The sequence below is a fragment of the Plectrocnemia conspersa genome, unplaced genomic scaffold (assembly GCF_051122295.1).
Source record: "Plectrocnemia conspersa isolate PC_06_02 unplaced genomic scaffold, ASM5112229v1 ptg000001l, whole genome shotgun sequence".
NCBI lineage: Eukaryota > Metazoa > Arthropoda > Insecta > Trichoptera > Polycentropodidae > Plectrocnemia > Plectrocnemia conspersa.
In genome coordinates, this window is record NW_028277165.1 from 28,370,890 (window position 1) to 28,515,068 (window position 144,179).

Here is a 144,179-nt window from a genome sequence, read left to right on the forward strand (position 1 = left end):
ATAAATATTATCAAGCCTTGCGGTCCTAAACTACCGATGTGACTTAAGAGAATATTAAAATTCTCTAATCAGTGATCCTGGAAGGTTTAGGAGAATTGTTGATTGCACACAATCTAAGCCAAAAGTGATGACTTTTGATGGCTATAAAGATATTGCTGATTTTATTTTATATTTTTATTCCGTCAACCACGACTAGAGATTGCAGTAATAAAATTGTAATTTAAGAACCCAAAATCATCAGAGTCATGAAGAGTTTTATTTATTTGTATTTTTATGCTTATTAAATAAATTTAATAACATTTCTGTAATAACATTTTTTATTTTTATTTATAATATTATGATTTACCCAACCTAAAAAATAAGCTAAATGTTCCGCCAAAATTTTCGGATTTGCCAAGTGTTCCGTCGCTGAAAAAGTTTGGGAAACCCTGATTGTAAGGTAATAAAAATAAATAATATTTAGTTGTTACGACAATAAAAAAATAAGTGTTAAGGTTCCTAAGGATCCAATGCTTTTAAATCTCATGTAAATGTTCAAGTGCAGATGACTATAGTGTCAAATAAAATCTCTGAGAGATGGTCCTCAGACGAATTGTCTGAGTGGAAATTATTCCTGGTTGCCCACGTTTCAAAATTCATATTGATGATAAATTTTGTTGTCTGCCTTTTCCTGGGTAAGAAGAGCAATTATGTAAGGGTGGCGATTTTTTTTAGCCCGCTAAAGCAGGTGAGAAATTTTAAATTATGTAGAATATTTAGGTTTAATTAAATATGTGTATTATATAGCTAAGCTAAATGACAAATACAAAACTTTATGACATATTAATGTTCTTAAACAATACTTAATTTCGTTTATGATTTTATTTGTATCATTATTATTTGTACTAATTCACTGATTAGTGTGTTTATTTAAACTATTTGCACTTGAGTTATTAAGATATGTTTTTATTATATTCTGATACCTAGAAATTCTGGTGACAAGTCTCAATAGATAAGCAACAAATAATATTTATCAAAAGTTAGACTGTCTAACATGAATCAGCAAAAATATATCAACATACAAAACCGACTTGACAAATACAAATATTATATTTAGTATTTTAAATTATTGTATGAATATCCATAATAACATCCGTAGCGAACCGGGATGTAAGTCTAATATATTATCCAATCTCTGTGTATCATTTTTCAACCCTAAGTGGATTCACAATAAATGCTCCTCTAACTCATTTCTTAAACTTTATCCCACTCAGCTACTGTAGCAAGTCTTCCATGTTCCGTTAATTATAGTTATTTATTGTCAGTCAGCCTCCGTAATCCACTTGAGGTTTTCTTAGCATCGTACAGTGAAGCTCCACAGTCGGTTTATGAATTAAATAATTAAATTCTAGCACAAGCAATTTGATTTATAGTGTTTAATAAATAGATTGCATTCGAAATTGGCAGCTGCAGCTTAGGAGAGTTATGTTATTATACATCGGAATTGCAATCATATATTTAATTTAATAAGGCAAAAAATCTGTTAAATCGTCATTTAAAATAGATTCATACCCAATTAGAATGATTAGCTTTGCTCCTGGCAAACTTCTCAGAGAATATGATTGTGTTACATATCGATTATCGATGGGACCAAAGTTAAGCTGTTCGAGTTTAAGGTCTTTATTCTTCGTCCGCTTCTCAAAGATTCATTGCTTTCAACGTAACCTCCATTGTTAAGGAGCTTTGAGGAGCTTAATTTTACATTAGGCTGACGCAGCAAATTACACACGCACAAATTCATACATATAGGCATACTTATCTATACACGTGTACTACGAAATGATACACACAGATGTAGTAGATATTAGAGAATAAAATTATCGAAGAGAATAAAGAGAGTAGTAGCGGTAGTTTGTCATGTTGAATACGAATGTCAAACGTAATGAACCAGAGTCTTCTTCTTATATTGCCAGCTATAAATAAAATCGCCCTGTGTGATAGGAAAAAGCGACCAAATTGGTTTCGCATGTTGCCACATAACTCCTTATGGTACTATTTTATACACAGCAATACTTTATGTTTAACCATATATTTCTTTTTTATTATCTATCGGGTGAAAATATTGCCGACCGTACGTATATTCGCTACACTATTTAGAGTTTTGCTGATGTATTTCGAAATTATCGGGATTGATGTAACACAGTGATAAAACTGGTGTAAATTTAATAACTGTGATATTTAGATTTATATTTTAATATTAAGTGCCAGGAATAATTTATAAATGTATAGTGATTTAAAAATGCAAAGCTTAACTTCAAATAAAAATAAAACTTTTAAAATCAGGGTGTACTAATACAATTTAATTCCTTAAAAATAGAATAGTAAAAACATTTTGCATTGTGGTTAAACCAGATGCTAATTCTAGTTAGGTTATAATATTCTAATACACTTAAATATGTAGTCAAATATATCTTAATACGCGTTAGTTAGGTATGATCTTAATGTATATGTTTTTACAAACAAATATGAAAAAAACAGAGTTTAATTAAAAAAATGGAAAATAGTAGCAAATTTTATAAATTCTACAAAATTTACAAAAGTGTGGCACTGCTTTAAAATTTAATTTTTAAATAACGAAGCAATGTGAGAGTTATTTTTAAACCTATAAAGCGTTTGGTTCACTTAATCAAAAGCCTTTCCGAAATCTGAATATTTATAACATATGTTAAAGTTCCCATATGTATACCAAAATATTTTAAACCTTTTTTGTGAATGTAAAAAGATTTATGATATAAATTAAGTTTTATTAAAATTCACTGCAAAAAATAAAACCAGCAGTATCAGCAAACTTATAAGGTTAAGCGAGTTCTTTCGGAGGTTTGTTTTAAATTTATGTCTATTTTACGGCTATTACTAGTAAAAATATATTTACTAATATAGATTTTTAGCAAATAAATAAATGAACTTATTTGTATAAGTCTTTCAATATTTTTTTAGCTACGTTATAATTGGTAATGCAGTTTTAAAGCACATGCATAAAAGTTAGAATTAAAGTTTTCCTAATATTTTTTTTCATATAGTAATTTTAATTTTTAATTTCTTTAAAACTAAATTTTGGGACTGTTAGAAGCGACGTTATATTTGCCATTTCGGTTTTTAACTAATCATATTTTTAGATTTAACACTAGCGTTTTATTTTAAATTTACTCCAAATATTTTTTTTAGGCTGTTTTTTTTTAATATAAACGCTTATTTTGAGATTAAAAATATAAGAAAATTATTACAATAAAATAAAGTGCACGTTCCTTGTTTATAGCTACAAGAATAAAAATACAGAAAAATACACAAATTGAAATAAAATACAAGTTACTAAATGTTTACCGGTTCATAAAAAAAAATTATTAAGTCAAAATGTAATCAAAAACATAAGTTAAAATATAGAAAAATTATGGCTCTTTTACAAAAGAAATTAAAAAAACATGAAACAATCATTTAAATTATTAAGCTTAGGACTACATATAACTGTCTTCCTAACTTGGGAAGCGGTTAAATAGTAGAAATTTTTATAAAATTTTTATATTCTTTATTTGTCTTAACAAAGCTGTAGAATTAACACTGACATTTTATTTGAAACTTGAGTTCTTTCTTAAGGATTGTTTTTCACTAAGTTTTAAAATTTTTTTGTAAAATTTTTACTAAGTAAATTTTTATGGATGTTTTCTAATAAGATTAAAATACAGAAAAATACATAAATCAAAATCAAGTACTAATTGCTGATTTATAACTAATTTATAGTTAAAAAATTAAATTTAAAATTTAAAAATAAGATAAAAAGTAATGAAAAAACATAGGATAAGTTAAGTAAAATTTATAAAAAACCCATTACAAAGTAAAATAAAATATGCTTTAATTAATAAAATAATTTATTTCGCCTAAGACTATTGAGAACTGTTTTATTACATGGGGATCTAAAGCTACTAATATTTGGCATATTCAGTTAAATTAAAGTTGTATGAACCTTTTAATATTTTTTAACAGAGCAAACCGTATATTTTAAATTTGATTACAGTTTAATTTTATGTAGCAGTTAAATTTAACATAGCTGTTTTAAGTGGAAAAATAAAAGTGCTAATTTGTATGAAACTTATTATTTTAATGGAAAGTTAAAATTGTACCTTCTAGTTTTAATAAGTAAATACGTGTTATTTTATATTGCAATTTTTAATTTAAAATTTTGTGTATTTATAATTATCTATAAATAATTTAGTATTTTTTTTATCAATTAAATTAGACAATTTTAAAAAGTTACTTAAATTAGAAATATTATCAATATGTACATATTTTACTAAGCAATTTAATAATAAATTTTATATTTGATATTTGATTTTAATTTCCCATCTATTTAATTTATGTCAATAATTATCCGATTTTTAATTTACATGATTTCATTGTTTTAAATTTAAATACCTGTTTAGATTATACTATATTTTTAGCAAGATTTGTGTTACTAATTATATTGTTGTTTCTAATTTATGCTTTTAAATAATATTTTTTTTAACTTAACACATAATGTAAGTAAATTATTGTTAAAATAACAATAAATTTAGGCGGCAATAATAAAAAGCCTCAAATATTTTTGTTTAATGGCTAGCGGTAGTGCAGTGGAGCGCAAACCATGAGTCCCTACCGCCTAGGGGATCGGAAAAACTTTTATGCTGTCGCAAAATTCACAGAAATTTATTTGACAACAAGTATTAGGGTTTTATTCAACAATAATCAAGTACCAGTAGAATAGATAAATTTAATAAAATTTAATTCTGTGATATATGTGGTGAATTAGCCGCTAGTAGAGGTGCCAAGCGACGCGATGCAAATTGCGTACTCACTCAGTCTCTTAGCTGCCGGATAATCAACACGTGATTGGGATGATTTTCAATAATCGAATATAGAAATAAATTACTGTTTTTTTTTTTGCAAACGCGTACATCACATTGATATTTATCATTAAAAAAAATTATACCCGCACGTATGAAAAAAACATTTGTTTTATTTAAACCTCTAATTAGCCAGAAGTCTCACAAAATATCACTTTAACTATTCATGGATCGCGACAAAATTTTAAATAAAATAAAAATAGTTTGCAAAGGATAATTACTTGTGGTGATTTTATGAAAATTTTGTCATTTTACAGTGAAAACAAATGTATAGATTATCGATTTTACTCTCTAAAATAATTAGACCCACATAAATTCAAATTAATAATGTATAGGTTTCAAAGTAACATGAACCGTTTTGGAACTATCATCTAAAGTACATAAAAATAATATACTCGTATATGTAGTGAGAAATGAATCAGAAAAAAATTAATAGCTGAAACTTGTACTCATCTGAGAGTTAAGATTCCGAGTATCGTGCGCCTAACGACCATTAAGGGGCACCAAACCCCCGGCCCGTGAATCAATCAAGCAAATTGATGAATAAAAGGGATTTTTGTCAATTTTGCACGTGGCCCAATTGCAAAGGCTCAAGCGGCTCAAATTAGCCGTTCGACGAAATGCCAAAAACGAACGCCATCAATAAAGGACGACGAGAACTCTTAGCGAGAATTTTCAATTATTCACTCGAGCGAAATTGTCACGGGAATCTCGACACCTGTGAAAATTAACAATTCAAGTGATTCCGTTGTAGTTGCCGCTGCGCCAAAATTTTCGCCCCATGACGCACAGGGCGAAGCAAAAAGTTATAATTATTCTTGCACCACCTAATAAAAATGGTACATTAGTCCCGAAATAGTGTCAATTTTATTTTTTTAAGACAATTTTTTGCTAATTATTTTCTTGTGCAATAACTGACATTATTGCGTACAGTTTGTATAAGTTAGTTATTCGTAAATATGTCCGTATGTACATACGTTCGTAGGCTTCAAAACGGGCTTAACTCTGGAATCCAGGCGTCAGGAATGACATTTGGCAGGGGGGCAGGTGAAGGCATTTTAATTTAGCCAGAAAAGTACAATTCATTTAATGAAATACTATGAAATAAAATCGAAATAATAAAAAACCTACCAATGACTGGCAAACTTCCCCCCCCCTCCCCTCTCTTGAATCTCATCCCTGATTCTAAACTAGAAATTATCGGGTTATTCCTCAGAGAAAATCTAAAAAATCAATCTCTATATTTATATATATATATATATTTTAAAATTGTAATTTTAGTGAAATCATATAGGACGACAGTTTTTCCGGTGAAAATATAATTTATCTATCAAGTGCTAGTAAAATTATATGATTTCAACTTTTTCATACATAGTTACAATAAATGTGCATTTTTAGGGGAAGTTATATAAGTCCAAATACATTTTCACCAATAGATACATATTTCTATATGCTGCTTTAAAATGATTAAAAAACTCAATGTGTTCAAAAGTACGAAACGTACATTTTCCGTTCAAACCCAAACCTAACCTACACAAATTGACCAACCCCAACATTACCTTATGGGACTTTTAAAATTAATTACAGTTTTAGGACTTTCATTAGGTTAAGTACATACAAACTAAACAAACTCAACTCGAAGTAAAATTGATCGATGAAAAATGTATAGTCAGAGATCGCATCTCCCATATTGCTCCATAGTTGTCTGCACTTCGATGTTACAATGTTAGCTATCCTTATCGATATTGCTACGGACTTCTGATATAAAAATAAGTGTGTTCAAACTGAATTTTGGTCAATATGAGGGTGCAAGAATAATTATCACTTTTTAGAAGAGAAAAATTCACGTCAAAAGCAATAAAATCGTGTCGGCGAGGGCACGATTTTATTGCTTTTGACGTGGATTTTTGATTTCTGAAAAGAGATAATTGTTTTTTGGATGAAATGAATTCTCAAGCCGGCGCTACCAGCCGTAGAGTTAGACAAGGGCCGGCTTAATAATTTTTAGCGCCTTAAGCTCTAAAAAAAATTAAGTCATTTGGGATTTTAGGTCATAAGAGAATTTTTTGTTTAAAATCCATCTTGTAAGTTTTTTTTAGGAGAGTTTCCTACGAAAGCTAAAAAAAGGTGGGTATGAAAATATTTGTTTAAAAACTATATCGGATTTTTTTAAAGAAGTGAACAAATTTCTGAGAGAGCTAAAAAAATTAATTTAGAAAATTTTGTTAAAATACCATTTCCAAAACTTGAGGAATAGAGAAGATATCGATGCTGTGTTAAATAGAATCGACTAGCGCCTTCATTAGGATTAATTGGCAATTCTTTTGGAGCTGACGCTCCGGCCGACTGCCCGTATAACTCACCCCTCTGGCTAGCCCTGAGCTGGACCAAATGATGCGAAGAGGGAAGCGGCAACTTTTGCGATCTTCGATGGATTGTTTTGTTTGCCTTTTCTCTTTTCCTTCTGTACGACCTTGATGAAAGCAAGTTTGAAAACTAAAGGTAAGGAACTACATATGCTTGACCATAAGGAGCAGGTGGGAACATACAGTATTTCTTTAGCTCCTTGAACTTTAAAATAAATGTTGTGTAAGTGTGAATGTCAGTAGAAGTGTCAAATAAAAGTCTATAATAAAGTGTCTGGAGAAATATCAAAATAAGATACTGTTGGTTGGTGGCGTTTTTGTAAATAACTATGCCCTCCTTCATAGGAGATTTTGTTTTTCGTCCCCTTTCGGTGGAACGGCCAAAACAAATTGCCGTTTTATTGGCATTACGAAATGCACGCGTTATTTCCATGACATTTGCGACGAATATATCAGATACATTTTTCTAAAAAAGGTTTCTCGCTAAAGAGTGTCTCACAAAAAAGGCTTTCTATTTGTCTTAGACGTTTAAACACTGTTCTTGTATATCACATTCCAAAACTGACTTCGCCACTTGTATTTTTGATTTAATAACACAACAATTTTATCCTTACAATATAATTTTAACTAAAATCCTTTTGCATTATTTTAAGGTTCTAATGTTACTTTATTTTAGCCTAAGTAGTCTGTGCACACATCAACAGATTTCTCACATTCAGTTTTTCTCAGAAATACTTGCAATATTCCCCCTCTAAGCCTTCAAACACACACACAGGCAATCGTTAATTGTTGAGTAATTAAGACCGTCTTTGGTTTCGGGCGCGGTTCGGTCGAGAATAATCAATCATTCTACGAGAAGTGGGAAAAGTCAAGAAAGCCTCCGACAAAGAGGCATAAACATGTGGGGCGATTCTCTCCGCCGTTTGTTTGAGCAAAGTTGAAGATGGATGTATTAGAGAGAGAGAAAGAGAGAGAGACAGGGAGGCTTTTCTAAGAATCCTTCGCGCCCCCATGTGATTGCTTTTCGCAGTGGAAACACACGGAAAACCTCCAAACATTAATCAACGCACTTGTGCGACTTCAGATTTAAATCGTAGTATTAAAGGAAAGTCGTCCTCGTGACGAAGGAATATTTATGCAATAGTAGTTTGAAGTCTATAAATATACAATTACTATATATAAGATATAAAACGCCTTACAAGGCTAACTAACATATTTGTTGCTGTATAAAAAACTTTTAAATCGTCAACATACGATATTTTTGTATGTTAAATACGATTCTCGAAAAATATTAATAGAATTCAAGCAAATTATTTATTTTGCATTTAACCCGTTCAGAACCGCATCTCGGTAATAAAGCACGATAAGCGGTGCGATATCCCGGTTGGACCGCGACCCACACGGGTTATCTTTATTGTTTACGATTTGCTGTAATGGCTAGTAGGATTTTGTAAAACGGGATAATTATATATAGGAGACTGGGATTAAAAAAACCGCTCCCGTGCGGCAAAATGAATGCTAATTTAATATTAAATGCTTAATCGATTCCGAGATACGTATTTACAACCATAAGTGAAATTTTGCATGTATGCGAAATTTTATATCAGAAGCTGTATACATTTCAACAAGAAACGGTAACGAGATCAAAAGGAGAAAATTCGAGTTGGTAATGAAAAAATCAGCATTTTTTATGAACTTAAAGGAAAACATACTTGGATGTGTTATTTTATTATATACATATTTATTTATACACATCAAAGGGTTTATATTAAATAATAAACGCTTACTTTTTATTTCCTTTAAGCATCTTTACATATTAAATTTAATAACATTTTTAATAAATAAAAACATTAAATATTTTTGCTTGCAAGTTGTAAGCTTTTTTCTAAATCCTTTTTTTTTCATTACTAATAATACTAAAATAGTACATATATTAATATGTTATTTAACTAAAGCATTTGATGCAAATAAGTCTGTAGTTTTTTTTTTCTAAATGTACTTAAATCAAAAAGACTTTTTAATAAGAGTACAGAAATATAAAAATATTTAATGTCAAAGTCTTAACGATAAATAGAAAACACATAAAAAAAATACCTATTTTTAAATTTATTAAAATAAAAGGTCTAAGTCTCACATATGATAGATTAAATGACAATATTTTTAATTTTTCTCAGGGTGCTAGTGCACACTATGACCAATAATAAGTGCAGAAAAATGGGGTGCTACTTCAGTCTTCGGAGTATCTGGTAGAACTTAAAAAAAAAATATAATGAAAGTGTAGATAAAATGCTATTATTACGTTTGAAACAGATTGTAATTGTATGTTAACTTTCTTACTAAACTTTTTTGTGTAGCGGTCATAAATTAAATATTTAAATATTTAGCACCGCTGTTTTTAATTCAGATCGCACATTTAACACTCAACAACAAAATTTATAGTATTTTTTATCTTGATTGGTCTTTGTTTTTGATATCTAATGCGGCATATTCTAACAACATCAAGTACATCAAAGTGACATAGGTCGCAAATACTTATCCCAATTTAATTTATTACGCTTTTAACACGTATTTGTGAAAGTCAAGTTCTCGATTGACGGTTAATCCCGACACGATATTTTTAATTAAAATGATATTATTAGTTAATAATAAAATCACTGGCAATTTTGCACTATTATGAATCATCACTTTATACATTTAAATAGACAAGAAAGATTTAAACGTTATTTAACAAAGATAAACCAGGCTTTGAGTAAATAATATGGTAAAGAATAAAAGCTATCCTGTGCCTTGTATCAAGAATATTTTTTTTAAATTAATTTACAGTTTTATTAGACTATGTGACTACAAAGTGGGTTCAACAAGGATGTGAAGAGAGAAGCAGTGGATTTTGCAATCTATGATTATTTAAAATTAGGTGACCTTCTCTTGGTTTAAGCTTATACGAACTTAGTAAGTCAAAGTTAGAGAGATTTTAAAGTATTGATGCCTTGAACTCCAAAGTGGATGTTCAAGTATAAATATCAGTAGAAGTGTCTCAAATTTTTTCCATCCAGTCATAAACTCATAGCTAGCTCCTTTTATAAGAGATTTTGTTATATACATCTTTCGGTTTGATGGTCAATTACAAAACGGTAGATGTTAGATGTTGTTTGGCCGCTATATTAAATTACAAACAGACATTTGGACGGCAATCCTGAATTCATATTTTTTAAAGCATTTGCGACGGATATTTTTAATCACTCTAATTCACAGCAGATACTGTGACTTAATTTACAAAAAAGATTTTCTCACGGTGATGTCATATTTCCACAAAAAAATCAATTTGTTGTAATAGACGTTTAAAGCTCGTTTTTTTATATTACCTAGCAGATTTTAGCCTGTTTTTAATCCTGCCAATTAACAATTACACCCCCTAGAAAGGGGTGTAATTGTTGAATGAATAGATTATTTAAAAAAATAAACCCCATAGAACAAATTTAGTTTTCATAAATTATATTTCCTTGACGAATGTTTTTAAAACCAAATTTAATCAGAGCAAGTATTGTAAAAAATATATTAAAATTTTAATTTATTTAAATTTGCGTGTGTGCTGGTTTTACGGGGTAGTTGATTATATGTGAAACACACACACACACGTCCATTTGGCAATAACACATTCACGATCCGACGTCGTTGAAGCACCGACATAAGCTGTTATGAAGCCGTTATAAAGCCGTTATCGTTTGCCTTATGAGCGGAAATGCCCGATAGCGGATCTCTGACGCAACTGACGTCAAGAAATCTGTCCCACTATGCCTTTTAGGCTTCGTATCGTAGCTTTTAAGTGAAAATGTTTAAGATGTGAACAGTAACAATGACAAGATTTGGTTTTTGTTATTACCACTAAACAGTTCTTTAGGTATTGATGTTTCTAGTTATTTTTTATTCCTTATGCTATAAAAATTTATTATTGTTAACAGATTTATTTTTTAAAATAAAAATATTATTAGTATGTATAACAAAATGAAAAGGAACGGCCCCAGCAAACTACCTTGCGTGATTCCATCTGGAATTTAATGCGGTATTGAAAGTCTATTATTTAGTGAACAAACAGAGCTTCGACCTTTGATATATGAGCGTATTAAATGTATATTATAATCTGGGACTTCGTATTTAGACAATTTATAGATTAAACCATTGCATTGAATGCTTTTTCTATATCTAGCATTTTTAATCCTGTTCTTTTTTAATGTTAAAATTAACGGAAATGTATTCATTTAGCCTGTTAAGTTGCAAAAAACAAGCTATTTTTTTATTAATTTAATAACGAGATTCTTTTCGGCACGATAAATATTTCACTAAGTGAACGCAAATTCTTAATATTTTCCATTAGCTGTAAGCTAATCTAATAATTGTAAACAGCATACATGTTAATACAAAAGGTTTACTTATATTTTTATAAAATATTTAACATACTTTTTTTTCACAGAGATTAATATTTATAATCATATTTAATGCAACTGGATGCGATTCCGCTTCCTAAACAATTTTCGCGTTTTATTTCGCATTATGCGAAAATAATTTCGCGTATTGTGTCGGATTAGCATTACAATAAACATTCACGAGGAGGTCGGAAAATTTCTTTGATGCCTTTTAAGGCTCTCCGGCTCATTCATCTCCCCCTTTGTGTTTTGCCCTTTATTAGCCATTCTGCGAAACTTGGCGAATCCTCACTTTTACAGCGCTAAAATGAGAACGGCGCTACGGGGGAGGGTTGCTCAAATTTTCATAAAATATGTAAACATGAACGGAAACGGCGATACGTCGGAAATCTGTCAGATTCAACTTTGCTAAATGGCCGAGACGGCAAACAACTTTGATCTTAGGCAATTGAGATTAACAATGGCTCATACAATAAGCTTAGCTGTAAAGAAACTTATTGATCTTATTAATGGAAGTATTTTTAAACGTAATATATTATTTAATATTTATATTTTTTATTTCAATTTCTTACTAACTCTTTACGTATGATATGTAATACACTCATTTAGAGCATTTAAAATATATATTCTTAAAGAATTTAGTACAGCAAACTTATTAAAAACGACAAGGAGTTCTTGATAGAAAAAACTAGAAAAAAAGATTTATATTATACTACTCAAAATTTATTTATCTTACTAAAAACTGCTTTGTATATATAACAAAAAGGCCTACATTAATCATATTTGTACTGAATTTTATATATTTGAACTAAACAAAACATCTATGAGAGGTTTAAAAAATTGCATTCTCTATATCTGGTTTTGTTTTTTTTTTATTAATTTATTTAGCTAGTTGTTTATATACCAAACAAATGTAATCGAAATATGCATAAAAAAACACTTATGCTTGAACTAAACTCTCTAAAAGTTGTGTGAACCGTAGTTCAACTGAAGTCGGCCGAGGTCGCCGACTTCCGAGTAGCGGCCACACTGCCACAAATTTCATATACCGTCCGGACAGCGGCCGTGAATGATATCCGCACGGCTGCTGTCACGTACAGCTGGCATATTTACGCGCGATCGAAAAATGTGTCAAATAATCGCAATTTTTAAATTGTCATATTATTAAAATTACGCTACTGATAATTATAAAAATTATGTGCGCACTCACCAATACAATATCAATGAAAACTTTTCGGTCGTAAATATTCAATTTACGCAAAATCTTTGTCGGCTTTTGCAAAATGCCATAAGGCATAAAAATGATACTTCAGAATACGAACACCACATCTGTGACTATCCTAGAGTTTGTCGCTTTTTGATTCTAAATGAGAATTCGTTATGATGTGACATTTATATGAAACGATCTAGGAAAATATATAAGGATATTCGAAACGATTTTTTTTAACAAAATCTAGTACTACTAATTATTTTTTTAATATTAAATTTTATATGAAAAAAAATATAATAACGATATCTGTTAGAAGAATATACTATCAAAAATATAATTAATCCCCTTTGGTGCCCTAAAATATTCAAAGATGTCAGTAAGAGTCTGTTGAGACCACGTGACTACGATGCAGCACTCGACGTGCGTGTTGACCATAGGACGCCTACGCGCATACTGAAATTGAACCGAGTTACTTGTTCTATCTCAGTTTGCGAAAAACCATATCATTATCTCTCTTACTGTCGTCACTTAACACGCGAGAGAGCGAAAGTATCACACCACTCGCGCTTGAAGGCTTGCCGACAATGTTCGGAAGCTGGCCAAGTCGACTGAATTACTTCCACTTTACCTCTCGTTATCGATAACCTCGGACTACTTCCGAGAGATTTTAAAACTCGACCGAAGTAACCCACTATATTCTCCGTCCTTGGCCAACCTTGTCCAACTTCCAGAGAGTGCAGTGCAGACATTAAACTTATTATTATAATTTATTTCTTAATGCACAAATGTGTTTCTTTATTATATTTAGGAAATCCGCTAAATTTTTTTTTGCGGGTTTTCCTAAGAATATTATTGTACAAATTCACACCTCTATTTCTTTAATTATATTTACATTCAAATCACTAGTACTAGTTTCTTTTTTAATTCACAAATTATTTTGTGATTTTTTTCTAACGATACTAATTATAATTCTCCAAATGTTATATTAAATATTTTATTATTGTTTTGTACTAATTAATTAAACAAAGGTATTTAATTTACAATCTCTTCTATACTCTCAATGTATATGTATTCATTTTTTCTGCCATCATATAAGGATCTTGATATGTATTTCCATCAATCTCTATATTTATTATGTCGTTTCTCTGAGTAGGATTAATTAAATTTTTTATTGCTTTCCACATCTTATTCGGGTCATTTTTTATTTCATTTATCGATTTTTCATACCATTTATTTTAGCAAGTCTGAATGTTTTGACTGCCATATTTCTACATTGCTGGTATGTTATTCATTTTCCATTTAAGATATTTTATTTAATACTTGTTTTATGTTGATTGTTTGCAATATTTTATATGATTAATCCCTTTTCTTTAAAACTTTTTCAACATCCATTTCACCACGGTTTTGGTTAATTCAATATTCTGTTTTATAATTATATTGCCTTTTTATTTGACAATCTACTTTCTCTATATCATATTAACATCTACGTTCTCTTCATTCCAGACACATTTTTGTAATTTTATTTGGTGAAATCTATTTTTTTAATAAGCTCATTAATTTTTTTAGCTTAATTACAATTAATTTTTTGAGTTGTTTTCACTTTACAATATTTTTTTACTATTGGTAAAAACAAAATTAATCAATGTCCTTGAGTTATTAGTTGTTTTTATATTTTCGTTAACACATTGTCGTGAACCAAATACTAGATAAAAATCCTCATGTTTGTTCCAAATAAAATTCCAGTCTCCAATTAAAATCTAGCTATACTTTTATCAGAACTTCTTTCTGAAATATTATTTATAAATTCTAAGAATGAATTTGGATCACTATTCAACATATAATACTATGAGAATTTTTTCCAGGAAAATCTTTACTGTGCCGGACCAGTATGTATTAAAAATCAATGTATTATTTAATATACAGTATAACGCCTCCTGTATGTCTGGATTTTAGAATTTCATCTGATTATATTATAATTGTATATATATATAATTCATATTCTTCAATATCACTTGTGATATATGTTTCTGTTAATCCTAAAAAAATCGGATATTTATTTTTTTATGTTAAATATCTCTGCGCATTAATCATTGTCCCAGATACAGATTCATGTTTTCCATGTGAAATTAATTTATTTAGTTGCTATATATGTGTTGTATTTTTAGTATGATAATTTAGTATATAATGAAACAGTCCTAATTTAGCTTAAAATTTACCCTTATAAAATATATAAGCTAAATGTTAAAAAAAAATATATATTGCTTAAATAATATAGCAAACTTTATTTCGTTCCCCGGAAAGGTAATACGAGTGTCATCTCAAGTTGCTTTTGATACTTTTTTCTTCGCTCTTATTTATCATTTTTTGTTGCTGTTGTTGTTTAATTCAAAATGTGAAATTTCATCTGCGTTCTGATGTTGAAAAATTGTAATGCATTATGTGTAATAAGAAGTTTTACGCAAGATAAAAGCTTTCCGTGACATAAAGCTGTCTCGTCTTAAATAATTCACATGCTCCGTTTTTCACATAAAACCTTCTAGCGTTTCAAAAATAGGAACAAAAGCAAAGACCGTGCTTTAATGTATATGCAAAAGTTGTGGAAACGAGCTTCAAGTATACCCGGTTCTATCGTTTGTAAAGTAAAATTACGCAAATTTGTTACCCCGTGCTGATTTTTTTTTTTTTTTTATTACACACAATCTACTATATTTGACATAAGCAAAAAAAATAATAGTATATAAATTTACTTAAATAATAGTTATGTTCCAATATTTTTATTTTCCTACTAATCTAACTCAGCAGAGCGAATTTGCAAACGCTGATTTTCTGGAAATTATAACGTAGGTAATTATTTGCGGTAGGCAAGCACGTCCATGCAATTTTCCCTGACTCGTGATTTATTAAAACGCGTTGCCCTGCATGGGAAAAAATCGTGTAATTGCAATTTTTCTGTGCATGCGATTACGACCGGTCGTAATTCACGACGCGAGGTGCGCTTTTTAAAATTTTAATTTTGGACCCGGAAAAGAATACATAATGACCGAAGCAAAAGTCGCATTGCAATTTTTCATAATTAAACGAGACCGTGTAATATTTATTTTAAATAAAAAACACTGCCCTACAAAAGAAAAAGTTGACGAATAAAAAGAACGTAAAGTTATTTATATTATATAAATTCGTGCTTTTACAAAGTATTTAATATGTGAATATCATTGATATGTTCCTTAATTGCATAATATCAAAGCGTTATGTACATAATATAATATAATATAATATAATATATATAAACAATACTGACGAATAAAAAAGTGTGTAATATAATAAAAAAAGACATAGAATAAAATCAAGCATCAAAAATAGCTAGAGAAAACGAAGTTATTCGTTTCTAATTGCACGGCGAAAAGATTTTTTTTGTGCGAGTAAGGTATATTTTTTAATATTTTACTAAACGAATAGGTTAATCACTAATCGAAACACTATCTTTTTTAATATTTTTGATTAAATAAATTTAGACTGTTTTTTACATTGTGGGAAAATAACTACTATACATATATGTGTTTTTTAATGACTAAAATATCTGGCCTATATTTTTTTTTTCTTATACATTTTACATGACTATTTTTCAACTAATTATTTGCTGAATGGTTTTTTATTGATTGTATATCAAAGTTTATATTTTTAAGTGACTTTGTTATGTTCTTTAATGTATTTTCAGCCGAATTTAGTTTTTTAGGTTTACGCAACAAAGTGTCGTTTTATTAATATATTTTTTATTGTAACAGAAAAACCTAATTGATCAATTTTTTTACTATGAAAATCGTGTATTTTATTTAAAAATCACATTTAATTGACAGCTTTCACTAACAGCTTTTCATTTATTTTTTCAGACTATTATACCTTTTTAAACCATTTTATTGATTTATTAATACCTATTTTTTGATATTAAGTGATTTTTATATTTTTCATAGGCTTAAAAGTATGTAGAAAAATATTTCTATAGTCTCAGTGTAACATATTTATTTATTTATTTATTTATTAAAATTATAACCATCGTGACCTGACAGACAAACCCAATGTAAAAAAGTACTAATACATCATAATACATACAAATATAAACAAGACAAAACAACAGACACAAATCACCTCAACAGGTGTGCATTGTCCCATACGAACTGAACCAAAACTCCATATGTGCAAGAGAAAATGTCAATATTACTATGGACAGAATTGAGCAGATAAATAGCCTTGGCCAGAGAAGAGTTGGCAAGTGCTCCAGTTCTAGACTTAACAGGCAAGCATAGTGGACGCGACCGAGAACTATAACCACCTTCAGGAGCCCACATTTGAAGCTGCTCGAGCACTGAAGGATTGTCTACGATGCCCTTGAGCAATTTCCAGAAGTGTTTAATTACATAAACACTTCTGCGAGTCGACAAAGAAACGTATCCCAGGGCTCCCAAAATAAAAGCACTGGGAAACAAGAACGGATAATACCCGTATTCCTTCAAGTATAAATATCGAAGAAATTTACGTTGTACTTTTTCCAGCTTCAATTCATTACATTGATTCATTACGCCTGGGATCCAAATGATGGAGCTAGTTTCTAGTATGCTGCGGACTAGAGTATCATAAAGAGGGCGCAATACTAAAGTATTCCTGAAGTAACGCGCATTTCTCAAGATAAAACCGAGCATTTTTAAGGATTTGCTATGAGTCTCTGCAATGTGCTGGCTAAATTTCCAACGTTCTTCGAAAGTCACTCCTAAATCCTTAGTTGAAGAAAACCTTTCCAGAAAATATCCGCCTAGATGGTATGAATATTTTGCCGGCGTTAATGACCTTGAAAATGAAATTGTGTGACATTTCTTTACACTGAAAGGCAATTGGTTATAGCAAGCCCATTTCCATATAGAGTTGAGATCCTCCTGTAGGTCGAGGGAATCAGAAATCTAATGCATTTTCTTGTAAATTTTCAAGTCATCTGCATATAATAAAAAATCTGAATGCTCTATTGCTGTTTCTATGTCATTAATGAACAATAAAAACAACAATGGACCCAAATTGGATCCTTGAGGTACTCCTGTAGGGGTCTTATATCGTTCTGAAAAGGAGTTATTATACTTGACGAATTGATATCTATTGGTCAAGTAATTTGAGAATAGATTTATGAGATCTTCAGAAAACCCGAAATTAGATAACTTTTTTACAAGTAAAGCAAGGTTAACTTTATCAAATGCTTTTTCAAAATCTGTGTATACGACGTCCACTTGTACACCAGAGTCATATACAACTGGCTATACGAGTTTTACACAAATTTATCCCTTTTCAAATAAAATTCAACCATCAGAAATGTATTTTTTTTAAATAATAAATAAGTATTGGTTATGAAAACATAAACATCCGTAAGACAAAGAAAATGTATGTTCTTGTTGTTTAGATACCGTTTAAGTTACCTTTTCAACATTAAATTTAAGTGAAAATCATATCAATTTTTTTAAGAAGTCAATATTTTTATTTATATGTAAGAATAATGTTTTACCTTGAATAGTTATTTAATAACTAAGCTTGTCCCTTAATCATACCAATTACAAATAACCAAAAACCAATTAAATAAATTTGTAACGTGTTCATTATGCCTATATTACTTGCCATCCTATAAATATAACTTTTTATAGTCTAAGCTCCATTATAAATTAAAAATAACGAATACGCTAATATTGCTACCACCGTCTTTAAATTAAAAATTTCTGCTAGAAATATCCAGTCGATTTGATCAAATCAGAGAAATTTGGTAGACATAATAAATAAGTCGGTTGGGTTCCGCACTTTATTTTTGACAATGTTTTTACTACAAAAAGAGCACTGAGATAATCTAATATAATAATCAAACCTTGCTTATAATTAAAATAAAAAATATAATATTAAAACCTATACCTCTAACAAAATAGACATTTAAAAGAAATAATTACGCCTTCTGAGACGATTCAAAAGCAATTGCTAAAAGATAACGTCATATTCGACCAAAAAAGACCACTTAGAATTACCGCATTTTAAATGTATCAAAGTTATTGTAATAATAGCATATATTCAGTCTGCAACTTAATTAAAATTTAAAAAGCGACTATATATAAACATTTATGAACGCAAGTAAATACAACAAATAACAAAACTTTCACAATTCAAAGCTTATTGAAAAGAACACGATATAGTCAATATGCCATTTATAAGCGTTTTTTTAATATTCAAATGTTACACAAGTTCCATTTACGCCTCTTCAGATTTTTATCAACAAAAAAGTATTGATAAGCGGAAAAGTTTCCCTTTCTCTGTGTATAAAAGTTCCTCGGAAAAAAATATTAATTTAATAGCAATAAGTAAATCTCACTTTCACTACTTGTTTATTATTAAATTGCAATTATGGTATCAAAGTAAAAGTGTTGAACGGTGAATTTTACTGAAACTTTTTTAAATTAAAATCGTCAGAATCTGAAAGACGAGACTTTACGGATAATATTTTTTCAAATATATTGCTTTCGCTCTATTTGTTTCAATGTATTTACACAAGCGAAAATTCGACATAAAAAGTTCCAATGCCACAAAACCCGCGTCTGTTTCGAATTTACAAAGAGACCCACGATTGCGGTGCATCTGTATAAATTGCAGTTTGCCAAAACTTTCAAGTGGTGCGCAACTATTGGTTACAGTGCAATAAATAAACTAAAATATATTGCTTTATTTTAAATCAAGACTTATTGCAGATGAGGATGTTTGCGAGCTAATTGCATCGCCTCTTTGACACACGCTATAAATGTATTCATGCCAAAAATAAGCGTTTCAGATGGGCACTCAGGCGATTGGTAAGCAAATAGTGGAATATAAACATGAATGCGCAGGGTAGAATATATTGTCTAGCGCGCGTCCTTTCCAAGCAAAGTGTAGCTTTGTTCAGCGGTACTTAAACGTCTCAAGATGTACGTGCTATTAGTTCATGCAATATTTTAAATTATTAATGCAATTATTTAATTACGAAATCGCTCTTCTATGATATTTTGAATGTTCTGTGTGTACTTCACTTTCGAGACGGATTGATCTATTTTTTGTTTGCTCAAAATGGTCCTTTAAATTATGACAAATTGTGCAGGTGGTTAAAACTCCCATAACTTTTAAATAAAACTGTGCTTCCAATGATCATAATTTCATCGATATTCTAGAAGCAAAAGTAGATCAAATATCTAACATAACATGTTCCTCTCACCCGTATGGTAATTTATTATAGATTAAAAAACCTTATACACATTATTGTGGGGGCCAATACAGTTGGCACACATGGAGTAATGATTGGCAGCACTAATGTTGGTTATTAGCTTCCACACTAATTTTTAAGCAGAAAAATAATTCGTCTCTCATCTCTTCACTCAATCAATAAATATCTCCAGCGGCTAAGCTGTTCCACATTTTCATTACAACCAAACATTTACAAAAGTAATAATATTGGTTAATATTAATATAAATAGTACAGGAATGTGACAGTTGGTGACCCCGACGCTATCGGAACGCACACAGCTTTCGGTAATGTGACACAATTGCGACCGGACAGCTTCCGTTACTTATCGACAGATGGCAGCACTCGACAATTATTACTTAGCCAGTGGTAACAATCTCCATGGGAACGTGACGCGACTACAAGTCGTCCCATAGCGAATTTTCGTAGCCGCAAACGGCTGTGCAATCGGCCGATAACACAAATTATTATCTTGCGGTATTGTGGTATGATTATGCCATTAAATAATAACATAAGATAATTCAAAATAATTTACAAATAGAAACATTGGAATATAAGTCAACAAACTGTTTACATATACATATACTGTATACTTTCTGGTTTTAAGACCGAAGGGATGTGACTGCAAAAAAGTTTTTGAATTAAGCAAATTTAACTGTTGTTATCAGTTTGTAAAAACCTGTTTTTGAAATTTTCAAATCGTTGCTGGAGTGTCAAGTTGAATTATCGACGGCTGTGATTTGTTGTGATTAGTTTTTGTGATGATTAAAATATTCTTTTTAAATTGCAAATAATATATCTAATTTTAAAATTGATGGTGTAATTGGCCACACAGCAAAAAATGTAATTTCTGGATATTTTAAGCAATCGTTACCAAAAAGGCAGTGGTGTAGTAAGGGCAAGGTAGGCGAGGGCGTCGCCCTGGTATTCTTTTAGAGCCAGGACGCCGCCCTAGCACTATCATTTCAATAAAATTAATTTTTCGAGCACATTTAAAAGTATTTTAATATTAAATACTTTATATGAAATTTTATATACCAAAAATCGTGAGCGGGCGGATATTACGAGAATGCAAAAAATATACATATAGCATTTAAAAAGCTTACAATCTCTCATTCTGACATTTGGCGACTACAACCGATTAGGAACGGAGTATGACAGTTACTCGCTTGACGATGTATTTTTGCTGGTATGGAAATATATTTTTTCTTTGTATAATTTATACATAGAAATCGTAAATATTACCGAAAATTTTATTCAAGCGCGAAGCATAGCAATAAAACATATATTATTCTCGCCTCTTCTGATTTTAAACCACACACGACTAAAATTTATTATTTAAATTAATTTTTCATAGAAGTAGCAAGCTACTGATAAAATAATTTTATTTATGTAGCTTTGTGTTGCGCGAAAATCACGCGGCAAAAAATGATCCATCGATTAGGTGCTAAATGAATTGTGTCAGATTTCAATCTTACATTGTTAAGTGACATTTATTTTATAGTTCAAAAAAAAAAAATTTTCGTTCATAAAGCGAATCCCTCCCTAAAAGTGAGCCAGTAATCCGCGCCACTCTCTGACGATAGCGCGTCGCCAAGGGTCTGTGTCCCTGAATAATAAATCCTTAGTGGTACTCATAAGAGACTGTATAAGACTGTTTTTTTAATAAAATGACAATTTTTGTGAATTTTTTTAATATCTTGAATTGCGTCAGATTTATTGAAACGTACACATACAAACAAATACTAATTTGTATACATACAATTAAAATATGTATATGCTACAAAAAAAATATGCATGCATTTGATTGTATCTATAAAGGCATTGGAAACGTCGTTATCAAAGATATCATTTCACATTGATTTGTTTCAATTTTTACCTGTTTTAAATTTGATATAAATATCAAAAAGCGACCGTTTGCTAAACAAGACGTTTTTCAGACTAAGTTTAATTTTTTGCGAGAGATAAGAAAGCGTGGCTAAACCATTATACTCATATTGTATTTAAAAGTAATATTGAATTATGTATTTTATACTTAGCAATTGTATTATTGTACATAAAAGCTAATTAATATAATATATTATAAATTTGTGAATTATTCGGTGCTTCCTCCGCTTTTATGGACGCATGTTTTTATTAATAGAAACAAATAATATAAAATTTCTCTTTATCTTTAAGCATACTATAAAAAATATAAAAATTTCTAATTTTAATTTAATTTAAAAAATAAATATTACTAGTACTAGAATATGTTTGTATTTACGAGTTTGATTGGATATATATGTTTTTTTATTTAAATTAATATTAATAGGATTATCGTAATTATTATTTTTTTAATAAATAAAATACTGACCTCTATTTCAATAATATTATGTTAAAAATATTTTATTCGTTTGAAAAAAAAAAATATAATAGCTTAAATAAAACAGTAAATATTTGTAAGAATTTTTTTAATAATTTTGCATTAATAAAATTTACAGTGACACCTAGCGGTTTTCAATAAAACTAAAATAGTTTCACTGATTATCAACAGATGGAACTAGGTATTAATTTTATGAATTAATTTATTAAAAGAAAAGTATTTTATATAAATAATGAATAAGTTAAGAAATACATTTATAGCATATTTTATCAAAAAAACATCAATAAGATTTTCAATTTAAAAATTAGTTTATACTTCTTGTACAAACATTTTTTTATACTATAAATAAATATTAAAAAATAAATCTGTTACAATTTTAAAATGGATAGTTCATAAATTAACTAAATTAGCGTTTGATATGAAATGACACATGCGGAAACACTGCGGTTTTTCTTTTAAAAGAACCGCATAGAATTAAAGTGAATATTATGAAAATTTCTATTTAAATGGTTGTTCATGGTCATGATATAACTATTTCATATATTAAACAAGTATAAATAAAACTAAATCGATTTTTTCTGTTTTTTTAAATGTTGCATTTTCCCTAAAGGAAAACTCCGTGGATTCGAAAGCGCAGATGGGAAATATTGATTCTGTATTGAATTAAACCCAAGTCTGAAACTAATTCGAAATTCAAATTCGCATATGTTGAATTTTCTCAGGGAAATTTCTGGGAAACTCGCGGTGGCGATAAGCTAAGTGAACTTCTCGAGTAGCGTTGACTTCTTATGCTAAATGCGAGTTTATATATGAATGAGTTTGAGCGATAAATATTAAATAATAATAATAATTAGACATACATTTATCCATATTTACAGTTTTAATTAAATATTGCCTAATAATAATTTTTGTGAGCAAATATTAAAATTGATATATTAATTAACAGTAAACTTAATTATTCCCAATGAAACATCTATAAGCATGTTAATTAATAATTTACTGTGTTTTAGAAGGATTAATATCACTTTAATTAATTAGTAATACATCTGTTTAATTATTTATAGATACAGGTATAAACTACACCGATTCGTTTTCAAACTGACCGCCTGAGTCCCAAAGGTGTGATTACTTTTCATTATACGTTTTTAGTATTGACACAAATAGTCTTAATTAAAGTTCACTTTATATTAAACATCTATATGACATTTACAATAAGTAAATAAATTAAAATCGTCTAAATAAATCATAGAGATATATTTATTAGAATTAGAATACAGCTTCGCCCGCTTTGACATTTGACTTATATAATATATAATAATATATTGCGGAATATGATAAGAGCATTTATCTCTTAAGAAAAAATCTGTAACACTAAGAGACTTTTAACATGGAGGATTAAAAAATAATTCTAACATAAAAAAATGGGACTTTTTAACTGCAGTATTTATGTTATTACTGAGTAACGATTAGAAAAAAGGGCCCAGGTTGGATCTTTGGAGAACTCCCGAAGAAGTTAAATACTATTTCGACAATCGGTCACTATATATAACCCATGAAGTGATTGAAGACGTTACATGGATAATTATTTCAACACTGTCAACGCTGCGTCTTATCTATAGTTCTTTAAGCACAATTTGTCATTATTTTATGAATAGAGCTCACTTTTTTGCATTTACAAAGACTTGAAATGCGTTTCAGAGTAATATTTTTTTGGTACTATACATTGAGTGATTATACATGTTACAGACTTTATTTAAGCCCTTATATGTAAGAATAATAGAGAACAAGTATTTTTTAAATATATGCTTAATTGCTTACATACATTTTTAAAATGATGATGGAAATTTTAGTCTGCTTAAGATATAATTCCTGAATGATTTATTAAATCTGTGCAATTAAGCACAAGTTACAAATGTAAATTGCTTATTTTATATAATATACTTTATATTATTATTCTGTTATTTTGATATTTAAAGAATCAGAGTGATAACCAAATTTTGCCATTTGACCGGTTATTCGTTGCCAATGCCCACTTAGTGCGTCTTGTGAAGTCGACGCGTAAACACGTTTTATTTTGATGAACATGTAGTTTTATTACATGAATTAAAAATAAAATACTTTAATAAATTTATAAAATAGAGTGCTAAAACTTTGACTCATAATGTTAATGCAAAGATTTGTATTGTTGTTATTGTGTTTTGCAGTTGGTTCACATGCCATTGTGGATAAGATGTTCACAATTAACTCACGGGTATTTTTATTTTATATTTTATATACATATGTATACATATAAAAATATATATGTATGTTTTTATTTACAAAAAAATTAATGTCGATATTTAATACGAGACGATATCAACAGCAATTTATTAAAAAAAAACATCAAGTGATGTATTGATATAATAACATTATTAATTTATTTTTAAATAAATATTTCATATCTGATGATTAAAATACCTGTAAGATGATAAATGACATTAAGGTATTCAGTTCAATTATATTTAACATCTTTACTGGTTGAGAATTTTGTCATTTTAATCTCTAAGAATATATTAATTTAATAATTACTCAGAGGCTTCTGATTATTCTTGGTAAGGTCAAACATCTATTCCTCATATTAATTTCCTGAAGCTAACATATACTACTTTTAAGATGGATTTTATCTAAAGCGTTTATATTACAATTCAAATCTTTCATTATTCTCAGAAATGGTTCATATATATTTGACAGGTATAATTATTTTTTTTAACGTAATATTTGTTTACACGCTTTTATATTATCATAAAAATCATACTTATTCTTAATAAAATATTTAGATTGCTAGAAAAATATTTGCAGAAAATATTGACACATTTTTATTCTGAAGTTGATACAATCTAGAAATGTAACTTTAGCAGCAGTTTGTTTATTAAAGGTCTTACATTGTGACAAGTTATATACATGCCTTTTTTGCTTTATTTACCATACTTCGTATGGTAAATAAGGCAAAATTTTATATCCCAAATCAGTAACCAAGGATCATTAATTTTCATTTCATGTATGATCATGCATTGTCGTGTAAAAGAATTGAACCTTTTTGATTGACCATTGCCTGAATGTCGCAATTCAACTGTAATGATTATATCGGAATACAAAAAATTGTAATGAGTACTAGGCGCAGACCTCTAAACAGATCAACATGATTATCTTTTTGTTTAATCTCGGTTTTTTAAGATGTTTTAATTTTGTCCATCCAAAATTTTTTTCAAACCACTATTGTACCATACGTTTCTTAATAGTTCCCAAACAAAAAAAACATTGTTTAGTTTGCGAGCAGTTACTGCTGCTCTACTACTTTTTCAGCTCACCATCTTCAATTTAATATGCCAAGACTTTAATATCATTAAAAACCTTTTTCAATCTTGAGGCCTTCACTTAGCATTTATAAATTTTCCTCAACAACTATGTATTTATAATGTATAAAATACAAAGATTATGCTAATATTTTTTCAATGAACATTATCTATTTATAAATATCCTCTACGCCTTTTCAAAAGAATGCTGTGCAATTAATTATCATATTTTATATTTACAGCTTCCCAAAACCTGCGGTCTTCACGCGACATACAAACCGCACTCAAAAGTGACACCTTGGGGAGATTGGCCATGGCTGGGTTTATTATCTTATAAAACCATCAACAGCAACAAATGCAACGTTATTCTGATTCATCAATATGTTGCAGTAACTGGTATGTTAACTATACAGATAAAATTTTGTAATATTAAGATAAATCTGTACACTGAACTTGATTATTAAGAACAAAACAATTCAGTACATAATGTGAGACTAGTAAAAACAGATAATATTGACTTCTACAGACCGACAAATATCTTACCTGTTATGTAAAAATAATAGAGGAACGAAATCATAAATTTGGCTTAAAAAATAAACATTATACATACATAAGTTAGCAATATATGCGAAATAAAAATTATTAATCAGCTGTATTTTTAGATATAACACAGGTTTTTGGCAGTGTCGTAACCTGGACTACTGTTAAAAATAAAGAGTTTGCTTTCACAGAATATATTTTTAATAATTCAATCCCACCTAACAAAGTGTATAAAATATCATTGGGTGTGCTTCAGCGCATCGTTCTTAAACCAATGCTGGATTTGTTTTAAACGATAGCTCTTTCTAATATAAATTTAAAAAAAATTGTTACGTAATAATAGCGTCTGATACTGACCCAAAAATAGTATTGAATCATCTCTCAAAAGTCCATACTTTGCTCTCTTAATCTCAAATCAGAGTTAGTGAAAATAAATGAATCCATGTTACATTCACACTGAACAAATATACTTGTCCTTTTGAATCCCTTAACGGGAAATGGATACCACATAAGAACTCCATCAAATATTTTTAAATTAAACTTGACAGAAAACTGAGCTGGAAAACTCATATTTGGAACAAATGGAAACATCTAGGATTTAAATTTTGCAGGACAGGACCAAATTCAGACTTAGAGAATAAAATGATAATATATGATTCTATCATAAAACCGGGGTGTGACCTCCATATCTAATATCGATATTCTTAAGAGATTTTAGAATAAATTCGTCAAGATAGTTTGTGCCTAAAAAATATTTATGAAGTGACTATCTGTGTTAGTAAAAATTAAATAATTAAAAAGATAAGACTTTCTACGTGTTAATTTTTCCTTTCCCAACTACCAAGTTGCTAAGAAAAGTATAAAGAAAATATATACATATATATTTAATGTGAAAATTGTTTTTTGTCAAAATATACAGATTTCATTTTCTTAAGATAATAATTAAATTGTATTTCATAGTTTCAACGTAAAAAAACTGACTACTTTCATACTGAAGAATATCTATCTAACCAATTATGTATTTCTTTAATTTTCATAACATCAGCAATGCCTTGTATACGTGATGGCGATGCATTCGTTGAATTTTCAAACCATGCTTTACCGTCTTTTCAAAAGATACAAGTCAGTATTTTATTTTTCAAAACATACTGCAACATATTCTCTAAGTAATTTGATTTCAGGTGGCATCGATACATTCCAACAATAACAAATTCGCATTATTGAGGCTCAAGAAATCCGTTCTCTTCTCAGAAAAGGTTCAACCGTTATGCATTTGGGAAGAAAATAACGACTACTCAAGTCAATTGGAAAGCTCGTATGGATTAGTATGAATTTAATTTGTTTTTTCTTTACATATTTTTGCGATCACGTTATACGTGAATAATACTTGTTAAACCTGTTTTAAATAATTGCGCATTATGAAAATTTAAAGATATTCCACTGAATATTGCAGGTGATTGGAACAGAATTCACAGATACACAATCTGATGCATTAAGTACTTATCAAGTACCTACAATAGTGATCGGAAAGGAAGATTGCAAGAAGCACGATCGGTCTTTTTATGACAACAATCTTCAGGATTCGGTGTGCTTGAGCTACTTTCAAGGTATTCATCGATAACCTGTTTTGTTAATGAGTCAAAGGGACCTCAGGCTCAGAATCACTTTTTCCAGAACCGCTCAAATGTCATCACTTTGGCTCTGCGTTGATCTTCCCGAAGCTAAGCCGAGATGGTGATATTGTGTGGTATTTGAGAGGAATACAAACACAAAGAGTGTTTTATTGTGCTCAAGGAAAGTATGTGCCTTCTTATGATATAGCAGCACATAGAGCTTGGATAGAGTCACATTTTAAGGTAAGTGTGTATCACTTTATTAGTGAACTGTTTCAAATAATACTTAATTATTTATTAGTTTTATTACTTAAATATAACAAAAAAATAATAAACATTTTAGTGACATCTACTACATATTTTTGTTCTAATTTATTTAAAGCTCAGTATTTTTCGCACCATAGATTTTTCCGAAAAGTTTCAAAAACAAAGTCAATAATATATTAAATACCTGTAATGCATCAGTGATTATATGATTTTTGTGACAAAAATGTTTTTAAATTACTCTGATCATTTCAAACAAAATATTTTTAAGCAAAAACTTGATAGTTATTTTTAAAAAAATTTAAAGCAAATTTGTTATGTATTACTAAAAAGTTAAAACATTTTGCGATCTTATTAGCTGTTTTAAAATTGAGCAAAAAACACTAAATAAATCATTTTTTAACAAAAATAAAAATATCACTGTGGACGTAAATTACGGATCACGTTATCTGGGGGTACAGGCCCTCGATGCGTGAATTAGTTGCCCCGTGTTGGCGGCTCAATAAGCTGTGGTCTCGATGAAGGACACCATTATTTGCTCTCTTTGGAGGACGCCATAAAGATCAGCATAGGGTACAGCGTGGAAACTGCAGTTTCTACAGGACTCGATAAAACCATTTTCTTAAATGAGGCGAATTTTTTAATGAGCGAGGGTTTTTTAAACCCTGGCGCTAGAGAAAAAATAAATATGTTAGCTTCTCTTTATGCTATTAACGACTAAAACGACTTAAAAATTTTGATATCCGTAGCGCCTTACGAAAAAATGGGATTACTCTAAAGCATATGTATTTATTCGCGGTCTCATTGAATAAGCCCATGGTTTCTGTATTTATTAAAAATGCTTAAATTACAATTAAAATAGTTTTAAAGTGGTTCTGAGAAACAGAAGCGTTATCTTGTTTGACGAACGGTCGCCACATACAAAAATATTTAAAATTACTTAAATTCGACGTATATTTAATATATCTTAATTGTATGGAATCCTTGAAATGTTATAGAAAAACGTCCATACAAATTTCAAAGATATTTCTTTAAGAGGGGGTCGTATAGTACATTTTTAGCAACTTTTAATGAAGCAGTTTTATGCTGCTGAAGATTAGCTACGTGTTATCCATTGCGTGCACTACTGCCGTTACCGGTGATAAGGCCCTACGAGTCCAACCCTTACGGGTGGGCACCCAGAATGTTTGTATCATGGCGATTGTGAGAAAAGCTATCAAGTCATGATGGCCATTTTTATATTAGAAAAAAAATATGCAGAAAAAATCTACAAATTATTTATTTGCAATTAATTTTATGATCAAAAACAAATATTCGCATAAGTAAAACTATTGAATTTGGGACGTCTGGTCGTCTCACTTTAAGCCCAACTATTATAATATTTAATTTTCAAATATGTGTAATTTACAGGCAAGTATTGAATCATCGTGTGGCAGGAGAATAATACCATTTACTGAATTAGCTACATTAGGGTACGAAGCAACTAGAGGAGACTGGCCCTGGCATATTTCAATACATTCGTATAAACCCGAAGATAATAATTTTGAATACAAATGTGGAGGTTCTTTGATAAGCAAAAAATATGTTCTAACAGGTGATGGTTAAATATACGGTACACCATTGGTGTGCCGTTTGAATGCTTCTCATATGAGTCATCCTACAACCGATCTCTAATTATTTATTTTTTTCAGCTGGGCATTGCGTACTGAAAAAAGGTGATACAGTAGGCCAAGTAGAGGAATACATATATCTTAGAATTGCATTGGGAAAACACAATTTGTATAAAAAAGAAAACGGAGCTGCTGTGAGAAATGTATCGATACATCTTTTTGGTTTATTTTTATAATATTTGAAACTGTATTGATCTCTACATTTTATACCAAATAGGTCTCTCGTATAATAATTCATGAACAATTCAACCGCACTAATCTAGCCAATGATATTGCTCTGATAGAATTGTCTTCAGAAGTAATTTTCAACCAATACATAAGATCGGTCTGCTTGTGGGAGGACACAAATTTAAGCAAGACAAATATATTCAACAAAGTTGGAAAGGTATCTGTTTCATATTTATTAATTTATTTTAGTAAATAATAAGTTAAAACAAGGTTATTAAAATCAATAAAATATCAGAAGTAGTGAGTCAGAGAGGGAGAAGAATAATAATCAACAAAACGGAAGTGATAATAACTTAGCATGCGTTGACTTCAAATGGTCGCTAATGTGTAACCTTATTATAAGGTTAAATGAATATGTCGTTTACCTTTCACCTTTTTAGCTAGATTGCAATATATGGTAGAGCAGCCAAAAATCACACAAATTTAGTGCTCCTATTTCTCATAGAAAATTTCACATGTAGCTTTAATTAAATTGAATATTATCTTAGGCTTGTCAAAAAATTTAAATAATAATAATTATAACGTTATATGTATTAACTTTTAGGTGCCAGGTTGGGGTGCTAACGAAAATGATAAATATCCCTCTACCATGTTTGTAGCAACGATGCCTATAGTACCTGACGTAGACTGCTATCAGAGGGACAGCTTTTACTTTCAATTTTTAACTGAGAAGACCTTGTGCGCCGGAAATCCAAGAGGAAATGGTAAATATTTAACACATGTGACAAGCATTATAATTGTGTCAATACAGAACCACTAAAATTTGCCGTGATACCGATTAGTATTTATTTATTGATTGTGTTCCCGTATTACAACCATTACCTTCTCCATCGGAGATTTTATTAAGATCAAGTTGAGAGCAGGTAAAGAGAAGAGAGAAGCGGCGGTTTCTGCGACTTTCGATGGTATGAAGTTGGGTCAACCTTTGATTGGTTTAAATTAATACGAACACAGTAATTTAAAGTCAAAGAAATTTTAAAGTTTTGCTGCCTTTAAAGTGGATGTATAAGTGTCAAATATTAGGGTAAGTGCCTGTCCGTGTATTTTTTCACAGAGCCTCATTCATATGAGACTTTGTTTTCCGCCCCTTTTTATTATTATTTACATTTAATATATAGTTCGCCGCTAGAGTAAAAAACATTTCTGGTCGAAATTTGCTTGATTGTTTTATTTTAAAAATTGTAAAGTAAAAAAATTTTTTTATTTTTATTTAAAAATTATTTAATATTATTTTCTAATAATTTCAGGTACTAACGTATGCAACGGTGACAGCGGCGGAGGTTTGGTCCTCCCAATCGTTCAAGATGACAATGTAGTGACATGGTACATTAGAGGGATAGTCTCGCTCGCTAAGCCGAATCAAATCTCTAAATTTTGCGATCCAGACTATTATTCAATATTCACGGACGTTGCCAAATATTTAGATTGGATAAAGACTAGCATGGCTTAAGCTATCTGTGATATATTTATAAAATATATATAAGTAAAGTGATATTTTTTATTTTTAACAAATAAAATCCAGCAATAATTTTAAAATAAATAATGAAATGTATTGAATTGAAATATATTTTAAATAGTATAACATAACACTATCCTAAAATATCTGATTCTGAGAACATTACGAAAGCCACAGTATAGAGATAAACAGAATTTATTATGATTCACATAGTATCTGAACAAAAACGACGATAGTTCAAATGAAGGAAAACGTTTTTAGTTTTCCTTAAATAAAATGGCTTATTCGTTTTAATTCTAGGAAGAAAAAAATATAACAAATAAGTTGTATGGGAATGAAACTATAGTTTAAACATACTTTAATTTTATTTATAATTGCTTTTTTTATAATAAAAAATGAAAAATAATATTACATGCTATTTTATTTTATATGTTAAGGATTATTTTGCTCTTTAAAATATATTTTTTCTAGCATATGTAAATTATTAAAAATATTAAAAATAAAATATAATTGATAAAATTAAAATATGCGACGTGGCCTTCAGCCAAGATGTACGCATTTAGAATTAATCAGTTATATTGTGAACTTCATGAGCATAGCATGCAATAACATTTTTAAATACTTTAATATTATGATATTTAAAATGAATTATACTTGTAAGAAAAATAAAATAACAATAACTGTATTATTCAATTTTAACTGCATTGTGACCAAAAATACGTAAAATATCAAATTTAACCCTTTAAATGCCAGCGACTAATTTGTGAGTCACCCGCTATTTCTCTTTATGCGTCAGTATCTCTTTTTAAAAATAAATATAAATAATGGTTTTACTGATAAATAAATCAAACTCAATATTTTTTACGAATTAAAAAATAATTAATTATTATGTTATTAAAAGTGATTTACAGGTGAGTCACTAGTACGAATTATATTTAGATCGATTTGTAATTTGTCATTCATTATTTACGGGAGTGTCAAAAGCAATTACTAAGGATAACAATTATTATATTAAAAAATGAATACCGAAAAAAATATATATAAAATCAAATCACAAATTGGTTTTTATCTGCGAATATCAATCGGTTATAGCAAGTTCACTTCTATATAGAATTGAGATGCTTCTGAAGGTCGAGGGAATCCGAAATCTACTGACATTAATGAACAATAGAAACAGCAATGGACCCAAGGTGGATCCTTGAGGTACTCCAGAAGAGGACTTATAATAATGTATTGTTTTTTTCTGTGCGGTGTATTGCCGTAAAGCTGTTAGACCCTGCACATGTATTTAAATAAAGTAATAATTAAATCCTTAATGTACATAATCTGTACACTTAATCCACTCATTATTTGTATTATATATGCACGATACTCGGTCTATCGATGATTCAATATACAATTGTTTAGAACAGTATTTTCCAAGGCCTCTGAGCTTCTTGGAAATTATTTTTACATACTAAGCCGGGGAGGGCAGATTACATATCATTATGAATAATGCTTGTTTACAACTAGCGTATTTTATCAAACAGTGTTACAATTTTTTTGCTGCTTACATGACAGTGTTTCAAAGGGTTTTGTGTTCTTATTCATATTCTCAGATAGTCACAATTTGGATTTTAGCAATTTAACAATTTCAGATAAATGATTACGAGTACCCAAATATTTTTACAGGAATATATTGATGAACTAATGAAATAAAATACAAGAAATTTTATCATCAAGTCATTTAAAATGGCTTAAAAAATATATTGAGCATGATATACATGCCTTTGGACTACTAAATGTTAAGTTGTTTTTTTTGCAAAATGTATGATTAATAAATTTAAATATTTATTAATCATATAAATATTAAAATGTGTAAGTTAAAAAAAATTACAAAAAAAATATTTATACACACTGTTAATTTTTGAACATACTATAATACATTGACACAAAAATAGACATTGATAACAACGCTAACGATTATTGTGACCAGTCTTAATATTTATACGCCGTTAGCTAATATTAAATATTATAAGCGCAAATCGGCTCTGAAATTTATATTTTAATTACTAAATATATTTATGATTACAATAGAAACAAATAAATAACGGAAAGACCGAATAATCAGGATTATTGCGTCACAAAAAAAAAACACATGCGATTTTGACCGGCTGGTCTTTCCATACTCATTTAGTACATTTTGTTAAGTAGACGCGTAAACACGTTTCTCGCGAGACATGGATTCTTGGCCTATGTAAGTAATTTATAAATAAATAAATAAATAAATAAAAACATATATATTGATGTTTTTGTTATTTTTTAGTTTTAGATTGTTGCTCTTGTTAATTTATTTTGCATACTATTCTGATGGCATTCGAGACGAAATGTTTACAATCAATTCGAAGGTAAAACTCTTTATAACAATCGTATTTTTAAAACTGTATAATTTAACATCTAAATAATCTAATTTAATTAATAAAGTTTAATTAATCAGATTTATATGCATTTTTTTCCTTATACGTTGAATGAATAATCATTTAAATAGATCCTTTGACTGTATTATGCTTACATATAAATAAAATGTTTATATTCACAGCTTCCCAAAAATTGCGGACATTTGCCATCATATAAACCTGAACCTAATCTAGCACCTTGGGGAGAATGGCCATGGTTAGGTGTGTTAACCTATAAAGGCTCTGGAAACAGCAGATGCAACGTTATTCTAATACATCCACAAGTTGCAATAACCGGTATGTTTAACTGTTATCAAATATTGTATCATTAAGTTCATAATAGCATAGTATCCGTTGATAAATCGACGGTAGATTAACTGAAAGTAATATATACAATAAATTGCCTTTTAAATCATATTTTATTTTTAACCCACTAGCAATGTTGTGTGTAAGAAAAAGTACAAAAGATAACGAAATGTTCGTGGAATTCTCAAACTCCGGTTTGCCGACTTTCCAAAAAATACCCGTAAGTGGTTTGTTAACTTTAATTTTCTTATACCACTATTTATATTTTAGTAAATCTGACTAAAAAATAATTTTTAGGCGTGATCGAATTCCTTTTTTAGGTGTCGTCCATTCATAGCAATGAAAACAAATTTGCACTACTGCATTTAAAGATGTCGGTCATTGTCACCGAAAAGGTTCAACCTTTGTGCATATGGGAGGAAAACAACGATTATTCCGCTCAACTGGAAGACTTGCATGGTTTGGTGAGTTTTTTTATCACATTTTTGCAAACACTATAAAAATGACTCATCTAAGAATGAGACTCTAAATACAGGTTTTAACCTGTGACTCATTAGATACTGTATATTTTTTTATTAAATATCTCACACTTAATGAATTTTAGTCATTGTGTACTGGAAATTAGGTAGATAATAAATATCATGATGTAAACATTAACCCAAAAAGGATGTTTCTGACTCTATCAACCTTTTGAATGTATACTCAAGAAAAAAAGTATTGATATGCGTAAAATTACTGACTGGGTTATAAAATACTATGGCAAATCATGACCTAGAAGAGCTCATACATTGTTACTTGGTTGATTTAAGTTGGTGTTTCTTTATGCTTACATGAATATATTTTTTTTGAATATCTGAGTTGGTTTATATAAGAAACATTTTTAGATATGGTCTACACAAAATATGTATTTATATTTCGTACCAAGAAGGGTCACACGTTGTCCTTTTATACTTGCTAAGCTTCAGTTTCTACACTAAAAGTCTGAAACACCTGAAATACTTTAAATTAAACGTATTTATATTTTTAATATACTATAAATCAATAGTGTTTCAAACTTTAAATCAGTGCGAAGTTTTATTTCAATTAGTCTGCTGGCAAAAAATATAGTTCTGTATTCTTATAAAATATTATCATGATAAATTACTTTAGACAAACTTAAAAATAAAATATTTCCATTGATATAAACGTCCACAGATGCACAATATTATACGAGTATTTTTTGTAATTTCGGCAATTACAGCGTTTTAATAATTTTGTTTTTTTGCATGGCCATGGCTGTTATAAATAACATAAATAAATTAATGCAAAACGAAAAGTAATAGTATGTAAATATTGTAACGGTTCATCGGCAAAAAAACTATATATAAAGAAATAATATGCAACAGTGATTTTACAAAAAAAATTATTACTTCTCAGAAGGCAAAAATTCACGTCAAAAGCAGTAAAATCGTGTCAAAAAAATATTTTCTGTATAGTTAAGAAACTTTGTAATTAATTGTGGGAGGCGATTTATTTGGCCATAAGCTAAGTGGCACTCTGGTGATGCCGACTAAAAGTGCTGCTCTCGCCACCGCCACGGTCTTGTGACCAAATAAATCAGCACCCTTCTAGCAAATTATAATTTTAAAATTAAACTAAAAAGAAAGACGGAGGTTATGGCATCGGCGAATGTGTAAATGTTGCTCTCGCCACAGCCACGTCATTGTTGCCAAAGTGACGCCTAGTTTGTGGCAAACTAAATCGGCCCCCACATAATAAATAAATAAAAGCAAAAAATATTTCTATGCATACGTATTAATAGAAATTTTTTTTAATAACTTATCTATTTATTTCATATAGTAATAGTAATATATTTATCTATAAACAATATTGAAAAAATATACAAATACAAAGAGTCATAATAATATACGATAATTCGTTTTGAAACTAATGTAGGACATACAGACATAATAATTTGTAGTATGTTTGTATACAAATATAAAATATTATATTAAAATAATAATTTAAATATATGTTTAACCATTTTTATTTATTTTTGAGTGAAGAAGTCAAGAAAGTATAAATCACAAATAATATATAATAATATATGGTACAAAATTGATTTAGTTCTTAGAGAGTAAAGAACATTATTAAAAAAAAAACATTTTTTTAGTTAAAAAATTATAGTTAATAGTTTATTGATACAAATGTAATTAAATTCGAATGCTATGAAATGTCATAAAATAAATAGCTGAATCAAATTTAAACATAAAAGGCACTAAGTGCCAAACATTTTAACAGTACTATATCAGTAAGTATTATTAAATAATCATAAATGTTATAAGCTTTATAAGGCAACAATTCATCACAATAACATAAAAAGTGAAAAGAGTCTTTCTATTTATTTTGAGCAAAATTAAAGTTATTGCAAAACGTTTATCTTATTTAACTATATTGGACAAAATTAACTTTAGCCATTGCCAAAAATATTACGATGCTACTTAGAACTTAAAATTTTTAAAAAAATAAAATATTTATTGGTTTACTTGTAAAATAATATATATTTGATTTATTATACACTAATAAATATTTTAATTATTTTAAGCTATTGACTTAAAGTTAATGCAAAATATTTATCCAATTTCAATATATTATTAGACAACAATTAACACTAACCATTGTAAAAAAAAAACGATGCTACTTAGTTTTAAAAAAAATATAAGTAAAATATAAAATAAAATATTTGACTTAATATAAAAAAAATAATTTATTATAAACTATTGACTTATAATAAACTAACAAATATTTTACTCGTAAGTAAAAGTAACACTTTCAAATTGCTTATTTGTTTGATTACATCACTTTACATTGAAAATGATACTACATGAGTACTACAAATAGGATTCCTCATGCATATGTGGAAATAAATCAACGATTTTCCTTATTGCTTTTAATGTTGTTGTGAGGTACCAAGTAAACTGATACATTTACCTTTTGTATTTTAAAACAATTTAAATAAACTTAAAACAGAAAATTATACTGCAAAGTTGTGTTTTAATGGTTCAGATCCAGTATTTTCTGTAGTTTATGCTACAATACACTATCATAAAAAAATAGTTAAGCAAAATTTATAGATGGAAAAAATAGTAGGCTTTAAATGAGGTGAAGTGTTCCGTGTCTCTCAATTTGATTACCTAATTAAAGGACATTTGTGACGGTTATTGAATACGACTGAGACTGATGTTGTTGATGATAATAAAACCACAATATGATGTAATCGATCGGAATCAATATTATTCCAACGTGCTATACAATAAATGTTATTTTACAATGAATATTACAACTGCTCTATCGTGACAATCATATGAAAAACATACTTTGAGATTAATTAAGGTCAATAAAGGTCATGGTTCTTAAGATAAAAAAATAACTTAATAACCAGCGATCGTGTTTGATCATTAGATTTGAAAAATACGTTATTTAATCTGACGAAATAATTTTAAATTTACTCCTCTTTTTCTTGCAGATGATTGGTTCTGACTTTACAGATCCCAGCGAAATATTGAGAGTCTATCAAGTTCCGACAAAAATTGTTGGAAAGGCTCGATGCAATAAGTCTAATCCAACTTTTTACGAAAACAACCTGAAAGATTCTATATGCTTAAACTACTTCAAAGGTATCCATCAATAACCAGTTTAGTCGATTGCCCGAGATGAACCTTAACTTGAATCTATCGCTCTTTACCAGAACCGGTCAGATGCCACCACATCGGCTCGGCGTTGATGTTTCCACGACTTAACCAAAACGGTAGAATCGTATGGTTCCTGAGAGGCATCCAAACTCAAAGAGTGTGGTACTGTGGAACAAACTTTGCTCCTACTTTCGATTTAGCGCCACACAGAGCTTGGATAGAGAGACATTTCAGGGTTAGTATATTATGTAAAAATTTAATAAAAAATAATCTCTACTTTTTTCAGGTATATCTATGTCATCGGCATAGCAAATTATTTTCTATAAGATTTTTTAGTGGAAATCTAAAATATTTTTTTATATATGATATTATGCATTACAAAATTTCTCTGAAATAATTGTTTTTTTTTTTATATTTTAGTTTAATAATAACACTATATTAATAAAAAAAATAGGCTATTTAATTTGTTGTATTTTATAATAACGCCCAAATATCTTTACTCTTTGATATTTTTTCAAAAAAATATTTTAATTATTATAACAACACACAATTACTTGTAATATAGGTAATATTCCCGCAGAATAGTTTCCTTCAGAATTTAGACAGCGGTACAATATATACTTTACACGTATTTCAGATATAATTTTTTAATTAGATTTTTTACAAATTTATCAGCGCGGCCAATCGACTTGACAATATTGGCAACTGTCGACAGATTAATAACAGTCGGCTGTCACGTTGATTAGAATCGGAATAAACCATTAAAAGTATTCAAAAACTATTTGTTAAAAAATGACAAAAATATGTAAATTAAACAATAACTATTGTATTTATTTTAATTTAAAAAAATAGTCATTATATAGATCTTTTAAATATTTACAGGCAAGTATTGAAGCATCCTGTGGCCGAAGAATAATACAGTTCACTCCATTGGTAACACGTGGTTATGAAGCTTCCAGGGGAGATTGGCCTTGGCATACTGCAATATACCACGTGGAAGAAAGTGGTTATATTTACAAGTGTGGAGGATCACTGCTAAGTTCAAAATACATTTTGACAGGTAATTCGTCAATTTACTAGCAATTTGTATTATTTAGTAATACTATTATTTATTTACAGCTGCTCATTGTGTTGTGAAACGTGGCGGTGGAATAATAGGTGCTGATAAAGTCACAGTCGCGTTGGGAAAACATGACAGGAACGTTAAGGAAACTGGAGCTGTAATAAAAAGGGTACTTTGATGTTATCTTATAAAATTTGATGTTATATATTATATCAAACTAATCATGCTTATTAATCAATAGATATCGAACGTAGTTTGGCATGAAGAGTTTGACTCATCTACTCTAGTGAACGACGTTGCTCTGCTACAGACGTCTACTGAAGTAGATTTTAATGATTACATTAGACCAGTTTGCTTGTGGGATGACAATAATTTGGCAAAGACTAATATATATAATCAAGTTGGAAAGGTATTTATTTATATTGCATTTAATAGTGTTTGCTTATATATTGTAATCAATATAATATCGAAAATATTGCAAGCTTGACTCGTGAAAGAACAGTATTTTTAAGCAATGATGTCCAATGATGCTATTGAGAAACCCTAATGCACCGCAAGGTTTCAGCTAAAAGTTAAAATCAATAGCAAAAAATCACTAGGATACAAATATGAATACAACCCATACTTCTTCTTGTAAAGATTTCATAGAAAGCTACTTTGATTTTTTTCTAATAACAAGGAGTACTTTGCTTCATTTAAATTCCAGACAAATGAGCCGTATTCAGGGACACTATAAAACTACCGAATTAATAAAGTGAAACGAGCTCCGCATAACAAAGACGAGCATTCTCGACACATTATCGCAAATTTTGGCGATGTTCATACAACATCTCTATCTCTGTTAGAACGTCACTCCCCTTTTAGAATAATTTATAATGACATATACATAAATTTATTTAAAATTATAATATATTAGAAGACCAATAATTTAATATATTTTTTAAATTTCAGGTACCCGGATGGGGTGTTAACGAGAATGATCAATATTCATCTCTTTTGTATGTGGCAACTATGCCAGTTGTAAGCGATGTTATTTGTTATCAAAGCCACGAATCATTCTATACAAAATACTTGACCAATAAGACCTTGTGCGCTGGAAATCCAAGAGGAAATGGTATTTTTTTACGCAGTTGTCATTCACATACCGCATACTATTTTGTCTTTGTTATTTTACATATAAATTTATTGTGATATAAATCAATGCAAAGATAGCATACTAATAAACACTGAAATTAATTTCAGGTACCAATGTGTGTAACGGCGACAGCGGTGGTGGTTTTGTACTCCCCATTTCCCAAGATGACCAGATAGTGACTTGGTACATCCGTGGGATAGTCTCTATAACACTATCAAGACAAGTCGATAGGCTATGTGATCCAGATTATTACGTCCTATTCACCGACGTTGCTGTATACCTTAATTGGATAAAGAGTAACATGGTTTAGAGATAGTGAAAACTATAGTGATTGTTGTGATATTTCATCGGGTTAGAACAAGGTTCAATTATTTATTGTTTGTGCCAAATAATTAATTAATTGTTAAGTACGATAATTTTTTAATAAATTTTATAATGAATGTAATGCATTTAATTTATATTGCAATAAAGAGCAATTAAAAATAATATAGGTTTTAACCAGTTCTGATTTAGTTTAGGTAAAATATTATAGTCAAAATCAAATATAAGTAAAAACATTTTGTACGATATAAGTAAAAACATCTCTATATTTATAAATAAATTAATTGACTTATAAAAGTGTTTCTAAAAAAGGCCATATGCTATAAAGTGTTTTAAAAGTTTAAGAAAAAATTTTGGAAACCTATTAAAGGTTTATGATACAAGCTATGCTTTATAAATTCATATTTAAAAAAGTTAAGTTACGAAAAAATAAGTAGATTTTGAATTTTTTTTTATTATATTAGGTACAATTAAAAAAAACTATGCCTAAATGTCATGTTTGGTATCTTCAAACGTTATTTAGTCGGCTTATTTGATCAAAATAAATGCTTTATTGCTAAATTTATGCCGGATTATATTATTTAATATAAATAAATGCTTGCGAATTTGCGAAAAAATTCAAGGATTTTTAATAAAGATGTAGTAAATATTGTCATCTTCATATTTTTTTTGGGAAATATAATAAACATGTAGGTCAAATTTTAATTTAAGTTGCCAAAATTAAATATTTTGTGTTTCAAAAAATATGAAGCGTTTAAACAATCTTCTTTACATTTAGGTTCTTTTAAAAATACTTGTTACGCTGATCTAATAAGAAAACTTTGTACAAAAATATATTTTTCCTATTTATTTCTTTACTTTCATTCACAGATTCAGAATGATCGAAAAAATATTTTAAAATGCAGATGCCTAACCTTTCAAAACAGTCTAGGAAAACATAGTGTCTTCCAAAATATAATATCAATTTTCGCAGCATCACTAGACAATTTATTCCAATAAAATATATTCTTATATTACTCATAATTTATGTCAGTTATGATTATCCGAAAAAACCTTATAAAAGAGTAGTGCGTATAAAATTTTAAATCTGTTTGTTCAAAATGTGATATTTTTTCTCAAAAACTTTCTGTGATTAGTAATGGTTTTATGTATTTATTTCTAATGTAAGGGATTTTATTCTTGGAACTCACGCAAAATTACCGTAACCAAGGATGATCATCCGTAATAATACAGATGAATTAAATAATATAATGTAAAGGATGGGACAACAGAAAAGCCCTCGTTACGTTTAGAAAAAAGAGTTACACATAAAATACACGCAATTATTCTCCGATCTAATGAAAGAGAATTTCTTTGTTGCGAAACGAACCTAATGAGGATGTCTATTAAGCAAAAAACACTTTCTAAAAGCGTATACATTTTTCGTTGGTTGAAGAAACGAGTGCAATAATTGGCTGGATGGTCGTTGCATGGTTGTGATTTGTCAGCGAGCTTTGCAACCCTTGATACTTAAGACTGGCTTCCATTAAGGAGAGGTCAGACACGGCCCAAGATGAAACACAGTCAGAAACGGTCAGCTACGGCCCGAGACCAGAGCTGCCACAACTACAAAACCTCTGAGGACCATTCACTGGACATCATCCCTCCGCCAGCTTCTCCGCCATCGCTCGGAGAATAATGATACACGCCTATGATATGCGTGTATCGTTATTATTATTAGATTATAACAACGTAAAAGTTGCTTATTAAATTTAAATCCAAGCTTAAAAAAATGCATATTTAACAGATTTAACTGAAATAGTTCGAAGGTTAAATTAATTAATATAATATTTCTAGGATCTAGTTATTATTCACTGTTACACCTGAAACTGAAATACAATATTCAGATCGATTTCAGCAGAAAACGATCTGAATGTGCAATATTTATAGAAAAATACTCTGAAAACATGAACAGCAAAACCTTGCTATTTTTACCATGACCGTGCATATTATTGAGCGGTCGTCACGGCAACGTTTGCGTTTGATTCCACAAATTACGTACATATGTTTTATGTACGAACATGATACGGAACGTATGTTTGAATGAAAAAGTGTATTAAGCATGCGCTAAGGCACGTTTTCGATCACTGAACCCTAGCGAACGCTCTCTGACATCACAACAAACTCGTTTCCATTACGATCATACACACTTTTCCTTTCGGTCGAGGTCGCGAAATGTTATAAAGCGTGAAAGGTGACATTTTAGACAGTGCCAAAATACATTATATTGATTTATTCGGTGGAAATATGAACGACGAGATACGACTGTTTTGGGAGTTCGTCAAAAAGTGAGTATTGAATGTGTTACATAAATCATAGGTAAAAGAAAAATGGTTGCGAATATTCAGTATGCTATATTTCCATTTCAATATTAAATTGTATTATTATATTTTAATATTTTAATATAATACACCTATAATCATTATTTTATTAATAACATAAACGGTTCAAATCTTAGCTAAAAAATATATCATTTATGTTAGGGATGTCATAAATTATAATAAACATATTAGTCACTAAAAATCAAACTTAAAAATCTGAATTAAATATTAGTATTAGATAAATCATCAAAACTATTTGTATAAACAATAAGGCAATAAAATTTAGGAAAAATACGTATTTTTAATAAAAATTTAGCTTATAAAATATTATTAATTTAAATATTTATTACTTTTATAATTTTTGATAGTATAAAAGTATCGATTCATTTGTAATAAATATTTTTAATGTACTGCTATATTATTGTTGTATTTTATAGAATCAATCAACAATATAATATATTGACATATAGGCATTGAATAAATTAAAATAATTAGTTAATAAATAAAGTTGACATTTTTCCCTCAAAACTTTTTAATATGAAATCATAGCTATCAAAACATCATTTAGACATGATACCTAATAAAATTGAAGGCAAAAGATAAAAACGAAAAATTAAGATAAACATTATGATAACAAGTATAAATGTTTCTAGCTATATATATATCGACATACACATCTTATGAAGAATCAGTTGTTTTAATTTATTTAACAAATATAAATAAATTAATATTGATAAATTAAAACTATTTTGAGCATGACACACATAAATACCCTTACTATTAGTGACAGACAGCAGTGATTTCCAAATGTATGAATAATAAATTTAGTTAAATAATACATTTTAGTTATTGAAAATATTTAAATGTGTAAGGTTTACCAAGATGTATAGATAATACTAAGGTCATTCAAACAGAGATATAAATCTTATAAAAAGGAAATAGCAACGCGTTATAACAAAAGGCGTAATAAAAATAAGAGAATACTTATTACCACAATTGTGTTACACAACTTACAATTAAAAACACACTGTAAATACATCCGCTTATTTTTTTGTTAAACACCATAAAAGCAACTCTTTTGTACGTAAGGGATGCAATAAACAAACGTGTTTACCTGGCGTAAAAACGTATTGTAATCTATAGCCAATCCAAGATGTCAACGCTCATCATCGTTGTGTTGGAAATGCATGCATACATATACAGCCTTCTGCGAAATTTTTTACACGGATTTGAGAACGTTATTAATGGATGACCATACGTTGTAAATTGAAATAAAAATTATAATGTGTTATATTTTTATTACAAATTATTGTCATGATGTTTAATTTTGTACTATTTTGTAATCAATAAAACAATTCCTGTAATATTCTATTGATATTTTTATTGAATATTTTATTGAACAACATTTAACATGAAGAGTGATTTAAAAACTGCTATCATGATTTTGAGTTAAATATGTATTAATAAGAGAGTGATATTTTACATTTTTCTCAACAAATTTAATTAAAAAAAGGAAAATTTAATTGAATATGTAATTTCATATGGTCACTTTATTATTGTTCTCACCAATACTGTGTTGATGAGCGTTCACATATTGCATTAACGACCTTCAAAATGTGTTCACCATGCAGTTTCACTTATTCAAGACGTAAAAATATTTCGTTGGTCGAATATGCGAGCGATGCAATTGGCCAACCAAAATCTGCATCTGTATCAAAAGTATAAGCACTTTTTCGCGTGAGCAGACGATTCAATGATTTGAGACTGGGGGCTCAAATCTGATCAAGCCAGAAAATCAGAGACGGTCACACGTATCTAACCAGAGACTATCAAGTAATTCGAGACGAGAGGGCCAGAAACGATGCGAGAGATGATCACACGCATCAAGAGCAGGTGATCGCAAAGTTCGAGACGGTTGACAACCAGACCGAGACCGGGAACAAACAACAACAACAAACATGAGAAATCATAGCTGATCATCCAGAGGATATTACTTTTCCACCAGCTTTTCCATCAGCAATCAATCGACAAAATTCATCTCGACATTATTTTTATAAGGTAAATTGTACTTAGTAACAATAAATTCTTACCAACTTTTACCGGTGTCTATTGTGTCTAAAGAGTCCGAAAAATAAAGTTAATTATGTACATACGTTACAAATACGTTTCCGATAAATGTAATTATTTCCTTACATAATATATAGTACCACAGCATATATGTATATTACCATAACCAAAAAGTTGTAAGTTTAAGCAAAATAATAAATGTATGAGTGTGAACAAAAAATAAGGATAATTTAAATTTTTAATGCTATAATGCTGCACGCTTAAAAAATATTTTTAATACCCCTAGCTATAATCATAAAGATCCTTGTTTATTAAGAGATTAGATGGCTCATGTAAAAATCAAGTTTCTGGCTGTAACGAACAGGAATTAGGGACGTAATCGCAAATCTTTAGGGCACTTTACACCCCACAGTTGAAAATCGATGACCATCAACGGATTATTGACATCGTCTCCCCCCTTTCCCCACACAAAAAATGCTTTATTCGCGAATACAAGTAATATATATAGAGCTAGGAATACAAATACAGATACGATCCGTACTTTCCTAATAAGTACGAGAAGTACTTCGCTCCTTGGGAATTCCAGACAATAGAGCTGTTTTTTAAACGCTCCGAACTAATCTTTTTTAAGCTATATTTGAAAACAAATACTTTTTGTAATGCATAGAAATATACAAAGCTATGATTAAAATTAAAAACCTGTGTCGATTTTATCAGCACCAACCAAAGTACTCAAAGTCATACATCATAAGTATGCTTCAAAATTTGGCAAGACGATAGTGACGTAAGGCAATTACACACAGATTGGGCTGCTGCAATATTAGTTTATTGAAAGAATAGAAAATTACACATTGAATCGAATGTTATAATGCGAGAGAAAATAATAATGTTGTAAAAACACAAAAATTGTCACACCTCGTATATAGATACGCGAATAATAAAAAATGGCATATGCTTACAAAAACTTTGTGTTAAATGGAATGTTTGTGTGTAATTTATCTAGAAAGATGGATATATATGCTTCGTATTTATTTATTGTATAAATTAGCTTTAAATTGCTGTCAATCCATTAGCATGTTATGTACTATAGTTTTTAATGAACTTCAATTAAATTAGTTATTCATTAATATTTAAACTAACGACCAGATAAATTAACTGAAACCTAAAACCAAAATAAACAATTCGAATCCATTAGTCGTAATCACTTACAGCATTAAATTATTTACCGCTAATAAAGCTCGATTATACGCCATTAGTGTAACGCAGCATATTCATTATACCAATTATCACAGACAATTAATTAATTAATTTAATATCCGACTGTGGCAGCCCTGTTCCGTATGTTTTGCACCGCATTAGCATGTCAATAATTGATGTCGTCTTTCTACATTATTGCCGATCGATATTCGATGCCTTTTGTACTTTTATAACGACCGGTCGACGGTTCTCAAACTTATGATTAAAATCCACATTAATAATTTCAGCTTTCGTGCGTCGCCAGTGAATTTTTCATGAGTTCCTATTTCAAGTCTTAATGTACTTTTGCTAAATTTATACGAACGATCGATCAAACTTTCCGAGTCGTTAAATCATTAAAATCGCGCTATATACATAATGTGGGTTTATGCGTTTTTAAATGATCGTAGGATAGTATTATGCTAAATTGCCTTTCTTTATTGGCGAATTCTAATTTTGTTGGCCAATAAAAAAATGTTTACATGAGAGAGTTCCAATGTTTTTATCATGTTATACTAAAAATAGATAAATCCGTTTTATATAAATTTATAATACGGAAAAAACCAGCTCCTTGTAGCTGACATTAAATATATCGATATGCAATGCCAGCGTATTAAAGAGCTGGATCCTGGTTCTAACGGAAATCGTAAGAGGACCATGAAAATCTAAAATTATATATTTATTTATTTATTTATTAAAATTATAACCATCGTGACATGACAGGCAAACCCAATGCGTCACGATAGTCAAAAGTACTAATACATCATAATACATACAAATATAAACAAGACAAAACAACAGACACAAATCACCTCAACAGGTGTGCATTGTCCCATACGAACTGAACCAAAACTCCATATGTGCAAGAGAAAATGTCAATATTACTATGGACAGAATTGAGCAGATAAATAGCCTTGGCCAGAGAAGAGTTGGCAAGTGCTCCAGTTCTAGACTTAACAGGCAAGAATAGTGGACGCGACCGAGAACTATAACCACCTTCAGGAGCCCACATTTGAGGCTGCTCGAACTCTGAAGGATTGTCTACGATGCCCTTGAGCAATTTCCAGAAGTGTTTAATTACATAAACACTTCTGCGAGTCGACAAAGAAACGTATCCCAGGGCTCCCAAAATAAAAGCACTGGGAAACAAGAACGGATAATACCCGTATTCCTTCAAGTATAAATATCGAAGAAATTTACGCTGTACTTTTTCCAGCTTCAATTCATTACATTGATTCATTACGCCTGGGATCCAAATGATGGAGCTAGTTTCTAGTATGCTGCGGACTAGAGTATCATAAAGAGCGCGCAATACTAAAGTATTCCTGAAGTAACGCGCATTTCTCAAGATAAAACCGAGCATTTTGAAGGATTTGCTATGAGTCTCTGCAATGTGCTGGCTAAATTTCCAACGTTCTTCGAAAGTCACTCCTAAATCCTTAGTTGAAGAAAACCTTTCCAAAAAATATCCGCCTAGATGGTATGAATATTTTGCCGGCGTTAACGACCTTGAAAATGAAATTGTGTGACATTTCTTTACACTGAAAGGCAATTGGTTATAGCAAGCCCATTTCCATATAGAGTTGAGATCCTCCTGTAGGTCGAGGGAATCAGAAATCGAATGCTTTTTCTTGTAAATTTTCAAGTCATCTGCATATAATAAAAAAACTGAATGCTCTATTACTGCTTCTATGTCATTAATGAACAATAAAAACAACAATGGACCCAAATTGGATCCTTGAGGTACTCCAGTAGGGGTCTTATATCGTTCTTATATTATATAATATATCAAATTTAAAGGGGAGATGGTTGACAGAAGCCCATGTTTTAAGAGAATCTAAATCACTATGTAAAGTGAAACAGTTTGTAATAGATATAATGTATTTTAATTCATCTTCATACAAAAGAAAACTAATTTGTTTAACTGCCGTATTTACGCCATTAATGAATAATGAGAAGAACAGAAGACCCAGGGTAAATCCTTGAGGAACCCCCAAAGAGTTGAAATATTTGTTTCATATTTGGCCGCCATAGAATATGAATTGTTTACATTGTTAAGAAAATCAGGAATAATCAAGAAAGATCATCTTAGCAACCGTGGTACGATATTTTTTTACTAATGGTTAACGACAAAATTTGTTAAAGACTCTTTCAAAATCTTGTCACTGTTTTGGTGAAAGAATGTTAAGCCTCCTCAAATATTTTTGAAAAATTAATTTATTAAGAGGAATATTTTTTTTGTTAATTTTAATAATTTAATATATTAAGGGGCATGAAATTTTTTTTTTGTATTTTTAAATATTATGGTGTATTTAAAAAAAATATACTATATGTTTGTAAAAATGTCCCAGTAAAAATAATTCGAAAATGGCTTCAAACACAAGGAACAAATTATTGTACATTGCAATGTGCAATGTCTGAGGAGGTTAATTAAAAATTTATTGAAAAAGTATCTATGGATATTAATAGCTAACAATTTTAATACTTTACTTTTTTTATAAATAGGGTTGACTTTTTCGCATTTCTATACTCCAGAAAATAATAATGTCTTGAGTATCAGTTCAAAAATACGTTTTAAAGGAGTAGCAAAAAAGTCTGACTTTACATCCTTTCAAATCAGAAAAACGTCTCAAAGCCATGTTTAAGTTCTGATTTAAGGAAAAATAAGTAAATACTACGTTAAAAATTAACAATAAACATAATTATATAGGTTTTTTTCCAAAGGGAATTATATTGTAAATAAAATTATAAAAAAGAACAAATACTGAGTTACATAAAAATTACATGAACCTTTTACACATTTTATAATACAATTTTTGATATAAATTATAAAACATAACTTCAATATACGTATGAATATATTTAGGTTATGTTTTAATATTCGTTTAATTTACCTGATGGTCAATACTATAGATAAATAAAAATGAACAAGAAGAATAAAGATACCGATCGAAGGGCAAAAAAGATTTCTCGAAAACAAAATAAAAATATTTGTAGAAATCTTCAGCTCTGTAAAAAACATTTCAAAATGTAATCACATACCATAACCTTTAAAAGAGTGATGATTTACATTTACAAGTAAACATTCAAAAAAGGTCTAAGAGAAATTTCAATGTTTGTATATATAAAGGGCACATTAATATGATTCACTGGGTTAAATTAGAAATTAAAATGTTATTCATACGCATTAATTATTACATAACCACTCTATTGAATAATCAATTCGTGAAATTAATTGGCAATTAATTTTCTATTCAACTTAGTAATTAGATTAAACTTCTTTAGAACCAAATCGAAGGTTAATCAAATTATAATTTTATTGAAACTAGGGAAAAAACCAATCGATATTGCCTCCTATAGATGTATAAGTAGTTTACCAGTAATGTCAAAAATATTTAAAGTAATAATATCAAACCGGAAAGAACTTTATATCTTACTAAATCATTAATTTAAATTTATAAATAAACACTGCATAGGTTAGCTAAATAAACGAACAGCTTAACGACCGTGGACTCGTATACGAGTCTTGAAAGAACATAGTTCAGTGGTCGTGAACTCAGACTAGAGTCAAGCGTCAATTTTTATTAAAAAGTACTGAGACACCATCAAGTTTGTCTCTATATGATTATAAGAAATGGTAGTATCCTATTTTTACATAATATCAAATAAAAATAAATCATATTTAACTTCAATTTTTTGTAAAAAGGGTCGTCTTATATTGCGTCGCAATGCTATGAGCCGATGCTTTTTAGGAGCACGTGAATTTTTTTATTTCATACTAAAAATAATATTTTATGTTACACTCCTTAAACGAAAATAAATTTCAGGCGAAAAACTGTTTAGCTAGGTAAACATAAAATTAATCCAATCAAAAGAAATCGAAACATCTGCGGTTGATAGTACATTAATCAACAGAGTATTTCAACCTAAAATTTTGTGTATTATTGCAGAATTTAAAAATAAAAACGTTACAGTTATGTATTATAGAAAATTAGATCATATAGTAATCAAATAACTTCCAAAAAATGGCATCCATGAACTTACGAACATTTTCATCGGGTGTTTGCTATTTTGATATTTCCTCACCATTTTGAAAACCATAATGATTCACAGATTAAGAAACTAATAGGAAAAGCTATAATTTGGATTAATTATCACCGTATTAGTTTATTGCCGTCATTAAGTTAAATATTTAAAAACAAATTATATTTGCGCCTAAAATAATCCATGAGAAATAAAATCATGAACGAATAAATATGTTTTTTTCATTCCTAATATTTTGTGTAAATTGAAAATGGTTGCAATAGTAACAAACCAGTCATATGCAATTTAACAATATGTATGTTTAAATGGTTCTATAATTTTTTGTACAAACGATTTATAAAAATATCCGTTTATAATAAATATAATATAAATTGCACTCACCAAATTTTTCGGCGTCCTTTTTCTGATTACAACTGTCACGAACACATTTACACTTACACACTACACTATAACCTTATTTATATTTATTTTTATTATTTACACTTTTTTATCAATTTCAATTTTTTTAGTGATACTTATAAAAACACAATTGCACTTATACACTACACTATATCCTGATTTTTATTTATTTTTATTATTTACACTTCTTTATCTAGAACAGAACAAACACTACACTTTCTTCTCACATGATGATTTTTAGCTTATTCGAAAGCCTTTCTAGTAGATCGACAGCACGGCCACGGCAAGATGTGGTGGAAACTGTTGAACTGTCTTCAGAGTCGATAGATTTCACTGAATTCTGCATCCATCCAATAGCCTTACTCAAAAGAAAATCTTAAAATTTAATTTTACTGTTACGATTCAAATTTTAATAGACACTAAACGAATAAAACAATGCGCATTGAAATAAATGAATAATAATCTTTCTTGTTAATTCTTTTGTTTTTCTGATGAATTATATGATATATTGTACAAACCGTTATATTTAAAAAATAAATATTAAATATGTTTTTATATACAGTTTAATAATATATATTTTTAAAAAACAGCGTACTGTATATATGTATATACTTAAAGTACAGAGGAATACAATTTATATAAAATATAAACATTGCTTAATTTTTATTATAGTTTATCGAACATTACGCTACTTTTAGACACACAACTTCACAGGAAATAGAAACAAAAAAATCCAGACACGTCGTCAATGCACTATGTAAAACGACTCATTGTTTGTATACGTCATCGAGATTGTTGTTTTTTCTTCTTACTCTTTTCATTGAGTCCCAGTCCCTTATCTCTAAATGCAATTGGCGTCTAGATTGCTAGCAAACAGTGAGTAATAAATTATAGTGGCGTCTGCGACGAAGCTTCTAGATAACGAATCTGCAACGGAAAAAAATAAACACAAGTAAATTTCGAGTACAGACCTTTTAACTGAAAAGATTAGCGGGAAGGACTCACTTAACGACACGGTTTAATCAGATGAGATAGGCACCACACTAGGATGAAGGAAAAAAGTGCACTCTCGGAATGTTTTTGGCAAGTCTGTGGAATGCGAAGATGATGAATGAAAAAATATTTGCAATCTGCAAAAGAATGTATGCACAGATAAGGCATCCGTTAAGTGTGTAGAAAAAAACAGTTAAAATGCTATTCATTCTAATAGTTTTGTGAGATCAATAATCCTACATAATTTATCTCTAAACGTTATACTATTGTAATAATTGTATTGTTTATATCCTTGATACTATAACTAGTCCTTTTTTCTATTTTCTATACTTAAAAAGTGTGATTTACTTACAGATATTATTTTTAATAATTTTTCATTGCTGCTTTCATTGACAATATTTTTTTTTGTGATGTCTTATTTAATTAAGGATCTGAGATTTAAATAACATTAAAATGATGAGAGGGAAATGACAATGACAATGACAAAGTTAATACTAAGAAAGCTGATTAAAATATGCAGCAATAATATGTTTTATTTTCAATTTTAACAGAATCTCTTAGTATGTAAATTCAATGTCTTCCGCTTTAAAAGACGCTTTTTTTAGGTTTACGTGTCGATGCGGCTTTAACAATAAATATCCATTTGTGAACTATTTTAATTTTTAAATATATTTAAAAAATCATTTTTTTTCATTTTAAACAGGAATTACTTTTATAATTTGAGAATCAGATACTGTTTTTATTTGATAATATTATTGTATCATAAAAAAATAAGGTATCAATTATTTATGTGCTGTTTTATATATTATATATTATAATAAATCAGTAAAAATAAACAATCCAAATAATTTATAATATTGAATTATTTTTTATCAATTTTTATAAAATGATAGAGCAAAGAAAATATGTATTACTGTATTAGCATACAATAACATTGCTTAATTAAATAAATGTTGTTGAATCAGCATTGTATTAAACTTCTACTTACATTACCTAATTAGAAATTTATTGAGAAAGTTTTACAGGTGAATAATATATTTTCTGGTCAATTATTTAAATATTTATAATAATATATAAGTGTTTCTCTAATATTTTCTTAACTCTTGAGTGTGAGGTATTCATTATTTAATTATGAAGTATTAGTATATTTTTAAATAAGTCTTATCTTAATATATATAAAAAATCTTTAAATGATTTGAGGATTTATTAAGCGTTTTAGTGATTGAACATCTAATTTAGCATATAATATATATATTTTAATTTTTAGTTATATATTTACAATTAAATTTATTTTAATAAAATACCTCTTAGCTTTTTAGCTATTGTTACATTTTAATTTAAAATGTTTATTATCCATATAAAATATATTAAAAAAAAATATTTATCTAATAAATATTGTTGTGCTTTATAAAAGCAGGTATATCTTAGACATCAATAAAAATTATATTTTATTTATTTATAATATATGTGTTTTTATAAATATATATAAATAAAACTATTGCTTACATATATTAATTTATTTTATTGTGGTTTTAAAAAAATAAATAGGTATATAATGAGGCAAAACCAATAAGCAAAATAATTAGTGCAATAACTATAATTCGCTAAAAAATACCGCAATTATTTTTTCTATATCGAGCGAGTCATTCATTAGTTATCAGCGATAGTTAACATGATAACAGTTGTTATTAGTTTGGTAAACACTGACAAGAATTTATTAATCCACACAATACAATCTATGTAATGTATTTTTAACAATTAATTTTATTAAAAAAATACGGAACCAAATTGATATATTGCAAAATCCCTATGACATTACAAACATAATAGATTTCACAAGCACTTGTGCGCTCTTTCCGGTTACTAAGAAAGCTTTCCCTTACGGGGGCTGATAAGAGAAACCTTTTAGGTATATAAGGTCCCAAAATCCAGGTCTTCAGATCATTTATTCATAGACCTTCTTGGACTACAAGTGTAACTATTCACTAGGACAACTCCAAAACCAAACAAGGTAAATATCATCATACATTTTAAAACTATATTTATTCCTACAAAATATATTTATATGTACAATCCTATTTTAGAAAATGAATTCTATTAGTATTGCCATCATATTAATGCTCGTGAGCATTGCATCTAGTGCTCCAGATGGCTCTCAAATCTTCAATCCTTCGCCAGTTTATAAATCTCCATCGACAGACACAAATGCATTGATGCAAGGAGATCAACCAATATATTCACCTGTAAGTATTTTTTATGAATAGATCATATCTAAATTCTGATTTGTAAAATAATTGTTATATATATATACATAGCCTCCAACTAGTGCACCGCAAGCTCCTCAGCCAACAGCCGTAGCTATACCAGTACAACCTCAAGGAACACCCGAATCATCAGATAACTATCAATACAACTCAGATGGTTATTCCAATCAATATACAGCCAACCAAGGATATGAACCAGGATATGGAGTTCAGACTGGCTATGAAGGATATTTGGTCCCATCGAATTATTATGGTACTTCAATGGCTGAGACTAGTGACTCAATCGGACCTTTGAGTTACTTATGGAGCATGATGCCTTCTACTAATGTAAGTATTGAATATTTTAATTCAATATATCCTTTTAAAACCATATTTTAAATTAATATTATTCCACAGGCAATGGCTAGAGTGGTTGGAAGTGGAGCTATGTATTTGATGGAAGGCATTGGAATTATAATGGCAGGAGCCGCCGCTGTCTTCGGAATCTGCACCTTCACGCCTTTCTGCACTTTAACTTTATTGGGTCTGAGCACTAGAACTCTCAAAGAAGAAGTCAGATCTTTAGTGACGCCGGATAACGTATCAGCCGCTGCCAGATTCCTCAGAAGCGCCATCGATAAATATCAAAAGATGCAGAAGATCCATTAATCTACTTAATACAATAGCATAATTATTTATTTACAATTAATTACCTTATCGTTCCGTCTCTTTCATTTATATGTATTGTAAAAATATATCATATTCAGCTTTATTGCGTGTGTATCTTTTGCATCCTTATCTTATCAGATAGCGGTACTATCAATTTCGTTCAGGCTCAGTTTATCTTTTGTCTCGACACGGTGAAGAACTGCACCTGATTCAAAATGGGTAGCTCGAAGAGTAAGACGTTGGATATTTCGAATACTCCAGCGAACGATAAGCAAGTCAAGAGGGAAATTGCAGAGAAAGTAGTGCTGCCAGAAGAGCAGAAACCCAAGACTCGAGCTGAACCAATGCGTACTGTGTGCGACAATGGAGCTACGGAATTACCACCAAACTTGACTAAAGAAGATAAAAGGTTCTGAATGATTACTGCAACTTTCACAAAGCATCATAATTATAATTTAATATTTATTGTATTTTTTATACTACGATCGCCTAAATATATACATTTTTAATCACTAACCATTTTTTATTATCACCAATTTTGATTATAAAAAAATACCTTAATATTTTTAACTGCGTCATTTGGATTCATGAAATAAATTTTATTAATCTTCGATAAAAATAATAGTGGAATAAATGTATCAATTGATAACTGCATTTTTAATCTGCGATAACTTTAATATAATAATCGTGCTTCATATAATACGGCAGAAGTTTTGAAGTCATGGGTCACCAATATTCCAATATTCAAATAGCAAATTGTAACTATTTGTTATACGAATATTTGTTTAACTATGCGTTAAGTATTCATTTATATTTGTAGTATGTTTTTAATTTATAAAAACATTAAAAATATATAATAATATGTATTATTTCTCGAGTCTTTATATATTACAACAGTAATAAATTTTCCTTATAATGTACTGCTACATTATATTCAGTTTACTTTGCACTCTTTTATGTTTTGAGAAATTTATCTACTCTTATTTATTGATAGCCATAGCAAAAAATAGCCGAAAAACGAAAAAATAAAATTAACTGCCGAAATTTCTTAAATTACTCATATTTTCATGGTATTATTGTGCAGCTGTGTACTTTCTCAATAGCTGGTATTGATCTCTTTTAAATAAATACGAATTGTGTTAATTTTTACGTCAAAAATAATTTATTGAAGTACTATTTTTAAAGCATTCTGAGTCGTTCCGACAGCAGGAAAAATTAAAATTAAACTTTGTTCTGATTTAAAATTTAAAAAGATTTTTTTTAAATTTTTTTTTTTTAAAAAGGTTATCTTACTAATATTTTTTAAAAATGAAGGTTGAAATATTATTCATAAAACCTATAAAAGTGCTGTATTTTTTATAAATGAACAAAAAATAAATTATTGAACTAAGAAAGGGGTTAATATTAAAACAAAATAGAGTTTAAATTAACACTAAATTTACTGGGTTTTTTAACGATGCAAGTATATTAGCACTATTTTTATTTTCGAATACTTCTTATTTTTGCAAATCTGGTTACTAAATACCTATTTTTAATAACACCCAGTTTATATAGCCAGGCGTATGCGGTGAGATACTTTCCCTTTCACTCGCTTGCGTTTTAAGTGACGAGAGTGAGTGAGAGATAAAAGAATGCGGACCGCATGTCATTCTTTTGGGATAATTAAACCATATAAAATGTTTAACTATTCTAAAAGAGAATTATTATAATATTGAACTGACTCTCTCAAAGGTTTCGCTTATCTGCCCTCGGATTTTATTTAGCACTTACGTACGTACCATAATACATTACAGTCCGTTCACGCGTTTTCGCGTGATATTAAAACTTCGCGGATAATCCGTCTATAAGTATTAAAAACAATGGCACTTTAGCTTGTAAAAATATTGTGCAAATAAATATCATTTTTTAAGTACAAAGTTAAAAATAAGCTCAAAAAAATCAGAGTATGTTTCATATTTATTTTCACGTACCCATTTTGACTCGCTTTAAAAAATAAATTACATATTTAAATATATTTATAACATCCTTAATTTACTTTTGAGTGAAAAAAAAATTATTTTCGCACAAAATAAATTTAAATAATAAATAAAAATATATTACACTTTTCTTCAAAAGTATTTTTATTTACACAATGTTATTAATCTGTCCTTAAAGATATTATCTTAAATGTCATCATAAAGTATTATTACACTACGAATTCACGAATATCTCAAATAATATTAATTTCCACGAAATATATCTTATCTTCGCATCATATAGTATATAATAGATTAAAGTTTAATAAAAAAAATCATGAGATTGAGTTTTTATCATAAGAAATAATATTGTATGATTAAATTTAACATAATATATAAGTGGTTATAAAGATTGATTCAACTTCAGTTTCCGACTATTAAAAAACCACAGATGTATGGATATCTTCGGATTTTTTTATTAATCGAACATTTGATGTATTATATTAATTATGGAAAATAATATTAATTAAATGGCTATCTCTAGACTTTTGCTACAGCGGATCATTTCGATTTAATTTTCGTACATTTCGGGTGGTATCTCTGTTTTTAATTGGTGAATGTTGGTTTTTAGGTGCTCCAACATTTCGGGCTTATCGACTAAGCATAACCCCACAAATAAAAATTCAACGGCGTTAAATCGCATGATTTTGACGGCCGGTTGACGACACTAAAACATGAAATAATGCAATGTTGATGACGCATTGGGGAAACATGTCAAGTCATGATGTTCAGATTTATAAAAAACATAAAATGTCTTTTTAATTAAAAATACAATATGCGACTATGGTTTTTATACAAAAATATTGTACAATATTATAGATACTGTAATTTATATTTTTTTTGCATACGTGGTCTGATTAATAATGTATGTGTGAAGTGAGACACGTGTTTAAGACAAAGACATGACTTTATTAATAATTAATAAGTTTATGATATAGAAGTGTGTTAAAATACATAGAGGTATTTCAATATAGTTTGCTGGTATATAGGCGAGTGGTTAACGCTGATTCTGCTTACAAAAATGGGGTTGGAATTAGTATACATTAATATTTTAGTAATATTAGAATAGTAATTATCCGTTTCTTACGTCAATTTTTAAGACGTAACTGCTTAACAATTGATATTTGTAATTTATATTTGTCTAAGTGGTTGTATAATAATTAATAGTGTAAGATTTTTAAGCTGTAAAAATCTATTGCTACGTAGCCAAACAAATTTTTAAGTAATTTAAAATTAAATTTTTAGTTCATGAATAAAATGTGTGCTACTTATGAAAATAAGTATGACTTTTACATTGAAACTAAATGAAAGTTCGTAAATAGAATTTTTATGCTCTTAAATTTTGCTTATTATCGAAGAAAATGTTGCGTTCTTTTATCACAAATAAAGTCATTGTACTGAAAAATAGCATACATTTATGTTTATTTGTCCAAAGAGCGGAAAAATAGATTTTTTCATAAAATTTATATTTAGTATTTAAATATTTTATTATATTGCAATTAATATACTTGGTCAAAATATTTTAAATTAGTATGCATTTCATTTTTATTAAATAAATTTATTGATTAAATATATAGCATAAGCATTAAATATTTAATTATATCTACTGTATATCTATTAATATATCCAGAAATTGTATTTTAATTTTCTTTTAAAACACCACTATATATAAATAGTATAATTGCATTGTTACCTATTTTTGGTGATTATTTTACCTACTTTCAGAACCACTTAGACCTGTTCCATTAACATTGAACATTTCTTTGCTATTTTTATAATACTAAGATTAGGCAAAATACTTCTCAGGTAGCATTTATATAATCTTTTACGGATAAATAAAAAAACTCTTTTTTGTATTACAATTCTAAAATAAGAATATATTTTCCAATATGTGGGTCATATGCAAAACATGTGTTCATTTTGCTTCGTTTCCATGACAATAACAATTGACGCCTTTTACTAGGCGTATATTTGTGCACTTTTGTCAAGTGAATATGAATAGTGACTAAGGCACTTTTTTATCAAACAGTGTCATATAAAAGCAAATAATTACAAACATTTTACTGTCAAGAGTTAAGTCTAAAATAGATTAGATGGAAAATAAAATAGTATCTATGTCTCTACCAGACTTTACTAAACTTATATTGATTATTATTTTTTTCATTAATTAGTTTTAAAAATTAGAGCAGTGTTATATTTATTTTATATATCTCAACTAAAAGGGGTAATTATTTCACTAATAAAGAACCTTTCTTAATATGTGTTCTAGTTTATCGTCAATCGAGTACAAAAAAATTTTAGCATTTATTTAACAAAAACGAACGGTTATCATAAAAGCGCTGCACAGCTTAATAATTTTTACTATATATATTGAAATTCATACAGAAATGTATATATTATTTTTGTATTATCATCGTTTTTTATAAAAAAAATCATAAAATTTCTCGCTGCGCGACATAATTAACGAAGACTGCGACAAATATTAAAATCAATAGTATGGCACGAGTAGTATAAAACTTTGTATGCGGGAAACGAGAATCTACGTTTCGTGACGCTTATTGGTTAAAAACAGGACGAAACTTTTTTTGTACTGCGACAATTTGTTAGCGAATTAGGTGTGAAAGTAATAAGTAAATACTTACTATTTGTGATATGTCATATGTAAACATGATCAGTTTAGAAACATGCCCCTGGATGACATTCGCTTGGATTAGTGCCGCGCCATTGTATGTTTCTACGTGTGGCCGGTCGGCTGTGACTGCATAACTCCTTTAGTCCCAAGCAATTTGGCCTAATATACGCAAAAAAAACAATTTTAAAAAATTGATTTGCATTTTTTAAATTAAATTATGTTATACATTTGTATTGAAAAATTGATTATATTTTTCATATTTATCTACTTAATTTTTTTTAAATAAATCATGCTTGATGTAAAAATCAATAAGCTCGGCAACACATTTTAACAAAAAAAATATAGCATTGCATTATTTTCTAATGATTTTTTATAAACATATTTCGCAGAAAATCTTCTAAAACCTTTTTTTTAAATATAAATATTGAAAATTTTTGATAATAAATAATTATCACCAATGATGATAATTATTTAATATCAAATTATTTGTGTGAAAATGTGTCTGAATTGAGATAAAAATGTACAAATAGTAAAAAGAATTTCGTGTATGCAATACCTAGATTTGTTTTCACTTCGCCAGCCATCCTTATCATATGGCCGCGACAGCGCAGTCTTTTCTCTGTTATTAACAGAATTACTTAGAGCTGTTAGACGTTCCTAAGATAAAAAAGCAAATGTATTCCTTTTATGTTGACACATCGCAAATATATTACAAAAATATTGTACATGGAGACATACTTTTCCACAAAATTATGTACGATTTAAAAAATATTATTTTCAGTCCTACCAGTATTTTATTTTGTATTACCGGTAGTACCGAATGTCAATTTTTGGATCAATACCGGTATTAATGACATGTAATGGCATCATTATATATCTTTGAATGTCTGTAAAAACAGTTATGTTTGGATAACATCGCATCAAATTGAAACATGATGTGAAATACGTGCTTTCCTTTCTACATTTCAAATTATATTATACCTACCGAATTCTATTTATGAAATCCGATATAATTATCAAACTTTTATTTACGTCACTAGTGACGTAATAGTGAAAATCGCACTGCTGCGTCACTCCATAGTGATCGAGCTTTCGCTTGCGACATCGATATTTTGCGCTAAAGGCATATGATTAACATATTTATATAGTTGTGGCCCTTATGGAAATGCAACATGAAAATTCGCACGGCCTTTTTTTTTGCTATTATTGTTATATCGAGCGACACGGAAGGCTATGAAATGGGATATCATTCTCATGTAACATTTCAACAAGAGCGGATGTGTTTTCCATATTTATAATAATAATATAAATAAATCTAGATTAACACAAAACAGTGTACACCATCAATACAAATCATAACAAATAATAGGTTTTTACATTATATATTCATCGTAACGTTTTTATTGTTCTTTAATGTTTGACTTGCAAACAATAGTTCGCCGGGTACTTTATGTCACATTAACCTAATCTGTGTGTGTATATAATATTTTTTTTGGCATAATCTACGGTTTGCGTGTCATTTGCCTATAAAATGCCTATATATTTAATTGCCCCACTAGAAGAATAATATATAAGGGAATTGTCCAAGAATCGGTTTAGTGTCATCCGACTCTTCAGTGACACAAGTCAAGCGTTACACCACAATTTAGGGTATGATACTGCCATAATCACATCACTAAACATAAATCATAGTTTTAGATCACGCATACACTAGTATCATACATAAAATAATTATATAAAAAACTCAAGCTGGGGCAGTGTATGGACACATTAGCTGTTGATAAACAGCATATAGTGTTGGAGTAAGTTCCTTAACACAAAAATCTCACAAAAATATTTTTTTCAATAAGTTTTTTTATAAATATTTTTGACTTGTTCATTGCACATATGTAAATGTTTTTTTCTATTTATTTAATTTCAGTCACGCAGCAGCCAAAGTAGCATCAAGCAAAATGTCAATTGATTTCTACTATTTTGAAGCATCTCCGCCTTGCAGAGCGGTCATGCTGGTTGCGAAGTATCTTGGCATCGACTTGAATATGAAGGCGTTGAACATAATGGTGGGAGAGCACAAATCAGAAGAATTTGGAATGGTAATAATTACTACTAATACATTTTATAATTATTACATATAATAAAATAACTTTGTATTTTATTTCAAAGATAAATCCTCAGCAGACGATTCCTACCATAAACGATAATGGTTTCATACTTTGGGAGAGGTTTGTTAAAATATATAATAACAAATATAAAAATCCATCAAACTTGAAAAAGAACATCATTAAGATACATGCTTAAAAACATACAATATTAAAATTTCCTTATGTCTGGATACACAAGACATTTCTAATTCGCACTGCATCTGAAAAACAAATAAGATATTATATTTTGTCAATTGTAGCTTTAATTAATAATACTAGTTTTCTCACCTGTTACAAAATAGCACTAGATCCTCAAATTTTCTTGTGAGCTGCAAACACATACCTAAAAATCTGACTAATGTTATTAAATTAAAATAAAATAATCCGGAACTCTTAAACATATATATGAAATAATAGTATTAAATAAAAAAATATTAAAGGTTACGTTATTTCGATAAACACTTTGTATACGGGAGACGATAATCTTCATTTCGCGACGCTTGACGGTTAAAAGCGGGAGACGAGGATGAAATTATTTTTGCACCCTTAGAATCTAAATGTTTAGAACAGGATTTAGTAATTAATTTTTTAAAGTCGAATAACGTGCATCTGGTTATAAAATAACTATGAAAGTTTTGAATTAATCTCTAAAGTGTTTACAACATAGCCACCTAATATTTTTATCGCTTTTTAAAATATTTTATAATTAAAATAAATAAATTAAAAGTAAATAAATTAAAAAATAATTATCGAATGAACATGTATTCAAGCGATTAATGTTACAATTAAAGCCAATTTGGAATCGTTCTTCTTATTAGATGAAGAAGAAATTGATTCGATCAACAATTTGCGTTTTGTTTTGATTTTTTGGATGGAAATCACGACTATCGCGACCCTCATACAAATTGTTAAAAACTGTTTTATATATATATATATATATATATATATATATATATATATATATATATATATATATATATGTATATATATATATATATATATATATATATATATATATATATATATATATATATATATATATATATATATATATATATATATATATATATATATATTTACATATATGTATATGAGAAAGATACACATAAACTTCACAATAATAATATTGTAGCAGAAAGAAGGCGCAAGAGTTTATATTTTATTACATTAAATTAAAAAATTGAATATAACTGGTAATTTTTGTATATACTGATTTATTATTTGTGAGCGCGAAGCGTCATATGAAGAGCGCAAAGAGCATGTAAACCGTTGGCAATGTATAACCTGATCAGTGGCGTAGCTATGGTGGGGCGGAGGCCCCGGGCGGCACTTGCTTGGGGGCGGCATATTCGCGATGGGATCGTCTAGTGTGGTTCTTAACCCTGAATGCACTAAAACATATATAAATCCACGAATAACAAGAGCTTAATAATAACCAATTTATTATTTTAAGAAATGCTGATTTTATGACCCTGCAAAAATTGTATGAGGGGGGCGGCAATTTTAAGGATCGCTCTGGGCGGCACATACCCTAGCTACGCCACTGAACCTGATTAGATGTTTTTTTTTTAAATTAAATAAGTAACTATCAATTTATATAACAAAACACGCGTTATTATAAATAAAGAAATTTAATATAAAATAAAAAAGGCAATTTTGTGTCAGAATAAAAATCAAATCTAGGTTAGAATTTTATTAACAGCCTGGTCATAATTATATTATATAAATAGCAAATGGTTAGAATGAAAATGTAGGACGATCAGAATTAAAATAATGAATGGTCATAATTATATTTTTCAGAATTAAAATATAGGATATTTAAAAAAACTATCAGAATTAAAATATAGGATATTTAAAAAAAATATTATAACATTTAAAAATATAAATGGGAAATAAAATATTTATTTTAGAAATATCTTACAAAAAGCTCGCTATCACCAAAACTATTAGACATGTTAGGTGCGAGCTAGCACCAGCGAGCAAGCATTGCTCAGAATATTGATTACCAATTTCTGACCATCTTTTAACATTAAACTGACCTTGAGGTACAAATAAAGATCATATATTATAAATAATGGCTATTCTTAATAAACACTGACCAATAAACTGTAAGAAAATGAAGACCCAAAATTTATTGATGGCGTTAATTCAAAGCAAAGAACACAGCAAAGTAAAAAAAAATATGAAATGCAATAACATATTAGAAAGTTCTTCAACCTTCTATATGAAATACAGTTCTTCAACCCACTATATATCTCGCCCGTTTTTTTAAATAAATATATCTATCTCTGTAGATATTACGCCCAAAAGTCTGGTTGCTCGTGCTATAACAATGAATGTGTTCGATTTAAAAAATATGGGTTAAAATAACGCACAAGCGTGTTATGAGGCCAAAAGTATAGGACTACGATTTTTAATGGAAAATAACCAAATTTCTTCTCCATATTTTATTATACATAGCATCAAGATATAACTAACATACGTTTATGATCACTACATATTGGTTAACAAGGAGTTTTCGTCTCACACGATTTAGTCGTCTTACCTTCTCGACGATGGTGACTAAATTCCTTGATACACAGGAGTATAAGTAGATACCATCTTCATGAATTTTGAAATAGCCTTTGATAAAGATTTGTCATTGAATTTTGTTGCGTAAACTCTTGAATTAAAAATTTTCTGATAACTGTGGCAAAGGAGTATTTCAACCCTTCTGGAGTTCCCCATGGTTCCAACTTGGAACTACTGTTGTCTTTATTATTCATTAACACATAAACATGCCCATTAAAAACTCTATGCTAATTGTCTTGTCTCTGTACACAGATCTGGATTCCTTATAGAGATAAGCTGCTGATAACCGTTTATCTCTAGTACGTAGCAATCTTGAAACAAAACATCTACGAAGCCAAATATTCTTTCATGATTGAGAACATCCAGACTAGATTTCTGAGAGAGATCGGTTATTATCCTTTCCATTTTATTATGATACACTGTGTTTACGTAGAAAACTATATATTGCCAAGCATGTTTTTCAAAGTACCGAAAGGTGGTGTACAGAACATCTACGAGCAATCCATTTCATGGTAGTTTTTGCGAGAACATCTGCACTTCCTAACTTGCCTATGTTAGTACATTGTGCATTAATGAATTCAATGTTGGTTATGAAAAACTCATCCGATTAATACTGTTTCAATTTAAGTATTATAAAATCGGTTTTTTATTGATTTCTTTTTACCATTTTGACGCATTGGAGTAACCTATCATGATGGTCCAATTCTAATAAATTATTTAATAAATTTAAATAAAACCTTAATTATTAAAATTTACCTGCTTTATACAAATTAGTTATTTTTATTTTACAGTCGTCCAATTATGTCGTATTTGGTGAATCAATATGCGAAAGATGATTCCTTATATCCGAAAGACCCTCAAGAGCAAGCAATGGTCGATCAAAGACTCTACTTTGATATGGGTACACTCTTCATGCGCAAAACACAATATTATGTAAGTATTTGTTCTTCAAGATACGCATTCAAAATATATTCTGTAACATTTTTATAATTTTATTAACTAATTTGTTATATTATAGTATCCAACGATATTCACCGGAGCTCCATTTGATGAAAATAACCTAAAGAAATTAGAAGAAGCTGTTGGATGGCTCAACACGATGCTAGCAGAGACGAAATTCGCCGCTGGGAATCGTCTGACCATAGCAGACTTTTCCTTAGTCGTCACAGTATCTAATCTTGACGTATGTGTAATATTTTTTATTCAAAGTATAAAATAAAATGCATATATTTACTTCTGAATTAAAACATTTTAGGCATTCGGCTTCAACTTCAGCGCTTATCCAAACATCGAAACTTGGTACAAACGAGTCAAAGACGAACTGGCTCCCTTCGACTACGAAGATATTAACCAAAAGGGAGCCAACATGATGGGCGGCATGCTGAAAAGCAAAATGGGTTAAAACTCTACCATTATACTCACATAATATTATATGTACATAAATATACGTATAAATAAATCAAATTTTCACATATAAATGTACCATGGTTATTTTGCTTGTGTGGTCAATTAAAATAAATACAATTCTATTAAAATAAATGGTTTATTAAAATAAATATATGGCTATCGTACGTATATTTACAAGTAGGAACGATACTTAATCTATTTTGTTAATATGACAACCAATTAGTATTATATAAGAAAAATAAATTGAGACTATAGAAGAACATGTTAACTAAGGGATTTAAAATGATTATTTATTTACCATAATTCAAAAATACATCTTCAAATTGAGATCAATTTTAAATATATACTTAATTTAATAAATAAAATATCGCAAAGAACGAAAGATATTAAGAAGTCTTTAAAAAAAATCTAGAGGAGTGCAACAAGGAGAACTTTTGTCGCCAATACTTATACAATACAATATTGATGAAGATCTGAGATCTGATTTTAAACATGCTGCAACAGAACTCCATTTAAAAATGAATGCTATTAAAACTAAATACATAAGTATGAGAAAGTAATAGTAAAATGCATTTCTTATTGAATCTACAGTTAACATGTTCTTGACTTATTGAGACATATTGCACGTTATACGCAATAGTTACATAATTATAAAAATATACATACATGTTTTAAACGCTTGTATGTCTTAAAATAATTAGTTAAATAATACTTCCTAATGAGGTTAGAGTATCTAAAAAGTATTACAAAAAAATACACACAAAGACTAGAATTACATGTTAAATAATTCACACTTAAATAAATTATAATCAAAGTTAGTTTCGATATAAAATACACATTGTATATCACAACCGCTGTTACACCAACTCATGGATAGCATTTTATAAAAAAAGATTTGTAAGGTGCAATGGTACGCTATCGATCCTCGGAATCTTCTCTGTATGATCGTTGTGATTGTGCGTGTTGCGAATCTCTACCAACTGATCGTTGACAGTGATCATTGTCACCTTGCACTTAATGTCCGTGTAATAGTCGACGCACCGCCACGACACTTGATTTTTATATGTGGCGTATTTCGTGTGAATGTAATTAGAGCACACAAGCTGCCGGTTGTTCTTACGGCTCATGATGAAGCGATAGTCGGTAGAATAGTAGCCTAAAACATTTGTTAGTATCAGAGGGATATTGTACCAGATTCGATGAGAGACCGGAAAGAAATGCATTATTTAATATCTTTCAATAACTTGAAATAAATAATAAAATGATTTGATTTCTTTCCAGTAGTATTTTTTATACAATGTTATTAATTTATTTATCTTCGATTCATAAATATTGCTGTTTTTTTAATTGGCATGCAATATCCCTATACATGTTTGTACTTATAATCTTATTTTATATAATAAAGAAATTAATAACAACTCAAGCCAAAAACATAATATAACTACCCAAAAAACAATACACCCAAAATTTAACTCAAGTTTACAAAACAATCAAAGCGAGAGGTAGTCACTAAATACTGAAATATTAATAAAATAATATCAACATAAAAATATAGTGGAAAAATAAATAATAATTTTACAAATTCATTGATATGTTTGCAATACATTATACGTTATTTTCCATCTTAAGAATACACAGTTATAAAATGACTAGATACAGAAACCTATACACGCGAATCTTTTGAGATGGTTACAATGATTTTTAGTCGAATATATGAAATTGCCAATTTTAGACTTGAATTGAAATGCTTCTTTATATAAATAATTTAAAAATTATAGAATGTTTATATTTGTGGGTATTATTCGCATACGCTTTGGCACGCACGTCAAGTCACTGCATTCAAAGAATCCAATTAACTTACCATTGATTTATCAAAACATGATAATTAATATCAAAAAATATTTATTGATTTTAAAAAAACTTTCAATTCGTTTAATTTGATCATTGAAGTTAAACGCTAGTGTAAAAAAATATGGTTTGATTCAAAATATTTCACACAAGAGTTGAAACAAATGGAATTATAAGGATGCATGTAGAGACATGCCTTCCTTATGAGAATACTCCTATTCTTTGGACATATTGCCAGGAGAGAAGACAATTTAGAGTGGGTAGCTGTAGTCGGAAATATTGACGGATGTAGAAGAGAAAAATCCGATTAATTCAACTAAATAGAGGGACATTGAAGACTAGAAGTATTCCTAATTTAAAATATATGTTTTTATTGAACAGTAACAGGGGTAGCATGGATCTTTATTTAACCTAATACCCACAGTTTTCAACTATAAATTAAATTGATATAAGTCTCGCATTTTTCAGGTCAGAATTTATACTAAAAGGTAAGATTTATGTTGACACTTGGTCAGATTAAATTTTTTCGGCTGGCAATAATGACCATTTAATATCTATTCTGACTATGGTGCTAATAAAATTCTGACCATTTAATTTTACGCGTTTTTTTAACCAAGTTTGGCAATTTCATACTTTACAAACTATCACTAAACACTGTTAAGACTACGATTAGGGGTCCGTCTCTTCCATTTCGTACACACTGTTGTTGACGATTTTGTCTAGGCAGTGCTCGTGGTTGTGCAGGTGGTTGATGGCGTATATAGTCGAACCGAACGTCTCGGCCGTGGCCGGGCACCTGTTCAATGAGAAATATTGGACGCATCGCCACGACGTTTTCCCGTTGCTCGTCGAGTGTTTCGTGTATACGAAATTCATGTGCACCAATTGCTTGTGCCCCTTCCGGCTGTATATGTAGCGATAGCGCGTCGGCAACGCAGTCTCAGGTTGGGCGGCTACGTGCGGCGTCGCCCCTAAAGGACAACAAATAGCAATCGCCATTGAATTTTTTTAGAAACACAAATTAAATTTATTTCTCCACCACATTTTTTATATGTCATAAATGATTTTTTTTTAAATAAATAAACTATTGATTATCCAAAAAAAAACATTTAGTGTCAATATTGATTGCTATTATATATTTTTAACCATTGAAACTAAAACATCAGTGAGGAATGAAGAAGAGCTGTAGTGGCGTATAAATGCTTTGGTTTACTGATCCCTTCACATTTTCGAGTGGAAGATTAATGGAGTGACACAGCTGGATGCAAAGCACATCAGACACAATGAAGTCGTCTATAGTCTCCTCCAAAAGGATATAACAATATTTGGATAACCATAGTCCATTACAATGAAAATCTACAAATAAGTTAAGCAACAGATTTACAAATTAATTAACATATAAAGCGATCTATACATGCATACAAATTTATTATACATTAAATAAAATTTGGGAAGAAGGTAGTGTCGGGATTAAGACAAATATGAAGCAAATAAATAACAATTAATTATAAAAATGCAAAAGTTTATTGTAAAAATATTGCAATCGTTATTCAATAAAAAAAAGATTATAGTATGAAAATTGTTGCGTAACGACAGAAATGCAGCTTACAATAAAATCATATTTCACATTAAAAAAATGGCACGTTTCACATACAGTTCTTGTTATACAAATAATACAATTAGCAGATTGGGAATCAAAAAAATCTAAAAATTCACACGAAAAATTTCAGTAATGTGATTTGTTTTATTAAAAAATACCTTATCATCGTAAAATACTTTGATATCACACTATATTACTTTTATATCAAAACCGATTCTTTTAACAAGAAATTAAATTATATAAAAAAACTCACGCACACTCAAAATCACATATGAACACTGACTAAATCAACTCAATTTTGACTTTGCAAAACCAATGAGATCATTTCGTAATAAGAAAATTAATACTAAATTTTTTGGCACTAATTTTAACATATGAAAATCAATGCGAATAAATACAAAAATATGACAATGAAAAGAATGGCAACTTAAAAGTTTGTAAGATAATTCAATATATACATACATATATATGTATATGAAAACACACACAGATGAGTATTAAGTTTATGAATAAATAAGATTAAATAAATAATATTTACAAAAAAAAAGAAAATAAACAGTGAGTATATTATTATTACTATGAAAAAATCACTCTTAAATTATATATAAATTAAAATCATGACTAAATCGATTTTATTAAGCATATTGTTATCGATGTAATATGCAGAGTATTTTTTAGACTATCGACACTCAATTATGCAATTATCGAGAAGCTGCGTTATCTAAAATTTAATTGCATTTTTTAAATGCAATAATCCGGTGATTTTTTATAACATTGGTAACGAGTGAGTCTTATATAAAAATTTTGGCATAAACGAATTTAATTCAGTTGTTACGATTATTTCTCTCAGTAATCCTTAAAAAAATGCATTTATCATAAGTCTATGAGTATAAAAAAGTACAAAATAAGTACAATGAATATAGACCATGCCACATTAAGGTCTATAATGTTAAACAGTTTGACCGATAAATACTTACACATTATTTTAATCGGAGACAATTTAATTGTCATTTTAGTTTTCTTTATTATATAATCAATATCATTACGAAAATAGTTATTGTATACGAATACATTTATCATTTATCTTGTAAAAAGTACAAAAATATATTTTATTGTCCTAGAAGGCAGCGACTTTGCAATAATACAATTATTCGTTCGATTCGATATATGCAAAAATATAAAAAAATATCGTATATATGTATATAATATAATGCATTTGTCCAATTCTGGTACACTGGACATCACTGATATAAGATATATATTATTTAAAATCGTTATACTTTTGTCCACTTAAAAATATGATGATAATTGAGAAGCGATAAGTTAGATTAGTTGAGTCAAGATTAATAACATAATACCATAATATATTTAAGATTGCCGGAAAGAAAAAAATACACATTTTTAATTAATTAAACTGTTCTGTGGAACAAATTATAAACAACATCTGTAAAGAATTAGTTATCAAACCAAATTTTATTAACCCTTTGGACGCGTTAATCAAAAATAAATATAAAATTTTTTTTTTTTAAAAATTTAAATTTTACTTTGGTTTTGTGTTTAAATGTTCTGATTTTTTTATTTTTATTTATTTAAAATGATATTTTATGTTTATTCACAAAAAAAAGTTTTTTCTTAAAAACATTTTTTTTTACTGATTTTTGCGTAAAGAGATAAAAAAATCAATTGAGCGACTGTAGTCGACTATCGCGTCCAAAGGGTTAATCAATCATTTTAACCCTTTCGTTACCGAACCTTTTGAGATTACTATCTAAAAATGAATATATTACATAATTAAAATAACATATGTTCAGAAAAAATTATAATTGTCAATCTTGCCAAAGTAGCAAAAGTCAATATGTTGAATTTCGGCAATCAAAGGGTTAAGCTAATTGAGTAGTTTCTGTACAAATTGTCATTGTATTCGTTTTAATATATGTAATAGATGGGTATGAAAACTATTTTTCTTACAATAATGTTGTCTACACATTTGTTAAAAAGAAAAGAAGATAATGCAATGTCTACTATTACATATCTTAATAAACATTAATTCAATTAGATTAAGACTGCAATTGAAAATATAAAATCATAAGCCGTTGAAGACTTTATATTCCAATAAAAGCTAATAATACTAATAAATGCTTAGTTTTGTATGTAAATATTATCAGTTCCCTCAATCTGTGACTTGAATAAATTTTTAACAATATAACATTGCGTTTCTTAAAAAAAAGACAAAACAATTAATTGAAAGTCAGTGTTTAAAGTAACATACATAGCTACTTATGACTTTAATATAAAAAATACTATAATAGTAGCTTTGATGATGTACAATAAAACCAATCAAACAGTACTGCACTTAATCACTTCTCAAAGATCACCTCAATACGTTTTACTTGTTTTGTTCGTTTCAATCAATAATCGTACCTAATTGACCAAATTTTTGCGCGTCACGCGTTATACATAATACAAAATACGACTAATTGAGCATCTCGTAGTAAATCTTCATTCAGATGGTGTCGTCTGCGAATGCGGTCGTGTCGAATGAGGCAAGATGCCGCTCGAAGCAGACCAGCTTGCACAACGGCACACAGCACTGCTCGCACATGAACCTGGTGTCGCGTCTCCGGCCGGCCCTCCAGCAGTAACGGCACGACTTTTGTGGATACTTCTTCTTGCCATATTCCTTTTGCGGTATCGGGATAATCCTGTGCTTCAAGTAAGGCTGAAGCCTTTTGTTGTCGCCGCCCGCTTGGGGCGACATGGGCCACGGGGCCGAATGATGGCGAGATGGCGATTCAGGATTTGTAATATTAACACCATCTGAAACCATGCGAGGCATTTTCAATTGTGCTTATATACTCAACACAAACAATAAACACTTATATATTATACAAAAAATAATACGCTGTAAAATGAGGCTACTTTGGATATCGGGGCCATCATTATCCGTATGAATATTCTAGTCATATACTATGCAAAATTTTATACGAAAGCCCCGTGACCAAAGTTGTCCCACAATACAGTATAAAAAAATATTCAACAAAAATTAACCTACAAGATGTATATAATAATAAAAAAATACCCATAAATAATATTTAATTAAAAAAAAACAATATTTAACACTATTAATATAAAACTACATTTTTTTATAACCCCTTGTATTAACCCTTTCACCGCGACTGATATTTTTGCGTGCCATTTTGAAATTTGTTAATATGCGGAGGGGCACTTATTCAAGCCATATTTTTAAAAATATTATGGTTCAATAAATTCAAATGATTCACAGCTTCAAATTATACTAAATAGCCATATTATTAGGCTCAAAAGTTTATAGCACCTTTAGGTGCTCAATAAGTACTGTCGATTTTCTTACTGACTTCTATAAAAGCCATCCGCAGTGAAATTGTTAAAGCTAATGCCAAGTGTTGAAGTGTGCGATAGTTAAATTAACCACAAATTATTAAACAATGATACTATATTTTAAAACCTAACCTAATTAAGTTTAAATATATTTATAGTTGCTATTTATGATTAAAGATTTAAATTCAATACATATTATACTGATGAATTTTTTTTGTTTGATATTTCTATGGCAAAACCGATGAAAATAGCTTACATTACATCTGAAAAATTTCGATAAGGAATATATTTCCTCTAATGACAAAATAAATAATATTTATGATTGAAGATAGATAGATAGAAATTCAAATCAAATATAATACTGTTGGTTTTTTTCTCTGATAATAACTACAAAATTCCGATAACGAATATATTTCCACTAATGGCCAAATAACAAAAATAAACAGTTCGGTGATTTTTCCGGATACAATTTTCTTGTACAGATTTATGCGGACAGAAACTTTCCAGATACTGATTATTCCAGACAAAAAAATATTTTTAATATTATAATAAAAAAAATATTATGGTAAATATTTGTATTGTTGAATTTTTAATTACGAAGTTCAATAAATCAATATTTTTACTTTGTGAAAAAACTCAAAAAAAACACAATCTCCAGCTTGTCTTGATTATTTTTTTCCATTATCTAAATTCGTTCAAAAGGATCTTTATAAAACAAAATAGTAGTGATATGTAATCAAATTAATCTTTTGCCTAACTTCAAACATCTTTTTTCTATTATCTTACCTAAATGGCCTATTTCTATTACTACATAGTTTTACTTTACTTTTATGAAATTATTTTTTTATTATTTTTATCACAAATAAAATATCACAAGTTTAACAATAAGCAATATATAGAATTATAAAATGAATAGTTTCATCGCATTATGATGCATTTCAATATATCAATGGAAATGTGAAATTATTATATTATGAGGCAATTTAAGCTAAGCCAGTATCAAAATTACAGTATTAAGTTCTTAAAACTTATGTTTAACTTGAAAAAATAAAATAATTCGTTTTAAATGCAGAAACCCATTCTTTTTTTCAACGGCAAAAATGCTTTTTATGATATGTCCAATTATAAATAGACGAGTGGTTCAGTTGATGAACCCGACAATCCCTTTAGCTATCGAGTAATATTCGTATCAATATAATTCCTACTTTGTACTAATTACTCCGCATATATAATTTCGCACAATTCTTTCCCAGATTGATTTTCAGAACACATTCTCGTAACAATGGTTCATAATTTTGTAACAAATGGCCTAAATTCTAATAAAATCTGTTTCCAGTTGATTTGGGCGTGACCACATAAAGACAAATTCTGTTTAACTATGAATCTTTAAGTGATTAGTTCTTAAAACTTATGATATTTAACTTAAAATAATGAAAAAATAATTTCATAAAAAATAAATAGCGTGAAAGTAACGTAAAATTATGTAGTAATAAAAATAGCCCATTTAGGCCCGACAAAAATTGTTTGAAGTTATGCAGGGATTAATTTTATTATATGTCTTATGACAATCCTTTCGAACGGATTTAAACAAAAATGCCACTTTCAATAATGGGAAAGGGTAATTAATACACGCTCAATGTCGTCATCCGCATATTCAATACATACAAATTTGGGCGCATATTTGCGAGTGATTTTGTTGATGAATGCACAAATCAGAGGATAAAAGTTTAGCACACATTGAACGTGTACACAGCAATTTTTATTTGTTGATCAAATACGAAATTTGCCATTTATTTTCATTAAGGCCGCTGCCAAAAAGTCCTAATCAATCTTTATTTACAATTTAATTGTCCGTTTTTATAGATGTCAACTAGTAAAAAATGTTATCACCTTTAATATTTTTTTAATATATTATTAAAAATATTTTTTTGTCCGAAATAATCAGTGTCCGGAATTATCCTGTCCAAAAAATCCGAGCCCCAAATAAACGACTTTACTATTTGGTTTTAATTATTTTATTAAAATTATATCTATACAATATTTCCAATGTTTTAAGTCTCGCGGTATTTTATCTACTAAATTTAGTATTTGGTGCAGTAATATAGACAAAAACTTAACATTAGGTGGTATCATAAAGAGAAACATAGGCACTTATTTTTATAGGATCTATAGTTTTTGTTAAAATAAGTTGTGATTAATTGTGTCAAAAAATATAATTAAGAATAAACGTTTTAAATACTGATTTTTTTATAATTCCCAAGCTATAAGTTTGTGGTAATTAATAATGCCTTGTTTATATTATTAATACATTTACAAATAAAAAATATTGGAAATTTAATGAAAATTAAATCACTATTACTTTATTTTTTTAAATCAATGAAAATCTCCTAGTCTAATAGTTAGTTTTAATTAAATATATTAAAAAAAAATGTGAATTTGAGCAACTTCAAATAAATAAAAATATTTTTACTTTTGTATATGAAATAGTTTTCAAGTAATAGAAATAAAATGTTTCAGTGTAAGACATTGTGAAAGTATTTTCAAATACAATATATTTTTTAAAACAAATTTTTACAGCATAACTGAATATTTATTATATATTACATTAAAATTTACTCAGTTTTCTTTACCATTTGTCAGAAAAAATGTGGTAGTGAAAATAAAGATAAAAACAAATTTATTTAAAAAAAATAAAAACTGATGGAACATAAAACTAAGATTTTCTTATATCTAAACTCCAAATTTTAGAGCAATTGTAGACTTATAACTAGTTCTTTGTGTACAAAATACGTTTTTTCGCATTAATTGTTCATACGGTCGACCATTTTTTATTTATTCCTAAATGAATATAATAATAAAAAAAAAACATAAAAACATCTTCATCGATAAACACTCAAATTGAAATTGAAAATGCCTTACATATTTGTTCCATCTGGTAAACTAATCTAATATTATAACAACTAATTTGCTAAAAATAATACATGCGTAACAACATGAAACTTAAAAAGAAAGTGCAGAGTTAGCAGCTAGAGACAAAGAGTGTTCAAAGTGACATTCGCTATCAATCAAAAGCTAAGACTGACCTTGTTCGTTGTTTGGCAGTGTCGATAGATCTTCAACTCCGTTATCCATCGATGCGTCGTTTGTCAGATCGTTGATTCTGGGCGTCGGTTCGTCTAACGCACAGTCGCTCTCCGCCTCCTCGCTTTCTCTCTTGACATCGCATTCGACGTTTGAATGCGATTCTGCAGTTCCGTTCGATTTGACTTCCTGATGATTGGATATATTAGCAGAGTCGTCGAAGTACTTATCAGGTAACTGGTTCTGAACAATCGGTTCGCTCGTCAACAGTTCACTTCTGTACTTATTGCTAAACTTGTTCGGCAGCAGGGTTTTGTGCGAGTTCACTATTTTATGCCTATTGAGTATTTGCTTCTCCCTCAGTTTTGTGCGCTTCTCCGGTTGAATACAATTTTCGCTGTCGTAAGTCTTGGACATGAGGCTGTCGCATTTGCGTTTGAAAGACGCGAATTTGCTCAATTGATTCAACAGCTCCAGCTGTTGTTCGTCGTTCTGGTACACAACTTTATCTGGCACTCTGTCTTTGTTATTGGCATTGAATATAAAATTGCTCGGTTTTTGTGTAAAATCGTTGGATATTTCGTTATTATTTTCTTGATTGTTGTTCTAAAATGTGTAGTAAAGAATAATAAACATTTATGGATTGTATCATATTTTTTTTATGGAATGATCTATACCAGTTTATTGGTGAGTCCCTTAATTTCTAATGTTTCGGCAGTGCTGATTAAATTGGTGAGATCTTCTTGTTTAACACTTACTTCACCGTTGTACATAAATTGTAATAAGTCTTTCATGGCATTGTATGATATGTCTTTTAAAACGACTGTAACAAATAAAATAGTTATTAGTAAATATATTAAATGTTGAACATTGACAAAAATAATTTCTTTGAACTGGAACTGAACCAAAAACCGTTATTTTTGTTGGAACGAAAACCAGAGCTGAACCGAAACAAAAGATTGATTTATTTCCGTTCGGTACATGTTCCGAATTTCAGTTGTGAATTTCATCTCTTAACATTTAAATATGTTAATATTTAAAGACCAGTTTTGGTTTGTCTAACTAGATGGAATAGCACATATAAGGCTTTGTCAAACAGAGAGCGAAGTGAAGGCTGGGCGAAAGCGAACCGAAGCGTGAGCAATGCGAAGACGTCACACTAGACGCATGGGCATAGCGAAGCGAAGGCGTGACGATATTTTATTTTTGACTGTTTTATTATTAAAAGATAAGAAAAATGGCAAAGGATTTGGGTACACGACATAAATAAAACCCGGGAAGACTATGGAGAGTATCATAGGCTCCATAATTGAAACTTATGAAGACTGATTTTACACTTATTTTCGTATGTCTAACGAATAGTTTGTAAACTATTACAACCGGCACGCTTCGCCTTCGCTGCGCGTCTCGCGTTCGCTGTCTGTCTGTCCTCTTCCATACAAAGTCATAAAATACTACTATTGCGCTCACGCTTCGCTTCGCTTTCGCGTTTCGCTTCGCCATGGGTTTGTCAAGGCGTTAGGTTCTCCGCGAAAACGCCTCGCGTTCGCTCTCTGTTTGGCAAGGCCTTTAATATGTTAAAAACTTTATTAAAATGTAGACAATCAGTACAACAAAATTAAGTTAATCCATAACATAATAAAACGGAAAAAATCTTTGCAGATATTTTATATAATAAATTATCTAATAGGGAAACATCGTTATAGTCGAAAGTGATAGAATACTAGAAGCAGTTTATTTGGATCCGCGTTATTAAATATTATTTTCGACACGTCACGAAGTACAAGCTGTGCAACATTTGAAACAAATTACAATTTTTAGAGAAATCCATTTCAATCACAAATGAACAAGCACAATCATCTAGTGAAATGTCCAATGAAAAGGTGAGACGATTTAGAGGATTTTTTTAATAAGTAAAGAATTGGCAATAGAGCTAAATTCTCTATTTCTACAGATGTGGACATTTAAACTCATAATGAATAACTTCATCATGTACAAAGATAAGACAAAAAAAAACATATTTTGGAATTTTGTGACGAAAATAAAAATACATATCCTCATTTATACAAAATTGCAATGGTACTTTTAAGTGCTCCGGCAACACAACTTAGCGTTGAAAGGGCTTTATATAGTATATTATTGTATCAATTCATGTTTTATGCTTATTACAAAAGTAATAAAATGCTCAAAATTATGTTAGAAAATAAATTTTTAATATAAATAAACATTCAAAATTTTATAAAAATTAATTACTAGAGCTGAATCGAAAACCGAGAAAAAAGTTATTTTTTCCGGAAGGAAAACAGGAACTGAACTGATATTTATTTTTTAATTGAACTGAAACGAAAACCGAAATGAAAAAATAACGATTCAAAGTCGTTATGTTTAGCTTTAAAAAATAATTAAATAAAACAATAACGTAGGATTCGTGAAAAGGAAATGATTCTGTGAGCAAATCTTCCAACATCCATCAAGAGCAATGTCGAAAATTCAACCCACCAGCAGTATGATGCTTTATACCAAAGCTTTATATGACGTAAAATCTGAAAGTGCAAGGAGGTGTTTACAAGGGATGCATTCTCTTCCCCTGATTTTTATAATTTTTATGGCAAAAGCATAAAAACATTGACACCGGACAATTAGAAAGGCGAAATGTTAATTGGACAAAATAAAATCCTTTCGGTGAGCCTCATCGGTATTGTGTTAAGGTATAAATGATACAAATTGCATAGAATAGAAGCTGAGAATAATTTGTTGGGCCTGCAGATAAATTTAAATACCAAATTGATGAGTATCGACCGCTAACTAAATGCATCCGTATACTTCTGTAGAAGTATTATTTCGTTCATCTTAGGTCTTTGATTTCCGACAAAGTCGAATATGAAAAATAAATTAGAGTTGGTAAGGCAGATTGCGATGTCAAATTAGAAACAAATATAGAGAAACTGGACTGGTAAATTAAGCGTAGTGAAATCTTTAGTATTTCAATGGATCTGAAATTTATATATGAAATTTATTTAAATAGATTTAAGTAGACAATTTAAATGAGCAGTATATAAAATAATTGTTCCATAAAAGTAATTGTTTGTGCATTAAAGTTGGACATTTGGTCAGAACACTTTTCCAGAATGAATCCTTTTCAAAAAAAAAAAACCAGAAAATTTACCTTACATAAATGCACCAACAATTGGTTTCATGGAACAAAGTATTTATTTAAATGCACGTATCTCTTAAAATAATTTCCTGTTAAATCGCACCCTAAATTTAAAACTTTGCACTTGATACAACAAATAAACAGAACGTAACACTTGGCTGCTGATGGCAATGAAAGCAGTGATAATGATAGCTGTCACCAGGGCTGTGGAGTCATTAAAAAAAAACACGACTCCGATTCCGATATTTACCAATAACACGACTCCACTCCGACTCCGACTCAAAAAAGTTTAATTTTATCAGGTATTTTTGGTGTTCTTCTACACGTTTTATATTCATACACTATACACTTTCATCATTACGCAATTAAAATTTCATAAATTTCATAATTTAAAAAAATGCATTTTATATAAAAAATGTTCGGGATCGCTCATTTTTCACGACTCCGACTCCAACTCCGGCCAAAACACCACGACTCTAACTCCGACTCCACAGCCCTGGTTATCACATTGAGGTCCAATTAGAAAATCAGTGGCAAACGAATTCGCAAGTGCAAAATTCAGTTGAAGAAGAAGCGAATATTACATTTAAACCTGTTGTTACTAAAGAACAAAATAGAAGGAATGACTGAACGATCATGATGCAATTGATGATTTGGATGATGCAATTCTGTTGACAACTCAATATGAAATATGATGACCCTGGTAAGTTGCAACAAAATATAGTACAAACGATCAGCTTTCAAGAATTCCTTGTATGAGAATTTCAAGATTCGATAATGGCTTGAATATGCATGGCAAAATAAAGGGTGTTAGTTTCGAATTATAAAGAAGAACAAAAGTGGCTTATTTTCTCCCTGTGGTGCACATTCGTTAAATCAAGTAGGAGTCAGTGCCGCAAAAATTAATAAAGATGTGATAACATTTTTTGGATATGTAAAAAGCTTCTATTATTTTTTCTCTCACAGCCTTGCACGTTGGGAAGTGTTGATAAAATACATACAATTATGAAATACAAGGTGGAGTCATATAAACTAAGCAGTGCAACCAATTGTAAACATTATCCTGGAGTACTTGAAGTATTAGATATTCTCGGAGAGATGGCTCTAAATATAACAAAAACTCTTAAAAAATATTTCAGGTCTTACAAATATCTGTTAATGGCGGTGTTTTTTCACAAAATTTGGTGAGTATTCGATAATACTCACCTCGGTGTCGAAATCGTTCTTATTAAAGATTTAGTGCAAGAGATGCGGCATTTACGTCACTCTCAGGAAATAATTTTTAAGAGACAAACCAATATTTTAGGAGAACAAATATTTACAGCAAATAGAAGAAAAGTTATAGAAAGGAAGAACATTTCAGAATTTTTATATTTTTTCTTGATTTTATTATTAATGATTTGAAATACAGATTTGAAGCAGCAAATTAAATAAACGAATTGCTTTCACAAATTTTCAATATTCAAAATTTAGACGATAAGTAAATATCAACAAATGGAGCGGAGCAGCTTTGATCAATCTTTTTGACATATAATTGTCAGACGCTTAAATTTTCAAGAAAAATTTAGAGTATATTAATATAGTCCATACAAGATGTCAACGCTCATCATTGTTGTGTTGGAAATAAGAGTGCGTGTACGCATGCATGAATACATATACAGTTTTCAGCGAATTTGTTTACATTGATAGGAGAACGTTACCAATACTAAATCAGGGCTATTTTAAGGGTAGGGTGACCATACGTTGGAAACTGAATTAAAAATTATTGTCATGTTGTGTAATTTTGTAATCAATAAAACAATTTCTATAATATTCTATTGGTATTTTCTTTAATATTATATTAAACAGATATTATTGTTTTTGAGTTAAATATGTATATAAATAAACAAAATAAGTAAGAAAGTGATACTTTACATTTTCCTTAATAAATTAAATTAATTGAATATGTAATTTCACACGGTCACCCTATTATATTTCTCACCAACACTGTTGATGAGCGATCACATCTTGGACGGACTAAATATATGTATTACCCTATAATTATTTCCACAATTCCAGTCACTGTTTCGACGGCAATAAGATCTTTCAATAGATTAGGGAATTTGTTGAAATCGTGGCAGAAGAATTCAATGACACAAGAACAGCTCAATGACTAATGTACTGTTCTTACACTGTGCATTGAAAATTATATAGCCAAGAAATATTTAGTAAATATATGTATAAATAATTTGTAAATAAAAATATAGATAATAATTGTGTAAATAAAAATGTAAATAATTGTGTGAATAAAAATGTAAATAATAGTGTGAATAAAAATGCAAATAATTGTGTAAATAAAAATGTACATAATTATAGAATAATCTTGTAAATTGTAGTTAGCCATCTATTTTATGTAAATTTAATTGTTTATAAAAAAAATTCAAAAAATATATTTTGTTGCTTTAATATAAAGTAACAATTTAATAAATAAAAAAACTTTATATCATCATATAATCCTATTACTCCCAAATGTACATTGTAAAAAAATATTGATTGGGTGATTTTTTAATAGTGTTTTGTGTTTTATTAAAACAATGAAATAGTATTTATTTTAAAAAAATCGGCGTTTCCGTAAGAAAAGGGGGTCCAATAAATATGTTGACCTAGGGGTCCAATTCAGGATTTGGGGGCTACGCATGTCGTCAAGAAAACCGCCAGTACACATTGGGCACCTAAATGTACCATGAACCTTAGAATCTTGTAATATGGTTATTTTATATAATTTAAGGCTGAAAATAACTTTAATTTATTTAACTATAATATTTAAAGAATTTATGGCAAAAGTGTAAAATTGAGTGCAAAAAACCAGTCGCAGTAAAAGGGTTAAAATAGCTGTCGTACTTGCAACATGCACCTAAATAGTGGCTCTATCATGGTTTTTTTGAGTTAAACCCATTGAAACTCAATAATTAATTAAATATCAGTATGGTGATGCATGTCTGTCGCTACAGCAAGTGTACCAGTGGACTAGAAAGTAATGTAAGACTCTTTTCGACCAGGTTGAGCAAACCAAGTCTATCGTGATGAAAAATCGCCGAGTATAACAATGAATCAAATAGCTTTACACCTAAAAAAAAGTCATGGGTCAGTACACTATATTATATTTGACATACTGCAGTTCCACAAATTTAATTTAAATAACGAGGTATTGGTGTTAGCCAAGCTTTGCAATATGAGGCCACCGTTTTTTAGGAAGGGTTGTTACTGGAGATGAAAGCTGAGTTAGCGAGCAAAAAGTTGCACCATATCTCCTCACTAAACATTGTGAAAATTCCACACATGCGTAAAAAATATATTGACTCGTTCAGGATGAACGATGGTTGATATTGGAGCTTGAATATATAATTCTAAAAACTGATGAATACGACATCCATCGTTAGTCTTGCATCACCTTCAAAATAAGGTAAAAACATGAATTGAGCTATTCCACTTTTAGTTCTAATATCGTCAATTACAAATATAAATATTTTTAAACACTAACAGAAATTGCACATCATTGTTTATTTTTGGCATTCATAAAGTACTTTCAGACATTTATGATGTACATGTTTAAAAAATAAGATCTACAATTCTTTTTAGCTGTTTACTAACGTATACCTATTGGATGATGGCAGGGATTGGCGTGGAACATTCTTTGAAAGAACGGCGAGCATATCGATAGGACGAGACGATGCGCCTTCAGCAGCTGTCCTTCCATCGCCAGTGTAACGTCTGCAAATTCACCGCTGGCCAACAAGTGGGCACAGCCTGAGGTGAGGTTTCCTTGGAACTCGCGCCACGACAGCGAAAACTGTTGCTCCATTGTGACGGCTTTGTGTACTTAGTATTGTATATAAATATCTGAAAAAAAGACATCAAAAATTATGACACAATCTACAAATGTATCGAGTAATATACGAATCATATCCATCTTTCGATTGTTTTATAAGAATAAATTATTCAATAGAGATTGATACAGCAAAAACATAACCTGGAGAATAATATTTATATTATTAAATCCTAATTTAGTTATTAAATATAGATAATGATGACTTTTTATGAGCTTATATTGTAAAACTTAAGATTATTTTAACATAAAAGATTGTTTATATAGCGAAAAATTATGAAAATATGACTTTCAAAATAGCGACTTAATTCATATAAGAAACAACGCTTAAACGTTTAAATATGCTTATGGTTAATTAATAAAATGTAATTTTTAATGCCAAACCAATTGTATGTAAAAAAAAATAACAGCACCGCATTTTTTTTGCTTATGGCCAAAATAGTACAATGAAGAATAACAATAATAAACAATGAATTTTTAATACAATCAACTATAGTTTAAATTAAATGAATAAACTTTCACACATTTAAGTATAACCAATAGTAAAGAAAATGCATTGTTCAAAATGGCGGACCAAATTTATGTAAGAAAATTTTTGCAACGCTTATGTTGCTTATGGCCAAAACAATTTCAAAGAAGAATAACAATGGCAACAAATCTCACAAAAACAAACAAATTTATGATTTATTTTAAATTTAGAATGCGTCAAATCGGCCGACATACGTGACAAAACGTCATTCAATGAATTCGCTAGTAGGAACGCCGTGAGATAGGTCGCGGACGCCTTTGCTAATTTTAGAATGGCCGACGACGGTCACTCAATGGGTTGTTCGATTGATGGACGGATAGAAAATTATATTGTGGTTAAAGACGGGATTGATCGTACGTAATAAAGCCGGTTTATACCTCTAAGCGATTGTGGCATCACGGCAGGTGACAGCGCGTCGGGCCGCCGCCGCCGCAGTGTTGCTAGCTGTGAAAAAACGGGATGAGCAATTATTTTTCAACATTTAATTCGTTGTAACGAGATATATAAATAAAAAATTTAAATATTATAGATACTTGTCAATTATACGGGGCCACGCGAAAAAAACAGATTGTTATGAATATGTGTTCTGCTTTTACATGAATACGTTTTTGAATTTAAAACTTATTTTTTTAATACCGTGCGCGTGTTTATTCTTCAAATTTTAGATAAAAATCACAATAAACCGTTTATTAGTGTCATCAATAACACTGAATTTATTTTAAGTGACAACAAGTTCAATCTTGTTCAGCAGCACATATTTTATATTTTAATTTAAATTGCCTTAATGTAAATAATTTACTGATACATTCTAATTTAACCTAATAAAACTTCAAGGTATTATTTTAAGTTAAATTAGCACATAATGTATTAATTTATTTCTAAAACGCTCAATAAAAGCCCAATACTATTGGATGCACAAATTACAAGAGGGAAAGTGGTATTACTAGTTAAAATTACATTAATCGACATAATTACTTCATATTCTTTAATGTAACATTTTTTTACTTGGTTAACAACATATTTTGTAATATATGATATGTTGTTTAAAATATATTTTTGCAAATAAAAATTGATTTACCAAAAAGATATATCATACTGAACCGCTTAATCCTAGTGTATTACCTTAATTATTGTTAAAAATACAATTTTAAAAATATGAAAAATTTGAGATAAAAGTAAACTATGTTAATACATTTTAACCCTATGACTGCAACGATAAATAATGTTATTGAAAAAAGCAAAAAAATCTAAAAACGTTGTTGTTGCTACTGCGTGAGTGTGTCTGTGGAGGCCCATTTATATATGTATTTATTATATTATGGCCAAAATTCGGCGGTACTCTGGTAACATTGACGTGACGGCAGCACATTTTCTTGACGGACCTCACGGTCAAACCACTGCGCACGCCATCTGTCATTGGCCAGTCGAAGCCCGCGCTATCACGACTCCGCGCGCGCGCCATCTGTTGTTTGCTTTTTGCCGCACCATACGTCATGACTTTGTTACCTCTATGTTTCCAGCATTTTTGTTTTTATTTTTTTGTTTTTAAAACCAGTTTTACCAACCTCACCGTATGTAGAACAGCAACGCCAAGGTACCCTTTCTTCCTAACCTTCTCGCTTTTTAGTTGAATTTCGCAATTATAAATTGCTAGGGGGGGGGGTACTTTGGGGGCCTATTTATTGATGTTATTCTAGCCAAAACTTGGCGGCACCCTGATAGCACTGACGTGACGGCGGCGCATTCTCTTGGTGGAATTTGACGGATAAGCAATAGCCGGTGCTTCCTTGTGCGGCTCATCTGTGTCTAATTGACACCCATCACCATCCGTTCGCCAAACAGCATTGTATTTTATTATCTAATTTTATCATTGTAATACCAAAAAAATACTTTCTTGCTCACACGCTTACACGCGATCGATCAAGAAAGAGAAACAGTAAGGCCGGTTTCACACATGCCGGATGGATTCACCCGGCACCGGGCCTGCGCCGTGTAGTGGGGATGGTGTTGTATGGGCTGGTACCTACCATTTCAGACGTGCCGGACGAATCAATCCGGCCCATTCAACACCACCCCACTACACAGCGCCGACCCGGTGCCGGGAAAATCCATCCGGCACGTGTGAAACCGGCCTAAGAGACAAATGAACAACTGCATATATATGCGCAATAATCATAATAAAAATTATCGCGATACGTCATGAGTGAGCAAGATATTTAGATTTTAAATTGACCTATAACCTCAAACTTTGTAGCATGTATTTGTTGCATACACTTATTATCTACGCTAGTGCAATAATTTACTGTTATAAAGTAAGTTATGTACCATTCGGTGAAAGATGACGACCCAACAATACAAATTGCCTTTTTTGCTTAACAATAGTTTTTACCCAAAATCCCCAGGACACTGGCCGCAATCTGTTCGGTTTTGACAAGCGCGCGATCATTTTTTAAATAAAACCGTTGTCGCGTGACATCGGTAGGCTGTCGAGTGAGCACGCTGCGCGGCCAGCTAGCTCTATCGGTACGCGTCAGCCGCGTGCGTGCCGCCCTTATCTGCGACGTCCACGCTCCCAATGGCGGCGAATTATCCGCATCGCGTAACACAATGAAACACTTTGCCAAATCGTTTTACACGTCGGATTATGAACCGAGTTGCGCCCGATAAAAATATCAAATATCGGCGGCGTGCCTCCCCACGCGATCATTTTTTCACTTCACTGTTTTAAAGTTAGATTGAAAGTAAAGATTAAATTTATCAAATAATCGGAATTAATGCGGGATTTTAAACATACAAATGTTTTAGATTAGAGAGTGTTTATAAATGGCAACATAAAATACTGATTCACGATTTTTAAACTTAGCCTAATAAGCTTAAATGTACATATTATGGCCATATAAATTCAACGTAAATTAGAAGCGTAAGCGTGTTTTGTCGATATCTTTTGACGTCTTCCCATTCCTCTTGTTTAATAACGTGTGTGCGAAAATGAGTAATATAAATTTTATGATCCTTTGTAACGTTGGTTTTAAGGGCATTTATGTTATTGTCTATGAAGGGATTGGTTTAGACGCCAACCTGAAAGTCATTTTAGGTGGCACGCGAGAGAAACTCTGTCATTTTAATAGATTATTTCAATAAAATATGTATTATATAATGTAAACATATTTTTATTATTGCATATATATCAAAAAGTTGATATTTAAAAACACTAAAAAAAACGTTCTAAGCTATCATAGAACAATGGAATGGAATAAAAGTTCTCTAAATCTGGCGCTTTCTTCAAATTGTTTCCGACGATCTTGAACTTGTTGAAATGCGCTTATGATATTTTGCTCGCGATTGTTTTATACGCCAATTACAAAACTATTGTATTCTGCGCACTTAATAAGTGGTCCTTTGGTGTTCGCGCACTTTTAATTCGAGTGTTGTCATCCCTCGGCGTGGGGTTGACAGGCTCGCGAAAATTCGCAACTCGGCCATATTGTTTTGTTATCAATTTATGAAGTGTCAACTTTTACCCTTCGCGTTTTCGACCCCCACCCCCAACTCCTTTCATAATGAATTATTGCGAGCGAACGAATAGCGTTTAATGCGCTCTCTGTCTTTTTATCTTGACGTGAATAAATTAAACTTTGATTGCTCGAAGACACTGTTCTTTATTTTGAGATACACTTTACCCCTTTTTTTTATTAAGTTGACCAGATAAAAAATCTTATCAAAACATAATATTTTATTTTAATTCAAAAAATAAATATAAAAACAAAAAACAATAAAACTTGTGCAATATATTACAAATGTCTAGTTAAGCATGTTAAATAAGAACATAAATAAAATATAATATTTAGGAGTGATATTGAGAAAAAATAACGAGAGATACATTATTAGTAAAAATATTAACAAACTTTATTTTGTCCTTGCTTGTCAGAAGTCAATACTGTCAACAAAAATTCATTGGCAACATTTTTTCATTTAGGCCATTGACGGCATAAACAAGTAAAGTGTGATAAAATAGTGTCGTGAAGAAAAAAACAAATGAAAGGCTATCCGTTATCAATGATGAACCCATTAAAAAATAAAAAGAAAAACTATTTTTAATAGGCATTTAAAAATATTTTTTCATCTAATTTACTTTCCTTATAATCATCGTAATTTGGTGATTATTTTTCTTGTTATATTTTAATAAAACAGCCAATGTCTTGAAACGTTAAATTTACTGAAATCTATACGCTGCGATCGTATTTCTTTATAACCAAACGTCCGATAAGGATACTGCACGGTACATTTATCCGTGATTTTACGGTTGTATAACCTTGCTAAAGCCGGCGGATATGGCTGTTGCTGCATGCTGTCGAAATGTTGAAACGTATTATAAACAGCACATGCAATCCTCGTTTATGCACCTTTGTTACACATTGCAGATAGCAAATGTGCAGTTGGTTAAACGATTTTGACTTTATTTTAGCAGAAATAAAAAAAACACGTTGTGTATTTTATTTAGATTTAATATAATTTTTGATGTTATGGCTTCACAGGTAGACCCAATGCGTCATGAAAAATAGTTTTATTTAATTTTTTTTTACGTGGTACCTTTTGAATATTAAAGTAGTTTCTAAATAATATTTATTCTTAATATTTTCTTATTTCACAGTGTTTCAAGGATTATTTAATTTATTTCAATCAGCTGTTTAAAAAAATAGTTATAATAACAAAATAAGGAGATTTTTATATATTATAAAATTGCAAATTTTTATATTTAATTAATCATTAAGAAACTAATATAAATTTAAAAAATATTTTAAATAGATTTATTTGTTCATAAAACAACAATTGAATATTATTTTCATTTTTTTACTCGAATCACTTTTATCAATATTATCTCATATACTACGTATCATAATATGTAGTACACATACACTATACAGTAAATACTGTATTTACTTTTATTAACAAGGTTTTTATAAACTATTTTTCACTATAACATTCTGAAAAACTGCAATAATAATATACATATTTATGTAGATACTGTGCTGCTGTCGCCATGTTTCTGCATCGTCATAGTCATAAAAAAATACTCTTACTAGCTATTGCTTGGCTAAGCCTGATTGGATCATCAAAGTGAAGGCGAGTAACTTTTTTGGGATTCTAAGGTACGTTTCGGTCGATTTGGTATAGCTTTGCTTTGAACACGAAGTGATAATCAAAGTCAAAGTTTGTATATTAAGTATCGAATAGAAGTTCTAATTAAATACCCGAAAAATATCTAGATAGCAATTATATAGTATGATAGCGTTCAGGTTTATATATAATTGAGGAAAAAGAACAACACCCCTTCTATTCCTCGGTTATTCAAACAACGCAGATGCTTTAGGGTGAAATTGTTTTTGTATCATACATACATTATTAGATTTTTTGATTCATTGTAAGATGTGCATTAAAAATTGTGAAAATCTGGCAACAATAATTTCACAATCTGTGGCTAAATATCGAAATATCTATGACTGACTATTTTTTTTTGTTACAGAAGGCTCAGCGGTTTAAGTGCAAATTCTTTAGCTTCAGAACTATTGACACCGTAGTTGAATCCTAGGACGATCCTTAATAAATTTGTGAAACGCACATCTATCATTATGCTAATATGTACTATGATATATACACAATATATCAATTATCATACTGCGACGATCACGGTACGTCACTTAAATTTATAGTCATTTTTAATTATGTTAACGCATGTCTTGGTGTCATTTAATTATGGAATAAATTCGGGATACAGAAATTGTACGTGTGCGTCGTTTAAGCTCCTATTAAAGTTCATTGTTTTGCTGGCGTTCGGACGTTTAGTTCGTCCCTGGCAAAACATACATAAACGGTAGGTGTAAGCCTTTCGAAATCGCTTTTATTTCACTGTATGGCCCCCATTGTTTGCCGTTTCACGACTATAACTACACAGGGGTGGCCGTAATATATTATTACGCCGCTTCGCAAATTTCTTCTCCAAAAAGTCTCAACCCCTTCTTTTCTTTTCACTTTGAAATATACCATCGGAATGGGACGCCAGAAAAAATGAAAGGATCTAGCCTTATTGATATACCTCAGTCCCGCAGGGGTGATTACAACCCCAATTTCGTCAGATGCACAACGGTGTTAACGGCAATGCCGTTCGAGGGTGAAATCTCAATGCCTTAGTATGTATAAACTGAGGGTTGGGGTTGTGTAATCAAATGCACGGATCATTCAAATGAAATGTGTATATTACCTTTGAGATCCAAAGTTTAGACTATGGTGACTGTAGGCATACTTCGTAGTTTTATTCAGTCTTCAAAAAATCAGAGCCAAAAAAATATTTAAAATATTTAATAGTTAGCAACTTCCATAAGAACATAATTACCCTCCAATCGCCTTTTTATAAAAAAATGTCTTTCAATGTACAGTAGCAAATATTTGCAATTTTAATTGTATGTTTGAGATATTAGGACGAAATTGAGTAGTCCGTAACGTCTCAGATAAATAACAATAAGGTTGCTGGTTCGAGCCCTGGCAGCGGCACTCGACTTTTTAATTTAAAAAAATGCGCTAATATTAATAAAAAAAACAGAACCCATCTGCAGTGACATATATTGGTTATAAATTATATTACATATAATAACTTACAATTATTAATATAGATCTCACCGATTCCCTGACTTTCAGTCTTATGGTTAATACTTACGTGTAGGTATACATTATATCTGATTGACTTACTCAGTTGGTACAGATTTAGCCCGTTGTAACGCATTGGGCTAATGCCTGGCAGGTTACAATGAAAGATTTAGTAAAAATAAATAAACAAATGTTAATTTTTTAATAATTAAAAAAATCATCGAAAGTTTTTTCGTCTAAAAATTATTCGAAAATCAATGAATATCATTTATAGTTTCTTGTCACGTGCATTAAAAATGGTTTTCCAACCCTACATTAGTAATTTAGACTAACGACAAATTAGTGTTAAAAGCACAACCAATCACAAAAATAAAGGCAATTAAAGAATATTAATTTACTAACTCTGTTATGTATTTTCATTACAAATCTCTTAACTTGATTATATTGTCACATTTTGTATCCGATATGAAGGATGTAATGACTTTTTAAGAGTTTTAGGATATCAATGTTTTTAAGGGAAAGAGTTTTCGTCAAATTTTTAATGTAAAATTTAACTACCGTTTAAATTATCTACAGTTTTCGTTATTCAGCAAAATAAGCTATTGTTAAATTTAATTATTTTGATGTATATTTTCACTCTACAGTTTTAATCGTTAACCAATCATTCGTTAAACGCTAGCGACGATTACCGGGTGTGCTTCATAAACAAATTATTTAACACAATATACGAATACAGTGGGCGATTTCACAATAACGGAAGATAACAGACGCCGTTATTATTGTAGTGTGTATGCGGTGCCGCAAAATTGGATTCGCGGATCGGTTAAATTTATCGAGTTAATTTTAACTGTGCCGTTGTGTTCGGCTGACCGATCGCAGTTCGGTGCGAAAGCTCGCTCGAATCCCCCAGAACTTAAAGGTATTAGTTTTCCAGCTTTGTGTTTTCCATAACTTCCATATGTGGACGGCTAAGCATAAGAGACCGAGACACATAAGTTGTTTGCAGTAGTGGGATTTAAAACATCAAGTATGAAATGGCACATTATATATATAAATTGGCTCCACGATTAAAATTCGAAAGAGGTGTTCTACAAGGGTGTATTCTCTTAACATGACTATTTAATCTTTATAATAAATATATAATAAGAAAGTTACTTGATATGTAGCTGGCTTGAATCTCTTAGTTTGAAAATGAATCCAACTTCATGGCCGTAGACAAAGACAATACCTTTCTTTAGAACCTATAAGCTACAAGATTTGGCAATGGTCCAAGATTTCGTATTAGTGGGTTCTAGATTATCTTCGGATATAAATCGCAGTACACAAATAAATACAGTTGTGCAAAGAAGCTGCTAAATAAAATGTGGTGTTACTGTAAGATCGTGGATAGTACTGAATCTTCTTGCCTTATTTCTATCGCAAAAATCTTCATTTATAAAAATGTTAACTCATTATTGTAGATTTCCTTTTATGATCCGTCAATTAATTGTGTCTCTATGACACAATAGTTCACAGAATTTTTGGATCAGAATCTTCATATATTTTGAAATACCTGAACAACAAAATACTTCCTCTAAATTGGAATAGTCCTGAAAAGGTTTTTGTGATACTTCTATCAAAGTATATTTAGTTAATATTTTTTCGTATCTAAGCGTTTTTCTTTTAAGAGCATATGATTTTATTGCTTCTTGTAGACAGTTGTATGTCCCTAAGCATTTCTTCAAACTACTTGAAAGGTTCTGTTGACAATCAAATTATTGGAATTCTTTTAGATTTTGAAACGTCTTCGAGAATCACGATCGCATCCTCTTCTGATGCCCACTAGAACCAGGACTTCCGCACGAGCCTATTTCTGTTGTTATCCGGCTCCTTATTAAAATTCCAAACGCTATCGCTTATGCACTAGACTCTCTGTAAGTTGGCCGAGGTTGGCCAAGGACGGAGAATATAGTGGGTTATATAGTTACTTCGGACGAGTTCGGTTCTGCCCGAGGTTATCGAGAACGGGTGGTAAGGTGGTGGTAATTCAGTCGACTTAGCCAGCAACGAGCGCTTCCGAACATTGTCGGCAAATGGACCGAAGTCAAAGGAATCGAAGTCGGAGCTGCTCTTTCTAACGCGAGCGGTGAGATACTTCCCCTTTCGCTCTCTCGCGTGTTAAGTGACGACAGTGAGAGAGATAAGAATATGTTATTTTGCAAACTGAGATAGAACGAGAAACTCGGTTCAATTTCAGTATGCGCGTAGGCGTCCTATGGTTAACACGCACGTCGAGCGCTGCATCGTAGTCACGTGGTCAAGTTATAATACAACATGCTTATCGGGGACTTAACAACTTTGAATATTTTAGGGCACCAAAAGGGATTAATTAAATTTTTGATTGTATATTCTTCTAACAGATATCGTTAATATATTTTTTTTCATAGAAAATTAAATAATTAGTGGTACTTGATTTTGTTAAAAAAAATCGTTTCGAATATTCTTATGTATTTTCTAGATCGATTTATTTAAATGTCACACCGTAACGAATTCTTATTTAAAATCGATGGCGACAAATTCTAGGATAGTCACAGATGTGGTGTACGTATTATGTAGTATCATTTTTATGCCTTATGGCATTTTGCAAAAAAAAAAGATTTTGCGTAAATTGAATATTTACGACCGAAAAGTTTTTACTGATATTGTATTGATGAGTGCCGACACAAACTTTTATAATTATCATTAGCGTAATTTTAATAATATGACAATTTGAAAATTGCGATTATTTGGCACATTTTTTGATCGCGCGCAAATATGTCAGCAGCCACCGTGCGGACGTCATTCACGGCCGCCGTCCGGATGGCATATGAATTTTGTGGCAGTGTGGCCGCTACTCGGAAGTCGGTGATCTCGGCCGATTTCAGTTGAACTTCGGTTCGGACAACTTCCAGAGAGTGTAGTGCAAGCAACTTTCGATTACAACACATTAAAACACCTCTATTTTAAAAAATTGTGTTCTCGCAGATCATATTTAAATACATTATTGCTTAAGTTGGTTTCTTACCTATTATTAGTTCATGGATTTTTTAATTCTTTAAAACCAAATGTGATAATAATTATTAGATGACATTTATTTTATTGACGAAGGTCACCACGAGTCGATGGTTTTAACTATATAATATAATTTTGTAATATTTCGGAGTCAATTAATCCGATCGCCGCTTTCAATAATGCCAAGCCCGCAGCGGTCGTAAATCGTCGGCAATTTTCCGATGAAAATTTCATTAAAGCGCCATAATGCAAGGGCCATAGATGTAATTAAGCCTTTTAACGGCTGCCGTGCACACTTTGGACAATAATAAATATAAAGCATCTCCAAAGCGGTCCATTGTTTCGAGGCCGTTTTAAAATTTCGCTTATTTAAATTTGGAAACTGCGGCCGGTAATAAAATTTTTGTTTCGCCGCCCGTAATCCAATTAAGGCCATTAGACCTGTTTAGGCCGCGTTTGCGCCTGACCTGGCGCTGCCATTCAGTGGTAGCCAACATTCGTTGGCAAAAGCCCTTAAAGCAATATACTTTTATATATACATACATACATAAACCATGGTTGATCTAAGAATTAATTATAAGTCATGCACGATAACGCCTCGCAAACCTCCACAAAAATAACTAACTGATTAGTGAGTGGTCAGTTTACTGTGATGACGTAAAAATATAGCATCTATTCAATGATGTACTTTTTAAAGTAACACTGTTACCTAGCAGTGTCGACAGTGCGTAAATGCTCGGTGACTTTCTAGAAGTGGTCTAGAGAGTTGCGATCACGTCCTTTATTCATGTCAAAACGTCAGCGCTAAAGAACGCTCATTTTGCATAAGCTATCCAGTTTTTTAACGAGCTTTACAAACACAAGGATAATTTCTGATATAAGAGAAATGGTGTATCTTTATTTGGGCGTGCACAATAAATGCTTTTTGTTTTGTTCAAATGTTTAATATTATAATACATAATTTTGTTAGACTATAATGCCGCATTGGAGAAACCTGTTAAGTGGTAATGTATAGATTTGTATTACAAAATAAATAAACATAAGATTCATACCATTCCACTTATATAAATCACCTCATTTTTGATCAATTCTTCGTAGTTAAAGACCTGAATTGCTTAAATCAGAAAGGAGTTTGTGAGCGCTTACGTTCTTGCCGTCAACATGTATATTTTCTCATTAAGTAATAATCGGTGTTTTGTAAGAATTAGTGTTATCTGTATTTTTAATATTATTTGTCTTATACGTATTGCTTAGTTTATAACTATAGATTAATTATTATTATAGATTAAAATAACGTGTTAAATATAATACTAAAGTAAAGTGCAAAAATTAGTAACAATGATTTTCTCTGTGACCTTCAAATTATGCAGGCGATTTTCTGGTTGAGATAACCGAGCGTTGCCATTGACAAGGATCGTAACTTGAAAGTTATAGCCGAGGCTGTATATTTTTAAATGTGACACTCGCACATAAATTTATAAAAATACAAGCAATTTTGTACCCCAAAATTTCCTAAGCAAGTAATAGTAATAAAAAATTACTTTTCTTTTATTTATAATTTATAAATAATCAATTTACAACAATATAAATCTAATCTTTTATAACTAACAATACTCAAAAATATTGTTGTATTTTCTAAAAACACTGGTATGTTTGAAAAGCATTTAATATATAATGATACATGATAATATATTTTTAAACAATGTATTACATTATAAATATCTTGTGATTGAAAGCATAAATGATTTATTTTTTATTACAAAACAGTTTTTTAATTTTTTTTTCTAAAATAAATAAAATATTTTTAACGTAACATAAAAGTTATAGACAGTATTATTTTTAACTAAAAATATATTTTTGTGTTAATTGTAACATTTTTATGACAATTGTTTAGAATAACAATAAAGTATTAAATTATATGTAACATTTAAAATTAAAAAACATCCAGTTTTCTTCTCGTTTTTAATCTAAAACTCACTGAGATTTTACATTATTTTAAAAATAATCAAATACCTTAATTAAAATTAAATCGTCTGTCGTGGCAGCGGCAGAAAGAACAATTTTTGTCCATAAAGTGATGCTATCTTTTAACTCGGGGTCTCCCACAAAAGAGACGCTGAAAGGCCATCTCTTTCCGTTTATCTTATTTTTCTCCTTCTTTCCTCCGACGAAAATAATTGGCTGGCTTCAGCGGGACTATATCGACGGAACTAAAATTATAAAAAAACTTTCATATTACTATGAATTATAAAAGCAACATTCCCGTTGAAATTTTAACAAAAAAAGAATTATACTGCGGCAACAAAGTGAAATATAGCTCAGATGCGTCCAATACTACTTATTCATTTTATTTTAATTTTTTATTACAGATCTCACTATCATGATTTGACAGGCTATAAAAATGTGTCACAATTGGTATTATACAAACAATATTTATATTGAATATTAAAAAAAGTAAAAAACAGTCATTATGTACACTTAAAATATTTATATAATCTCTTTCATCAAAATATCCTTGTATTTGGCAAGCTCATTAAAAAGCTGGATAGTTTGTGCAAGAGCAGCGTTCTCAAACACTGACTTCCTGGCCGCATATGGCAAGAATAAAGGACGCGATCGCGACTCTCTAAAGCATTTTAAAGCTCGCCGCTGAATTAATGGATTGTCGAAATAGCTCCTTAGCAACGTAAAACCAAAATTTTGCCCCAAATCACTTGTGTTTGATCAAGTTGAGAAGCAGAAGGATCGTTATTTGTCTTTCATTTCTTTGGTCATATGTAATTAATAACGCTGACATTGAAAAATCACTGAAAACTTTTATTGGCACTTGCACTCAGGTGCGTATTGTGAGATGTATTCCCTTTCGCTCGCTCGCGTGTTAAGTGACGAGAGTGAGTGAGAGATAAGAGTGTGCGGAACATGCGTTCTGGACGCCCACTTTTACTCACTCACTCTCGTCACTTAACACGCGAGCGAGCGAAAGCTACGCGCCTGCATGCAAAAATATACAAAATTTCTCCCTTTCACTTGAAGAAACCAATCACTTTCACTACGATAGTTATATCTGGTTCATCCAACCAGTTATATAGAATCATTAAGATTTAAACATGATCTTTATTATGCCGATTTACGACACACGTGACACTTATATCACAATTTATACAGTTATTGCATAAATCTTTACGGCCCGAATTTTAACTGTTGTAACTTAAGCATTTAAATATCTTTTATTGATTTGCATTTTAAAAACGCATAGTTCTGCATTGTAAACTAGTGCTTTTTTTATGGTAAAAAGCGAGTGTTTTGCAGATTGTTTAATTTATTTTCTTCAATGATTTTGTGAGCAGCACAAATAAAAATATAATTCGATAATATTAGGTATATTTTTTTTATTAAAAAATAAAAAAATCGACTATTTATCATAGATATAACATAGATATATATATGTATATAATAAAAAAACTTATTTTAACCCGTGTATTAAAATGGAAATTTCTATTATCGCCTTGCACATAGTATCAGGGCTTACAAGAAGAGCGTTCGCTTAAGAGCTAAAATTAAAATGGTTAGCTTTGTTCCATTTTCATATTAGCGAGTGTACTCGTGTGAGGGCACTCTGACCATAGGGTAGATCAAGAAAGTGCAAGAGGGTACATATTGAATGAACTCGATGGTAATTGTACGTTAAAGTAGGGAAAAATGGAAATTTCAACCTGAAACGGCGCCCCTAGATACCATCTAGCACGTGTGCTTATCGCAATTATCATAATCAAACTGTAGTGTGTATTATATTTATTTATATATTCAAATATAGCGTTTTTATGTTAAGATACGATCATATTTCAAATTAAAAATATTAATTTTTAGACGTGTGGTTATAATACGTAAATATAAGTCGCATTCTAAGGCAAATTAACAAAGTAGAGTTTGTAGTTTTAGATCACAAGTGACTTGTTATTAATTTTTTTCAGTATAAAAAAAATGTGATTGATATTTTCATAGTTAAAGTATAAAAAAATACTATCTCCATGTTTTACATATAGTTAAAAACAGACTATAGTAATATAATATCCAGTGTTTTTTATGTCGATGTTTTCCTTTCATGATAAATATAAAATTTATCCAAATTTTTCCAGGATTCTTCGGAAATTTGGATATTTAATTATTGTATTAATAGTTTATTTATAATTAATATATAAAATAATAATTTAAATTTGATTTTAATAGTGGTCACTTTTTATCACATAATATATTTTTTTACGTGAAAATATTAGAGAGTGTCGAAAGAAAATAATCATAATTCCTAGTGTCGGTCATAAAACGTATATTGTCCAAAAATGTGTTCATTAGAAATCCCTGTCCCTTTTTTATCTACCTGCTCTAAATACAGCTGTGAATTTGGCGTATTTTTAAATATTAATTGTTTTCGAATACTCATATAATGTATTTAAAAATAATTTTCGCGAAATCTTTATCGTATGAGATATTATTATTATTCTAAATAAAAACTTTTAATGACATGATATTTTCACTGGTATTTTTAAAAAAATAACAAAATCTAATTCCATGATTTATAAAGCATTTACATAAAAACATATGCTCTTTTAAGGTTTTACTGACGAACGAGCCCTTGCTAAAGATTAATTTATATAGTGATTTTTGAGGGGTCTAACCAGCTGTATGGTCATTTAAATGACCACTTCAAATACAATAAGAAAATATATAACGTAAAAACCAAAAAAAATATTTAATAATACAACTGCATTTTAATTAGCGACTTCACAGATCAGCTAAGTAAAGTAAGCACCAGAAAAACTACCATTCTGTGCGTAATCAATGCAGGTATTTGCGTGAAAATGCACATACCGGCATAAAAAAACCGCTATTACTATCTAACCCTTGCATTAACGATCTTTGAAAGACTAACTTTTTCAAAGCGTAAACATATATTGTTAATTTAATAATCAAGCGATGCAATTGGCCCACCAACATCCGCATCTATGATCAATAGATTCGTCTCGAAACAAGAGTATAAAATATGTGACACTTCTCCATCAGCTTTCACTTCAGGATATAACTCAAAATTATATCCCTATGGTAATTTGTGGTAATTTTACTTAATTGTTTAACTTGTTATTAATATCAGCATCTATTTTGCCTCCAAAGGTACACACATTTGGTATTAAAATCCAACTTTTTACTAAGTCATTGATCTATGCGTTCTTAATTTTTATTCGAAAATATTTTCTAATTATAATTCCTAGAGTTGGTTTTTAAACTTGCATTGTCAGTGTTTAATAAAAGTTCCTGTCCATTTTTAACTACCTGCTTAAATAAATTTAGCGAATTTATACATATTATTTGCTTTTAAATATTTGTAGTGTATATTAATATTTTAATAAAAAAATAATTTTTGAGAAATATTTTTAATAATTATTTATTGCATGCTTAATTAACGGTCATCTTCCATTACATAACAGTTTCACTTGTGCTCTGCAAAATATAACAAAATGTAATCGTATGATTTATGTAATATTTACATTAAACATTAAACTTATTATCTTTTTCTGGTTCTCTTAAGCTTTAGTCGGCAAATGAACTTTTGTCAAACACTTCAAAATATAGTCATTTTTAAATCATTGATCCTTCCATTCCTATTTTTAGTTGACTAGATAATATTTTAAGAAGTCGGAACGAAATATTTGTTGATAATAAATCTTAGAATCGGTCATAAAACTTACATTGCCAATGTTTTCAGAGTGTTAATCGGAAATCTCTGCCTCTTTTCAAACTACCTGCTTAGAATACAGCTAAAAATGAACTTGCTCTTAAAATGTTTAAATTTAACTTTTAATTCTTGAGAAACCCAAAATTTTTAACAGTAATACGAAATGATCATTTAACATTTTTCTAGAAGAATTCTTAAAAAATAATTCACAAAAAGAAACACTTCTTATACCTTTTTACTTCAGTTTATAAATATTAATTAAATATATTCAGTTCTCAAAAAAAAATTAAAATTAATTTATACAACAAATTATTATAAACATGCACTATTGATATAGAAGTGTTTAGATAAAACTAAATTTTATATTACTTACATATATTATTAATGATAGTAATGTTTTAAAGTCCAATGTCTGAAAGTTCTTATTATTTATTTAAAGCTTATATAATAGCTTTGACTTTATTTATGGAAAAAATTCGAAACAATGGTTAATAATAAATCAATGTAAATTTACCTCAATCATGTGGTTAATGTATAGAACGAATTTCAATAAATCACATTAGTGTGCAATGATTTTTTGTAGTAAAAGTATAATATTTTTATTATTAACTACTATTAAAAAGAATATACATAAAAAGCAATTAGCTTATTTAAGAACCTTATATTTGTATCAGTTAGGTAGACATAAGCAATATTGTTCTATAATTTAAAAATGAAAGTAAGCGTAAAAATATTTGTTGAGAATTACTGTTGTTTTTAACAAAGAGAAATTTCATGTGCAACGATCTAATATATCACTTTTTATAGTGAAATTTCGCTCAAATACAGTTATGTTGATATATTATGTACGTGTATTCGATTCCCAAATAGCTGTATTGGGGGAGAGAAAAATGTAGAAGGAGGGGGTAGAAAAAACAATAAAAATACGAAATCCGTCGACTAGTGAATAGTGAAATTGGCTCAAACGTCAAATGCATTTGCCCAATAATGTGCTTCTGGAGAAAACGGTCTGAGTTGTGATACTCGGTTAACATCGTAAGAACACAAAGGTACATAAACGGTGAAATATATCGAATATTGTTTGCCACGAAACATAAATACAATCCGTTTGTTTTATGACAGTTTTATTTTAAAGATATGTATATAAAGAATAGGCTATAAAAACGAATATTTTTAGGAATGCTAGGATTAAATGGCTAATAAATAACACATTTCGTGTTTAGTGGTTAGATGAGCTATTCGTTAATTCAACAAAATGATTTATTTCGCTTATTCTGCGCGATTAAATTTGTTACCCAACTACTTAAATAGTACATAGATAAACTTTTACCTTTTTAAAAGATAATTTGCATAATCATACAAGCGAAACACGGTCCAACTAACGCCACCGCTCGTGGTTTTTAATTAAAATTTCCGCCACCGACAACTTCTAAAAACTCCCTTTCAACTTTTTCGAAAAAAAAACGAACAACTTATTACGGTGGCGCACATTAAAATAGTTTCAAAGTGCATTTATTCGTGGATGGATCCGTCTGTGCACTTTTGATCGGTGTGCGGATTTACTTTAACCCGCAAAACCGATCCCAGGGATTTACAACATTTTTTTAACTTTCGTATATACAATGTTTTGGATATACATATAAAAAACGGAACTATTAAAACACAGGGCGCATATAAAGCCGTTGTTAAACTTAAGATTCTATTTTAATAAAAGCATGTATGATTTTACATGCTCTCATCATCGTTTAACCCATTACACGCTATGCGCACCATAGGATGAACAGCCGAATCGGGTTACCAGCGCGATGGGATCGTAAATCAGCGAGTTTTTTAACGAAACTAGAAAAAAAGTTGCCCATATAAACTTATTAATAAACGATTTTATTAAAAACATTATTTTAATTTGTAGTAAAACAAGAAAAAATATAAATGTTTATTAATGAATTTATTTCAGTCGTTCGAATCGTCATTTGCGACCATTAAGGGTTGCCATAATAAACTTGTGAAAAATGCATTATTTTATAAATTTATTAGTGCTAATTTATTCACGATTATTTAAAATATCTTTGGTAAGACAGTCAGCCTGGTTCGCTATATCATTTCAAAATTGCTGTTATAAAAACAAATTTGATTACATTTTCATGTAATAGGTAGACCTTGAGAGTTTCGTTAGCGACCACATATTAATTAGTGGTCATTGAGCTGTCGAGTCTAGTGATTCAAGTCGAACGTTAGAATTTATGTAAGCTCATTGGAGTTGAAATTTTTATAAGCTGTTATTTATATGAGTATTATTTGTTTTTGCTGTTTTGAGTTTCAGCTAGATTTGACTTTATTTTGGAGTAAAGGGAAAAAGAACACGGCGTGTCACTGGCAGCGCCGAAACGGTTTCGACCAAATCAATTCGCATTAATGTCAAGTTCAGAGCCACGACCGGCTTCTGCTCAGTTTCCATTAATTTTGCTAGTCCTCTACAGGGCGAGCCCAAAAGTTGCTTTTGTTTTTAAATGCTGGTCATAGATTTGTGGGGTGTGATTTTGTTATAGCTTGAAATTTGTCGGTCGACAGTTATAATTGGTGTGAATATTGCTCGGGACTAATGCCCGGTTGGGCAATACAAAATGGAAACAATGAAAGAAAGTTTATTTTACAAAGAAAGACATTGTATTCTTTGTAAAATAAACAGCAATATATTTTAATGTGATCATGTTTGTATTATCACAAATTTTTTTTTAATATTTTATATTTTAAATTACTTTATAAATGCATTGTTCGATTCATACACAATTTTCTATTTTGAATTGTATATATGTTTTTGAGAAAATATTAATATATTTTTTGGAAAGCTTATAAAATTTAAATACATTAAAAAAAACATAACACAAATACAAGGTTATAAGTTATTTATTTTTGTAAAAATTAAAGTAAAATTATTTATAACGTTTTTTATAAAGACATTTTTATTGATAAAACATTTTTTTTAAATTAACGCTCAAGTTTTAAGACCGCTATTTTCATCAAAACTTCAACTTTAATTTTTTTTTAATTTTGTTGCCGTGTCAAGTTGTATTATTGTCGGCTTAAATTTCGGTGGAACAGCCAGGATTTGTCAAGATGTGTTCTCGTGATGCTCTCTGAACGATCCACTGATATTTCTTGTGTCATCGCAGTCCCTTAGCTCACTTATTTTCGTCTCTGTTGCTGTGACTCCTTGGGGGCATTTTAAGCGTCTTATTTGTGTGTCTCGCAAAACGTCTTTCCCCTCTGTTACCAGGTGTCACATATTTCACAAATGGTTTAATACAGTCCTTGGGAATCACAGATGAGGATGTTTGCGAGCCAATTGCATCGCTTTAAAAAAAAAAAAAAAATGTTCTTGCTTGATTAGTGGCGTTTATAAAAAAATAAAAATCATAAAATTGAAATGGATATATTCCAAAAATATGCTTAATATTAATGTCTCTTTACTATTGACTTTTGTTATACTTCAAGAACAAACCTTTTGTTAGATTTTAAAACAGCAGTGACCATTGACAATAAATCTATTGTGCAATACATTTAATATGGAAAAATGTTTTAAAAGAGAGATTTAATGATGCTTTGATTATTTGAATTTGTGTTTTGGGTCAACATATTTTTGTAGGTCAGCATTTTCATATCTTTAAGTGTTAAGAAATGAAAATCGGGTGAGTTTATTAATCATACAAAAGATTCCTTAGGGTTAACATTATCAAATTATTTTTCCAAAGTACAAAACATAAAGTACAAATTTCTCATTTAAGCAACCATAAAATCGATGAATTGATCACAATTATCAAAAAAATTGTTTATGGTACATGTGTTTTCAATGATAGCTCGACTATTTATTATAATATATAAAAAGTCGATCCCAAAAACAAATAAGTTAGCCAGCCCTGCTCTAGAGTAGTTGTCACGAGGTAAGCAAAACGCGACCGAGTACTGTCCCATCTTAACCCGCGGTGTTCTTTACCGACTGCCCAGGTAGGAGAGTACTTTTTTAAAATCAATCAACGTCAAATCCCGAAAATAATTCGCCTTCTTATTAAAATAAATGAAGCTTTATTTATGGATATATTTCATATAAGGAACTTTAACTTTAATTATGTTGCATTTCATCCTTAGCTTTATTATTGTAGTGAGTATATTTTGACATGATTTCTTATATTATTATTGTTTTAAGGTTTACAGTTTAAATATTAAAATAGCACGCAATTGACATTTAATTTGCTTCGACTAAATTTCTTTTACTATTTTTTACTTACATAATATATATAATAAATGAACAAATTTAATATTTGAGAACACTATTAAAAAGAGTTCATAAATGATTTTTTTTAATCTTATGCTTTAGCTAAAAATGAGTCATAATAAAAGTATTGTGAATATTATTATAAAAATAAAATAATGCGAAGTGCGCATTTAAGGCCCTACAATATAATTACAGAATAAACATTTTTTTGTATAAATATTTAAAATATATAAGTTTAGGACTTTGTATTATTAAATAAAAGTAATACTAACACCTATGTATACGCTTTACTTACATATGTATGTGCCCTCATGAAACTGTGTATGAATTCAAATTGCAGAACATAAAGGGCGACAGCATAATTTTATGGTCAGACAATTCCCCTCGCTCACGATTCCGTATTTACCTCACCGCATTTTGAGGGTTAAATTTTTAACATATTTTTTTACAGTTTACCCAGACGCTTAACATAATTTGCGCTAAAAATGCGACTGAAGCGCGTCCCTAAATATATTAAGCCCCCCACTTTTTATTGTCACTAACTTTGTGATAATTCAATTTCTTTAACTATTCGACGGTTACATAATAAATCAAAAATATGTCAATATATGTATATGTATATGTACACATATCCAAAGCTTTCTTTCAAATGATTAAAATCAGTTATTTAAATATGAATTATTCTATTGATGGAATAAAATGTATTAAATTATTAAAAAATATAGGGTTTTGTGCTCAAACTTTTATACCAGTTTAACATATCATCATTAGAAAATATATTTATTTTTTAGCTTTTATATAGATAATAAACATGTTTTAATAAGATTAATTTTTTTTTTCATTCTATTTAAAATACAAATTTATTTAATTTTATTTGATAAAAATATTTAAGTCATCGAATTCTCAATGATTTAATTTTTTAGAATAAAATTGTCTAGAAGTTTTTAAATTACATACACATTGTATTGGATATGCCAATTTATTTAATGATTAATAATAGTACACAACTTTCAGATTAAATATTTACAAGTAGCGTTTGTATAAATCATTTAGATTAGGTCCGTAATGTGTAGTTGTTTTTGTTATATAGTGAGTTGTAACATTATTTTTTTTATTTTGATAAGCAATTTATTAGTAAATTCACATTTAAATAGATTTAATTAAAAAAATTATTTCCTTATTTCAATCTTGAAAAAAATGTAAGTGGTTTTAAGTCTGATGAATTACCTACATTAAGAAAATTTAGCAAAGCTCTAAGAATCACAGTATAAAGAAGCAAGGGTTAACATATATGATGGATGCACTAAAACATCTCAGTTAAGTGTGTTCTAGAATATGGCAGATTAACTCCCTTTATCTTTCAGCAAATTTGATTTTTTCTGTCGATTGCTTTCTTTAGTTTGGTCAATTGTGAGTAGTACTTAGTGAAATTGAGAGTTAGGTTTAGTGCAGAGGTCAGCAAACTTAGATCAAAAGAGCCAAATATGAGTAGCACAACGGTTTGGAATTTTTTGAGAGCCATAAACATATTTTTACAAATACTTGAATTAATTACATGATATTATATTTATTTCACTTATATTTTAACTAAAATTAATATAATTAATTCACTTATATTAAAAACATAAAATGCCTAAGTCTATTGCATTATCATTAGTTTCAAGTCTACAGGATTAGGTTTCTTCAATTTTATATATGTGTAATTTATTTAATTTTTCTTTGAATTTTACTATACTTACGGATATTGGTTTTTATTGTATAGCTTTACCAATTGTAAATATTGGAAATAGTTTTGAACCAGTATTGCGTATGTGTATGCTATTGTACTTATGTATATTTTTAAAAAAACACTTTCAAAAATATTTCCTGAATTGAAATATTTTTGTGTTGCCAAACATTGAATCATAAAATAAGCTCGTAAAAACGTCACAATTACAGAATTAGGTTAATAGTAACGTCATTATATAATATAATAAGTGTAAATATCAATGAAAAAAAAAAAAAATTGTGAATTTGGCAAAAAAAGAGCCGCATGCGGCTCGCGAGCCGTGGTTTATCGACAACTCGTAGTACACAGTACCCTAACAATCACAGTCATTGCGATGGTCTCTATTTGCATGACATTTTCGACTAAAAAAGTGTTGCATTGTATCTAATTTTCATCAAAAATGGTTTTATTATTGAATTGCAAGCAATTCTCTATTTTTTATAGTTCAATTGCAATGGGATCTAAGAATTGAGCTTGTTAGCCATTTTGAGCTTTTGTAAGCGTCTTTAAACAGCCCAGGATTATACTAATAATCAGTCTTGATTTTATTCACCAATATTTTACCAGCACGATAGATAGATAGGTATAAGTTGGTGATTAGAAGTATCTGAAAAACATAGATTAGAATTCTATATTGACTTTTATTTTCTAGTGTATGGGAGATGGACATTATTAATGCTTAAATATTTTGATCGATCATCACAGATTAGGTTTTCCCAGATTTTCATATTATCATGAATGAAAAAAAAGTGTATTGATTATTAGATGTAATAATCAATAATAAAAAAAACATTTAATTACGAAAAAAATACAATAAATAAATCAATTTAAAAAGACGCAGTTTACCGACATTATGTCCGCAAAAAAAATGCTAAAATTTAATATATTGTCTGCTAAATATTTTTCAGCAACATTGTATGTTAAAGTCTGGATAGTTGTAGATAAATAAATAAATATATCTACATATACTTCCGCGTGCAAGCCTCGCTCGTTCCGTGTCGATGGAGTGACGGGTTTAAGATGAGTTTTTTCCGGGCAGTTTTTCGGCGGGGGTCGCAATTAACAGGCCAAATAGAGCCTTCAGTGAGTGTAGTGAGGGTCGGAGAGAATGAGAGAGAGAGAGAGAGAGATAGAGAGACCTCCCTCAAAACTTAATTGAAACGCCATTCAAGTAGATAAATGCCCCTCGCAGGCTGCGGCCGGCGCCGTCACGGAAACCCGTTCCCCGCTTTTTATTTATTTTTATTTTACATTTATTGTAAAGCAATCAGGTCGAAGGGGTTGGGTGGATGCTTTGAGGAAAACGTCGGATGGACCTTTTCTCCTTGGAGCGATGGTGTTGTGTGTAGCGCTTCTCGATGGACATATTTCAAAATAATGTTTATTGCAAAGAATTTTGCTGATGCATATCGCTGTATAGTCTTGTGGAATGGGTGCTATTATATTTTTTTTAAATGAGAATGTTTTATAATGTAATGGAAAGATCATATCTTAAATTATATAGCAACTACTAAAACTCTAATAATATTATTCCATGAAAGACGACACTGTTCCTATTACTATGAATGTCCGTCCTTTACATTTGCCATTTTAAGTGACTAGTGTAGTGTTAATTTTAAATGAATATTCATTGGCTTAAATATTTCAATTGCGTAGGCATATTTAAAAACAATAAAGTGAAAATTATAAGTTGGGAATGCCATTCCAGAATTACCTAAATAATCATTGATTGGTTATTGGATGTAAGGAAGTGATTAGGCGAGAAAATTCTTGACATTCTCTCAATATATGTATATATAAAAAAATATTTAAATTATCTCAACAGTACATCGTCTTTTACTTCTGTTGAAGCTCATCCACAATTCAATACAGACGGCCGCACTGAGGTCCACGTAATACTATTGTACTTTGTGCGTTGTTAAGAAGACAGTTCAAGACATCCCAAACGTCTATTCTTATAACCAATTTATCGTTTCGAGTAGCGTGATCTCCGCCAATTTCGGCACGTGATATTCTCAACAAGGCTTTTCCGGATGCTAAGCGAAACGAGTAAAATCGGCGGCACAACACAGGAGCTATTGAAAAAACATTTTTTCTTTCCGTTCTGTGAAACGATCGATTTGCTGTCAGTAGCATGTAGGGAGAGCTGTTTGCGAAAAACCCATTCTCTCTCTCTCGGACAGAAACAGAAGGCTTTCCCTGCGGAAAGTTGGTGCTTAATAGTTTTCCGCGAATTCTTTCGAACCACCCCCAACCCCAGTCAATCGCCAACCTCGGATAAGCGTTTCGCTTTCGCTACAATAACCTCATTATCCACGTCGATATATCAAAAAATATTTTTTTGACAAGGTTGTCGATTAACTCGTTAGATAACTCGGTTAAAGTTTGCGAGAAACTTTTTTTATTGTTTAATAAAAAAACTTTTTTTCAGTTCAATAATATATTTTTTAATAAGTTTATTTTATGTGCGTATGTCAGTTAGAACTTATCTACATATTACATATTTTTAAAATTTACTTCTTAAAAATATCGTTTTTAAAACTGACACAAATCACGCCAGGCCAAAAGTTAAATCGCTTTTGCTAATAGACGTTTCCGATGTCACAAGCAGTCTTTTTTATTTTATTTTCTACCACCCTAATTCTCTTTTTAGGGGTTGAATTTTTATCGTGACGTTTTTACGACGTTTAAGTATATAATTGACTTATTTATTCGAGTTCGGCAATAATATTATACAGTCGTGACGGCGTTTAAATCACTGCTTATTTATCAAGAGCTTTTAATGTACAATAATAACACAAAATGAAATATAATAGCCGCCGTTAAACGTAACGATAATAATTTAAATAAATAATTTTGTACAAACGACAATATTTTCGTTACGCAAGTCATGTCGTTTATATGAAAAATAATACATTCACTTGTAAATTAAAAATTATGCATATCTGTTCTAATCTGTCTAGCGTTAGAAATATCTTTGTATTTACAATGAATATGATTTTAGAAAAAATTTAAGTCATTAATTTTTCTCAAGCTACTTAAAATCATATCTGAAAATTAATATTATTACAAATAAAATAGTGTATTTTAAGTATTTTCTTACTAATATTATATTAATATCTCTATACAATATAATAAAAAAAAAAGAATATTAAAATAAGTTTAATAATCAAACATCATTAGTATTAATACATTTATTGAATTAATAGCAATTAAAATCAATTTAAAAAAATTCAACAAGAAATATATATTCCAATTAAAAGTATTTTAATACCAGTAATAAATATATATTTAAATTTAATAGAGGAAATAGTTATTTTTTATTTATTTAATAAACATAAAATTATTTGATAAAATATATTAATTCAATATAGCTTGGACTTGGGGCGATACTAAAAAACTTTGGACTACAAAGTGTTTGGTGATATCTTGTCATCGCACTTAATACAAAATTTGCAAAAACAGATAATCAATGATCTTAACGTGTTCTAAAAATTAAATAACATTAAATGAGCTGCTAAGTCGATATCGAAAGTGATCAACATCGATCGAAAAATAATTTAACGTTTTTTAAAATAATGCCATTGGCTTCGTTTTTAAAATAACATTTTTTAAAATAATGTCAAAATATTTTCATTGTGTTATCGGGAAAACTTTTTCGCCTTTTGCCTATCGCTCAATTGCTTTCTTATTCCTATACATGGTCTTAATATTGACCATTTAAGAAACTGAACACTTAGATCTTAAATAAGTCTGAAATTTGAAGGGGAGTTCTTCTGAGCTTGATTTGATTCCCGATTCAATTTTGAAAGATTGCGAAGGCAATCTCAGTTTTGATCTAATTTTCAAGACGCAATTATTTCCTGATCTTTGATAATACATAGAAGTCTCCCATGTTTATAAAAAGGGTAACAAATTGTGCAAAAAAGCTATAAACCAGTCGCAGTGTTTTTAGCACCTGCTGAATTATTAAAAATAATTATTCATACATATGTTTTAAAACACTTTCGGCAACAGCATGGGTTTCGTCCCATTGATCTTTCACATAAATAGTGACAAAATTTATTGATGCATGGATATAAGTTATTAGTAGTTGGTCTCGCAGATGATTTAACTCGGTTATTCTCAAGCTATTTGGGCGATCAAAATTAGGGTTCTCAATAAAATATTTGAATAATGTATTATACAAATTATTCGTAAAATTTTCAACTATCGAAAAATGATCGAAAATTCGTTTTTCAAATAAAATTTTAAAAACATCTTAGAATAAAACAATTGTATACTTCAGCAATCGTTATTCCTTTCAATACACCCGAGTGACTAGTACTGTTCCAAAAACAAAGTATTTGTGTGCCTTTATTTTGTTTTAAGGTAGTAGAAGAGCCTTTCACGCCTTCGAAAAAAATAAGTGAATGATTAGTTTATTAGCTGTATCTACTATGACTGAAATTTGCAGAATTTGTTAGATGAAAAAAAAAACAAAATACCAAAAAGGCCCATATTTTATTATCGTTTAACGCTTATCTCAAAAAAAGGTGTGCGCCGCAAATTTTTGTTACGTTTTTGAATTTTTTGTTTCAAGACGCAAAGATTTTATTTTAGTCAATTCAATAATTCGATTGCAGTTAATTTATTTTTAATTACTAAATTTATATGCAAATCTGCACAAAAAAACGATACAGATCCGATCTTATTATTCGTATTTTTATTAATTCGTTTCTATCATTATTATCTATTGAATGTACGAAAAATTCAAAAAATTGTGTAATTATACAAAAGATAAAAACTGAAATGACATCCTTCATCAAAAAATATGTAATAATAAAATAAGCATTTTTTTTGACGCCCTTACTGATCAGTAATTTACACAACATATTTTGAAAAATTCAAAAAGCTCAACGATTATGAAAGTAATTAATGATTAATTAAATTATTTTTTAATAACTTTAAAATGAAAAATATTTGATTTTTTTCACTGATTTGTCAAGTAAAAAATATTGGTAAATAGCAAGAAAAAAATATGAATATATTCGAATATTCGAATACTTTAATCTATTTTTTTTTCAATATTCGAATAATTGAGAACCCAATTCATAACCTTTGGCGATCGATTGTCAAAAGTGTATTTGACCCTTCTGGGCTCCTTGCTTTTATTTTACTAATGACAATAATATAGCAGGGCCAAATCTAAGTTTTAATTTTGTATGAAAATGATACCCAGAGTCTTTCTCTCTATAAAGTGATTTAGATTATTTATTGGCTTCTATCAACCATCTGCCTTTTAGTATGAGAAAGTGCCATATTGTGTAATTTTCTCATTTCGTTCGCGAAACCAAAGTTGAAAAAAGTCGGTATATACCAGGCGCGTACGGTGAGATAATTTCCCTTTCCCTCGCTCCCGTGTTAAGTGACGAGAGTGAGTGAGAAATAAGGGCGTGCGGAACGCATGTAACGCAAAAATCTCACCATACCTGGTATATGCTATATTAACCTGAATTTTAGAATCGAGAGATTTCGTCACTGCCTGTAAAAGGCATAAAAGGTTTGCGACCATGGAACGACGCGGACGAAAATCGTGTTGTTTTTTTACTGGCGCTTGCAGTAATTAAAATAAATAAAGTATATCTTTGAAGCTTTGAAATAGGTAACCATTTAATTAAATACGTTAATTAATATTAGGAAAAATATTAAAGTACATAAATATGTACTTAAATCTTTATTACCATTTGCCTAAAATTATTTTTTCAAAACAAGCCCTACACTATTTAATATAATTAAAAAATAGTATATATTAATATAATACAAATGCCCAGCCAGTGCTGCCTTTTTACGAAAGCTGTTTTTCAAGAATATATACTCAGAAATTTGCTCTTAAAAAAATGTTTTTGTGCTTTGCTTGCGTATAAATAGGTAACATTTTACTTTAATACGTTAAGTAATAAGTATTAAGAAAAATAATAAAAGATAAAAATACGTACTTAAATATTTTTTACCATTTCCTTAAATTAATTTTTTTAAGACAAGTTCTACACAATAAATTTAATATATATATAAAAAAAAAACTGTTTAATAATATTGAAGACTCAAATTTTCGAGTCATTTAATCTTGCCTAATGAGATCGTAGCTGTATTTAGTTAAAAAAATGATCCTTGATCTGATTGGTGTATAAATTGTATTTTAAGGAAGCACACTCCTACATTTATTGAATTAAAATAATTTCTTCTCACCAATGGATGCCGATTATTAGTACATCGTTTTTTATGTATTTTTTTGTATTACTTTTCATATATATTTTTGTGTATTAAAATAATACAATGTATTTGTTTCAAACTATGTTAAGTCTCAATACTCATAACTTAATTAAAATAAATAAATATATTTAGTGTTACGCGAATTTAGCTAATAAAGACTATAAATGCACGATTCATAACATCATTTGTGTCCCTGGGGGGCCGTTTGAATTAAAGTTGCAGATATGGTTCAGGAGAAGTAAAAGATGATATATTGGCATCCATTATTGAGGTGTAGCCTTTGGTTAAGACTTCGATGTTCTTGGATATTTGGCGTTAAGTGATTTTTGTGGTAAAATCGCTAAATAATGCTGCTTTACTTATAATTCAAAAAAATTTTTTTTTTAACGAAACCGTCTACCATTTCTTTTTCAAATAGGTTTTCCATGCCGTCGCTTTTTTCGCGATGCGCTAAACAATATTAATTGTAGCGCAGGGCAAGCGCGGAGCAGAAGCGAACTGCACGGATGGCGAAGCAAAAAAGCCGAAAGCGGGCTCCATCATCCGTTTGACGTTAATGCGTCAGCGCTGCCAGTTAAATGATAGTCGAAGCCAGATGGCAGCCAGCAAAAATGGGTATCGGATGCCCGTTTTTTCCTACGAACCCGACTGCCAATCTAGTTCCGATTGCAGTTTGAAACGTACACGTTATTTACGGCGCAAAGGCGAAGTTTTTTTCAAGTTAAATTACATCGCTTCGGCGTAATTAAGGTATTTGTGGATTAGTACTTGATTTTTTAAAGAAATTTTAAATGTATTATTTAAATGATGATTTAAGCTGTATTATGAGTTTTTTACAGATCAGTTGATACTGAGAAAAAATACATAATCTGTGGTAAAGATTTTTTTTTCATCGTAGAAACATGCATTTCCTAGTTAAATATTATATACAGTATATAATAATACCAATAAAGTTTGTCTGCTTCAAAATAAATTTATAAATACAAAAATCATTGGTAATAAAAAAATTTAAAAAAATATTTTACACGCAGTATGTAATAATTACCATTAGGGTTTGTCTGTTAGAAAATAAATTCGTAAATCTTATTGTAAATTAAAAAAAAAACATATTATCATAAAATTGCTTTGAATAAAAGTGTATTTAGTGTACTAAGATAAACTTATATCTTAAGTTTAATATCCAAATTGAGGTTGTTATTAGTAGGTACGTTAATACTATTAATATTTCCAAAATTGCACATTTTAGTAGAAAAATATTTTATTGTAAAAGATTCTAATGACAAATATATCACAGAAAATGTTCATGAAGGCAATGTTCAAATTAGTCATAAAAAAATTAATTACCGTATATTTAGCGAATTAAAATAATATGGAATTCGAAATTAAAGACTGAATTTTTAATATTTAAGGTAATTTTGTATCTACCATAAAATAAGAACCAGACTAAGTAATCGTTAACTTTACATTTTTGTACAAGTGAATATATCTTTATAATTTTATTATATATAATATATGTTAATGAAAAGCTTTGAAATATTATTATATTTTTATGACTTTTTCACAAAAAATCAAAATCCTTTTAAACCAATTTTATTTAAAAGACTTTTTACAAAAGAGAATATGTCTTTAATAATTATAATAATTAAGAATAATCTTTACTGTTTCTTTTTAATATTTTACATTTATCTATTACTAATTTTTGCTTATTTCTCATTAATTTATATTAAAAATATTATGTTAATACACATAATCTTTTATCGTGTCTATAATATTATATTTATTTAACTTGTAATATTATTTACAAGTAAATCAAAATATAACTGTGAATAATATTAAAGAAATAATAAGCTAAAATATTATTTATTTAAACATATTTTTTTCAGTAAAAACAGTGGTGCCTTAATTCGTCTCCTGACGAAACTTAAATTACTCGTACGTCAAATTAATTTTCCCTATTAAATTAAAAATGCTAATTATCCATTTGAATGGGGAAAAGTGAAATGTAAAATTAGCAATTAAGCAATAAATAGTATTTACCATAAAAAAACTTTATTATTAATTAATGTATTTATTATAAAAAGTTTTTTTATCTCAATACATTGCTCGTATATCAAAATGCTTGTTAGTCACTCGTAAATCAAGGTTTGACTGAATTATTAAACGAGAAATAAAAAAATTAAAATATCAAATTTGCAAAATAAAACAGTTGATAATATTTTTAATTTATGTAATCATTAAAAATATTTAGATTCAAGGGTTTCTACAAAAACCGACTTTTGAATATGTCTGGTTGCCAAATTTTTGTATTTAACCCTTTAGACGCGGAAATAAAGTCGCATAATTGATTTTTATTCTCTTTACGCAAAAATCAGTAAAAAAAATGTTTTTAAGAAAAAACTTTTTTGTGAATAAACATAAAATATCATTTTTAATAAATAAAAATTAAAAAATTAGAACATTTAAACACAGTATCAAGGTGAAATTTGCATTTAAAAAAAAAAACAATTTTATAATTATTTTTGATTAACGCGTCCAAAGGGTTAACATGATTTAAATAAACTAAATTACATTATTGTACGATAAGAAATAAATATGTATAAAATTATGCACTGACATAAAATACTTTTAATATGCTAAAATATTCATGGATCATTTGCATTTTTAGTTGAGGTAAGAGTAGCATATATTAAAAAATTACTGTATTATTTGTAGATGAAATACAACTTCTCATAGATCTGAATTCTGCAATATTTTAATTAATTTTAAAAAGAAAAAATACGCAATACATCTGAACCTTGAATTACGAGTGACTTGACTAACGAGCATTTTGAGATACAAGTAATTTTTTAAATTTGACTTAACATACGAGCAATGTCCTGACATACGAGCAAAACAAAATCGTATTTTTGGCACTCTTCATAATCCTGCTTTATAGATTATAAGATTTAGTTTATCTAAAAAACACTAGATACTGCATTAATATCAGGAGTTTTAAACATAAAAAAATAATGCATATAGATGGTTACGCGTAGTACTAAACCATGAATAAAATATCAAAAAATTCATACTACACCAAAAAAACTAAGTACAGCAACAGACTGTATAAAAAAATAATATTATTTTTTTCACATTTTAATGAAAAAAAATTAGGTTTAAGAGTCCAATAAAAATGTTTAGAATCTACTGCATATCATATTATATGAACATAACACAAAGAAATCTTTGGTTGTATCCTGATAGACTTAAGCCCAATGCGTTACAACGGGGTAAATCTGTACCAACTGAATAAGTCAATCAGCTATAATGAATACCTATAAAGTAAGTATTAACCAACATATTTTCCGTCTGGGAATCGGAGACATCTATATTTAATAATAATTTAAGGTTTTTAATTACAGCGTATTTTTTTAAAATACAAATTTCGCTGCCGGGGCTCGAACCCGCAACCTCAGAGTTACTAATCTAAGACGTTACGGACTACACAATTCCGTCCTAAATATTTTATCGAAGAATCGATGAAAAATAATTGTTTTATTAAAAAATAATTATTTAGTAAGTATAAATCTTATTCATGTCAACACTAAAAGACATGAAAATATTGTAATACTAAACTGAGTTTAACCTAATACTCTTTGAACATTTTTAGTTTGAATGACATCACCAATCTCAGGGCAAAACAGTGACGCTAATCGTGGGTCATTTGTAGGCGACATATAGGTCCTCAGCTTCGACTGTTACCACTTAGCTATCGCTTTGGTCTTAGTTTACCAAAATAGTGCATTCGGCCCGACCACCCTGGAAGGTCTGATCCCTTAACACGTGGCATTAGTGAGGCGAGCGAGTCTCACGGAACGAGCATCCGTCGGATGTAATAGAATTAGTGTAATGTGTTTTAGCAGAACTTTAACGTTTCAATTGGAAGCGGATTAGTCCTTAAATCACGATACGTAAGATCCGCAGAGGTTTACTGCTGCTTATCTGCGTCGATGAGTTCTGTCTTATCTGCGCTGGAACACTCGCGCGTGTCATCTTCTGCTAATAGTTTTAATTTAATTGACTGGAAGCGAATGGTAAATTTTGCATCGTTAACTTTAAAGGCCGCTAAAGGCTGAGTTGACAGATTCGAAGAAATTACAACGATTAAACGATCAAGTGATTTAGTATAGATATAAAACATGTTTAATTTTAGATAGATGAATAAATTCTAAAGACACGCTTAATATTTTATTGTATTGTATGTTTATATGAGATGTATATATTTGTGTGTGTTAGATACGTGCATTGGAAATTTGATATTTGATCGTTGGCATTTATACCGCAGGTACTCTACAAAGTTGCGAATAAACGGGGGAGAAATTCAAAGAGGAATTCTAGGCATTCGCGTCGAGATAAAATGATATAAGGATACCTGGGGTAAGGAGGAAAATAGGCGTCTTTGATAACATTTCAAAATTATTATTTATAATTTTAATTTAAAAGTAACGATATTTAATATCATATTTTTGATAAGCAACACAATTAATGCTTAACACAGAGATGTTCTTAAAATAATAATAATAATAAAGTACTTAATTTATATAATATAAATATATATATACACTGATCCATAAGTTATTCGCTGATGATCTAATAAATATTTTAATATTTCTTTTAAATTTATTAAAATTTTTTTTTTAGTAAATTCCCTATAAATTGTAAACCAATTAAGATATTTTATTGAAATGTATTATATAGCATTTTATGATTTTTCACATAAACATATTGTAAAGTATGTCATTAAACCAGTATTTCTAACGATAAGAAACTTCTATACAAATATAATATTATATTTAATATCTAAAAGGGTAAATCGTCACTACCTGTCCCATCTTATCAGCTTACTTTATGCATACCTTTATCTAATTAATTTATTAGGATATATGACGCACCTTGAATATTCCACACATAAAAAAATGCATTTTATAATGGAAGGAATGTAGTATATTATGTATCTTCTGATCTGTCGATCAAAACGTATTGCTAAATTGCTCTACTTTCAGTGATCTTTTGTGAATGTAATTTTAATTTAAAAAAAAATATTTTCTATCACATTAAAATGGACAAAAGAAAAAATTTGTCGAGCAATACCTAACATGCTATTCAATATTTAAAAAAACAACGGAATGGACAAAAGAATGTAGTTTTTTCATTTAATTCAATGCGCATTGTTTTATTCGTTCAGTGTCTATCTAAATTCAAATCGTAAGAGCAAAATTAAATTTAAAGTTTTTTTTTTAGGTAAGGATAAAGAATGGAATCGGAATTCAGTGGAATTCAATGTGACATTTGCCGTGCCCTTGCTGCAGATCCACCAGAAAGGCTTTCGGGTAAGCTGCAAAATCATCAGCCAATGATGAAGCCAAGAAAGTGTAGTGTTTGTTCTGTTCTAGATAAAAAAGTGTAAATAATAAAAATAATTAAAAATCAGGATACAGTGTAGTGTATGAGTGCAATTATGTTGTAATACGTATCACTCAAAAAATAAAAAAGTGTAAATAATAAAAAATAAATATAAATCAGAATATAGTGTAGTGTATGAGTGTAATTATGTTTTATACGTATCACTCAAAAAAATAAAAAAAAGTGTAAATAATAAAAAAAAATATAAATAAGGATATAGTGTAGTGTATAAGTGAAATTTTAAAAATAAATGTGTTTGTGGCAGTTGTAAGCAGAAAATGGACGCCGAAAAACTTGGTAAGTGCTAATTATATTATATTATAAATAGATATTTTTCATACATCGTTTTTACAAACATGTATATAAGCACTTAAGCATGCATATTATTAAATAACAAGAAACTGGTTTGATTCTATTGCAACCATTTTCAATTTAAACGAAAAATTAGGAACTAAAAAAACATATTTATCCGTTCAGGATTTTATTCCTCAGAGATTATTTTAGGCGCAATATTTTTTTTTTATATTTTACTTAATGCCGGAAATAAACTAATACGGTGATAATTTATCTGAATTGTAGCTTTTTTCCTCTGGTTTCTTAATCTGTGAATTATTGCGGTTTTCCAAATAGTGAGGAAATAACAAATTAATTAGCACCCGGTAAAAATGTTCCTTAATTAATTCTTTAATTACTGTGTTATATAATTAATCTACATATACAGTAACGTTTTTACTTTGAAATTTTGCAATAATATATAGAATTTGAGTATGAAAAACCGCGGATATTTCGATTTCTTTTAATTAGATTGATTTTATGTTTACATAGCTAAGCAGTTTTGCCCCTGAAATTTATTTCTGTTCAAAGACTGTAACATAAAATATTATTTTTTAGATAAAGTGAATAAATATGATTTATACACTCCATAAAAAAATATATGTGCCCCAAAATGGCAACGACTCATTGCATTGCAACGCAATGAGATAAAACGACTCTTTTTATAAAAATTTGCAATAAAATATAATTTATATATAATTTGATATTATATAGAAATAGAATACTATCATCTCTCACTTTCATGTAAAAGAAAAGTTGACGGTATCCCAGTATTTTTTTTAATAAAAGCATGACGCAGGATTCAAGCCTGAGTCCACGCCACTAAACAATGTTTTTCAAGACTCATATACGAGTCCACGGGCGTTATGCGTTATATAATTGTTAGGCACAAACCAAGCAGCCCCTGTCAGTAATCTGAAAAAAATATTTTAAAATTTCTCAAGAATGTTGATATTAAATATCGAGATTTCTGTAAGACTACGCTGGTTTATAGTTAAGTTAAATATTATCATTTTGTTTTTCAATTATATGTCTGAATTTGGTCATGTAGTTGGGCTTATTTATATATGTATTTATTTAAGTTTATTATGACTAAAACTTGGCGGCACTCTGGTAACACTTTTTTCGTGGCAGCTCTGGCGGGCTCGCAAGTCGGTGCTAACACACTTAAGTTTCAACGTGTAGCTGTATAAATATTCAATAATTGTATCGCCAGTTCAGCCTGCAAAGTTTAAATCCCAGATGTTTTCTTTGTTTCAAATACGAGTTTTCCAGGTCAATCTTCTGTTGAGATGAATTCCCAGTTATTTTGTGGTATTCGTTTCTTGGTAAGGTATACCGGAGGACAAATATCTTTATTCAGCGTAAATTTAATATAGATTGATTAAGTTTCATTAGCTCTAATTCACCGTTTATATTCAATTAAAAACAGATCTTATGAATTTTATTGTGTGGGTATATTAATAATATAATCATGACTATCTGGAAAGGAGTGTCATATTTTTTAGATCCAGCCTTATGTTGTTATACAAATACATGTTAAGAAATAAAAAATATCAATAAATATAAGTAGAGAGGAAAAAACGTTTTCTTATAAATATTTCCATAGCAAAATTTTCAGAAGTTTTTTAAAATTTATTTGACTAAGTTTGTCACTTTTATTGCACAAAATTCTCAGTGCACCTCTTTAATATATATTGAATTATTTTAGGTATTAAAAATATCTTTTTTTTGAGCACTTAGTGGCCATTAAGGTAAGATGCTTCCACATTAGGGAAGGCCATCTGAAATTTTTCCTTGTTTATAATTTAATAAAGGTCTGTTTGAAACAAAGAATATTTTTTGTGGGCTTTGTTTCACGTATATATAAAAGTAAGTTTCAGTATCTTATGGGTATACTTTCTTACTGAATTAATTGCCTTGATAATGTCAAATTGGCAAGAAAAGAAATCATCATTGTATATAGAAACTCTTCTTCTTAAATTAGTTCTAAGTGCAAGATAGTTTTTTAAAGCATCAGGACCAGTTGCACTCCGTTAAACAATGTTTATTTCTAAAGCCAAATTTATGATTTGGTTTAATAGTAGTTTTTCTAATATTTTTGCCATTAACTGGTAAGGTACTTATCGGTCTGTAGAAGGCAATATTGTCTTAGATTTAACTAATTTCCATTGGGTTGGAAAGTAGCTAAATCTCAATATTTAGTTGAATATGATACTCATTAATCTTATGACTTTCACCTGCAATTATTTTATCACTTATAATCAAAATAGTGACAGTGAAATATAATAGAGTTTTTAAATTCATCCTGTCTAAAAATTCCAAATAAATTCCAAGAAAATTATTAGGTTATAAGGTTATTTCACTGCATTTTATTGACATTTTAAAAATTGTTTTTATAATCTAACGATATGGATTTAAAAATCGTATAGTTCATTGTCACTCTTTTGATTATTTTTACAACGTCATTATTAGAAAATGATTTAAATTTATAAAGTTGATCACCGAAAGCTTCAGCTTTTTCTTTATCGTTTCTGATACATTTTTGGTTATTAAGTTTGATTGGGGGTGAGAATTGTTGAGGGTTTCATAATCGTTTTGTTATCTCTATAAATTTACACTAATGTAAATAAAAAAAACTATAGGTTTAGCAATATTCCTTTTTATTAATTTTCTAAAGAAATAATATTATTATCATTGTAAATAATTAAAAAATTATATTATTAATTATTGCTTTTTCATTCTTTTAAATATACTACTAATCAGAAACTTTAAATTTATACAAAAAATTTAATTCTATTAGTAGCAATTTTTAATTTTAGTATAAAAAAAATACGACAGTCCTAATTGCCTTAATTTATTTGTATATAATACATTTCGATATATTTAATCAAATAGATAGATAAAATGTAGGTTAGTTTTATTCCACATTAATCTCTTTGGAAACAAATGCGGTTTTAACTTGCAATCTAACTACGTAATACCTCTGGTTTAACTCTGTGCGAATAAATTTGCTCTAGTAATTAATTTTTACATATATTCAACTTTATTTAAAATTTAAATATAAAAATACTTTTAAAACATAAAATTTAATCACGATATCTATTATGAGCTTAAATACTTTTATATATAATCTAAAACTAGTTAAGCTAAAATTTTAATAATATCTATAGAAGCTTAAATGATGTGTGTACATACTCATAATTTGTTATGTTTCAATTCATTCTTTTACCTCGTTCTAAGCCATTAGGTCAGTGCATAACACAACAATAATAAATTATTTTTAACAATACGCTTCAAGGAACACATACACAAACACATACCGGTTCAGTGCGTTTTGATTGCTATGGCAACCTTGAGAGCGTATCCCCTTAGCCCTTCTCGTGTATCCGGGCAAAGTGGGCAATAAAAAGCGGTAATCTCCGCTCACTAATTTGTATCGTCGTGTCTCTCCGACTCCACACTGAGCCAGACTCAGAACTAATCCAAGGAGTTGTTCTTATCTGTCGGATTTGCGAAGCAACCGGCTCCGCGAGAGGCTTTAGCCGCTGATTAGGACCGCGTGAGCTGTTAACCCAGTGGGCCGGAAGCTGAGATAAAGGGCGTGGAACGCTGTCTTAGGAGACGCCAACTTGTGCGTATGACACTACGCAAAAACTATACCAAGCACCTGAGTGTATCACACATATAGATATACTACAATAGTTTATTTTTAAATCTGACCAATATTTCCTGATAAATCAACAAAATAGATTTGAAACATACTAATGGGGATTTCTTAGAAATTTAAGCAAACATTAACTGTAAAAAAAATCCTAATATTGAGAACAAGGTTTCAATACAAAAAATATAAATTAAAATAGAACAGTACATAAAAATTAAACTCATTGTGTTTCAATAAAGTGTTCTTAAGATAAATCAACTGCTTTTTCCCAGTTTCTAATGGTCATTTTGGTACAGTTCACTTGCGAATTCGACCGAACTCTCATTAATTTCAAATTAAAAGCGAAGTAGTAGTTCTAGTGTATAAAGCAAGTTAATTATTGACTAAGGTGTCTAAACAAAATTATTTTTTGACGATTTAGAATGCCGATAGTTTAGTTTATATACACTTTAGAATAAGAGATAGTCCAACGTAGTTTTTTAATTATTTAAAGTGAAACCAGACTTTTATTTATTACATTTCAAACATATTATATCAGGGTGTAACATTGTGTAACGGTAATTTAAAATCTGTAAAAATTATCAGTATCGTTATTATATGAAGCGTGAATCCATGGAGGTATTTGTTACCTATTCGGCAAAGATATGTGTACCGATTTATACATCTTAACAATATCAAAATAAACGGCGCGTCTAAAGTCCGCAAGCAGTGCCCGCGGACCTAGCAGCCATCGAAGAGTACGTTCACACTCTTCTCTCTTTAACGTACGGAGTTGCGATGCGGTTTCTTTGCACGACGGTGTAAACTATTTTATTTTGTTTTCTGGTCTTTTGAGTTTAACTACTTGAAAAATATAAAAATACTTATTTTAACAAAACTAAAATTATAAAATAAATAAAAAATAAAATCGTAAAAAATATTTTCCTGATTTCTTAAAAATTAGAGTTCAATAACAGCTTTTTTATCAGTTTATCATAGCACATATGTCAGAAAGCTTTATTAAATGATTTTTATCTATAAGTGCGTTTATACTTCACACTTTAGGCTATTGATATGTTTGTTTATATATGCAATGTATGGAGAATTATAGTTTTGATTTTTTTAGTTCAGCAGTAAAAGATTTTACGATATAGATAACTTTATATATTTTTGAGAAGGAGTGTTGTAGCGCATATATTTTCCGGTTGGTGTGTATAATTCCAATTTTTCCACCGTACGTTATGGATTATCATGCGTTTTCCCGAAGGCAAGGATAACGCGTCCCGTTCCACGCTTTTCCGTTGCGAAACAATCTGTTCTCTATTTCACGGCTCGTGGTTTTGATTGATTTTTCCTTTCCGTGAGCTTTTTCCGGCGCTCTTTCTTTTAAGCATTTATGTCGCGTTACATACCCTTATTTATCGGGGCAATATAACCCTAATATCAAGAGCGACGCTCTCTCGAGCTCGCGATATGCTAATCCAAAACCAGTTATATTTCCAGCTAAGAAATAATAGATTTTATAAATCTGTTCGAAAAATCTGATACAGTAAACCTTTTAATACCGATATATTGTTTTTAAAAAAATATTCTTGTATGTTTTACAAGCAAAGATGTTAATAAATGATAATGAATAAGATCACATCGCAGTGGTAATACATATATTAAAAAAATAATAAAATTAAAATAGATAAAATCTTCTAAATTATTATGTAATATATACAAACGATTTTATATGTTTTGTCAATTTGGCCGTATGATAAATCTTATTTTATCATAAAAACGTCTCTATATGGTCGTGTGTTTTTCTTTATGGTAACAATCCTTCAGTTCATCCATTATATAGTGACTTCACGATATTTTTTGTGAATTAACGAAAACAATACTATATAATCTCCTAACCTAATTCATTAAAATTTAAAATAATAAAGGATTGGTCTTAATACACTACTTTGCGATACTCCTAGTGTCTTTTTGTGATATAAGATGCAAACCCGATTTTATAAAATTTATGGACGACACTGCTTCTTATTAATCCGTTAATTATTTATTGAAGTACGTTTGGATTTTTTTAGTTTACTATCTATACACCACTACTACCATCGGGCAATGAATCAGCAGAGTCTGCGTGAAATTGGTTCGCTTTTCCAAGCGGCGCCACCTGTTAGGGATTTTCCGAAGCTTCAGGCGGAAATTCATCTAGTAATAGATTGGTCTCTGGCCGGCGATATAAAAACACAGACCTGCGCTTGATTTATGCTACAGTCGCGTAAAATGAACATTGGTTTTAAAAAAAGTACTAAGTGCCAATAACAAGATTGAAAGAAATACAATATCCAAAAATAATTTTTGTTAAGAAAATACTGAGATATAACCTTAGGAATGAAAATTTAAAAAAAAAATTATATTGACTAATGTCACAGTAGCAATTTTTTTTTTGACACTTAGTACCTATTTTACTACCAGTATTTAAATGTTCCTCTTTTTCGATAAAAAACATACTTCCCTTCTTTGGCATCGGGGAAATATGACCGTTGCTTAATACAACACTAAATACAGATTTATTCTGACGGCGCATTTAAAAGCAGCCCGTTATTTTCACCGTGTTGGTTGAGCGTAATAAATTTGATAACGGATTATGTAGCTTATGTGTAATTTATCGTTGAGTATAAATATGCCTGGCGACATGTTTTTAAATGCTTTTTTATTCTGAGTAAGAAAAAGTTGGATGGGAGATGGGGCGATTGATATTCAGAAGGATGCGATAAACTGAAGGAATGAATGGTGACACAATTTGGTTGATTAAATTGGGACTATGTGTGGAATTGAATGACTCCGAACGGATACGTACGTGATGAAACTTTGTGAGGAGGCTCACTGCTACGCTGAACCTTTCGTCTGGAGATGATTTATCTTGAGATTCTTTTTCAAGACGTGAATGTACTCGGTGTGGCAAAGCTATACCTACTTATTTCAAATTTATTATATTTTTATTACATAATAGCCGATAGTAATCTTTGCTGGAACATTGAAATTTCTCGGGAGCAAATTCTTTTGACCATCGGTGATAGTAACACAAAAGCATTAATTTCTCAAGTCAGTATCTGCCTCATTAGGCAGCTATCTTTGTGGCTAATTTATTATGAATCTTATGAAAAGGCAAATTAAATAAATGCAAATAGCTATAAATTAAATGATAACTAATTTTTTTAATTTTTAATAATTATCCTGTCTGGTTTGTCACCTTAATAGCATATCTGTTTATTGCATTCATACTTATATTTATTAAACTACTAGTACAAACCTTGTAAACTTAATAACTAACCGAATTACTTTAATTATAAATTTCAGTAACATGCTAAACTCTTTTGGTGTGCTTATAAAATAATATATTTATTGCGTATATAATTTTTATTGTTGACATTTATAACGAGAAAATTTCATCATGCTACTAACTATTAAATATTTTACTAATTACTATATGCAATTATTATATGTATAAGAAAGTAAAAAAAGTTATACAAAATATGTGGCGAAATTAATAATTGATAAAATCAAAAGCCTTCACTGGAAAGTTTTATTTTATCACTCTTATTCCTTATACATTGCACCTTCTGAATAATATTTATTTTGATCAATGCAACAAATCCTAGACGAAACAAATAAAAATGCAGGTGATGTGAAAAGGGGGTTTTTGGAATATTTTTATTAAAAACCTTAGATATTATGGCTGAGGAACTAGAGGTGGGGAAAAATTATATCCTTAAAAAAAATATTTTAAATTTATAAATTAAAAATACCATTTAAAAGTTTTCATTAGATAAACGAAATTGATTTTGGGAGTATGTAATATAATAGTAAAATAATTTATAATTTCGATCTTCCAGATACGATAATAATTTTTAAAAAATGGAAGGATTCGAACCAAGTCATAATTAACTAAAAAACTTGATAAAATAATAATGAATAATTTAATATGCGATCAAATCAATTTTTTATACGGATTTATATGATATAGATTATATTTTCCATATTATTTTAGTTATATAAATTTAAACTTTCATTGGAAATCAAAGCACCGGAAGTAGACCCTATCTATTTGAAAATCATAGAGCGGAGAAATTCAATAAGGAAGTGAAACACCATATGCCAATCCAAACGTAACGAGCATCGGCGAACAGATAAATGTTCCACAAGTGGAAAATTCTACGGAAAATTTCATTTGTTTCCCACTCGACCAAACAAGTTTGTGTGGCAGTTAGTTTACACGCGTAATGACTAAGGATTTTTTGTGAAATCAACCGAAACAAATTGCAACGGTTGAGTGCTTCGCCTGAAATAAATTTATGTAAGTAGTATAATATAGAAGAAATGTGAATTAATAAAATAAAATGCTTTAAGTTTGGAGCATTTTTCCGGTTAACTTTGCAAATATAAACCAAGGAAGTAAACTTGATTTTAATAAAAAAAATATGTTTTTGTCAAAATTTAAAAACATTGATAATACAACTTTCTAAGATATGAGTCTTATATCATTTCTCTGCATTTTAAAGTTTATTAACTCTAGAGTTATAAAATTTTTCACTACTAGAATTAATAACATTGTTTAGATTTTATTAGCACACATTTTAATGAGTAAACTTAGTTATAAATTGTCTCTATTTTTATACTCTTAAATCTTGACCAATAACTTAGCGATTAAATTAATTATTATATTTTGTGGGTTTTAACTACCTGCACAATTTTTCAATAATTTAATATTATTTTTAACGATTATTTAAACAAACAAAAATAGAGAATAATAGTTTCGAAAATCAGGCCACATACAGTGTTTTCACAACAATGGGAAAGAGATCTCTTGACCAAACAATTGCGTTGACAATTGAGAATTTTTTACGAACTAATTAGTAGCATATTTGTCCTGAGACGTTATTTGTCCATAAGTATCGCTGAACAACTAATCTTTGTTTAGAAAGGATGAGTGCTAGATAATGTGAGGCGCTTATAGCGTGGACGTGAAGGGTGAACTCAACATCTAACCAAAATTTTTTTTGCAAAATTTAAGCACCATCTCATAGAGATTATAGTAATATTATTATTGGTATTCTACCATTTAATTACTGATCATGAAAGTAGTCGTCTGGACCGTTTATAATTTAAGGCGTAAAAACATTTCGTGGGCGTGTCCAAAAAGCGATGCAATTGGCCCACAAACATCTTTATCTCGGGTTCGCCAGGGCTGTATCAAATCAGTATTTTAAAATATATGACACATGGTCACAGAAGCAGTGAGAGAAGAATATGAATGAGTAAAAACGTTACGGAATTACATTTGCTAATCGTCCAGCATCATCACAAAAACACCTCATTCAGAAGAAAACTCTAAACTAATTTAACTTCACTGCATTATAGCGGCATCTACATTTCTCTTTATATGTTTATAAAAAAATTACTGTTACCAGCTTTTCTAGCGTGTTCTTGGCTACACTTCTTCGGTCTCAAGACACGAAAGTGTACGATGTTTAACCTTTGAAGTATTTGTAAGTCAGTAAATTATTAACAAAGTCAAATTCCTAACGGCTCAAGCCGTATAATATAGGAAACTAAGTCCAAACCCAGAGACAAGTTTCAGCAAGTTCGCCCCTCTTGCGTGCCACCCCTGCGCTTTCCTCGCGGCAAAATAAATTGTTTGGCCGGTGGTTTCCTAATAACGTATGGTTTTCCGTTATACCATTAATCTAGTTTAATAGAGGCGGGCCAGTGGCGGGGACGGACAAGCCGAGCGCGAAATGGACGCTGGACCTAATAGCACCCGCGATATATGAACCGACATTCGTTTACAAAATATATACAACTATATAGACAATATAGACTAGGGGTCGGGTTAACTTTTCTTCAACGATTTCGTAAAATGTTCCATTTATATATTAAAATTAATATTTAATAATTTTATAAGCGCGTTTTAAATTTCAGACTCATATTTTTTTACGACTAAATATTAAATCAATAAATAAAATTGCGTGAAATTCTATGATTGGTAATTGATTAAAATATAAAAATAATGATAGGGAGTTTGAACTACCTGTACAATTTTTTATAATTTATATGTCATTCTAACGAGCATTTAAACATAGTAAAAATGAGATCAGTCCGTTTCGAAAGTGGGACTACACAAAGTGTGATAGTACCGCCGATAAAAAATACTCTTTGTGTGAAAGGATGCGCGATAGACGATACATTATACGCTGCGCACATTACTATTGTTCTTTGACTCCTTGTGACCAATCATATTTTTTTTTAAATAAAAGAGATACTGAATATATTAAGAATCAATAAATTTAGGAGCTTGACTGGATAACGAACAGTCTTTTCATATTTTTTTTATTATATCATTTAAAAGAAATTGATTTTAATTGTCTTGATTATTTTGAATAATATATTACAGGTAAATAATTTTTTTAAATACGCTACAAAAAAACATTAAAAGATAGGGTAATAAAACCCTGTATTTATTAAATAAAGCTTAATATAAACCTTATTATTATTTACTTATTAACCCTACAAACACAGCGTTAAGCTCAGTATATATTTAAAAATATAGTACTACTATTTTCACTTTGCTTCTACTTCTCTAACCCGAACTAGTCTCGCCAAGCATTGAACTTCCAAGATCTTTAAGATCTTACGTATTTATTTATTACTTATTTTAATTATTAATTAGTAACGAACCGTTTCAATTTACACAAGAATAACCATAATATATAAATGCAATACTTGATATTTTCTATAGAAAAAAAGAGTTAATTAGATAATATTATTAAAATAGAAAGAAATATATTCCTAATCTTATGTTGTAGTATATAATCATGCAATATAATAATCCCATCGAACACGTTGGAAATTAGAGGCGGGCAAAGAAGCGTGCTCGCAACATAAGGTATTTTGATTAATGTTTAGTAATATAAGGGTGTTTGCGGGTTGCAGCCTAGCTAGATATATAAAAAAAAGAGAGAGAGAGAGAGAGATGGCCTCGAAGAGAGAGTATTAAAAATCAAAGGGGTCCAGCATGTGGCCAGAGCCGGACCAGTGGAACAGCTGTGCCTGCGACAATATTGGAAAATGTGTCGACTCTGGCGAATTTTCACATTCTCTCATATGTACGTATGTACTGTGAGAGTGGTAGTTTTTCTTCCGGCCGAAACTGCGGTAGAGAGATGTGCAACAGAAAACCACGTTGTTATCACGGATGAAAATCCGTTTACCGGCGAGGATGTACCGAAATTGGTTTCGGCCAAAGAAAACTATGAAATGTCCCGGGACAACAATGGAAAATGGAAAACGTTCGTTATATTCATTTTAACACTGATCGGCTGTGATATATGACGTCAGTTGGGATTTAGTATTTTTATAACAATATTTAATTTAATTTTTATTTTTAAATTAGTGAGTCTTTGATTTGAGGGGTAGATTATAATAGTGTTCAACTCATCAATTACATGTTTTATTGTATATAGATAATAGAGAAAATTGATTTAAATGTAGATAGAAAAAAGCTTTTAACTGAACAAATCTAAGCACGTACGACTTTACTTTTTCTCATTGATCACCCGAATTTTTAGATAGCTGACAGGTAGAAAAACCAAAAAATTTTTATACTCAAATTATTTCAATTTTATATTTAAAGATTTAAAAAAATAATATTTAAAATGTAAAAGAATATTTTCTAATGAAATTTACTTTATTTACAAAAAAAAATATTAGGATGTCTTAGTATCTTTTAAAAATATTGTGCTTACGTAATCAAGTCTATAGAAATAATGTAATTTTTCAACTATGTTTCTCAATAAAATCGCGCAATATGATGATGAATTAAACATAATGTGTCGCGAGACTTTGTCGTTTCAAGAGTGTTTTTGAGAATCGCTGTTGTTTAATTTACATTTTTTTTATAGCAAACTACGTCACAGCCCGAAAGCTGTGTATACGCCGTATCATCTCCAGATAAATACAAAGTTTTATGTATATTAATTCAAGATACGTATCTTTATACGCTTCGCTTTGTTTTAATATATATATTTTTTACGAGTCGTCCACGGGTGCACCGCTTAATTTCCAAGTTTAGTGGGAAACATTCGGTCCCCTTATCGGTTTTACGATATTTCCCTCTGCGAAAAGTCTTTGTTTCTTCCGGCGAGTCGTAAACAATAAGCGGGATTCGCCCGCACCTAAAAGTTGACTAATAACGCGTTTTAATAAAGGCCAAAGTTACTACGACCTGCCATAATTTCAATAATTAAAAACAGATGGCAGCGACTCTCGCCTGCGCTACTGCCCGTTATTGCAAAAATATTGAAAATTAAAATAAAAAAATAAAAACGCACAGCGATGAATAATAATGGCCGGATAATAAATAATTTTTGATTGCCGTGATTGAATTTGAAAATAAATTTATAGCTGTGTATCAGGGGTAGCGAACCATGACGCACGGATTTTTAGTCACATGAGAAGATTTTTTTGTAGTATATTTTAATTTTAATATTAGGTTGTTACCATTAAAAATAATTTATTTTTGAATAAATAAATATATATTTAATCATAATTTAATTATTCTATTCAGGAATACTTTTTATTAGAATAAATTGTATCAAAATTATTGGGGAATGTACTTAAGAGCTAGCATTCGTTCCTTATTTTAAAGAACAGTTTTTGACACAAGTTATGCCTTTTTTATGTTCGATTTGTGGATAATAAAATCATTTTTATACGATTAAAGTAATAATTTCACATTGCCATACTTTATTTACAGGAGACTTATCAGATGGTACTTACCTAAATTTTTCCGTTCCACAGTTAAGCCAAGAGTTTTCCTTGACAGCTCTTAAATAATAAGTCTGGTCCTGTGGAACTATGCAATTTGAGCTTTTCAAAACCATACTTTATGTTTAAAATGTAAATTTAGTTAATGGCTAAATGGACAACCGAAAAATTAGGGTTAAAATATAAATGAAATTAAATAATGAACCTAATTTTTTCTGTAAGAATAGTAGTATTTTATGTTAAAAAAATAAAAATATAATTTTGGTTTACAATAAATTTAAATAAAAATATCAGCTTATAATTAACATAATTGAAACCATAGGGGTTGTGACTTTATAGTATTTTTTTTATAATTGGTACTTGTTATACTTAACAAATAAAATATTAGATATCACTGCTTTGTTACAGAAATTATTTTTATCGTTAAATTGTATCGAATTAAAAGTGGTAAATTACCATGGAAAATATTTGCTTGCCGCATGTGTAATTAACTGCAAAATGGCACCGTATAAACAACAAAAACTACTGTAATATATTTTAGTATTGCATAAATTGAAAAACGCAATTGGAAAATACATATAAAGTAAAAAATATATTTTTGTATTACAATATCCTTGACAAGATCAAACAAATATTTTTGCTTACTTGTGGTTAAACATCCTTACACCTACCTCACTCGATTTACAACGGGATAACTATCAATATTTATTATACAAAATGGTATTGTAATATTATTAGAAGAAAATAAGGGATATTTTAATACTTGTTAACTTATATGCTTATTATGAAAGTAATGCACCTGCTATACTCACAAATTTATGTAGCAATTAATTATGCTTTCTTAAATTATTTAGTAGGAATTCACAACAATAAAACTATATAGTTATTGATGCACAATTCATCAGCTTTTTGAATATGTGTCATTTTTTTACATTTACAAAGAGCAAACTATAAATTCTTTTTATAAAATTAAATCAGCGGGTCTTACATGGCAATAAAATCACTAACGAACAAACCGCTTCTTTAAGCCATATTTTAGATATGAGCAATTACTTTCTTTAATAGTTAATATTGAAGATCATGCGGAAGGCAAAAAAGTCTCCTAGAAAAAATAAATATTAAATAATCTTATCATTGTGATATTTTTATGATGTTTTCGCATTATTTTTGTTTTTTCTACCTTAAGGAAAAAACAAAACCATAAAGTGTGAATGAGGTGGAGTGAGAGGTATAATTTTCTTAATCGTCACGTGGTTTTTATTTGTGTGTGCATTTTTCCTGAGCGGAGATACTGATTGCAGCATTTTTTAACGGATTGCGGAACAGGAAGCTGTGAAACCGTAGACGTTCTCGAAGCCGGAAATGCGAGAGGAAGAGAAGCTCGCGCTTCCGCCGTCCGAGATTTATCTGGCAGCGGTATGCAAATGAAAATGTCCGCCGCGGTAATGAATTTAATTCTTGTGTACGTTTCATATTATCTGCAGTCTGGCAGAAATTAAGAGGGACGAATACACATCACTGGATACACTCGCAGAACACACTAACCCATTAACGTGTGATTGCATTAAAATATCCTTCCGCTTTAGGATTAATCACATTATTCATGGTGTCCCACTTTCAGTGTTGTTTATTGCTTAACGTGTTGTAATTATTAAGGTTAAAAATATGCTTATAAATATTCGTTAAATGATCCATTTTGTCAAATATTTTTTTACATCTTGGTCGATTCAATATGTGTGGATCTAGTTCAGTGCTAGTTTGGTAGGAGAAACATGGAAGTTGAAATGAAAGTTTTGTGATAGAGTTTTAAATGTAGTGATGTAGATTGAAAAAATAGAGGAGAGTAATGTCCTTTCTATTAAACAATTCTCTGAGAAATGAAGACAATTGAGGGTGGAACTAGAATATTTTTTATAACATATATTATTATTTTATTTTATTAATTTATTTAGCTTAATAGCTAATCTTTACATCTAACAAATTTAGTAAACATATATAAAAATATATAAAAAATACATAACAGAAAGAAAAAATATACAATAATAAAGACTTAATATTATAATATTTTATTTCTATATGTACGAAGGTGTTTTTTTATTCCATTTATAAAACCCGTTATATTTTTGCTGTTTCGGATTTCTCTTGGAAGACTATTATATAAATTAAAACCTCCGTACATAATTCCCCTAGCCGTACTCGTCTTCTTATACTTAATTATTTTTAAATTTTCTCTATTTCTAGTATTATATTTATGTACATCTTTATTTCTTATTAAATACTTATTAAAATAGTGTGGTAACATATTATTTTCTAACTTATATATAAATACTAAAACATTCATACTCAATATTTCTTGAACATTCAACCATTCTAATCTATCAATCATACTTTTACAATTAGTTAATCTATTTTTATTTAAGATTACTCTCATTGCCCTATTTTGTAATTTTTGCAACATTTGTTTATCTAATTTATTCAACATATTTAATAGTGTTGCACAATAATTAAAATGGGGCAATATTATACTATTGTAAATTAATTTTTTTGTATTTATACTTAATATATTTCTTAATCTAGATAATAAACCTATTTTTCTACTAATTTTTTTTAATATGTAATTACAATGTTCTTTAAAGTTTAATTTTGTATCAACAATTACTCCTAAATATTTTATATTATCCACTATTTCTATATTAGAGTTATTTATTACTATTTTGGTACTATCATCTAACACATTTTTATAATTAATAAACATACATTTAGTTTTATTCTCATTTAATTTAAGTACATTATTCTTTAACCATATCTCTAACACACCTAATTCATCATTCAAATTACTCACAACTTCTTCAATGTTATCACCCATGCAATAGATCAATGTGTCATCCGCAAATAGATGAACTTTACATTTTCTTACGTTATTAACTATATCATTTATATATAAAACAAACAACAATGGTCCCAATTTAGACCCTTGTGGTACTCCATAATACACTAACCTCTCTTCAGAACATACATTATTTATCTTAACTTTTTGTTTTCTTTTATATAAGTAATTATTAAACCATCTCAAAACTATATCACTTATACCTATACTCTCCAATTTCTTCAACATTATTTCTCTGTCTATTGTTTCGAAGGCTCTCTTGAAATCCAAGAAAACTGCTCCAATGATTTTGTTTGTATCCTTAGCCAACAGCCAATCATTTATCACTACTTGTAATGCAGTTTCAGTGGAATGCTTTTCTCTGAATCCCGATTGTTGTTCACATATTATGTTTTGAGAAGTAATAAATTCCTTTAATTGTTTGATTACTACTTCTTCTATTATTTTTTCTATACACGGTAGCATGTTGATTGGTCTCATTTCTTCAACTTTTTTACTATTTTTTATTTTAGGTATAGGTACAATAGTAGCAATCTTTAAATTTTCAGGCATTTCTCCTAATGAGAGTGCTTTATTTATTAAATAATTTAATTTAGTTCCTATTATTTCCCATGTTTCTTTAATTATATTTATATCTAGTTCATCAGTACTAGTTCCTTTTTTAAATTTACATATTATGTTATGAATTTCATCTAATGATACTGATTTAAATTTACTAAATTTTACAATTAATGTTTTACTAGCTGTCGGTACCTCACTATCGTGAGGTACCGATAGCTAGCGGGTGTGCGAATACCGGACCCTCAACTTTTTGGATTTTAAATATAATTTTTGCTTCGTTCTGATTTTTTAAAATATTTTTTAAAATTTAATGGTTCAAATTGGGCATTACTATTTAGGATTTTCAATGATAGACAAAATAGTTCAATCTATAAAAAAGTACTTAACATTTTCAATTCATTTGAAAATAGGTTTACAACTTGACTAAATATTTCCAGAAGAAAACATTTTATATTATTTATTAGATTTACAACGTTAGATTTTATCGTTATATTGAAACTTAGATATTTAATAATAAATCTAAATATTGTATATCATTTATGAATAGGTTTAAAACTTGGCTAGATGATAATAAATTAAAAATTGTACTATGAAATTTCAATACAGCGAAGCTCACGGAACCAATGAATAAATTTTGGTGTACTGAAAATTCGTTATATTGAATGTAAGGAAGATGATATATTTTAATTTTATTTTTAATTACCATATTACTACAGCATCAAAATAACCTCTTATAAGGTTGACAGATCGTTTTTTGTCCTTGTTTAAGGAAAATGTATAAAACACAATAAATTTGTGAAAAAAATGTTTTATAAAAAAAGTTTGAGGGTCAGCGAAACACCTGTAAATATTGCTTTTGAACACATCTGTCACACACCAAGTCAAGGACGAACTGAATGTGGAGAAATATTGTGTAAAGTTGCAACGTCATTCTTAAATTTGGATCAAAATATTTCGTTATACTGAGATTAGTCTTCGTTATAATGAAAACATTTTGTATGCAAGTTTTTAGGGGACAAATTAAAGATTCGTTATACTGGGAATTTTGTTATTTCGGTATTCGTTACAAAGAGATTTCGTTGTATTATTTTTTAAAATAGGTTTGTAACTTTACTAAATATTAATAAAACAAAAAATATCAAAATGTTTTCAACATAAAAAATATTATTGAAACGTAACATTTTGTATCATTTAAAAGTAGGTTTACAGTTTAATAAATAATAATAATAAATAGCATCGGCTACACATCCGCTCAAAAATATTACTGATATGAAAAAATATTTTGTTACACCTTACTAACGCAACAACACAATCGATCATATAAAGTTAGTGCAATGTGAGTGATTATAAGTCATTGATTGTGTTTTAGGGTATTTTATGTGTTTGAGTGCCAGTTTTAACGCTGCATAACACAATTATATCATAAATTTAAATTTTCGTAATAAAAAAGTTTTTTGGTGACATTATAAGTTACTTTATAATTTAAAAAAAATATTTCTATGTTTTATGTGTAAATATAAAAGTCAGTTTTTAATTACATTTACTAATGAGAAAGAAACAATAAACTAAAGATATCAAGCACCTAATCTGTTACTTTAGACCAAAAGTGCGTTTTGAAAATATTAATAATTTTGAAACCTTTGTCTTTTTTGATTAAAAAATATTTTGATTTACATATTTTTTAAAGTAAATGTTTTTCTGCGCAGCATTATATATTTTAATAATTAATGAGTGTAAAAAGTTTTCACTATATTTAAAATTAATAATGAACTAATGATATTTAAAATCTATAATAAATGATTAATATTTAAAATCCATAATAAAATAAAAAATATTTTTAATGTTGAAAAAAATATTTTGAATAAATATTGAAATTTTATTCTGAAACTTTTAATTTAAAAAATATTTAAATTAGTGTTATACATTTTTGTGTAGTTTAGTTTCAAAGGCGTCAGTAAGATGGATTTTTGCAATACTGTGCGCTTAGTAGTTGGTTAGTAATGAATAGTACTTTTTTTGAAACTTTGCCCCTTTTTGACTTTTTAAAGCAAAGTTTTAAAAATTCTCTAAAAACTAAAACTTTAAATTGCCAACGTTCGCCAAAATGTAGGTACATATTTTTTCTGTATAGAGAAGCTAATACATATCCACATTATTTAAATTATATTTTAAATCTATAAACTAAAAAAATATTTTAAAAAACATTTTTTTTTGTATTTGATGATTTTTATACATATTTTAATAAATTTTATACAATTTAAATCGTTAAAATAAATTTCGCTCGTTAAAATCAATTTCGCTCGTTAAAATCAATTTAGTTCGTTCTCAAGCGCGGGACTTCCCAAATTTGCTTTGACAGTTCTTCTGTCAGATCTGGCAAGAAATATGTTATAATCGCGGCATTTTTGTAACAAAGTGACAATTGAAGATGATTCAAGTGATGCAGCATTTGAAATTATAGACAAAACTATAAATTGCGGGTGTGCCAGTAAGTGTTTAGTTATAAATGAATAATATAACACGGTTATTCTAACAAAATTACTATTGACTTTCCAGGATCTAATATTAAAAGACAAACAGCGGTGATTTGGCAATTAAAGGTATACATACCGAAGTTAATCAAACATATTACAATGCTAGTAATAATAAAAAATATATGACATATTGTGACAATTTTGTAGAAGATGAAAAGATGCCAATCTACGTGTTTAATCCTCTACAGTACATCCATCAATTGTGTTCTTCGGTTGTCGTTTAAATTTAATTTATGGATTATATTAGTAGTAATAATGTGTTCAATGTTTACTCTTGATAGGAGTCTTATTGTTTTTTAATTATTTTTCAGAAGCAATGATGGAACAATTTGATGACCTATATGGCTACAACGTAGAATTGGTATATATAAACAAAGAGTTAATCTTCTCACGTTGAAGTCACTGTCAGCAAGTATTATCTTTTTATAAAGAACATACTACATAAGTTTGATGTAACTGAATATCTTAAATTTGGCTATTCAGAAAGAGGAATGATGGCACAGAACAAAAATTGTACATATTTTGCCACATCGGAATTAAAAATAACCCACTCTTAGATATTTTGGCTATCGATTATTCCAGGTATGCAATCACATATTTATAATCATTGTAAAATGTCGTTTATTAGATAACATCCAAGAAACTACACATTTATAAGCTGTCCGACAGCGCCGATTTGATCGACATTAACTTTCAATCCTCACATACTAAGGATATATTACACGTTCATGTTTAAAACATAACTGGTTAATTTAAAATTCTTAAAATCTAACGTATATGTGTATAAAATCGGAAAGCAATGATAATGTTTATGTGATATTATTATAAAAACTCACTTTTCGGCCTCGGAGCCCGGCGACAGGATTTCAAAATTTGAAGATTTCATTACAAAGATTGTTTTATGATTGTTTATCTAATTTAATCAATGTATTCTTCTTATCCTAAACACATTATGTATATATTTAATTTTCATAGTTATATAACACACCTAGTTAATTTGCAATCCGATTATTTATAAAAGCAAAAACTCACTTTTAGGCCTCGGAGCCCGTCGCCGGGAATTCAAAATTTGAAAATTTCATTACGAAGATTATTTTATGATTGTTTATCTAGTTTAATCAATGTATTCTTCTAATCCTCAACACATTATGTATATATTTAATTTTTATTCAGTCAAATGACGAATTAATGAAAATTATTGTCGCGTAGCAAAATTTTATTATTAAATAATAATTATTTAAAAGTGTTGTCACGGTACTATCTATTTGAATTTGAATGCTTATTTTTCATTGGTCGACGCTATTTGAATATTTGAATGCTTATTTTTGATTGGTCGAAACAACAGAACGCATTACCGGCGGCTCGAAAATCAATCGGAACAAATTCAATTTTAATTTTTATTATTATTTATTATTATAATTAAATATATTTCCTTTGTTTACGTGTATTGTTACACACCGTTAATACAAAGCGATACGATTTACAGAGTATAGAATTGAACGGAGAATGTTTCGTTTAAAGTTATGCGCGTCCGGAAGCGACGGCGGAAGCGGATTAGAACAATTATATATAAGATTATTATATTGTACTAAATTACTAATCCTTGGTATTGAATTTACAATTTCTTCTATGCTCTCAATGTAATATGTATTCATCTTTTCTGCCATTATATAAGGATCTTGATATATATTTCCATTAATTTCCATTTTTATTATGTCGTTTTTCTGAGTTGGATTAATTAATTGTTTTATTGATTTCCACATCTTATTTGGATCATTTTGTATTTCATCTATCAATTTTTCATACCATTTCTTTTTAGCCATTCTTAATACTTTGACTGCCATATTTCTACATTGTGTGTATGTTTTCCATTTTTCATTAAAGACTTTATATTCTATTTGTTCTGTTTTTAATATTTGAAAAATTTTGTATGACTCATCTCTTTTCTTTATAGCATTTTTAACATCATCATTAAACCACGGTTTTGGGTTGTAACGATATTCCTTTTTAAAATTATATTGACTTTTTGTTTTACAATCTACTATATTCTTATAAATTTTGTTCCATATCCTATTAACATCCATATTATCTACATTCCAGCCACATTTTTGTAATTCTAATCTTAATTTATTAAAATTAATTTTTTTAATTATATCAATTTTTTTTGTTTTTTTAAACTTAAGTTCATTATGTTTTTCTATATAAATATATACAATTGAATGGTCAGTTATTCTTGGAGTTGATTTTACTTCACAATAAATTTTTTTGTTGTTGGTAAATACTAAATCTATTAATGTGCTCGATCTATTATTAGTCCTTGTATTTTCTTTGACACATTGTCTTAAACCAAATATATTTGATATTTTTTCTAATTTTGCTGTGTAAAAATCTTCACATTTGTTCCAATTAAAATTCCAATCTCCAATTAGATATATAATATTAGTTAGGTAGTATTTGTTTGTAATAAAACAGTGGTTACGCCTTAAAATTCTGCAATTTATAGAAACTGATCTTGATACCTGCATGGTTTAGATATCTGAGAATTTTATTAGTACGTTGCCCAAAGTTTATTGGATATTGGTTCAAAGATGTATAGTTGCAATATTGTTGTGCTTTTCATTAAGGAAGACTGGCAATCGTTTTAAGTCCCAGTTAATTAATGGGACACAAATTCATTAGTTTTATAATCGTGCAGAACTAATTTCGACGCAACAATTATGGGTGGTCCTAAAAATTAATTTTAAATAACTAAAAACTTGTAATGTATACACATATATATTTACGGATGTGTAGCAAAAATCTTGTAGTGTTATAAAAAAAATACGTAAATAAAATTTTCTTAATTACCTTTATTAGTTTCTGATTCTTCGCAAAATTAGTTGTTTTAAAAAAATAAAAAAAAAGTATTTTTTCAATTATTTAACAAATCGCTTTTTTGTTGGTGAAAGAAATAGTAAACATTTATAAAACATATTAATAATCAATACTTAATAGTTTTATATAGTCAGTCCCTTTGTAATTAACGTTTAAAAATATTTAATAAGCGATCCGTAGAATTTGTTGAAACTATTAATTATAAGTAATATATAAATGAAATTACTAGATTAACGAAATCTTATATTTGTAATTTAATTCACAGTATTTAAGACTTCTTAATAAAATTTTAATTGCATTTATATTAAATAATAATTATTACCTTAAAAAGTTTACATAATTTTATGTATATTTTGTTGGTTAAAACAAGGCATTTTGGTATTTCGATGTTTTTCATCTCTCGAGAAATAACATTTTTTTTATCTTCTAGATTTCTTCAAGAAATTTTAATAAATATATAATATATAGTATGTGATTAAAATATCACTGTTTATTATTGTAAATATCTTTATATATGTAAAATATTTTTACTGTTATTTTTAAAATCATTTTTTGATAATATTGAAGCATGTAAATTTTAATATTACCAGTAATTTAAATACAAAAAAATGGTGTAAATATTAACATTTAATAAAACATATTTGTACATTTTTACACAATATTTTTTAAACAACTTTTTGCAAAGCTTAAATTTAAAAGGCGTAATTTAAAATTGGTTAAGTACTTCTTAAATATCCTAATAAGTACGGTTAGAGTAGTTGAGCTTAAATTCTAATAAGCTTCCAAGAAAGTATTTATATTCTTAAACTTTTTATGCAGCGGTTGTAAAATATTAAAAAATATTCGTTCAAATTTAATTCTTTACAAAATAATACTCTATGAAAATTCTTAAGCAATCAGAATTCTCGATTTTATATTTTTTAGAACATATATAATTCTAGAGAAGAAACACAAGTTAAAATTAAAACAAAACTAATGCCATTTGTCTCTTAAATATAATTACTGACATTTTTTAATCATTATTTTTCATTTATAAAAAAGCTAGTAAATATAATATGTGCTCATTGTTTAAAAATCTCTTTCTTTGCTTTTTTTTTATTGAATATGGCAAACATTTTCTCGGAATAATATCTAGTTTATTTAAACAATAATCTTGATCAAGAACTAAAGCATATAATATTTTTCAGTAAGTAATTGTCTATGATATACAAATACAATGTCACTTATGCTACTACTAGAAGTCATTGAATATTCAAAGCTTTTACATATGATAGTTATATCTTTTATTATACACTTAAATCCTTAATTTTTTCTACATATTGTACTTATAGTATAGTTTTTCATTACTATAATTTATTTTATATATATGTAAGCTTATAAATACTATAACATGATAAACTCACAGATAGGGAATCAAATTATAAATTTAACATAATATAACATACAATGATCAAAATACCATTGCAGCAATAAATGATAAAACATTTTATCGTTTTTGTGAGGGGAGCATTTAACTAAATATTTTAGACAAAAATTCTACAAAATGACATATATTTCGTGCTGTTTTTTTGAACCCTTAATTTCAAAAACCTATACTAAAATAATGAATGCTTAAATTGTAAATATTATGATTATCAGGTTTACTTTATTATATTATTTTAGTGTTAATAGTATGTTCCTAAGATATATTTTATTGTAAATTTTTGATCATATCCTAAACTATAGTATAATTTATTATACACTAATTTTAGTTGTTTGTTTGTAAATATATCATACCTACGGTATGGTAGTTTTACGGCTTCATAGTAAATGTTGGTTTAAGCAGGTCTTTGTTCGCTCATTATTGTGAAGCGACGACAGGTGATTTAGGGGTGCGAACACAAATTACCCCTACAATGGAAATAACACTAATTCATACCAAAACGCTTTGCCCAGCGAACGCTAAAGCTACCAACATTGTTTTATTCAAAAACCGACTGACTAATGTCTTGGTCGTGTATGCGGTTCATACACACCCATTAAGGTGTTCTCATTAAATACTCCTGAGACAATTATTTTTTATATAAGAATCCATAAGCAAAAATTTAAAAATAATTACCTCGGCACGTAAAATGAGTTTTGTTATCATCTTAATGTATTTAATTTAAAATGATTTAATAGCACGATAGACTAGTGATATAGATGACTATTACCCAAAGTTACATATCAATGTCACATATAAACCTCGTTTTTGGGAGAATAGAATTAGTGGTTACTATATAATTTTATTTGATCATCACAGGTTAGGGTATACTATATTTTTATAACCTCACTGATGAAAATTGTGACGAATAATTTTATTCGAGTTAAATCGTTTATATAAAGTACAAAAAAAATCAAATAATGAGCTACTTCAGCTCATAAATAATTGATTATTTAATATGTACCTATTATATGTATAAAATAAAAATATTGAACTAAAAATTTATGCTTGTTTCGTATGCATAATTTTTAGATGTATTATTACATTAGATTTTATTGTATTACTAGTTATTTATACTTATAAAGAAGGAATATAAATGTAAAAAAAATATAATAACATATAAATAAAGTATTTCAGATCACAAATCACATATATATGTACATACATAAAGCGAGGATTTCGTTTAATTTGTATGCCGATTGATCGCGTCGCTATCGCATGCTACATAGGTTCCCCATTAATCCGGGATCAATTTGACCGCAATTTTTTACCCCTGGCCAGCCTGATCCGGGGCATTAGGACCTGTCGAACGGTATTAACTTCCATTCATAAAGACCCACGGCAATAACATAAAACACCCTTAATGATAATGGCCCTACGATTTGACGATACGAATTCTTCGCTTGCCCCAAGACAAATAGTAATCAAACGCCCTTTTTATTTTCACTATTTAACCGGTGGAAAAAAAATAGCATCGAAATTTATTGAAGTGCTCTCGTGCGAAGGGTTAAGGGAGAAGAATGTGGCGGATGCCACTCAATGGCAGATTCGAACAAACAAGAACCATTAGTCGTCAAATGGACCATTAGTTCTCGTAGACCGCTGATTAACCGATTGTCTCTTTATCTTTCTGTTTTTTACCTTTGTTTTATTTAATTATGCGGTTGCATAAAATTTCCATTAGTTATTTTAAAAATAAATTATACATAAGCAAAAGTGGTTATTTGATTCAAGTAATAAATTCCGTCTTAGACTTAGATTAAAAATAATACTTTTTGATTTCATTGATCATCTTAGGTAATTTACAAAAAAATCAGATAAACGGTCACTTTTTCTTCTAAACGACGTTTATTATTATATAATATATAAAAAATGACGCTTCTAGAAAAAATACAGTGTAGCTGATTATATATTATAAATCTAAATGGTTCTAAAATTTGAGCGCACATGACAGTATGTTCAAACCTTCTCCTCATGGGAGTCTAGGCTTGAGTAACCAGGGATGCAAATCTTGCTGACCAATCACAATTATGCAGCGATCATCCAGTAAATCGCTGCAGTCGCTTCTTAGAATGGCGAAATAGGTATCCGCCTTTAGAAAGCGACATTAGCTTGATGGGAATTGTCCAAGATCGTATTTCATTAAAACGGGTGTCTTGTGGATCCAGTGATTTATTAAATCTGTGATCGTTTTGCTTTTGTATAGAGTAACTTATATTTTTAGTACTTGAGCCAATTACTGATGTTTTCTTTTACAACATGACTTTTAACAGAATTATTTAAAAAAAAATATTTTCACTGCTTTTTTGAATTAATGTAATAAAAGTAGAAAAAATATACACTTAGTAGGCCAGTGTTTTTTCATCGTTGCAAGCTGTTTTTACTGTACTGTATAAAACATATAGCATCCCAGCAGTATTGATTTTAAAGTTTTATTAAATCCGTACACTAAAGAAAAACCTCAATAAGACCTACAAAACCTCAATAAAAACAGAAATCATAATCTACATATCTGACTTAGAGAACAGAAGGTAAAAATTAAAATTAGAATACCAATACTTTTAAGGGTATAATATGACAAAGTCTGATATACCTGAAAGGAGAGATCTAATGACTAAGTAGAGCGATGACATCAGCTCGCAAAGGGAAATTTTAGAGTTATTTATGTTTTCTGATTAAAAAATTTATAAAATACCATTTTATTTATTTTTCGAAACAATTTCGATGCTTATTTACGACACCATTACCGAAAATTTACACAGCTTAACGTCCAAACAACTCGTATTATAATATGTTTAACAACAAATTCGCTCAATTTGCGGTTTTCAAACTTTTAACTTTTTCCACACACACATATAATGAAATCATAAAACGGCCGTTAAAAATCACGTATGCGGGCTTACGCGTCGTACGTGTTAACAATTAACGTTAAATTATGTAACACTCGCAACGTTAAACGTCACGGCCTTTCAAAATCGCTGGTTCCCAAATGTGACACATTTATCGCTCTTTACCCACATATTTTCAAGTGCTATTATATATAGTATTAACAATACTTGTCCATAACTACGCGCATCCCATAATTGTATATATTAACATATGTAAATAAAAGTGTACTAGTGTAACAGTGTATGTGTATTTTTTTTATTTACTTATTACAAATTTTTCCACAACTTAACTTAACCCTTAATTATATCACTAATATAATTATATTATTACGCGAAATTAACCCAAATATTTTTACATATTTAATAATTATTTTAAAATCCGTAAATAATAAGTTATAAAAGATAATTAGAGACACCATAAAGACAGGCGTAGGCATCGGTCCCACCGCCTGGACTCCGCCCTTGTTTGGACGGGCCCTTCCACACTAGGCCACAGATAGATAAATAGAAAATATCATTTTATTTCTCGTTTTTCACCATTTCGTAAGATAAGCGTAATTTATAAATTTACTCTTTACATAATAAATGTTAAAGAGATAAATATATCAAAACATGGATTTTTTAAAACAAATGTTTCAATGACTACATGTCCTTACAATGTATTGTTTTATTTATTGGATGAAAGCAAAACTAAAATTTATCACAAGTTTTTTACTATTTTTTGCTACCTTGAAAATTTATAAAATAGCAATGAACTCTATTTTAGTTAAAAATTTTTACGAGAGTAACTCTTAATTTATTATTTTTGATTTAAAATGAATTTCAACAGTCCATAAAACAAACTCAAACTTATCAAGCAGCCAGATTCAATCGTTTATACATTATATATTTATATCTCTATTTATGATAGGCATTATAGATATCTCTGGCCAATCCGTCGTCTTTTCGAGTAATACGAATTTAATCAGTGGAACCGATCAACATAAAAGCTGGTAAGTGTGTACCAATTTAAGCATCAACGCTCGATTTAACTGCCGAGAAAAATAGGGTAGGAAAAGAGCTATATCTGTGTGTGGAACAGTCATATAATTCAATTTATGGTGGAATAAGGCTGCTTTTGAAAGCAAAATCAGATGTGGCCGCGACCCGCCGCCCCCGGGATGATATGGCACGTGAACGTGACCCGAATCCCCGACAACGTAGACGAACACACTCTTGCACGTGAAACTCTTCTTTGTGTCCGAAACACACGTTGGCCAATTTCTGCTTTTAGCGGGGACTCAATATGATTTAACGTTCGATTAAAATTTAAAAATATTAAATTGAATTGGACATATATTGATCACAATTAAAAAAAATGTTATTTTACTCAATTTTCGTTTATCGCTTTACTCAATTTTATTTTAGAATTATTTATTATGCAGTCACATGTCACACAGACAAAATTTTAATGATGCGGTAAAATAAGCTATGACTTATCAATGAAATTTCTTTCTAATCATCTAAAACTTTACAACCTCGTTCTCCGAAAACCTCCACCTGAGAAAGACAAGTCATAAGGGATAATCAGAGAACAGTCGCGACTTAGCCGCCCTCAAGGACTCTACCCTTGATCAGGCCTTCCTACACGATACCACAAACAGAAAGTTTCTACTAATATTGTTTCTTAATAATCGAAATATCGAATGATTGAACAAATTTCTAGAGAATTCTACATTTAAAATAAATTCATATTTCTTTGAATATAAAAAATATTTTTAATCATTTTAGTCACATAAATTTGTGCATGTAAATCATATTATATTTATTAATTTAAATTTTGAGCTAATGCTCTCCCTGCAGTTTTGCTAAAAAAATATTCAGTTTCACAGGCTTCGCTCTAGTGATTTGACTCATATGGTGTGCATTGCGTGGAAAGGGTTAACCAGCATTATTAATTTAAGTATATATGTCATTTATATTTCTGATTTCTTCGACTTTTTTACTACTGTAATAAATGTCAACACCCTTTAGTAGGTATTGCCTATAAAGAAAGTGTCACAATCCTCTTCGGCTTGTATGCGATTTTTTGTTATTTTTATTATTATTATTCTCTTCGGACCTTCCGGGCACGTAGCATACACCCACAGCGTGAGGAAATGCTTTATTGCCGCCGGTTCTCAAGATGATGTACCACATCTCTCTTACGGTTCCGTAATCCGCCAAAATGAATTTTCACTCTATCACGGGACGCAGTACTGGCTTTTTATTTT

General features: G+C 29.2%; 4 protein-coding genes and 1 long non-coding RNA gene across 11 annotated transcripts; 4 read left to right on the plus strand and 1 right to left on the minus strand.

The window, feature by feature from the left end:
• Positions 1–24,588: 24,588 nt before the first annotated feature.
• Positions 24,589–32,068, plus strand: LOC148239500 (uncharacterized). Its single transcript, XM_088194056.1, has 11 exons — positions 24,589–24,805; positions 26,129–26,282; positions 27,472–27,548; positions 27,608–27,751; positions 27,880–28,033; positions 28,101–28,282; positions 29,714–29,897; positions 29,995–30,116; positions 30,191–30,358; positions 30,746–30,905; positions 31,449–32,068. The coding sequence occupies exons 1-11, from the start codon at positions 24,716–24,718 to the stop codon at positions 31,649–31,651; spliced, it is 1,638 nt and encodes a 545-aa protein (XP_088050182.1). The 5' UTR covers positions 24,589–24,715; the 3' UTR covers positions 31,652–32,068.
• A 1,534-nt stretch (positions 32,069–33,602) lies between these two features.
• On the plus strand, positions 33,603–40,707 carry LOC148239501 (trypsin-1-like). Of its 3 annotated transcripts, none has more exons than XM_088188953.1 (12): positions 33,603–33,893; positions 33,963–34,044; positions 34,236–34,389; positions 34,530–34,618; positions 34,719–34,862; positions 37,904–38,054; positions 38,126–38,304; positions 38,952–39,129; positions 39,189–39,301; positions 39,374–39,541; positions 40,084–40,246; positions 40,375–40,707. In XM_088188953.1, the coding sequence occupies exons 1-12, from the start codon at positions 33,877–33,879 to the stop codon at positions 40,575–40,577; spliced, it is 1,641 nt and encodes a 546-aa protein (XP_088045079.1). In that variant the 5' UTR covers positions 33,603–33,876; the 3' UTR covers positions 40,578–40,707. The 3 variants fall into 3 exon arrangements, with proteins under 3 accessions (XP_088045079.1, XP_088045087.1, XP_088045095.1); XM_088188961.1 differs by having other exon boundaries at positions 33,740–33,893; positions 33,969–34,044; XM_088188969.1 differs by lacking the exons at positions 33,603–33,893; positions 33,963–34,044; positions 34,236–34,389 and having other exon boundaries at positions 34,696–34,862.
• Positions 40,708–42,648: 1,941 nt separating this feature from the next.
• On the plus strand, positions 42,649–65,440 carry LOC148239502 (glutathione S-transferase D7-like). Of its 3 annotated transcripts, none has more exons than XM_088185739.1 (6): positions 42,649–42,915; positions 61,168–61,339; positions 61,410–61,468; positions 64,750–64,891; positions 64,977–65,141; positions 65,214–65,440. In XM_088185739.1, exons 1-6 carry the CDS (start codon positions 42,875–42,877, stop codon positions 65,358–65,360), a joined length of 726 nt encoding a protein of 241 aa, XP_088041865.1. In that variant the 5' UTR covers positions 42,649–42,874; the 3' UTR covers positions 65,361–65,440. The 3 variants fall into 3 exon arrangements, with proteins under 3 accessions (XP_088041865.1, XP_088041872.1, XP_088041855.1); XM_088185729.1 differs by lacking the exon at positions 42,649–42,915 and adding an exon at positions 54,756–55,008; XM_088185746.1 differs by lacking the exons at positions 61,168–61,339; positions 61,410–61,468; positions 64,750–64,891; positions 64,977–65,141; positions 65,214–65,440 and adding exons at positions 53,597–53,698; positions 53,772–53,930; positions 54,003–54,278; positions 54,348–54,702 and having other exon boundaries at positions 42,744–42,915.
• Positions 65,441–65,487: 47 nt separating this feature from the next.
• LOC148239503 (uncharacterized) lies at positions 65,488–83,235 on the minus strand. 3 transcript variants are annotated; one of them, XM_088185716.1, is made up of 5 exons: positions 83,177–83,235; positions 82,042–82,284; positions 75,929–76,074; positions 75,254–75,857; positions 65,488–66,521 (listed from the first exon to the last, which is right to left on the minus strand). In XM_088185716.1, the coding sequence occupies exons 2-5, from the start codon at positions 82,244–82,246 to the stop codon at positions 66,247–66,249; spliced, it is 1,230 nt and encodes a 409-aa protein (XP_088041842.1). In that variant the 5' UTR covers positions 82,247–82,284; positions 83,177–83,235; the 3' UTR covers positions 65,488–66,246. The 3 variants fall into 3 exon arrangements, with proteins under 3 accessions (XP_088041842.1, XP_088041836.1, XP_088041829.1); XM_088185710.1 differs by having other exon boundaries at positions 65,488–68,184; XM_088185703.1 differs by lacking the exon at positions 65,488–66,521 and adding an exon at positions 68,719–71,630.
• A 49,127-nt stretch (positions 83,236–132,362) lies between these two features.
• LOC148239504 (uncharacterized) lies at positions 132,363–135,788 on the plus strand. The gene is made up of 2 exons (XR_015809644.1): positions 132,363–135,115; positions 135,187–135,788. It is a non-coding gene; the product is annotated as an uncharacterized LOC148239504 (long non-coding RNA).
• The last annotated feature ends 8,391 nt before the right edge of the window (positions 135,789–144,179 follow it).

Bases quoted from the DNA above. Each gene is read 5' to 3' on its own strand.
- LOC148239501 (XM_088188953.1), top strand. The intron at 39,130-39,188 runs GTAATTCGTCAA...ATTTATTTACAG, and splicing joins TTCAAAATACATTTTGACAG to CTGCTCATTGTGTTGTGAAA. The intron at 39,542-40,083 runs GTATTTATTTAT...TTTAAATTTCAG, and splicing joins TATATAATCAAGTTGGAAAG to GTACCCGGATGGGGTGTTAA.
- LOC148239503 (XM_088185703.1), bottom strand. From the start codon at position 82,246: ATGGAGCAACAGTTTTCGCTGTCGTGGCGCGAGTTCCAAGGAAACCTC. The intron at 76,075-82,041 runs GTATACGTTAGT...TATTTGTTACAG, and splicing joins TCCCTGCCATCATCCAATAG to TCGTTTTAAAAGACATATCA. The intron at 75,858-75,928 runs GTATAGATCATT...TACACATTTTAG, and splicing joins AGGGACTCACCAATAAACTG to AACAACAATCAAGAAAATAA.
- LOC148239500 (XM_088194056.1), top strand. From the start codon at position 24,716: ATGTTAATGCAAAGATTTGTATTGTTGTTATTGTGTTTTGCAGTTGGT. The intron at 26,283-27,471 runs GTATGTTAACTA...TCATAACATCAG, and splicing joins TCAATATGTTGCAGTAACTG to CAATGCCTTGTATACGTGAT. The intron at 27,549-27,607 runs GTCAGTATTTTA...ATTTGATTTCAG, and splicing joins CGTCTTTTCAAAAGATACAA to GTGGCATCGATACATTCCAA.
- LOC148239502 (XM_088185729.1), top strand. From the start codon at position 54,815: ATGGGTAGCTCGAAGAGTAAGACGTTGGATATTTCGAATACTCCAGCG. The intron at 61,469-64,749 runs GTTTGTTAAAAT...TTTATTTTACAG, and splicing joins GGTTTCATACTTTGGGAGAG to TCGTCCAATTATGTCGTATT. The intron at 64,892-64,976 runs GTAAGTATTTGT...GTTATATTATAG, and splicing joins TGCGCAAAACACAATATTAT to TATCCAACGATATTCACCGG.